General features: G+C 40.2%; 1 protein-coding gene and 1 long non-coding RNA gene across 2 annotated transcripts; one reads left to right on the forward strand and one right to left on the reverse strand.

Annotated features, from left to right (window-relative positions):
• The first annotated feature begins 2,029 nt into the window (after positions 1-2,029).
• Positions 2,030-79,201, forward strand: SEC16B (SEC16 homolog B, endoplasmic reticulum export factor). The gene is given in 30 exon segments (XM_072648558.1): positions 2,030-2,132; positions 10,258-10,379; positions 12,493-12,661; positions 18,790-18,956; positions 18,959-19,070; positions 19,073-19,139; positions 21,682-21,791; positions 22,675-22,795; positions 24,824-24,944; positions 27,498-27,645; positions 28,726-28,874; positions 30,876-30,937; positions 31,911-32,046; positions 32,921-33,151; positions 39,183-39,280; positions 41,247-41,328; positions 48,109-48,226; positions 48,928-49,039; positions 51,472-51,577; positions 56,375-56,515; positions 57,593-57,706; positions 63,195-63,276; positions 66,453-66,761; positions 67,613-67,668; positions 68,365-68,511; positions 69,651-69,743; positions 73,887-73,992; positions 74,884-74,936; positions 76,004-76,102; positions 76,870-79,201. Coding segments are annotated over 27 exon segments (3,144 nt in total). The 5' UTR covers positions 2,030-2,132; positions 10,258-10,379; positions 12,493-12,661; positions 18,790-18,854; the 3' UTR covers positions 76,939-79,201.
• On the reverse strand, positions 66,408-69,834 carry LOC140529705 (uncharacterized). The gene is made up of 4 exons (XR_011975652.1): positions 69,691-69,834; positions 69,078-69,189; positions 67,120-67,223; positions 66,408-67,041 (listed from the first exon to the last, which is right to left on the reverse strand). It is a non-coding gene; the product is annotated as an uncharacterized lncRNA (long non-coding RNA).
• Positions 79,202-144,179: the final 64,978 nt, after the last annotated feature.

Raw genomic sequence — 144,179 nt, forward strand, 5'->3', positions numbered from 1 at the left:
AAAAACATGGAAAGACATACATGAACTGATGCAGAGTGGAATGAGCAGAATCAGGAAAACATTGTGCATGGAAACAACCATATTATATGATGACCTGCTATGAATAACTTGGCTATTCTCAGCAATACAACGGTCCAAGACATTTCTGTAGGACTTATGATGAAAGGTTCATCTCCAGAGAAAGAACTGGTAGAGTCTGAATACATATTAAAGATACTTTTTCCTTACTTTCTTTATTTTTCTTGGTTGTTTTTGGCCTGTGTTTGCTTTCACAGAATGACTTACCTGAAAATATATTTTGCATGTGTACGCATGTATAACCTATGTCAAATTGTATGCCTTCTTAATGGCAGTGGGGTGGGGAGGGAGGCAGGAAACTTGGAACTCAAAATGTGGAAAAAAGAATGTTAAAATTGTTTTTACACTAATTGGGAAAAAATAAAATCTTAAATAAATTAAAAGAAAACAAACAAAAAGAAAGGTCTGGGTTTGAATTCTGCTTCTGACATTGACTAGCTATATGACCTCTGGGAAGTCACTTAAGTTTCCTAAAGTAAGGGTGAATGTTTCTTCAATCAATCAATCATATAAACATTTATTAAGATGCCATTATATGCTATTATGTGCCAGACACAGCGCTAAGAAATGGTGAAACCAAGAAAGGCAAATGACAGTCACTCCTATAAAGGTGCTCACAGTCTAATGTGGGAGTCAACCAGCAAGCAATTTTATACAGATAAGATATATACATGATAAATTGGAGACAGTCAACAGAGGGAAGGCCTAAAATTAAGGGAGATCAAGAAAGGTTTCTGTGGAAGGTGGGATTTTAGCTAGGATTAGAAGGAAGTCAAGGGAGCCAGGAGCCAATGATGAAGAGGGAGACAGTTCCAGAAATGGAGGATAGATGGGCAATGATAATACCTGGAGTCTGGAGATGGAATGTATTGATTAAGGAACAACAAGGTGGTCAATGACACTGGATCAAAGAGTAAGTGGGGAGGTATAAGGTGTAAGAAAATTGGAAAATGTTTTCTGTTTCTAAAAGTTATTTAACTTTGGCTTGTCTAAGCGATATAAACTGATAATTAATATTTTTGAGAGGCATATCAGTTGGAGATTAGATGACCCCATCAAGAGAGAAGTAGTAGCCAGTCTAGGGACCTGTCTTTCTTGTGTGTGTGTATGTGAATCCAGAGTCTATGTGCTACAACATCCTGTAAAATAGGGATAATAATACCTGATATAATGATAAAGTAAGATAATAGTTATAATGTGCTTTGCAAACCTAAAAGTGCTATATGAATACTGGTTGTCATCATTATTGTCTTTCAGGGTGTTTGTGAGGCTCATATGAGATAATATATTATAAAATGACTCAAAACCTTTAAATCGCTGTATATATGCTATTTATTATTAAGAGAAGGCTTGGGGAAACATTCACGTTTAGCTTGTTATATCAGTTAAGCTCAGCAATTTTTTGGAATTCCATATCCGGAAATTTTGGCATTGGAAGAAAGCTAGGACAATAGGCATTTTCTCTGTTTTAAACAAAAAGATACATACAATTAAAGAAAAAAAACTCCAGATAAAATACAAGAATCCATCTCAGAAGACAAATAGTTGAGACATATCTCACAGAATCGCAGAATTTATCATGTTTTAATCTAGGTAATACTACCCACAGAGGGCAGAAATAACCCCTAATGTCTCCTTGTTAATTAAATATATCCACAGGTTGAAATGTACAATAGAATTTGGTCCCTGGTCAGGTTTTAGTCAGTTACTTTCTTTTGGCTAGAAGTCCATGATAAGGGGGAGCCTGAATTTTCAGAGTCTCTGCAGAAAAAATAGAGCCTGTGACCTTCTTTGCTTGGACCTTCTCAACATGGTGAAGGGAATTATACTTCCAGGCTTTAGTTCTACATGCTAAATGGTCCCATCAGGAAATGGCAGCTGCAGCACAAAGGTTCCTGCCAGCTGACGTGGCAGCTGACCGTCCCTGCCAGCTGTGAATCACCACACCAGCCAAGGCTATGAGCATGGGGTGTAGCAGCTGCAGAAACAGCAGTCATGGCAGCAGCAGCAGCAGCAGCAGCAGCAGCTGCATCTTCTCCTTAGATGCAGAAGAGGTAAATATCTTTTTTTCACCATTAACTAAGAAAGTAAATTACAGGGAGCAAAAGCTAGGAGGTGGGGAGGCTGGAAGACCTTTCTAGCACATATATTGGAAAGGCTTAACTTGCTCTGAACCACAACACCAGAGAGAAGGATGAAGGAAAGAGACTTTGTAAGGAAGCTGAAATGCACATATGAGTTTGTTCCAAAAACTAGTTGGAAGGGTCGTTAATGCCAGATGTCAAATGCTGCTGCCACATGGAAGAGCTCATGCTGGCCAGGAGGACCTTTCCACAGTGGGGGTTAAACATATTTCTAGCCCATCTGTGTGTGGGATTGATGGTTTCATCCTTCTATTCACCATTTCTAGCAGGCAGGATCACAGAAAGTTGAGGGGATATTGAGAAAAGTTGCACTGTATAGGAGAGAACCCTTTAAATATTTCAAGAAGGATTCGAGTTAGTTAAGAGACAGTTTAGAGGCTGGTGGGTGGAAACTTGGAGCCTTAACCAATATGTCTGGTAACCCGCAAAATGCTATCAACAAGTGACAGATTAGGCTTTGGAAACTCTTATCTTACCCTTATTCTAACCCCAACCCCTACTCCCTGGGTGTATATGATGTGTATGATGGCCATTTTCCACCGGCCACTGTTGTTCTGGAGACCCTCAGATAAGAAATCCCAAATGTCCCCCTTTTTCAAAGTAGTAGGGGGACAGCAGCCACTGCCCCTGAAATATGTACCATCTGAGTTTTAGGGTTCATTTTGAGAGGTCATGGAGTAATAATTTGTCATATTTCTATAGCCCTTTAAGGTTAACAGAACCTTTTTCTTACAACAACCCTGGGAGGGAAGGAGTTGAAGCCTGATTATCCCATTTCACAGATCACAAAATATTAGCACTGCAAAGGCCCTTAGAAGACAGCCTTAGGGTTCTGGGAAATACATTGAGTCTGGTGCCAGAGGAGGTAGTTTGGAATCCTGTTCCATCACTTCTAAGCTGTGACCTTGGGTTATTTCCCTTCTCTGGTCTTGGTGTTCACATCTCTAAAGTGAGGCAATTGAGCTAAATGTTCTTTTTAGGTCTAAACCCTGGTAGAAGCAGTGATACAATGAAATGAGCCCTAGACTTGTAGTCAAAAGACTTGGATTGAAGTCCTATTTCTGTCCCTGATAACTGCTGTGGTCATGGTTGAGGAACTTCCCATTTCTGGGCCTCAGTTTCCTTATCTGTAAAAAGAGGGGGGGTTGACTAGAGGGCCTTCACAGCCCCTTCTAATTCTGAATCTATAAGCCTATATGAAATGTCATCTAGTTGCAGAATCTCAGAGTTGGAAGGGACCTCAGAGGCCACCTAGTCTAATTCTTGTTGGATCCTTTTGGCACCATCTCTGACATGTGGGCAAGATTGAAATGACCTCCTTCAAGAAGGAAGCTTAAGAGGTAAAGTGATGACCTAGGTTTAGACTTTACCTTATATGCTTGGGAACTATGTACCTGTAGTCAAGTCTTCTTTATGTCTCAGAGTCTCAGTTTTCTCATCTGTAAACAGATGAATAATAACATAGCATCTAGATCACAAAGCTTTGGTGAGACTCAGATGACAGAGTGGATGGAAAGCTCTTAGTACAGTGTCTGGCACATAGTAGGTACTTAATACATGTTTATTGGCTGACTCACTAAAGCAATTTGCAAGCCTTAAAATGCTTTGTGTGTGAGCTGCTGATAGAATTGCATTCTTGGTGGGGAAATTGAGAACCAAGAGAGCTGACTTGCCCAAGGAAAGCGAAAGATTCAAACCCAGGACTCTAGACGCAGTCCAGTGCTTGTCCCATCACTCTATACTGTCTCCCTGAGACGTTGATTTTATTCCTTTAAGCTGATTTTCTCTGATGGTTTAGTCCACAGAAGAACCCTATAAGTGAATAATAGTTGTCTGACCGGAGACATATTGGATTTCCCACAGCCTAAACTTTTCATTGTAGATTTGCCCTTTTGCCTTCTAGTCCAGCTTCTTGCCAGGCATCCAAATGGTTTGGATTTCTCTTTGGGTAAGAGTACCTTCTTCATGATAAGCCTGCTATGCGTCTGCAGGACCTAATATGAAAATAAAAATGCTTCCCATTAGTGTTTTTTGCAGTGGAAGTGGCAGTGGGGGTGGGGTAGGACAGAGCTAGTGGGTTGCAGAGAGAACAGGAAGCAATCTGGGTTGGGAAGGAGATTGCCTAATCCAACTTCATCATTTTACAGGAGAGTAAACTGAGACCCAGATCTTAAGTAACTTGCTCAGTTCTATAGAGTTCTAGAACTGGGATTGGAGTCCACATCCTCTAAATCCAAAGACAGGACTTTTTCTGTTATATCACAGGAGATGTATTACTGATAGTGATTAATACTGGATGGAGTCATTTGAATAACCTTGATATCAATTTTCAATTAGTTATCGATTAAAGTAAGTGAATCTGTCTAGCTGCCTAGGGTACAAAGACATGAAGTGCTGAAGGAAAGGAAGATGGAATTGCTTAAAACAGAGATGGCTGGCAGAATCTGTGGAAGGAATTAGGGACAAAATCGGGTTGTGATTCTAATGAAAACTACAGATGCCAATGCCCATATTGGCATTGTGTGCCCTTTGGTGCTCATTGTCATCAGGGGCATCCTTGCCTTCAAATTGACAGGGGGGATGACCAATAAACTAGAAATGAAAAAAAAGTGCTTGCTATTCTGGCACACAGCTGGCTTAGAACAAAGCAGAGCCAATTTCTTGAACATAAATGTGTACTTTCTTCTTTCAAATTCAATGAGACATGTTGGATGCTGTGATTCAATTGCCACAGCCGGACTCTGGGCTTCTGTACATTAATTTGAATCCAAAGAGCAATTGGGGAGTTAGAGTTGTTCTGATGCATCCTTGTGAAATACCTGTCTGCTTCAGATCTCCAAGTGCTTTCTAACTAGTAATCTTAAAAATAACCTGGTGAAGGGGACAACTGGTGGGTTGACAAGTTCCTTTCTTTTGAAGTTGGGGAGAATGAAGTGCAAAGATAATTGGCTTATAAATTTAGACCTGGAATGGAGCTCAGAGGTCATCCAAGTCCACCTTCCCCATCCCTAAATTTTACAGAGGAGGAGCCTGGGACCCCAAGAAATTCCTAAGATTTTAAAAGCAGCAATTAGTGGAGCCAGGATTCAGTTTTTCCACTCTGTTCACACTCACTCCTCATTCTCACTGGTATCTAGTTACCTCACTGTTCAATCTCTTTGAAGATTTATGTCAGACTTTAGGAGTCAAAGGCAGAGGTGAATATCTGAATCGACAAAATGATCATTTGGAGATACACATAACTAATCCAGTGTTTCCTGCACTTAGGTGAGGAAGAGAACTGCTCCCCCTCTCCCAACAATTTATCAAGTGCTAAGTGCTGGGTATTAGAAAGATATTCCTTGCCTTCAAGGAACTTACATCCTAGTGGGGGAAGACCTTACCTGAAAGGAAACTGAAAAGGAGAGGGGGGAGCAGGATAATTTGAAGTACAGGATGTCCAGAGGGCAGTCTGGAGAGGAAGGCTGCTAGGATAAAGAAAGTATATTGCATTTTCTTTCTTCGAGGCAATCAAGGTTAAGTGACTTGCCCAGGGTCACATAGCTAGTAAGTGTCAAGTGTCTGAGGTCGGATTTGAACTCAGATCCTCTGGCTCTAGGACCGGTGTTCTATCCACTGTGCCCCCTATATTGCCTTTTAAAAGGCCACCCATTTGAGTCTGATCCTTTAACCAGCCCCTAGCTAGTACTAATTTTAATTTAAATCTGATTTACTCACAAGTTAAGACATCACACATGGGAGAGAGGGGAGGGGAAGGGAATAGATCGCAGCCATGTGGATTAGTCAATCAACTATAATTTGTTAAGTGCCCACTAAGCCTGAGGCACTGGGGATACAAAGAAAGGCAAAAACAGTCCTTGCTCTCAAGGGGCTCATCGTCCAATGGGGGAGAAAACATACAAAAAATGCTGCGTACCAGTAAGATACATCCAGTTAAAGTGGGGATAGTCTTAGAGGAAGACACTAAAATTAAGGAGGACTGAGAAAGACTTCTTTCAGCAGATAGGATTTTAGTTGTGACTTGAAGTCATCTAGAGAAGCCACAAAGCCAGGATGACAAAGGAGAATATTCCAAGCATGGCAGACGCCAATGAAAATGCTCAGTCAGGAGACAGAATGGCATGTGCCAGGCATAACAAAAAGGTCAGTGTCACTGGATTGCGGAGTATGAGGTGGGGAGGAAGGTGTAAGAAGTCTGAAAAGGTAGGAAGGGGCCAGATTATGAAGGATTTTTATATTCAGTCCTGGAGGTGATAGGGAGCCACTGGAGTTTGTTAAATGGGAATGGGGGCAGTGATATGAACAGATCTGCACGTTAGGAAGATCATTTGATGTCTGAGTAGAGGATGGGTGGAGTGGGAAGAGAATTGAGGTAAAGACTGATAAGAATGCAAGACTATTGCAATAGTCCAGACAAATTGAAGGCCTATACTTGAGTAGTGGCAGTATCAGAGGAGAGAAGGGAGTGTATGGGAGAGATATTGCAAAGGTAGAATTGATAGATCTTAGCAACAGATTGGATATTAGAATGAGGGGTTGAAGTTGGTACCTAATTTTTGAGCCTGGTTGAATGGGAAGATGGTGGTACTCTCAACAATGATAAACAAGTTATAAAAGGAAGGGAGGAAAGATGATCAATACAGTTTGAGGTAGGTTGAGTTTAAGATGTCTACCATATGTCCTCTTTGAGATGTCAATAAGAGGAGTGGAGATGGGGAGGAACTGAGGTTGACATCTGCTTTTTGAGTCTGGGTAAAAGATGGAATGGTAAGTAACAAGCAAATTAGGAAGAGGGATGGGGGGTGGCAGTGGGGTTGGGAGATAATTCAGTTTGGTCATGTTGACTTTGTGATATTCACAGGACATTCAGTTTGAGATGTCAAATAATAATAGGTGACTGGAGATCCAGGACTAGAGGTCAAGAGAGGTTAGGACTGGATAAATAGATCTGAGACACTTTTGCATAGAAATGATAACAGAATTCATAGAAGATGAGCAATCACTGAATGATAATGTAGAGGGAGAAGAGCTGAGTATCCTGACAGAGCCTCGAAGAACTCCCATGCTTAGTGGGCATGATGTCGGTGACAATCTAGGGAAGGGAAGGAAGTGATCAGACAGGTAGGAGGGGAATCAGGAGGAAGCGGAAATCCAAGAGGCATGAGTATCAAGGAAAGAATGATAGTGTCAGAGGTTTCAGAGAGGTCAAGATGGATGACAATTGAGAAAAGGCCATTAAATTTGGCAGCTGAAAGAGCAACCTTTTGGGAGAACATTTTTGACTGAATGCTGAGGAAGCCAGAATGCAAAGAGAGTGAGAGCAAAAGAAATGGAGTCACTCATTGTATCATCAGAGTTTAGCCGTCAACGGGAAGAGAGATATAGGATGATAGTTTGCAAGGGTGAACACATCAAGGGATGGTTTTTTGAGAATAAAAGAGACATGACAATGTTTGTGGGTGGCACGGAAGCAGCCTGAAAGACAGGAAGTTATCGAAGATCAGTAAAAATAGGGTTGACAGTTGGGGCAACCTGCTAGAGAACATGGGATCATTTGTGCATGTAGAACGGCTTGCCTTGGTAAGAAAAGGGTTACTTCTTCATACAAAATGAGTGAGTGAGGGGATAGTGGCAGAAAGCACCTGAGTGAAGTGAGATGAGAACATGATTTCATTTTTTTTTTCAAAGAAATGAGAGTCGGGGTGAGGGAATTGTGGAAGGCATAAGAAGGGATAAAATGGTTTGGAAAAGACGTGTGGTGAGTGAGATAGCTTGTTAATCACTGAGGAATGAGTTCACATAGGTTAACATTGTCCAGAGAAGTTCAGCCTGGGAATGGAGTTGTTTCAGGGTGTCAGGGGGTGACTGAAAGGGAGGTGGTGGTTATGGATGGTTTCTGGCCAGGGGCAAGGCAAGTTCTCTGAAGTTGCAGATGGTCAGAGAGGGTGTTTGGAGCAGGATGGAAGATCATGGACAAGATAGTCCTCGTGGAAATGTAGTGACCAGAGAGGGTACCTACCTGGAGTGAGATGGAATCACAAAGTACAGATAAGCCCAATGGAGCAGTTGATGGACCCAGAGAATGTCTGAAGCTTCCTGCTGTCTTACCCTAGTAGTACATATCTTAGTAAAATAAAAAGGAGATGGTGAGAGCAGAGAGCTATAGTGAGCATCTTTCATTATAGGATAGAGGGAGGATGTGAGAGATGGTGAAAAACAGAGATATTGTATATACAGAGGATGCTTCATTTTTTTCAGATAGTGATGATCTACTTTTCCTGCTCTTAGGACCACAGATAGAAGAGACCTTTGAGGTAGTCTAGATCAACCCCTGCATTTTACAGATGAAGAATTGAGCCCCAGAGAACTTTAAGTGACTTGTGTAAAGGAACACAAGTAGTAATTGGCAGACCCATGATTTGAACTCAGGTCACCTATTTCCAAATCAAATACCCTTTATATGTTGCCACATTGTCCCTCTTGGTAACAGGGATATAGTTAGAAGGTAGTAGTTGGTCTGTGTACCTGGTCTGTGTATGCCTTAGTAGATGGCTCTTTGGCCTTGTGTCATATACCACTGGTGCGTGACCCTAAGCAGGTCGAACACAGGTTTCTAACTTTTTCTTGTATGTCCTGGATCTCTTTGTCAGGCTGGGAAGGTCTATGAGACACCTCAGTATCTTTTAAATGCATAAAATATACCAGGACTATAGAGGAAATGAATCATATTGAAATACAGATATCAACATATTTTTTGCAATGCAAATTCTCTGACCCCAGGTTAAGAATCTCTGTTTTAGAAAAACAGCTAGAGCTGAAGCCAAACCTTCACCTCTGTGAGACTGTGGATTGGGAAAGAAAGCCTTTGATAGATTTGAACAACCTAGGGTGTGCATGCTGAATATGGAACATGGGCCAGTTTTCTTTGGCACCCAGACTGGCAACTAGCTGTGGCAATAGCTCCCATCTCTGCTGCTTTCCAACTGGCTCATCTGCACCATCACCCTACTTCTATCTTGTGAGAAGGAAAAGTGAAAGCATTTCAGCACGACATTTTTCAAAAGTTGTCAGCTGGATTAGGACATAGATAGCAAGGCCTGTTACCATGTGGTGACTTTGGTTCCTTGAGTCTATCAGTAGCTTCCCAGCTAACCTTTGACAGTTGCCAGGAAGTTGGATGTACCAGAAGTCATTGAGAACACAGTTGTTATCATCATCATAAAGTCTTGGAATTATCCAGTTAGATCTACTGGCCCTGGAGCCATTTGAAGTGTAAGTATTCAGTTAGGCAGTCTTTATACATAGTTTTGTGGCTCTTGGTGAAGATACCTATAGATCTATATCTATGTCTATGTCTATATCTATATACACATGTAACATAGGTATATATTATATGTAACACACCACATATATGTCTATGGACACATATATGTATGCTTATGTGTCAGATATATGTAGATATAAGTATATATGTCCATACACACATACGTATATATGTGTGTATATACACACATATACCTATACACATACATACATAAACACACATTTTCTCTGTAAATGTCTTATCCCATTGCTAGCCTATGGGCTCCAGTAGAGCAGGCTTTTTAACTTTGTCTCTCATAGAATCTCAGAATTAGAAGAGATCTTGTCTCACACATCATTTAGCAGCCAGGGGTGAGAAACATTCAGTCTTGAGGCCATATATAGCCCTCTAGATCCTCAAGGGCAGCTTTTTAACTACATCTAAACTTCACAGAACAAATACCCTTAATCAAAGAATTTGTTCTGTAAAACTTGAGTTCAGTCAAAAGACTGCACCCAAGGACCTAGGGGGCCACATGTGGCCTTGAGGCCTCAGGTTCCCCTTCACTGACAGCATAACTCCTACCTGGAAGAATCTCTTCTAGAACAGATTTGACAAATGGGCATCCAGCATTTACTTGAAAGACTTGGGATGAGGGGGAAGCTACTACCTCCTTGAGGTGGCCCATTCAGCTTTTGAATGGTTCTAATTCTTAGTATGTTTTCCTTACAGCAAGACTAAATTTGACTTTTTTGGGGAATAAATCCCACTCATTTCCTCCGGAGACGAGTAGACAAGACTATTCCTTCTTCCATATGACAGCCCCTGGTCCCCAGCACAGCGCTCTGCTCACGGTAAGTGCCTGATAAATGTATATTGTTGGAATTCCTTCTCTTTTGCTCTCTTGTGAGAATGAGTTTTTTATATAGTTGGTGGCTTTAGTTCAACCTGTGAATTCCAGGTCATGTAGGTGTTTCTAGCTACATTAAGAAGGGCAGACAAAGGACATTTGAATGGTGGGAGAACAAGACAGGCTGCACCCTCTTTTAGTTCCTTATTAATTCAGCCTTTTATTGGTATGAACAAAAACACGTTGCGACTGTTCAATTGTTCTGAACCCAGTTGACATTGTGCCATGCTGTTTTTGTTTATGCGATTTCCTCAGTAAAGTTGATTATTTAAACAATACAACAATGCCACAAAGATGCCCACCTCTGGGCAATCTTTTTCCTAGGGATGGAAGATGAAGTTGTGGAAGATCAGAGATGTGGCTTTGAGGCCGAAGCTCACAGGACACATCATCAGCATCTGTCTAGATGTCTTCTTGTCCAGGCTTCAGAGCAGGACATGGCCCAGATGTGACTGATAGGGGACATTCAGGAATATACAGACCTAGACCATGCTGCCCTGGCTGCCTCCCCTGGAGTTGCATTTGCTAAAGCCACCCACAACACTGAAGGAGAAAAGAGAGGAAACCCAGGCTGTTAACATGGAACTGTTCAAGCTTCTGCAGAGTCTTATTTGGCTTTTCACTGCCCTACCTTGTATATCCTGCACCGTGAACCTTGTCAGGCAGTACAAGGCTGGCTTACATTTTAGCTCCTTTTCCGAAATGGGTTATTAATGGAGCCCCTAAATTTCATTTCCAGTACATTGCTATGGTTGTGTTCCCAGTCCTTCATTTGCTGACAAATTAAAATAAATTACAATGCCTGGCTGTAAGATGATATATGAGTTATATTTTAACATATATATGACTTATATTTTAACAAATTTACCAGAACTTATAAATTCAAAAAAGCTTTCAAGTAGCCATCATGGGAGTCACACTTATTTGCGGCTGTTGCTTATAAATATTTTTAAAACTCTTCCTTTGAGATATGTCCTTGGAAGCTATCAACAAGCTACACGATAATAGCCTATAATTTTATATATATATATGTATATATATATATATATATATACACACACACAACATACATACACACATGTATATACATATATACATTTCAAATTGCAAAGGACTTTGCACCTGTGTTCTCATTTGATATTCACAACAGCACTTTGAGATTGGTCAGAGGAATCTCCGTTTTACAAATGAGGAAACTGAGGCTCAGAAAAGTTATTTCCCCTGTCTAAAGTTACACAATAAAGACACGACATGAAGCCTACACTTCACTGCCACATAAGAAAATATCTCATTATTTAAAGGTTGTAGTTTTTTTGAAACCCGAAGAAAACTTTCCTACTTTGAGTTCTTATCTTATTCATTGGATGTGGCTAAAAATGACTTGGTTCCATAAATCAAGTAGATGCTTAAAGGGTAAAGCTATGCCACAGGTAGGGATGTTGAAAAAGAATTTGCTCCACAGGCTCTGAAGGTAGTTTTAGTTGCCAAAGAGGTCCTCCAAAGGGTTTTGTTTTAAGCAGTGTAGAGCTAAATGCTTCGCCATCCAAGTCCCAGGTTAGTTGGGGCTGCTGCTGAAGAGTACAGGGGAGGCATTAATCATTGTTACTGGTGGCCATACCCTCTTAACGCCTCTGCTTTCAAGTCACTCTCCCTCCTTTCTCAAGGAGTTCAGTATTTGGTTTGCAGTCTTCCACTCCTCCCCAGTGCCTGCCCTCATACTTGGATAGTTAGCTACTATTTTTATCGATATCCCTCCGAACACCCTAGCCTCCTAATTTTTTAACCTTGATTACCAGGGCCTGCATCTTGACTCTTTATCAGCCACCTGCAGGGGGAGCCACACCTTACGTTATAGGATCACAGAATTTGAGAATCAGAAAATCCAGGGGTTCCCAAACTTGGGTACATGTACCCCCAGGGAGAGGGCAGTTAGATGGTGCAAGGGATAAAGCAGTGAACCTGGAGTCAGGAGGACCTGAGTTCAAATCCCACTTCAAACACTTAGTAGTTGTGTGACCCTGGGCAAGTCACTTAACCCTGGTTTTTTTTTCTTCCAGTTTTTTCATCTGTCCAATGAGCTGGAGAAGGAAATAGTGAATCACTTCAATATCTTTGCTAAGAAAACCCAAATAGGGTCATGAAGAGTTGGACAGGACTTAACTGACTCAACAACACCCCCAGGGAGAATGAAGATCTTGTCAAAGGGATACAGGCCATGGCATGCTGGTAAATGTTTAACAATCAGTTATCCGAAAAGATGTACGTAGAATAGACTTTCAAGTTTAATATGCATTATTACCATTTCCTCCATGACTCTTAAATCTAGACAAAAAAAAACGTCAAGCATTGTTTTGCAGCATTTTCCCATTTCAGAGGGGTAAATGCTTATACTGAAAATGTAATAATCTTCTCTCAAGAGCTTGTACAAGTCAATTCCAGTGCAATCCTGAGTACGGGGAATATTTGGAAAATAATTATATTATCCTATTGTAGTTAATCTATTTTATTTTAAAATTGCATATACATAGTAAGCTCTAGAATTTGTTTCATTTCATATTGAATAAGAGTTATGAGAAGGTTTGGTAAAAGTCAGAGAGTATCAAGATTGTTAAAGGTCGGGAACCTTTACAGTCCAAGTCATATACAATATATATATATATACATATATATATTCCTTTTATGTACACATATATGTGTATATATATTTTGTGTATATATGTATATATATTCCTTTTGTATACACACACAAATAGAAATACAAAAGGATAGAGTGCTGGATTTGGAGTCATGAAGACTTGAGTTCAAATCTGGCCTTAGGCAAGTACTAGCTGTGTGACCCTGGGCAAGTCATTTTACCTCTATTTTAATCTACTGGAGAAGAAAATGCCAAACTGCTCCAGCATCTCTGCTGAGGAAATCTCAAAGACAAAACAGACATGCTGTAGTCCATGGTGTTACAAAGAGGAGGTCATAACTGAACAAAAACAACAGCATTTATATAGCTCTTTAAGGTTGGCAAAATGCTTTCCATGTTATTTCATGTGATCTTCACAACAACCCTATGAAGAGGGAAAACTGAGGCTAAGAGATTAAGCAACTTGTTGGGGTTACTTAGTGTCTGCAGTAGGGATTTGAACACAGGTCTTTCTGCCTCAGATCCAGCACTCTATCTACTACATCATCAATGACGATCCCAAACTATCCCATTTCCATGGTCTTTCCTTGAAATTCCACTCCTAGCCTTCAGCTCTCTTCTCTTCCTCTTTCATCTTAAACTTCCTTTGTACTCACCACTCCCTGCAGTCCTTTCTATCCCTCCTAGATCTCCCAGTCAATCACCCTGCTCTGGCCTCACTTTTCTTCCTTCAGAGTCTGTTCTTTGATTATTCTGGTGCTGTTGAGTTATTTCAGTCATGGCGGACTCTCCATGACTCTATTGGGGGTTTTCTTGGCAGAGATACTGGAGTGGTTTGCCATTTCTTTCTCCAGTTCATTCTATAGATGAGAAACTGAGGTCAACAGGGTCATACTTGCCCAGGGTCACACAGCTAGTGTCTCAAGTCAAATTTGAACTCAGGTCCTCCTGACTCCAACCCTGGCACTCTATCCACTGTGGCACCTAGCTGCCTCAAGAATTTATAATTCTGGTGTCCTGCTAATCCTCAATACTGGGCCACCTCAATCATCTGCCTTCTTTAATTCTACTCCAAGGTTGCTGAGAATGTGGCTGGCTGGTGGTAGTTGTCTAATGGTTTGATTCAATCTATCTAACTGCAATCTACCCTCATGTTTGCCTGTCAATCACTTTACCCTTTTCTGATTGGCTCTTTAGCATATTCCCCACAGCATCAGCTGTTTCCAGTCTTCTTTCTTTCTCTCTCTTTCTCTCTCTCTCTCCATCTCTCCATCTCTCTGTGTATGTCTTCCTCCCTCCTGTCACTCTCTCCCTCCTCCCCCAGTCTCTCTGTCTCTCTGTCTCCATATGTTTCTCTTTCCCCAACTCTCCTGCTCTATTGAGAATATTGAGCTTGTCTGTCATAAACTCTCTAGTCTCTCCTCACTCTATATCTCAAAACCTTCTTCTAGCCTTTCCTTTGTTCTTGGCTCAGAGGATAACTTGATGAGTTTACAAGGTTATAATCTTTGTTTGAAATCCTTGCTCATCCACACCTCTTCCTAATGGGTATGGACATGCCTCCTGGCTCCTTGTTAGGAGGACAAAAAGACAACTCTGGTTTGTCTTAATGACAGGGTCTTTTAGGTGAATGGGCTGGTCCAGGGCTGCCCCTGGGTACGTCCCAGGGGATGGGTCTCAGTAACTGGAACCTCAAGATGATTTCACTGGTTTGGACTCCTGCAGGAGGAGCTGCCACTTTGTGTGGATCTATAGAAGTGAACCATGAGACCTCCTCAGCCCTTTTGGCTTCTTTCCTTGTTTCCCCTTTCTTCTGCAGAGATTCTGAAAGGGAGCTAAGAGAGAAGTGAGGTCCTTGGAGGAGGGGTGTATGTCTGCCCTTTCCCCCCAAGAGCCCTCCTTGTGCTTAGAGTGGTCATGTCATAGCATGAGACAATAGAAGTAGAAGTGACAGAATCAGTCCCTCCTTGGAATATGAGATTTCATTTCGTGTTTGCATTTTCTTCGAACAGTCTAGGCATTTGAAAACATAGACTGAAAAGTACAACTTATGTCTCCTAGTTATGTCAACTTAGGGGAGTTCTATGGGAGAGGATTTGTAATAGTTTTAATAAAAGATATTTCAAGTGCTTTTGCACTTGCGATGGACATTTTCATCAGCATCTCTGAAGAAAACAGATTAAATGATACACTAGAACCCAGCGAAAGGAAAAGCAGAAGGAAAAAGACAGCAACAAACACTTTCTTTCAACCCTGATGACAGTCCTCCCAGTGGGATCAGTCTGTTCAGATGAAAGGAAAGAAAGCGTGGTAGGGGGCAGTGGGATTAGCTTTGGAGGCTGCTCTTTCACTTACTCTTTACATGAACCTGAACAGCTCAGGCCCAGAGCAGGGAAGCTGACAGGGTTCTGAGTAAACAGTCATAGACAAGTTGTCCCAGAGGCAGCTAGCCAGGCTGGACTTTGCCCTGATTAATCAGTTCAGGAAAGGCCGGGCCGTTGTAAAGGTAACTTGGACACTCTGTGAGAGTCAGGGGACGGGTAGCTATCAGTGTATGTGGCAGCTGGACTTTGACAGTTTCTTCCAGCAAAGGAGAAACAGACCCATTCCAAGGAGATTTTTTTTAAAGCTACTGAAGTTGGAAGGTGGGGACCTGATCTGAGCTGGTGTATGCACGGTATGTTATGCACATATTGGGCCCCTTGTCCTGGCTTTGTCTAGGGACCTCCTCTAGCAGTCAGCTCCGAAATGATAATTCTAGACCTGTCATTTATTTTGGTGTGTAGGTAGTGACTAGGTCAATATCACTCCTCCGTTGAATGGCTGGTGAATGTTCTTTAATTCTTCTACTTGAATGTGGTGCTTTATTCATCAGAATCATTAAGTATCTAATTCAATGAGCATTGATTAATCACTTATTCTGGGCTAGGAACCATCTTAGGTATTGGGGATACAGAGTCAAAGATGAAAAAAGTCCCTGCCCATAAGAAGCTCACATTCTATTGAGAGAAGAACATGTACATAAGAACATTAATCTTTATAAGATAATCTCTGGGGGGATGGCACAGATCTATTATTAACAGTTTATTAGCAATACCGGGGGATAATGGAAGGTACAATGGGACAGGGAAGGGGACTGATATGAAGGATTATGAGCAAGTGAGAAATGGTGACCAGTGAAGGGGGCTTTGGACTTGGCAACCTACAGTCTCCAATCACAGGGATTCCAAGTGGAGTCAAAGGGCAGTGGATTGTCACGCCCTCCTCAGAAACAGTGGTCATGTCGATTTGATTATCAGTTCCTGATCAATAGGTGGGGGGGGGCGGGGTGTTCTTTTGGCTAAGGATGACACATGTTTTGATTTCTGCAGTATGACTGAGCGTGTCTTGACTGTGATGGGTCTGTCCAGTAGAAATTTTAGAGAGATTATAGGATCATTGGGATCCTACTATGTTCCAATGGCATAAAGCCCAGCAGGATCTCTGGAGGTCCCCAAAGCCCTTTCCTTGTATTCAGAGTCCTTGTGTCTGCTTTCAGGTTTGACACAAAGGACTTTCACTGCACCTTGTTTGACAATGGAGAGAGGGTGGTTCTGATTAGACAATGCCTCAGATTGTGAATGTAACTGAAGAAGGGGTCTGCATTTAGACAGACCTAAGAGTTCCCATACTGGTCCTTTGTTGAAATTCCAGGAGTGCATTTCCACTGCTCCCTGATAAGTTTTGAATTTCTGGTTCTCATACATGAATGGAGATGCCTACTTTGTTCAAATGCATTCTTTTGACTTTTAGCTCAGGTGGGAATCTTGATCCTATTTTTGGAGTTTTAAAGGTAGATTAAATTGGACTAGACTGATCAGGATTTTGCAATCCTGAAATGCTTCCTGAGGTAGAAGAGGGGATCAGGGCTGAGATGGCACTGGCATCCAGAAAGCAGACTCTCTAGGTAAGGATGGGATCTGCTCCCAGATTTTGCATGGCAGGCAGTCCGTCATAAAGTATTTATTAAGCACTTATTATGTGCCAAGCACTGTGCTAAATGCTCAGGATGCAAAGAAAGGCAAAAGATAGTATCTGGCCTGCCCGCAAGGAGCTCACAATCTAGTGGAAGAAGCAAAAGCAAACAGATATATACAAACCATATACAGAATAAATATGAAGTTATCAACAGAGGGAAGGCACTAGAATTAAGAGGTACTGGGAAAGGTTTCCCGTAGGAGGGGGGATTTTAGTTGGCATTTGAAGGAAGCTGGAGAAACTAGGAAGTGGAGGTGAAGGGAGAGAGCATTCTGGGCATGAGAGATAGCCTGAGAAAATATTTGGAGCCAAGAGATGGAGTATCTTGTTTGTGGGACAGCAAAGGGGACAGGGTAACTGGATTGAAGGTGGTGTAAGGTGTAAGAAGATTGGAAATGTGGAGGGAATTTAGGTTATGAAAGGCTTTTAATGCAAAACAGAAGATTTTATATTTGATTCTGGAGGTGATAGGGAAACATTGGAGTTTATCCAATACAGAGGTAACATGATCAGACCTACTCTTTGGGAAAATTACTTTAGCAAATGAATGGAGGATGGATTGTAGTGGGGAGAGACATGGCAGGCAGATCCATCAGGAGGCTATTGCAATAGCCCAGTAGTGAGGTGATAAGGGTCTGAACCAAAATAGTGGCAAGGTCATAGGAGACAACAGGACATATTCAAGAGATGTTGTAAAGAGGATTTGCCAAGCCTTGGTAGCAGATTGTATCTGGGGGTGTGGGAATGAGAGATAGGAAAAAGATACCAATGATGTAAACCTTAGGGACTGAGAGGATGGTGTTGCCCTTGACAGTAATAGAGAAGTTTGGAAGATGGAGGGTTGGAGTTAGCTATGGGTGTTATACTTGAGTCCCCAAAATGGAACTTGAGTAATGGACTATGAAGGATGATCAGTCGTTCTGGAGAGAATTTGTTTCTCACTTTCCCAGGTAGCACAGTGGATAGAGCACTGGATCTGGAGTTAGGACGACTTGAGTTTAGATCCTTTCTATTAGCTGTGTGATCCTGGGCAAGAGTCACTTAACCTCTATTGACCTCAGTTTTCTCATCAGAAAATGGGGGCTAGTAATAGCACCTACGTCTGAAGGTTGTTACAAAGCTTTATACATGCTAGCTATTCTTAGAATGAACATGCCTTTCAGCTTTTCCCTTTGCTGGAAGTAGGAGGATCTGTGCAGAGAGAGTTACTTAGGATATAAGAAAGATATCTTTTGGGGAAGAAGCTTCACTTTCTTTCTACTTAAAGAATAGCCTTGCTCATATTGAAATAAAAATATTTTTTGTATCTCACACAGGATCTTTCATATGTGTTGAATGAATTGAATGAATGTGTGAGCAATTGAATGGATGAATTAATGAGCAAATGTATGGTATAATGCAGCACCAATCAACTTTGTTTAAATAGTCAGCTCCCATGATTCCCTCACCATTAACTGGTTTAGGTAAGTTTTCTCCTCAAGTAACTTAATTCACATGCTTGTTCCACACTTTTCAGGCACCTGCATGTCCTTTACATCTTTCTGAAAGAGTGTCATGGAAGCAGATTGAGATGGTTAATTTTTTTGTTTAGCCTTGCAGTGGAAAATGCATAGATATGTTCTTAATTTTTGATGATGATAAGTAAGAGGATGAAGATGATGATGATGTTGATGGCAACTATTGTTCTCCCTTTTGCTCACAGGAAAATAAAGCAGCTGCCACACTGATTCAATCACAACTCAAGAGACACTCTGAGGACAGCCAGGGATGGAGCCCTGGGTTCCCATTTCACAGCCTCAGCCCCAAGAGAGGCCTGCAACGCAGCCTAGGGGGCACCAGAGGGGTGGCTTTCACAAACCCATGATCCCTCATTCTCAGCAAGTGGTGAGAAGTTCTACCAGTGGTCAGACCTTCGAGGGGGCCCTCCACCATGGCCAAATCAATGGGCAGACTGCCAGTGGACAGACCATCCATATAGACCAGGGATCAGAGTAGGCCTCATTCTGGGACTGAGTATTATGAAGGTAGTTATTCCAGTCAACTATATCTCAGGTAAGTCTGGACTTGGGTAGAACCAGCATTAACATCTTCTAAAAAGGAGAAAACTTTATTTAAATCATAGAATTTTGATAGCTAGGGTTTCTTGAACAGGCTAGGCTGAGAGACTTCCTTTCTTCATTTACTTTTCACTTTTTGTCCTCCTCCGTACTGTGTTTCCTTAGCAACCCTACCCCCCCCCCCCCCCCCCCCCCCCCCCCCCCCCCCCCGCCTTTGTCTGTGCAAAACTCTTTGCTCCCAAATTGGTTACAGTGACTGAAGATAAATGGCTGTGAACTCAACCCATTCCTTTGTCTTAATTCTTTCCCTGCAGCTCCTTTGTGAGTCTACAGCCATGTGGCCAATAATACAGGCTTAACTAGGAATTAGACAACATTGGGGCAGTCAGATAGGAAGACAGACCCCTGCTGTCTGGGAATCCCAATGACAAAATCTCTGTTCTCCTGAAAGGTCTTTATTTTATGCAGAGCCTTAGCAGTATTTGTACCCAGGGTAAGCAGCAAGGGACACTCCCAGGCATGCAATTTATTCTCACCCCCCCAGGCCCCAAATTTCAAGATTAATTTCAGTTGAGCTAAAGTGAGAAGGGGAGACCTTTGAATGCCAATATTTGGTGTGGAGACAAGCTCTCTAGATTCTAAGAGGCTGCTACTAAGTGTGACCAGAGCAGTTTGGTCTCTACTGGAATCTGACTACCCTGGGTCAGCAAGCAGGGAGGAAGCCTGTCTTTTGGTAAGATTCCTCTTTAAACTAGTTAATCTTGTTAATGGAGAGAGGCAGAAGAGTGTAATAGATAAAGAGCCAGCCTTGGAAGTCTGGCAGACCTGATTCAAGTACCACCTCTGATCCATCCTTTGGTGTGTGACCCTAGACTTTTCCCTGGATCAATACAAAATCACAAGTCTAGACCACAGGGGGAAAAGTTCTTGCTACCCAGGTGCTAAGGTCAGTTGTTTCTAGGTTGCTGAGTGCAATGAGTGCCCTCCAAATTCTGGTACCCTGGGACAAAGCCTTGATTGTTACAGTTCTACTTCCTGGCATTCCAGGAAATAAAAAAGGACCTCTCCCACGGTGGGTTGGTCTAACCTGAGGGGTGACCTCATTAATTTCTTGCTGTTTTGACTATTTCAGCAGCTTCAGAAAATATCAGAGATAAATGACAGCTGCTACAAAGGATTTGAGTAAGCTGGTTTCAGGTTGGAGGTTCCTGGACTTGAATCCTGGTCAAGTCCTGCCTATGACTCATTGTAGGCTGCGGCCTACACCCAAATTGCCGTTCTTGATTTTTCCATATGAGAAAGACGTAGAAGAAGATGCTAGTTACAGGCAAAACTAGTTGAGATTGTGTCAAAGCACTTATGGCAGATTTGAAAGTAGTATTTAGACTGGAGATGCGTAAGAATAGTGGCTGAACTTCCTTATCTCATTCTCTCTTGGTCAGTTAGTTTTCAAAGGATGATAAATTAAGGACTGAGGAGGGGAAAATAAACACATTTAAAATAGCCTGACCTGAATCCTTATTTATTTCAGTTAGTCATTTTTTATATGCCCATCAATGGAATCCTCATACATTATTGTACCCAGTGCCACATGCTTATTGAATCAAACTGAATTGTCTTAGAGTTTATACAGGATAAGGCAGGGGTGGGAAATCTACAGCCTTGCGGCCACATGTGGCCCTCACGGTCCTCAAGTGTGGCTCTTTGATGGAATAAGCCACACCTGAGGACCTAGAGGGCCACATGTGGCCCTCATCCTTTTGTGATGTCAATGGAGGAAAAGAATGGAATGGAGATTGAGTGGAAAAGCATTTATTAAATGCATATTATGTGGCAAACACTCAGCTAAGTGCTAGGAATCCAAATAACAAAGTGAAGGGGTCCCCACTTTCAAAGGTCTCACCTTCTAATGGGAGGAGACAATGCCTGTACCTTAGCTTCCAGGTGGATGGAAAGGCTCAAGGCCCTTAGGGTCCTTCAGTAGGGTAGGTGGAAAGGCCTAGGAGTTTCTAGGGTTCAGCAGCAATATATAGGGCAAGACCCAGGGACCCAACTTGTCTGGTGGATTCCACCTTCTGGTACCCTATGGTGGTCTCTAGGCTTTACAAAGAAGCTTTATAAAACACCCTTGACTTGCATGGAAGTAGGAGTAAGCAAAATTGTGTTTTCTCTTGTAGTTTTAATACTGGAAAGGTCACTTCAGTTCCTTGGATTTTATTTTCCTCATGAGAGGGATTGTCCTGAGGATCTCTAAGGTCCCTTGAAACTTTAAATTCTCCCGGACTCTGACTTTGGGTCTTGCTCTGACCTTGATCTTGAACTTTGTTCAGGCCATGATCCCTACCTCTGAGTCACAGACCTGCTTTGAAGCCAAATTCTTCCTGTGCTGGATTATCATCTCTTCTCTTCGTCTTGACTTGTGTCTTCTTTCAGTGTTTTGTTTTGTTATTTACGAGTGTGTGTGTGTGTGTGTGTGTGTGTGTATGTGTGTGTGTGTGTATGTGTGTGTGTGTGTGTGTGTGTGTGTGTGATTTCAGGTCAGGACATGAGAATCCATATCAGAAACACCCTCCTACAAGCACAAGGGAAGAATATGCCTATGGAAATCATTATCATGGACACTCACAACTGCTGAAAGAAGAGCGAGGTATGGACAGGATAGATCTTTGGGACTTAGTGTTGGCCCAGACAGGCGGATGGGCTTAGAACTCATCAATAGACCTATGCATGGAAATTTTATGCCATGGTAGCCTGCCCAAGAGAGGGAAGCTAGATATCTGCATTTCTTGATCTTGAGGGATGGAGCCAAGGAGGGAGTTGCTGTCCTTTGTCTACTAAGGGAATGCTATTGATCCAGCATCATTAAGGTATCTCCCTTAATTTATTTTTATAATAGTGGAGATGAGTTGTACTGATACATCTCCCTAGTAGCTTTTGTAACCAAGGCCAAAATCTGAGAGGGCAGCCAAACTACATGGGAACCAAGTGTTTGACTTTAGTCTCATTAGTACACAGTGGTCTCATTAAATTGGTGGTCCTCACTATAATTTGCTTCAGAAGACTAGAGCTCATTCCATATCCCATAAATACAGAGATCCTGCTTTATGGTGAGACATTCCTAACCATTGTTCACATGTGGAAAATTTTCAGTTCTCCAATTACAAATAGGTGAGTAGCACATTCAGTTGTGGGTGGGTGGGTGTTATAGGCAGCTTGTGACAGAGTTGGAGAGGAGAAGGAGTCTGTTTTGGTGCAGCCTGCACACACATAGACACACATACATCCCACCTCCATCTCCCCACCATTGTATAATTCTGTGCTCTTAATAGTCTGTGGGGGATAAGGAATTGTGTGTCAGAAGCTGGCACCTCCAACCTTCTCCTCATTCAAGCAACTCTGCCTCATCCCTCTCAAGTACATTTTTGGGTGCATCGTTTAGGTATCCTGCTTCTTGAGAAAGCAAACATATGAGCTCTAATGTCTCAGAAAACAGAACTTTCTTCATGTTCTTTCTTTTTTTCTGGCTGTAGTTCCAAGGCAGGGGAGTCCCTACACTAGGCATGGAGATTATAGGGATCAAAACCCTTATAATGACTATCATGAGGAGAGACAGAGCAGCCCATTTGGAGCAAATGGTGAAATCCAGTTTCGGTAAGTATGTCAACAAAGGAAGATCTCACCCTGGTCTAGTCACAGTCACAGTGCTGAAGCAAACTGAGACATTAGGGTGCTTTCTTCCCTCAACCTTAAGGTCAGTCTTGTGCTGGACTGGTTTGTAAATCAACTAGCATTTTTAAATGTCTATTACGTGCTAGGCACTGTGCTAAACTCAGGAGATAGAAAGAAAGACAAAAACCAGTTCCTTCTCCCTAGAAACTCATAGTCTAGTGGGAGAGACAAGGAGATATATACAGGATAAATTGGGTACAATCTCAGAGGGAAGATGCTATGATTAAAGAGGTCTGTTGAATGTTCTGGGTAGAAGGTGGGATTATAGCTGAGGCTTGAAGGAAGCCAGGGAAGCCAGGAAGTAGAGATGAAAAGGGAACATTTTCCAGGCATAAAGACAGACATTGAAAATGTTCAGAGAATGTTGTGTTTGAGGGATGGTTAGGGAACTAGTGTCACTAAATCATAGAGCATATTGGGGAGGAGTGTAAGATGTAAGAAAACTAGAAAGGTAGGAGGGGGCCAGGTGATGAAAGGCTTTAAAAACCAAAAAGAGGATTTTATATTTGATCTTGGAGGCAGCAGGTAACCACTGGAGTTTATAGAATAGGGGAACAATATGATCAGACTGGAATTTTAGGAAGATCAGTTTGACAGCTGAGTGGAGGACTGATTGTAAGGCTGTACAACAAGCTATTGCAATAGTCCAGGTGTAAGATAATTAGAACTTGCATCATAGTGGTGGTAGTGTCAGGTACATGGATAAAGACCAGGTTGAACCTTGAGAATCTATTTAGGTTTAGAATGCCCCAGGAGACCTCATCTAGCCTTTCATGATGGACTCTTGGGAGAAGAGACTAAGGATTTAGTTCACTCTGGGTCATCGTCCCGTGCTGGAAGGTCTCCTGGAAGAGAACACAATTTAGTGTTATCAGTCTGAGAGAGGCAGCTTGGCATATGTCTCAAGAGAGCTAGCCTTAGATTTAGGAAGGTCTGGGTTCAAGTCTTGCCTGATATGTGACTGCTTGGTCATGGACAAATCATTTAACCTCTGAGTGCTCTAGGACAGTGGAGTCAAACTCAAGCACAACTGGATCCTGGTCAGCCTCATATTGACTTAGAAAACCACACATTAACATTATCTATGTTGTGTTGTATTTTTATTTAGTTTGTTAAACATTTCCCAATTACATCTTATTCTGGTTCTGTCAGCACTACAGCAAGGAGCTGTGTTTGACACCTCTGCTCTAGGTAATTCTATAAGATTATAAATGGCAGAAAAGTCTTGATCTACACTGATGGAGGGAGTTTCCTCACTGGAATTTCTTCACACTAATAGAAGGACAGGTGGTCCTTAATTGTTATTTTCTGCATTGACTTGGCCTTTATAATGTTCTTATGGTTAGGCATGATCTGGGCCTAGGATGCTCATCTTGTTCTGGACCAATAGTATCAAAGATGGGTTACCATCAAACTGGCCTCTGGGATGAAGAATAGAGACCATGGAGGAAGAGAGAAAGAAAAGAAGGCAGAAATCCATCTGTGCTGGTGTCTTTACTCAGCTGAGTCCCTCTAAATCTAAGTACTTTTGTTTAAATTGAAGACAACTTAGACCAAGAGAGAAGACTTGGACTTACTCCGGGCACCAAGCAGATTATAGATTTTTTCTTATTTGTTGAATTACTATGTTATGAAGGTCAATGAGGGGGAATGTCTTCATTAGAGACACAGTGGTATAATACAAAGAATTATATTCTGGAATTGTGAATGTAGATTCGAATCTCAACCTCTGAAGTTTATTGAATTTTATGACTTTTAGGCAGGGTACCAGATCTCCCTGGGCCTCGGTTTTCTCATCTGTTAAATAACAGGGTCATGTTAGATGGGCTGTGAGATCCTTCTTGCTCTAGAGCTCGTGTCCTTTGCTTCTCTTGGTACTCAGCAAAATACCACCTTATTTGTGTTTGCTTAGTGCTGGTTCCTCACCAGTCTTTGTCCCCCTTACTGCAGGTCTAAAAGTTATGATATGTACAAAGAAAGTCCAGTTTCTGATTCTGCCAGGCAAGAAAAGCCAGGGGAAGGGGAACTGCAGCAGAGCACCATGGAAGGCATCAACACGCGGCTCAGTGAGGTAGCTAACCTGCTGGGACATGGAAGTTCTTGACCTGAAGTGTCATGATTATAAAGCTACTACCTTCATTCTCAGTATGCAGTGTCTTCTTGACTCTCTCCAGCAACTGACACTCTGTAGAGTCCTGGCCACATTCAGCTTGATCAGGGTTCTCTACTTCTAAATTCCACATGTAAAGTCTAATCCAGGGCAGCCAGGTGGCACAGAGGATAGAGTGCCAGTCCTGGGGTCAGGAAGACTCATCTTCCTGAGTTCAAAGCTGGCCTCAGAGACTCACTAGCTGTGTGACTCTGGGCAAGTCATTTAACCTTCTTTGCCTCAGTTTCCTCATCTGTAAAATGAGCTGGAGAAGGAAATGACAAACAACTTTAGTATCTTTACAAAAAAAAACAAACCCAAATGGGGTTATGAAGAGTTGGGCACAAATGAAAAATGACTGCAACAAATCTTCCTCTTTCCCTTGAGATTCAGTTTCTTTCTATGTTTAGGTTCTCATTAGATTATGAGCTCTTTGAGGACAGGGACTGTCTTTTGCCTTTCTTTGTATTCTTAGAGCTTAGTATGGTTTCTGTCATATAGTGTTGTTGAGTCATTTCAGTTGTATTTGACTCTTCATGATCCCATTTGGGTTTTTGTTTTTGTTTTTGGCAGAGATACTGGAGGGGTTTGTCATTTCCTTGTACAGCTCATTTTACAGATGAGGAAATTGAGACAAATAGGGTTAAGTGACTTGCCCAGGGTAACACAGCTAGGAAATGTCTGAAGCCAGATTTGAACTTAGGAAGATGAGTCTTTCTGACTTCAGGCCTAGCACTCTCTCCACTGTGTTGCCTAGCCAGTATGAGGTATTCAAGAGGACCAGTACCTCTGATGTGAGGCCTTGCTGAACCCTTTTCAGGGCTGCTTTTTGGCTTTTGATGCCCACCTGATTCACCCAATTCTCTCACATGTGACTCCAAGAAATTGTAGCATGTATAGTGACAAATTGTCTCAACAAACAGGCTAAAGTAGTTGAGGGTAGTTGATAGACCTCAAATCTTTCAGTGAGTTAGGGAGATGTCTACCCCAACCATGTGAAAACTTTCCCTGGCAGAATGGGCAGATGAGAACAATTTGTTTCAATAATCACGAAGGTAGCTGAAGCAGGCACTGTGGAGTGGTTAGAGCTGGGTCAGGCATAGAAGATGCCAGGGTCATCCATTGCATTCTGGGCCATTTCCAGTCATCTTGACTTTTGTCCTGCCACTGGACTTTGATGACTCAGGAAGGGAGAGTGAGGCTGATGACTCTGCAATTCTGCCTCACTTAAATCCAATTCATTGATCCTCTTAGAAACCAAAAGATAAACAGCAACAACAAACTCTTAAAAAATGTTTACTAACTGTGTATAAGCTCTTTTCCTCCAGTAGGATGTAAGACAGGGACTATTTTCTTTTTCATTTTGTATTTCTAGGGCCTAACTAGCACAGGGCCTGGCCCATAGTTGACCAGGGGCTCTCAAACTTATTTTTTGACTCACAGAACAGTTCTTTTCTCTGTGTGATGAAAGAGAACACTGGAGAGAATTGGGAGACACAGACACATGCTCTTGCCTGGATATGTTCCATACAATCTGCGATATGCCTAATAAGAACCCAGAGAACTGGCAATATGGTGGCAGTGTTCCGGGCAACTCTTTGAGAACTACTCTAGTACGGCATGTCATAAATGTTTGTGGAGTTAATTAAATTGGCCTCTTGCCCTTGAACTCACGTAGATCAGCAGTTTGTTCCTCTCAGGGATCTGTGAACCATTAGAATATTTCAATTTAGATAGGAAGACAGAGTCACACATTCTATCTACCCCGGCTAGTGTGCACCTCTCCCCAGAATACCTATGATTCTTACAATAAGTTCCAAACAATTTAGTGATCTTTTCCTATTCTGTATTATGTGGTTTCATGTGTGTTGGTCTTACTTTCTTATTTAAGCTGTAAATTTCCCAAAGTCAAGGGCTATTCCTTATGATTCTGTATCCTTTACAAATGGCCCACTCATGAGTGTGGCTAGAACCTGATGAAAATGCTTAACAAATATAAATTTAATATTTAAACTATTTAACAAAATAATTTAATATTATTTGACAAAATAAATTAAGAACTATTTAAGAAAACAAATGAAAACACAATAAATCATAAATGACATCATATTTTAAAACTAAATCAATCAGTAGCCCATAGGGATTCTTATATATGGATTAGTGACCCAATTTTCTATTCTGGCTTAACACAGCCGCTTAACAGTGTCTCGCTCAGTAAATACTTGGTGGATTGAACTCCTTTCTTGACAATGAATCCTTCACAGTATTTACTAGGGAATTGGAATTTTGATTCTCTAAAAAAAGCCATCGGGAGGGAGAGGACTCTGCAAAGATCTACTCAGCTGATGCAGTCCTATCTTCTCAGTGTATTTCCATTGTCCAGTGCTTAGCATAGTATCTGGCACATAGTAGGTGCTTAATCAATGTTTACTGATTGATTGATTGTTAACTTTTTTTTTTTTTTTAAATTTCCAGGTTTCATTGGTTGGTGAGTCCAGTTTGCTTCAGCAGTATAAGGAGTCAGGTCTTAGCTCCAGCAGCTATGAGCTCAGCCAGTACATGTTGGATTCTTCTGATCAGTTTGATACCACCCCTTTAAAGACCTGGAGTCCTGTTCAGACAGGTAGCAGCAACATGGGTCTGCTAATTCTCTAGTAAAATATAAGCTCCTTGAGGGCAGGGATTGTTATTTTTTATTTTGCCTTTGTCCGGGGTGCCTACCATAGAATGAGCATAAAGTAAATGCTTAATAAATCTTCCTAATGGGCTGATCTCATTGGCTTCCGCAGTATGGATTTTAATTATGATGTTAATCTGAGGCTCCTATCTCTTGTCTAGTTACCACATAATAAAGACCGTTATTATTAATGCTTAGAGGGTGGTACTACTTCCAGCCATCTTGTGTTTGGCATTTGAATGGAGGTCCACTTGGGAGATGAGATAGTAAAAGATATTTCTTTACCTAGATAGGAAAATCTATCTAAAAGGAGACTCCCAGAAAGGAGGGATCTGAAAGTGGTGGAGCGAGTGAAGGTCACCTCCAAAGCAAAATGACTTTTCTGGGATGATGACTTCTCAGAGCAATGGAATCTCAAGAACCAGGGATTTTGCATGTTTTGTAGCAAGCGTCTTTCTTCCTCATTTGAAGAAAGAATTTGTTGGGTATCATTTAGGACTGATAACTAAACCTTGTAACATGTTTGGAATAGGTCTGGTCTATCGAGGTACTAGAGCAGGGGTTCTAAACCTGGAGTTTATGAACAAACATTTATTAAGTACCTACTATGTGCCAGGTATTGTGCTAAGCCCTGGGAATGCAAATAAGAGTAAAAAGGGTCCGTGAACTCAAGGACATACAGTCTCATATAAATATCAAAAATTTTCATAACCACATTTCAACATAATTGATTTCTTTTGTAATGCTATGTACTCTGTTTTATGCATTTAAAAGCACTTTTTTTTTCCTCTGAGAAAGCATTTGTAGATGTCCTCAGACTGCAAAAGTGGTCAATGGTACAAAAACATTTTTAAAAAACCCTGTTCTGGAACCTAGCCCCAATTAGCTCTCATTTCTTTTATTTAAGGCTGTGTCAATTTTTCTTGCCCATTCAGAATCTTCCCCCAGCTGTCATTGCCATAGCAATGTCTTGCAACTCAAGGCAACAGCGTCTAACCATGATTATCCTTGTGTATCTCTGGTTAGAAGATGCATCCGTTGGTCCTGTGGATCCCATGAAATTCTTCATCGCCCACATGCCTGTGTGCTTTGGGCCAGGAGGTCAGCTGGTACTGGTGCGCCCCAGCCATCCAGCTGATGGGCAGACAGCGCTTGTGGAAATGCACAGTTTGGAGGTAAAATTGTTAGTACCTTTCTCCCCGCTATCACACGTACATTCTGGGTACATTCCTGCTCTTAATTTCTTCTTATACCCTTCGGAGTCTCAATTGCTGACCACACATAGAGATGTTGATCTACTTTCATGGGAAACAGGGACAAAGCAGTTTTTAGCTTATCAAATGAGGTATTTGCAAAATGCTTTGTCCGGTGCCCGGTACATTTGTTGTTCAGTTGTGTCTGACTCTTTCTGACCCTATTTGAGATTTTCTTGGCAAAGGTACTGGTCATTTTCTTCTCCAGTTCATTTTACAAATAAGAAAACTGAGACAGAGTTAAGTGATTTGCCCAGGGTCACACAACCAGTAAATGTCTAAGGCTAGAGTTGAACTCACAAAGATGAGATTTCCTGACAGTAGGCCTGTGTTCTATCCACTGAGCCACCATCATTTTACAGTTTCATAAATTAAGATACTGAAAACTTTAGTGACTTGCCCATCACTCTATAACTAGAAAGCCTCAGAGATAGAATCGGAATCCAGATCTCCCTAACTCCAAATTAGCATTCTATCGACTACCCCACACTAGCCTAGGTTCAGTTTTCCCTTGATATGCTACCAGCATACTACTTCACACCGAAATGTACCTCATTCTTCAACTGGATAGAGAGGCCATGTTACGACTTAGTGGTGATCTGAATCACAAGGAACTGGATTGTGTAGAGTTCCATTTTTGGGCAAGCATTACAGCTTAGTTGAGTGCCCTGGAATTTGAATTTCTTTCCCAGATCTTTATCATAAGAAACTGTGATTACAGTAAAGCTTGGGAAGAGGAAGCAGGATCCTTCATTTCAAACATGGTACAGCAGGAAATATTCTGAATTTTGAGTTGGAGGACCTGTGTCCAACTCTTGGCTTTTCCACTTGCGAGCTACGTGTTTCTCATCTGTAAAATGAAGGGACTGTACTAGATGTGAGGTCCCCTTCAGTTTGGAATCTAAGGTCTTATTTTTTAAGCTACCTAATATGAACCATTTTATTTTATTTTTAAAATTTAATATTTTATTTTTCCTCAGTTACATGTAAAAATAAATTTTTAACATTTGTTGAAAAATTCTTTTGAGTTCCAAATTCTCTCCCACCCTCTCTCCCCTCCCATCACTGAGAAGACATTGATATAGGTAATACATATGTAGTCATGCAAAACATATTTCTATGTTAGTCGTATTGTGAAAGAAAACACAGTTTAAAAACCACAAGAAGAATAAAGAACAAGTATGCATTGATCTGCATTCAAGACTTCATCGGTTCTTTCTCTGGAGACGGATAGCATCTTTTTCATTATGAGTCCTTCAGAATTGTCCAGGATTGTTGTATGGCTGAGAATAGCTAAGCCACTCACACACACTTGATCATTGTACAATCGTGTGATTACTGGATACAGCTGTTCTGCTCATTTCACTTTATATCAGTTCATGTAAGTCTCTGAGGTCTTGTGACCTGAAGTTGGAGGTTCTTAGCTTTAACTGCCTGTTCTGCCTGTTACATTTGAGGTAATAAGAACAGCTCACTTGCCAAAGTTCGTTGAAAATTACAAATCTCAACCTATAAAAATTCTTTGGGGTGAGTTGTGCAAGTGTTAGTAGCTCCATTTTACAGATGAGGAAACTGAGGTGCCAGTAGAGAAAGTAGCTTGTCCATTGACTCATCTGTCTATAACAGCTATAAATCCATAATCCTATCAACCAGCTAGTAAGTTAAGTGGCAGAACCAGGATTTCCAGATTCTCGAATCCTGCCTTCTACAATGCGGCATCTCCATTTATTAAAAAAGCTAGTTGCTTCTATTAGCATTTTGTTTCAAGTTGGGACGATCTTGCCTAATTAGCTGAAATGTTCCAGAATGATGTTTTTTCAATCATTCTCTCTGGCTAAGGGAGACTGGCCAAAACCTTGGCACCCACCGGCCAGGTGGAGCAGGGCATTAGATGGGCAGAGGGAATCTGCTTTTGTTTTCCAGATTTTCCTTAATGACACCGAGGAACAGGAAGAGCTGAGAGCTTTCTCAGGACCTCTGATCAGGTAAAATTCCTGCAAGACTTTCTGAGTCAGGCTTCTTTGTTAGCCAGAGGTCTGTCCCTTTTGTTCATGGCTCATGTGTTTGATTCTTGGTTGTTCCTGTTTGTCTCCAGCTTGACTTTCCTTGAAGAAAAGGTTCAGTAATGGATAATGAAGCAAACCCTTTTGTATTACAGCACAGAGCCAAATGTGTCATTGTCTGTATTGATTTCATCATTTGTAGCTAAAGAGAACAAGAAAACATAAGTCTAAAAGGAAGAGACCACCTACGGAAAAAAAATCAATTAAAATTTGCAAAGATCCCTCAAGGAAATTCTAGGGCTCGAAATGAGTGACAGCAGATGGATATTAGAATAGCACACCACTGTCAGAGGGGATTCTGGGAAATTGCCAACAAGTGAATTAATGTTTAAAAAAAAATAGCCTGGCTCCCACTAGGGAGAAGATGCATGATGGAACTGAGCAGTCGGACTAATCAGCTCAATGTGCATTCCAAGAGGAGAAAAAAAGCCAGTGTATTTCTATGGCCTTGGGGTGTTCTCCTTTAGTTCTAAGTGATTAAAGGCCTTGTTTTTTATGGCATATGGCTATGGGAGAATAGTGGAAAGATCATTGAATTCTGAACCAGGAAATCTAGATTCAGGTCTCATCTCTGTCACTAGGTAAGTTTAGGCAAGTCCCTTAGCCTCTCTGGGCCTCAGTTTACTCATCTGGAAAATAGGGGTTAGATCCTATGATTCGTATTGGCTTGAACATCCTCTTTCCTTGGGGTGTCAGTTTCCTTGTAGGCAGACTCCTCCTCCCTGGATTTATGTGGCCAGGCTTTTGGAGAAATCCTCACTCATCTAGTTAACTTCATAGACAGGACCTAATCTTCTTCCCTGAGGCATCTTTCAGCAGCTTAAGTACACTTGCCTTGAATCTTCTAGGAGTTGACTCCCAGGGGCTAACTCTACTTCTTGGGTTACTCCCACAGGGATGATGTGCACAAGGTGGACGTGATGTTGTTTTGCCAGCAGAAGGCAGCTTTGAGTTCCAAGGCTCAGACACCAAGGGGTAGGGACCTGGCCCTGCTCTGGAAGTTGCTGGTCCTCCTTTGTCGGCAGAATGGAGTACGTAGAAAAGCAGCCCTACTTAGAGCAGATGGCAATGGAAAGGCTGGGTTTTGAGTCATTTGGTTTGGATAAAGCTCAGTTAATTTCATGGACATTCATGACAAAATGTCAGAAGCAAAGAATTGCTCTAGGACAAAAAATGCTTATAAATTATTGTTATTTTTGGTCTAGATCTGTGAATTCATCAGGATAGGAAACTCCTAGTGTGGGGACTCCCTCTACTGACAGAGGCTGGTAACAGCTAGTATGTGGAGTCTTAGAGGGCTGATTGGGTCACTGGGAAGTTGTGACATTCCCTTGTTTCATAGTTAGAAAATATCAGAAACAAGACTTGAACCCAGGTCTTCTGACCCTCAAGGATGACCCTGTATCCTCTGCACTGCACACATACCAATTTAAAATGTGAACCCTTCCATTTACATCCCAAGACTGTGGATGATGGTTCAGCCTGGTAATAACCCCACAAAAGTTATTTTTTCTTTAACTTGCTCCTGATGGCCTTCCAGAGAAGTCATGGCTGTTGGCATCAGTGTTAGTGCGGGATGAATGTTGAAGAATGGTTAGCCAAGTGATTTATGAGAAACATTACTCCTGTGCAAGTGTGTGTGTGAGTGTGTGTGTGTGTGTATGTGTGTGTATGTGCATGTGTGTATGTGTGTGTGTGTGTGCGTGTACACACGGATGGTGGTGTGGAGTGGGGTGGAGTAGAGGAAGGTAGAGTAAATAACTTTTCTCTTATTATATAACTCTTTTAGAAAGGGCAAGGCCCAGATGTCATTGTTTTCTTAGCCTGACCCATAGATTAGGATCACCCTAGACTGTTACTGGACTCTTGTAATAGGCCTCATGATTTATTCTCTTTGCTCTGAAGTCAATGGTGGGGTCAGATGTAGCTGAACTGTTGATGCAAGACTGCAAGAAGTTGGAGAAATATAAAAGACAAGCCCCTGTAGCTAACCTGATCAACTTGACCGATGAAGATTGGCCAGTACCAAGCTCTGGGATACCTAACCTGATCACTGGTGAGATTCCACCCAGCATACAGACATCAGCACAGATTATTGAGAAATTCACTAAACTTCTCTTCTATGGAAGAAAGAAGGCAAGTAATCTCTAATTTTAAGCTTAAATTCCACAAGGAGTTTTATTTTTAAAGCAGTCTAGACAGGTGTGGGTTGCTAGATGACTTCTGGGTAGTGTAGTGGATAGAGCACCAGGTCTGGAATCAGGAAGATTCATCTTTCTGAGCTCAAATATGGCCTTAGGTGCCTACTAGATGTGTGCCCCTGGGTAAGTCACTTAACCCTACTGACCTCAGTTTCCTCATCTGTAAAATGACAAAGGACTACAATATCTCTGCCAAAAAACCCCCAAATAGGGTCACGAGGAGTCAGACATGACTGAAATAACTGAACAACAATAGGGTGATTTAGTAAAATTTTTAAAAAAATGTTGAGGGGACATTATAGGGATTCCTTGAGCAGTGATATATGTTGGAGTCTCATGATTGAAACAGTCCAGTCATATAAGAGGGTGACAGGTTTTGACTAGCACAAAGTATTGGGCAGCTAGGTGCTGCAGTGGATAGAGCACCAGTGGGAGAGTCAGGAGGACCTGAGTTTAAATCTCACCTCAGACACTTGACACTCACTAGCTGTGTGACCTTGGGCAAGTCACTTAACCCCAACTGCCTCATCTTGGATCATCTTCAGTCATTCTGATGAATATCTGGTCACTGGATTCAGATGGCTCTGGAAGAGAAGTGAGGCTGGTGACCTGCCTGTGCAGGTCCCTCCCTTACTCAAAACAGTCAAGTGCAAGTCATGTCATTATTTCTCTGAGGGAATGGTCTTCTTTGGCAACGAAGGACAAACACACACAGCACAAAGAAGATTTGGTAACCTAAGGGGCCAAACATCAGTTTCTTTACATGGTAGTTCCTTCCTTCCTTCCTTCCTCCCTCCCTCCCTCCCTGACTTCCTTCCTTTTCCCCCCACAGCTTCTTAGAGTGCCTATGACACTGTGTGAGGTTAACTTTTGAGGTGCTAAGTGACTTGCCTAGGGAAACACAGACAGTATGTGTCAGAAGCTGGACTTAAGCCTGGATCTTCCTGACTCTGAGGCTGAGGCCTGCTCTCTAGCCATAATCTCTCTCTCTCCCTCTCTCTCTGAAAGGACTAAATGGAGAGTTGTTTAGGATGATCAATTTCTTTACACCTGGAGGTAAAATTAGCTCATTAGCTCATTAGTGTCCTCAAATGACAAATTTCCTGGCATTGAGGAAATAATGGGTAAAACTAGCACAGCTCTTTACACACATCCACCGTTTAATAAATATTTGTTGAATGAATCTACACTTTAAGGAAAAGTTAGATCCATTTCCTCTCTCATGGAGTCATTGACATGATAGATTCAGCCTTAGAGAGGTGTGAATATTGTCCCTGACAGTAGCTGTTAGAGCATGTAACCTTTACTCGTTATTAATTTAACATCAACACTGTGCCTGTGGGCCCAGGCCCATGGATCCTGCTTTTAGTTTGCTTCTTTGAAGAGCTGGTTAAGTCCAGTATTGGGATTAAAGTTATAGCACTGGTATTTCCTCTGCTGCTTCTCGTGTATTAGACAGAGATTTTTTGACCTTTGCTAAGGTCAAGGGTATTTGACTTGGCTAAATCTGAAGAATGGTTACCATCTGCTAGCCAGAGGTTCTTGGGAAGTGGAGGAAGGGGAGGAGGAAGCTAGTAGAAGAAATAATCAGTTGGGTGGTACAGTGGATAGAGTACTGGGCCTGAAGTTAGGAAGACCTGAGTTCAAATCCAGCCTCAAACACTAGCTGTATGACCCTGAGCAAGTCTCTGAACCTCTGCTTGCCTCAGTTTCCTCATATGCAAAAAGGGAATAATACATATTGCCTGCCTTCTCAGTGGGTGTGGGAGGAAGCAAAAGGGAGGGAGAGAATTTGGAATTCAAAATTTAAAAAGAAGAGAGTGTTAAAATAAATAATACCTTGAAAATATCATAAACAGTGAAAAAAAGTGGTACTCAAAGCACCCATCTCCCAGGGTTGTTATGAAGATCAAATGTGATAACATTTATAAGTGCTATATGTATAAATGCTTTTACTTATGTGGGGAGGGGCAGAGGGAGGAGTAGGAAAAAGTATTATTAAGTATATCCTATGTATCAGGCAGTGTCTCTTTAATGTTACTATGTGAGCTTTTTTTTCATTCAATTACAAAACATTTATCAAATGTGTACTATGCACTAGACTCTGCACACACACACACACAAGAAAAGCAATTTTTATACTTAATACCTTATACTTAATTAAATGGTTTTTATTTTTTCCAATTTTTAAACATTTTAATTTAAAGTTTTGAGTTCCAAATTCTATTTCTCTTTCCCTCCCCTCTCCCCTAACCTGAGATGGAAAACAATCAGATATAGTTATATATGTACAATTGTATAAAACATTTCCTTATTAGTCATTTTGTATAAGAATGAAAAAAAGAAAGTGAAAAATAGCATGCTTCAATCTATATTCAATTATTATCAATTCTTTCTCTGGAGGCAGATAGTTAGCCTCATCATTGGTCCTTTGGGATTGTCTCAGATCATTGTATTGCTGAGAATAGCTAAGTCGTTCACAGTTCTTCATCGTACAGTGTTGCTGTTACTGTGTGCAATACTCCTGGTTCTGCTCACTTCACTTTGCATCAATTTATGTAAGTCTTTCCAGGTTTTTCTGAAATCATCCTGCTTGCCATTTCTTACGGCACAATAATATTCCATTATAATCCTATACCACAGCTTATTTGACCATTCACCAGTTGATGGGCATCCATTTCATTTTCTAATTCTTAACCACCACATAAAGAGCTACTATAAATATTTTTGTACAAATGAGTCCTTTTCCAATTTTTTGGATGGTTTTGGGATATAGAACTAGCAGTAATATTGCTGGATCATAGAATATGTGCAGTATACCTTTTGGGCACAGTTACCAATTACTCTCCAGAATGGTTGGATCAGTTCACAACCCCACCAACATTGCATTAGTGTCCTAGTTTTTCCATATTCCTTCCAACATCCAACATTTTCCTTTTTTTTTTATCATATTAGCAAAACTGAGAGATGTGAGGTGGTATCTCAGAGTTGTTTTAATTTACATTTCTTTGATCAATTGTTTCTATGATCTGTGCTTTGAACCACTTGTTTCTAGCATTAGATTATTTAATTTTTAATGTCTCTTTTCATTGTCCATTATTGAATGTAATCTTTATTGCATTGTGATCTGAAAAGAATGTGTTTATTATTTCTGCTTTTTTGCATTTGGTTGTGAGGTTTTTATGTCCTCACATATGGTCAATTTTTGTGTAGGTGCCGTGTACTGCTGAGAAAAAGGTATAATCCTATCTGTTCCCATTAAATTTTTTCCAGAGAGCTATCGTATCTAACTTTTCCAGAATTTTATTCACCTCCTTAACTTCTCTCTTGTTTATTTTTTGTTAGATTTATCTAGTTCCAGAAGGGGAAAGTTGAGGTCCCCCACTAGTATAGTTTTATTATCAATTTCCTCCTATAACTCATTTGCCTTCTCCTTCAAAAATTTAGATGCTATACCATTTGGTGCATATATGTTTAATATTGATATGACTTTGTTGTCTTTGGTAACTTTCAGCAAGATATAGCTTCCTTCTTTATCTCTTTTAATTAGATCTATTTTTGCTTCTGTTTTGCCTGAGATCATGATTGCCACCCCTACTTGCTTTGTCCATCACTCCCAACCCCCATCTTCCCTTCCATTATAATAACTCTTTCGTACCTCTTTTTTTTAATTTACCCCATTCAATCTCCACCTTCCTTCCTCTTGCAATACAATTTTCTTTCTCATCCTTTTATTTTGCTTTTTGTTTTTTTTTGGTAACATCCTATCAAAGTCACCTTATATCCACACCCTACATCTACATATACTTCTCCTAATTGCTCTTATAGTAATAAAGCTGTTAAGAGTTATAAATATTATCTTGCCATATGGAAATATAAATAGTTTAACTTTATTGAATTTATTATGTTTTCTCTTTTTTGTTTTATCTTTTTATGTTTCCCTTGTGTCTTGTATTTGGAGGTCAAATTTTTTATTCAGCTCTGGTCTTTTAATTAGAAATGCTTGTAAGTCCCCTATTACATTAAATGTCAAATACCTCCCCTCCCCTCCCCCAAGATTATATTCAGTTTTTCTGGATAGGTGATTCTTGGTTGTAATCCTAACTCCTTTGTCTTCTGGTATATCATATTCCAAGTCCGCTGGTTCTTTAAAGTGAAAGCTCCCAAATCCTGTGTAATCCTGACTGTACCTTTATGCTATTTAACTTGTTTCTTTTTGGCTGTTTGCAATACTTTCCCTTTGATCTGTGAGCTCTGGAATTTGGATATGATGTTTCTTTGAGTTTCCATTTTGGGATTTCTTCCAGGCAGTGCTCAGTGGATTCTTTCAATTTTGCTTTTGCCCTCTGGTTCTACAATATCAGTGCAGTTTTCTTTGATTATTTCTTGAAAGATGTTGTCCAGGCTTAAGTTTTTTTTGGGTCATGACTTTTAGGTAGTTCAATAATTCTTATGTTATCTCTCCTGGATCTACTTTCTAGGTCAGTTTTTTTTTTTCCAATGAGAAATATCACATTTTCTTCTATTTAAATTTTTTTTTGATTTTTGCATTATCATATCTTAATGTCTCATAGAGTCATTAGTTTCCATTTGTTCAATTCTATTTTTAAGTAATTATTTTCTTCAGTGACCTTTTTAAATTCCTTTTCTATTTGTCCAATTCTATTTTTTAGGCATTTATTTTCCTCTGTAAATTTTTGTATATCTTTTCCAATATTTTTTTTTCATAATCTCTTGCATTATTCTTTTTTCTTTTCCCAATTTTTCTTCTACTTCTCTAATTTGCTTTTAATAATCTTTTTAAAGCTCTTTCAGGAATTTTGTTTAGATCTGAGACCAAATTATATTTTTTCTTTGAGGTTTCACCTGTAGGCATTTTGACACTATTGTTTTCTTCTAAGTTTATGCCTTGATACTCACTGTCACCATAATAACTTTCTATAGTCAAGTTTTTATTTTGCCTCATTTTTCTGCCTTTTTTTGGGAGGTGTTCTGATGTTTTTATTGGAGAGTTGGGTTCTGGTCCTGCACACTCTCAAGTTTTTTGTGCTGGGGCTGGTGCTGGTTTTCACTGGGCTTCGGAGCTTAGCTGTGTGCTATTTGCTTTCCCTGGAGGGTAGGTTTCCATTCTGGTTTGTATGGGAATGGGGCCTGACTGTTGGCTTCCCTAGGTTGTATGGTTTAGCTGCTGACCTGCTGCACAGATGGAGCCTTGCTGCTAGGTTGCTATGGTAACAGAGTCCTTCTGATGGCTGGCCCTGGAGGAGATATCTTATTGCTGGTCTGCCCGAGGCGTGGGTCCCTGCTGCTGGGTTGTTCCCCTTCTACTCCAGTGAGACAGACCTTTCCTGCTAGGATGGTGACCTGCTTCCATGATCCTGGATCAATTCTGAGGCAGTTTTCTAGTTGTTTGGAGGGGATCTGAGAGGGCTTCAAAGGGTTCCTTCCTCACTCTGCCACCTTGGCACCATATGTGAGTTTCTAAAAGAGCTTGTGACTTGTCCTAGTACTCCTAGTAGCTAGCACTTATATAATGCTTTAAGCTTTACAATGCTCTTTACACTTATTAACTCATTTGAACCTCCCTCCATCCTTGTAAGATAGATGCTATTGCTATTCCCATTTTACAGAAGAGGAAATTGAGGCATAGAGAAATTAAATTGCCTACTCAGGATCATACAGCTAGGGAGTATCCGAAGCAGAGTTCAAATCAGGTCTTCTGGATTCCAAGTCTTATAACTCTGCCTCACTTAAATTGAATTCACACACAACACCCCATGTTGTCACTGCTCCTCTTCCAAAATGAAGGATGAACAATGAATGTGTGAACTGCCTGTCACTTGCCACTATGCCATATAAGTGCCTCAACCTAAGTCTGATGAATAAACTCCAAGTAAAGTAATACCAGTTTCAGTAGTGGTGCGTCCAGAAGGTTGATACTGACTTAGATGCATTCTTGATTTTAGGAAGCCCTGGAATGGGCCATGAGGAACCATTTGTGGGGCCATGCACTCTTCTTGTCCAGCAAGATGGACCTGAGGACCTATAGCTGGGTCATGAATGGGTAGGTAGGAACCTGTGTTTGCTTATGGTGCCTTCTCTACTTTTAGTGGATTGTGGGGGTGTGGTATGGGAGAGAATATAGGATTCCAAGAAATAATGATGTGCACATTTCATATTCTCCTTTTTTATTGTGAACCAGGCACAGATTCATCTTTTACAGATTTTTCAAAGCAAACACAACAAGCTTATTTACAGAGAACCTTACTTAGATATTCTTGACCCTTTCTTCCTGCCAAAAAACAGCAAAACATCTTAGAAATATTTTTATAGGGGATATGGTCTACAAAAAATTAAGTGGTTTGGAAGATTATGCTTTAGTATTTATCTTTCATTGGTTATATCTATGAAGCCAATTCAGTATTTATTTGAATTGTAAGAGGAAGGTTGAATAGAAAGGGAATATTTGTAGTATTTCTTTAAGATCGAGTGATTGTCATGCTAGCAGGGGAAGCTGTTCTACATAGTGATTAGTCAAATCATTTTATTGCCCTAGACCTGCTGGCATATGAAACCAAGAATAACTTTGTCTTATGGCAAGGACATTTTGGTGACAGTGGATACAGTTCCAGCCTGAAGACAGGAAAAGTCATCATTCTTAATACAACTATGACCTCAGACACTTACTAGCTGTGTGACCCTGGGAAAGTCACTTAACCCTGTTTGCCTCAACTTCTTCCCCTATAAAATAGACTGGAGAAAGAAATGGCAGACCACTCCAGGGTCTTTGCCAGAACACCCTAAATGGAGTCACAAAGAAGCAGATATGACTGAAAATGACTGAATAGCAACAGTGATGTCAAGAAAATTTAAAGTGGGAAGAGTTCCAAAATCATATCATTAAAAGCATTTCAAATTCCCAACATCAGGGTGATATTACAAAAGAGATGCTGTTCTGAGACATAATCCCTTTTGGGCTGATAGCAGTGAGCATCCCACCACTCCCACCTCTGCAGGACTTGTCGTTGTTTTAGCCCTTTGTTCTGGCCTGTTGTTCTTTGATGGGAGCCGGTGGGTTGTAAAAAATATCTCCCACAGAATATCCTTAAATCTCACATCAGCTGTAGACCTTATTATATCCTTGTTAAGTATATTCTGCAGTTGGTCATCAGTAGGATAATTTCTGGTCCCTGTTCCACACCTCTTTGGTTATTGATAATGGCCATTAAGTGCTTATGAGCACAGAATTATAAGCCTGGGCAGCTTTATGCTTGTGATGAGATAAGAAAAAATCCCCACTTACATCCAGGCCTATGAATTTGGCCCAGAAAGCTGATATGCAATTAGGAGCTGATGGGTGGCTGAGTAGGTGGAGAAGGAGGAGTAGGAGAAGGTGGAGGAAGAGGACAAGGAGGATGAGGATGAGAATGGATGCCTTGCAGAGGAGCCCCAAAGTGGGAGTTGATCTCTGTGTTATGGAGCCTGCCTCTTGGAGGATGATGACTTCTTCCTTACATGAAATATGATGGTTCAAAAATTGTAAGGTTCAAGTCTCAATGCCAAAGAGGAGTACTTCCCCTCAGGCTTGAACCCTAGGCAGATAATTCTCTTATAAGAGTGTATGGTACAATGAGTAATTGGGATCAGTTTCCTCATCTATAAAAAGGAGATAATTATAGCACTGACTTCATGGGAGTGTTGTGAGAATCATATGAAATAACCTATATAAAGTGCTTTGTTAACCTTATTATTATTAACCTTAAAGTGATATGCAAGTGTTAGTTATTGTCGTTATTAATTACTAATGAATAAATTGTTCATATTATCATTATTATCCTTATTAATGTTATTATGATTGTTGTGACCCATGATTTTTTGTAGAAAGAAGCTCCTGTTTTCATAAATGCAGCATCTTAAAAAGCTGAAAAAGCTTTTTTCCATGTCTGAGGTGAACAGACACCATTGTTTTCTCAGTTTGGTCCGTGATCCCAAATGATAAATTGATTATAGTCTTTTTCATTTGTTCTCAGCTTCATTAGCTCTCTGGCTGTCAATGATCCCCTGCAGACTGTCTTCCAGCTCATGTCAGGAAGGATTCCTCAGGCAGCCATGGTACTGTATACCTGACCACAGACCCCCACTCCGGGGACCTTTGTGTTGTGGGATAGGCCCATTTGGAAATTCAATGTTGGCTTATTTTACAGTGAGGGGCAGAAGAATCCATCACTCTTCCCTGGGTTTCTCCTTCTCTTCCTCCATGGGTAGCTACTTGCCAACAAGAGTTGGTCCTGCAGTCAGTCACATTAGCTCCTGTGAAGTGATTCTCATGATACCTCAGGTTGGCTGCTGTGGAAACTGAGAAGAAGTTCTTGATCATGCCAGGTTATTCATTATCATTATGATTACTTGTATTTTCCAATGGCCCTATCAGGGAGAATTAATATCTTGCAGATGAGGAAACTGAGTCACTATGAGCTAATGTTTGAGCTAAGATATGGTAGATACAATATTGGAATTCACAGTCCCGGAGTATTCTGATAATCATTTAGTCTTGAGGTATCATGTTATTCCCTGTGGTACAGTGAGGAAACCATAGTCTGGACTTGCTTTACAAAGTCATGGAGTCTCAGAGGTAGAGCTAGAGAGGTTCAGAAATTCAGAGAACCTCTAGTCCAGGGGTGGGGAACCTGTGGTTTCAAGGTCACACATGTCCTTCTAGGTCCTTGGGTGTGGCCTTTTGACTGGGTTCAAGTTTTACAGAACAAATCTTTTTTTTAAAGGGATTTCTTCTATGAAATTTGGATTCAGTCAAAAGGCCGCACTTGAGGACCTAGAGGGCCATATGTGGCTCCAAGACCACAGGTTTCCTACTCTTGAGCTAGTCCAATAGGAAATTCCCTAAAACTATCCCTAGGATATGGGACTCTGCCCCTCACTATCTTCAAAATGACATTTTGTTGTTATTGTCCAGTTGTTTTAGTGGTGTCCAATTCATTGTGACCCAATTTGAGGTTTTCTTGGAAAAAATACTGGAATAGTTTGCCATTTCCTTTCTTGCTCATTTTATAGACAAGGAAACTGAGGCAAACAGGGGTAAGTGACTTGTCCAGGGTCACACAGCTGGTAAATGTCTGAGATCAGACTTGAACTCAGGAAGATGAGCTCAGGCTTGGCACTCTGTTCACTGAGACACCTAGCTGCCCAAATGACCTTTGTTGTTAGTATTCGCCCTTAATTCTTAAAGAAGACGAATGACATCATGAGGGTGATGCATTGACTTGTATGTAAATTAGATTTAAGTGAGGCAGAACTATGCAGAGTCATCTGCCTCACTCTGCTCCAGAGTCATCAAACTCCAGTGGCAGAACAAAAATCAAGATGACTGGCAATGGCCCAGGGTGCAACGGATGTCCTTGGTGTTTCTAAATTAAGGTCTTTCCCAGGCCTCAGTTTATCTGAGGCAAATGAGATTTAGTGAGGGGCAAACTGCTGTATCCCGAAGCAGCCCATTTCCCTTTGGGATAACTCTAATTATTAGGATGTATTGTATTTCTTTACATCCCTTTTTGCAAATCCTACCCACTGGTCCAAATTCTATGTTCTGGGACCAACAGAACAAGTCTCTAATTCAAGAGGAGGATCTTCAAGGCTGACATGCTGCTTCATCTAAGCTCAATAAACTGGACCTGTTAACAAAACCTTTGAAAGAACCCGGAATGATTAACTCTTATTATGAATCCCTCTATATAGCACATTGACAAAATGAAAACTCTAAGTAGCATAATAGCAAAAGAGAAATTTTCCTCCATCATAACCAACTTCATGAATTTTCTTGATGAAATGGGTCACTTAAACAATATTCCAGGAGTCATTTTGGCATTTTCTATCATAATGAATATGCATTGTAGAAAGTACAATGTTCAGTTATTACTGCATCTACCTTAGAGGAGACAACTCTTTCAGAATGAAAAATAGTCCTGAACTGCTTCCTAAGTAAAGTTCACATCCTGAAAATGGAGGTTAAGATTGATCCTTCAGTCATGAGAGGAGTGATTCTTCTTATAGGAGGGCAATATATTGATATGTCTGCAAGAACCAAAATCTGGAAGCTCAGCAGCATTATGAAGGAAACTATTTGAAAGTAATATTTTTTCCACAGTTCATCAATGAAACATCTAAAATTTATGGAAACAATAAAGTCCTTGAAAACAAAACAAAAAACCAAGATCCAATAGCTAAGTAGGAAACTTTGAAAGGAATATTTTTCCATAGTTCATCAGTGAAACTTCTAAAATTTGTGGCAACAATAAAGTAGTTGAAATAAAGAAAGATGAAAACCCCAAGTGATATCCAAGCAGAAGAGAAGTTTTCCCTCATTACAACCATCTTCATGAATTTGCTTGATGAAAATGGTGACTTAAACCAATGGAAACACTGAAATATGAAAAACAAACAGGTATATGAAGTCATGGGGTCCAGGAAGAAAAAGATTTTTGTAGGTCAGAGAAGGGACAGATGTTTTCCAGCCCTCATATTCGGCTGGGGGCCTGGGGTCCGAGGCTGACCCAGTAAGTTCACAGTGACACAGCTCCTTGTAGATTTGCTGACAAAATGTGGGCATGTTCTACTGTATGAATCTGAAGGACTGAGACAGGCCCACATACTTGCAGTACTGCATTATAAAGGTACCATATTTACTGTCATTATTTTATCTGACCACGTTCATCCTGAAGTAACCCTTCCATCTCTGGTGGAAATCTAGCTGATCCTTCCTCGCTGCCTTAGCCTATAGATACTTAGCAAAGGCTTGGGACATCTGTTTTTGAGAATACATTGTGAATCACTGTAGTACGTATGGTTTTTCTGTGTGTTATCCCTTTAAATGGATTACAGTTATCATGGCCTTAAGTTCTCTAGGATAAATATTTCCAGTTGTTTCAACCACTCCTTCCAAGACATGATCTCAAGGTCACTATCCTGGTAACCTCCTCAGGACAGTCCCAAACTTATCAGCATCCTTCCTTACTGATGATCTTCCTGAAAGGTAGTGCTTAGAACCAAAGCTAATACAGTACTGGTCTGACTTGGTCAGAGTGCAATGAGACCATAACACTTGTATTACCTTAAGTAAGTCACATAAGCGCATCGGGCTTCTGCTTTCTCATCTATTAAATGACAGCATTGGACTGGATGGTCCATGGATGGCCTTTCAAGTTCAGGATTTTTTTTGACTTTTTAAAAGGATATCATTTATTTCTTGTGTTTTTTGACTTATTTTTTATACTTTTCTTTTTTGAAGTTTTATTTTTAATTTATGGAAGAAAACAAGCATTTCTCTAACATAATACAATAAAAAGATGATTAGGCATGAAACTGTAAATCTACTATGCAGAAGTTGTTATTCCTTTTAAATATACAACAAATTATCATACAAATTTCTTTTTGTCCCTCCCCCAATTCCCACCCTAGAGATATCTGCCACTAGATACAATATTCTGTACATACTTCTACTTATCAGTTCTTTCTCTGGATGCAAATGGCATCTTTCTTCATATGTCCTTTATAGTGAATTTGGTTATTTGTAATAATCAAAATAACTTATTTGCTAAAAAAATTTATTTCTTAATGTGGCCCCCGATGGCATTACCTTTTCTTGTCTTCCATATTGCAGTACTAACTCACATTAATCCTAGAGTCCGCTAAAATTCCTGGATTCATTTCATAAGAACTGATGTATAGCTTTCCTGTCTTGTTCTTGTGAAGTTTATTTCTTTAGACCCAGGGGTACTTTTTTCCCCCTTATTAAATTTTGTCTTACTAGATTAAACCCAGTTGGTCCAAGCCTTCTTGGATCCTGTCATCTAACGTAGGAACTATTCTTATTTGCTTGATACCATTTTCAAATCTGATTAGTTTTCCATCTCTGGCTTTATCAAATTTGTTGATAAAAACATCCATTTGCACGGGTCTAAACATAGATTTCCAAGACACTCCATTAGCAACTTCCATTTAAGCTGGCATTGAATGACTAACTCTTTGGCTTCCCTTCTCCAAGTCACCAATCAACTCTCCTATCCCATTGGTCACATCTCCCCATTTTGTCCATGAGACCAGCAAGAGAGACTGTCAAATGCTTACCTGAAATCGAGGTCAACTCTATCTGTTGCATTCTCCTGAACTGCCAGTCTAAATTTTTTGAGTTGTGGTTTTGTTTTGGACCTCCTTGTGAGGAGGTTATCCACTTTGAATGTAGATTAGCTACTATCTGTAATTTATAGTCTTAGAGATTTTCCTGGCAGTGAAAAGAGAAGGGACTTGCCCATTGTCATATAACACACGTCAGAGGGAGAACCTGAACCCAGGCCTTCTTGACTTCCCAGCTTCTGTCCTTGATGCTATGCTTACCACCAGTTTGGTTAGGGTTCGTCCTTTGTTCTCAAGGACTACTAATGACATCATGAGGGTGGTGACTTGAATTGGATTTAAGTGAGGCAGAAATTGCACAGAGCCGTCAGCCTCACTCTTTCTTCCAGAGTCATTGAAGTTCAGGGGCAAGACAAAAGTCAGGACAGTTGGCCATGGCCTGAGATACAAGGGATGAGCTTGGCCTAATTGTGTATTTTTAAAAATATTTTATTTTCTATCCATGAAACAAAACAAACATTTCCACAACACAGTACAATAAAAAAGTTGATTGCTCATGAAACTGCCAATCTACCATGTACGATTTGCTATTGCCTTCACATACACGAGGAAATGCAGACAGGTTGGCAGGGCCCGTTCTTGATGAAACTACACTAGTTCTTTGGGATCACGGCTTGCCTTTCTAGATATTTACCAACCTTCACTTTGATAATACTTGCAATCATTTCCCCCCAGGAATCAAAAGTCTAACTCACTGGCCTCAGTTTACAGCCTTCATTGTCTTTCCTTTTCCTTGAGCCCTGTGGCCCATCTCACATTCTCCATGCTGTTTTGATGAGAGTTTCACACTCATCTCTGCCATTTCTTCCAGTTACTTCATCTAGGCCTAGTAGCCTGAACTTATTCTTTAAGGATGGATCGCTCCTGGCTGGTTCTCTCCATACTTCTCTTTTTCCTGTCTGCATTTATCCATCTCACTCTCCCAAAGGATGTTTTCAAGTCCCAGACTGGACAGGGCATTTGGGGAGAAAGGGAGTGTTATTGCTAAGGCCTTTAGTGTATATACTTAGTATGTGCCAGGCACTATGCTAGGTGCTGAGGATACAAAACAAGACAAAACAAAGCAGAAAAACAAGACCGGCTCTCAGAGAACTTACATTCTATTTTAACTACACTGTCTCTCAGAAGAACTTCAATAGTCAGAGCGGGGTTTGAACACAGGTCCTCTGACCTGGTCAGAGCCAGAGAGCTGGCTTCTGGAGCCAGACCTCCCAAGAGGTACTTGCATTTTTAAGGTGCACTTTTATTAAGCTCCCTAAGATGAATCTCTCATAGTTGAATTTGAGACTTTTGGGAGGAGATGGTCTTCCACTATAGGAATCATCTTCCTCCTCTTCCTCCTCTTATCAATAATGATAATAATAATGGCTGACATTTATATAGTGCTCTTAAGGTTTACGAAGCACTTCAAATGCATTGTTTATTCCAGTGCCCTTTCAGTCATCCTGTATGAACAGAAGACTTAGAGGAACATGGTGGCTGTGGTCAGGTATTAGAAAGGCTGTCATGTAAAAGGGGGACTGAATGTGTTCTTTGTAGCTACTAAGGGCAGAAAGAGGGATGGCAGGTGGATCAGGGGTGACAGAGAGGCAGATTATTGCACCATGTGATCAAGAATTGCCAAACAAAACTGTCCAAAATGGAGCTTAACGACTTCTTGAGGTAGAGCATTTCTATCGCTGGAGATGTTTAAATAGAAACAAAAGAAACTTTGTAAAGAGCTAAGTGGACAGAGTGCTGGGCCTGGAGTTAGGAAGACTCGTCTTCAGTCTTCCTGAGTTCAAATCTGGTCTCAGATATTTACTAGCTGTGTGACCCTGGGTAAGTTTGCCTCAGTTTTCTCATCTGTAAAATGAACTGGAGAAGGAAATGGCAAACTACTCCAGTATCTTTGCCAAGAAAACCCCAGATGGGGTTATGAAGACTCAGACAAAACTGAACAAGAAAAAAGAGACCTTGTTCCAAATATTGTAGAACAGGGGTTCTTAACTTGGGATCTATGGACGTGTTTCAAGGGGTTTATGAAATTTGATGCAAATAAATTACATCCTTATATAATTGCTTTCCCTTTGCAAATCCTGTATATTGTATTTTATGCATTTAAAAACCTTATTTTGAGAAGGGGTCCTTAGGTTTCACCAGCTTGCCAAAGGGGTCTAAGATACAAAAAAGTCAGAGAACCCCAGATGTAAAGGAATTGCAAGATTGGAAAGGGGTTGGGCTAGATGCTTTTCTTAGATTTTTCTCCTCTAACCCATGTCTTTGGATTCTAGCACTCAGCTCTTGGCTCACCTCATAACTGATTTTCTCAATATACTGAATTTCCCTGCTTGTTTATTTTCCCTGAGTTCTTGGGTCACTGGGTGACAGTAATGCTATTGAGAAAAGATAGGAGATCAGGAGAGGCTGCTGGAATACAGACAACTTGAAGGAAAGTGCTGAAGCAGCAGAGATACTGATTCTCCAATCCAAGGACATGTTGGCTGATCCTGAAAGGCTAGCAGAAGCCATCGGGGATGTTGGAGAGGGTCTCCTGCATTAGTTGGGAATGAATGAATGAATGACCTCCTCATTTCTGAGATTCTATAATCCTGTGATTCTCAGTAAACATCCCCCTTCTCTATTTGCTTGTAAGGTCAGCTTGGGGAAATTCCACTAACCTGTCTTCTTTCTCATTCTGTTTTTCAGTGCTGTGGGGACAAGCACTGGGGAGACTGGAGGCCACACCTGGCAGTAATGCTTTCCAATCAGGTTGGAGATCCTGAATTGCATCAGCAAGCCATTGTTACTATGGGTGATACCCTGGGTAAGGCAAAGGATGCAGAGATTTTTTTTCCCCCTCAAACCCACTCAGAGAAGTCTCAACATAGACTATGCCCATAAAACCTGAGCTGTGAGGTCCATTCCCCAGATACTCCTGTCTCTTTGGAAGGAAGGTCAATGAATCAACCCAATTTTATTAAGTTCTAGGCACTGTACTAAGTGTAGGAGATACAAAGACAAAAATATATCATTTCTTGTCCTGAAGAAACTTACATTTTACTGGAGAGAGAGAAGTTCTCAGATAGAAACCCTGGGGAAAGGAACAAAGATCTGCCCTTGATTCTGTGTGTCTCCTCTGATCTTCGTGAGAAGTTTTAGATATTAGTTGGATTCTGTGGAGGCACAGGCAGGCAGCACAGTCTCACTTCCCACTCTTGGGAATTTCAGCAGTAATTAAAAACACCAATGAATTTCTAATCAGAAGTCACTTTACCCTGACTAAATACCTTTCCATCCTGCCTCCGTCACAGCACACCTGCTTCTTATTTTTTTCCCCTAATTATCAAGGCCCCCAAATCCCAGACTGAGAATGTGGGGTGGGGACATGAATTTCTTGATTTGCCCACTAGAGGGCATCCATGCGTGGGCCTTCAAATACCATCAGATTCACTGATCTCTGCATGGATACTTCCTCTGGTGGCTGGCTCAACCCTGATGTATTTTTCTTTCGCTTTCCTCATCCAGCTGGGAAAGGACTATTGGAGGCAGCTCACTTCTGCTACCTGATGGCCCATGTGCCTTTTGGTCACTACACTGTGAAGACAGACCACCTGGTTTTGCTGGGCAGTAGCCACAGGTACATGGATATGTTAGCAGAGGGGAAGTAGATGGAACATGTGTGAAGGGAGGGCCTTTTTTTTAAAAGCACATTTTGAATTTTATAATCTCCTCTTTCACATTTGATTTCTCCTCTCTTTCATGAGAACCCCAGTATTGTTTCCATGGGCAATATCCCTGGGCAGCATTTTTGGATGTAGAGAAATGGTGCATGAACCATAATGGACCACCAGGGGTCTGCAGATGCCACTTGAATTGAAAAAAATACTTTAGTGTTTGCATAAAATATATTTGGCCACCAGGTGGTGCTCCGGTCCCACAAACTGAAAGCAACAAACTTGGATAACATTTTAGAGCTCTCTGGGAATTTCTGGGTGCCTGTGACAGCCAAGGCTGGCCTGAGTCTTTTTTTCAGAGACTGGGTTTCTTTCTTCCCTTGCCATCTTCTCTCTCCATCCTCTTGAGGCTTAGTATCCTCAGCTCCTGGCTGCCCAAACCCGACCACCCACCCACCCTCTGCCTCAACACTCTGTTCTGACCAGCTCTCCCTAGGAATACTCTATGTTCTGGACTCACCTCCCCTTAGCAAAGTTTACCAGTCTCACTCTGACAAGCCCTTGTTACTTGCCAAGGGATTGCTAGCTCATCATAGAAATTCTTCTGTTCTAATGACATAATAATAAGTGTGTGTTTTCAGTAACATGTTAGCCTTCTTGGGAACCATGTTTGCATTTTAAGAGGGAGTTTCTGGAGACAGAGTCTCGATGTAGAGTTAAGTCAACAAGCATTTATTAAGTGTGCCAGGCACAGTGCTAAGCACTAGGGATTCAAAGAAAGGCAAAAATAGTCCCTCTTCTCAAAGAGCTCACAGCCTAATGGCGGTGACTCCGTGCAAACCTTCAAGATATATACAGGATAAATTGAAGGTAAGGTCAAAGAGAAGGCAACAGCCCCTACCCTCAGTGAGTTCACCATCTAATGAAGGAAGCTACATCCAAATGTTGAACAAGCAACATCTATATATTTATCTATGTGTATATATGTGTATACATGTATATACGTGTATATGTGTATATATACATGTATATATGCATGTATATGTGTATTTATGTTACATACACACATATACACACTAAATTGGAGGTATGTAATGTCAGAGGGAAGGCATCAGCTTTATAGGGGACTGGGAAAGGCTTCTTGCAGAAAGTGGGATTTGAATTGAGACATGAAGGAAACTAGAGAAATTAGGGGGTAGAGATGAGGAGAGAGAGAATTCCAGGCATGGGGAACAACTAGTGAAAATGTATAGATTCAAGAAATGGAACATCACGTGAGAGAAACAGCCAGGAGGCCAGTGTTGCTGAATCTTAGAGTATCTGAAGAAGAGTAAGGTATAAGAAGACTGGAAAGGTAAGGAGTCAGGTAGAGAGTGACTCTAAAGCTGAGGAGGCCATAGGATATAGTGAAAAGAGAGCGAGATCTAGATTAGTCAGAGGACCTGCGTTCAAATCTCATTTGGTCCTTGTGACTTTGGGCAAGTTTAATTTACTTCCCTGGGCCTCAGTTTCCTCATTTGTACAATTTGAATTTTCAACTGCAAGGTCTCTGAGGTCCCTTCCAGATTTAAATCTATGACCATTCTATTCTCTGCTCAGTTTTAGGCACCAGAGAAAGCTGGTGGGGAGGTAGGAGCAGACAGAATCTTTTGATTTCTCTTCTGATCAATGAATATAGTAGGAGCTTATTCTGCTTCTTTCCACTGTTTTCTTTTGTGCCATCCACTCTCATCTTCCTCTCTGTGAACCTCTGATAGTCGCTTCCTTGATGTCATTCTTTTCCAAATATTGTTTCACTGAAAGAATCCATCACCTAGTTGCCATCTTGCATGGGTGTTGAACTTCTCTGGATTTAGCTATGCAGGTCTTAGGACAGTAGGATCACTCTATCTCCAGGACTAAGGATGATTCTTCTCAGAGAAATGACTTTTTTTCTGGGGTGTTAGGGTTTATTTTTGGGGACACTCTGGAAAACACACCTATCCATGTTCCCAGTAGAGAGAATTTACAAGTCATTCACAATGTGAGTTAATAACTCTGATGAAATGTTCCCCTATACTGCAAAGAGAAGGATGTAGGAAAGTCTGTATTCTGGATTCAGCTTGCTCTGCTTGTCTCTCTAGTAAGAAATTCCAGGGTTATATTTCACAGCTACTCAGTGGCAGCATTCTCATGCATTTTTCTCCCAATTCTAGACGGTAGTATTGATGGGGGAGATCAGAACATTTATGCCAGGTTCCCAACCTCTTATGAATAATTTTCATTCTAAAGCAATTTACCCAGAGATCAAAACCCCACCATAGGCAGGTGGTGGTACATTTGTGTGCCTACAAGGAATCCCCATTTCTTCCCTATACCTCACCTTCTTTTATTTACCATTATTCCCTGGTTTTAGTCAGGAGTTTTTGAAATTTGCAACCACTGAGGCCATCCAAAGGACGGAAATCTTCGAGTACTGTCAGATGTTGGGACGGCCCAAATTCTTCATCCCTTCTTTCCAGGTAACTACATTCCTTGGCACCACCACATATCAGATGCAGCATATCCATGATCAGCTAGTCCCACTGATGTCCTCACCTTTGATGACCCTGGCTATCAGGTACATGTGATAAATTACTTATTCCAGGTTCCCAGTCATCTTTATGTCCTGGGAAAATTGATCATTTTTTCTCAAAAAGCTCAGTGTTCTGTCCAATCCCCTTCTCTCACCAAAAGATAATCTTTAGAGTAAAGGATCTGTAGCCCTGGCAAGGTCACTGGTTGCAAAGACTTTTGCAAACCCCTTTATTAAGATAATCAATCAACTAATCAATCCACAAGCATTTTCAATAGGAGAGCCTATTCTGTATGAGCACCCTTGGAATGTGTGGGATGGCTAATCCTTACGAGTATGCAAAGAATGTTTGGCAGATGTGATTCCTATATAGACTTTGAAGGGGGTGCAGGCATTCTGAACATGCTCATATGGTCTAGGCTTACTGGGTCCTCTATTACATACCTATTAATACCTACTATGTATCACTCATTGTGCTAGTAATAGGGCTACAAAGACAAAAATGAAATACTTCCTACCCTCAAAGAGTATACATTTATCAGGGTATATAACATGTAAATACACCCATACCCCTTCTTCTAACTCTTTATGACCCTATTTGGGTTGGGTTTTTTTTTTTTTTGGTAAAGCTACTAAAGTGGTTTGCCATTTCCTTCTTCAGTTCCTTTTACAGATGAGGAAACTGAGGCAAAAAGGGTTAAGTGAATTATCTGGCATCACATAGTTAATAAGTATCTGAGACAGATTTGAACTCAGGGAGATGAATCTTCCTGACTCCAGTCCTTGGGACTCTATTCAATATACCACCTAACTGCCTATATCTATCTATCTATCTATCTATCTGTCTATCTATCTATCTATCTATCTATCTATCTATCTATCTATCTATCTAAACTCATATATATATATACATATATATATACATATGTGTGAGTTAAATGCAAAATAATTTTTATGGGGTAGGAGGGAATGTGGAAGGTGGTGCTTGAGCTGAACTTTGAAGGAAACTAGGATTTCCAAGAGATAGAGGTGAAAAAGGAGGCCATGGGGGTCAGCCAGAACAATGGCATAGGGATTGTGTCATATATGAGGAACAATAAGCAGAGCCCCTTGGCTGGAGCATAGTGTGAGAAGGGGGAAATGTGTCATAAGGCTGGAAAGGCCCAGTGGGGCAAGGCTGTGAAGATTTTTAAATGACCCACAAAGAAACTGATATTTGATCCTAGAGATAAGAAGGAGCCACTGGAGTTTAGTAAGTAGGAGACCGACATATTAGAAAAATAATTTTGGCAGCTGTATGGAAGATGGATTGAAGTTGAGAGGATTTGAGCCAGGGAGAACAATGAGGAGGCTATTACAATATTCCAGGGAAAGGGTGATAAATTAAGGTGGTATCTGTGTGAAGAGAGAGAAGGGAACACATAGAAAAGATGTGGAGGAGGGTAGAAACAATAAGATCTGGAAACTGATTGGCTCTGTGGGAGCAAGGAAAGTGAGGCATTGGGGATGACACTGAGGTTGGAAATCCGGGGAACTAGAAGGATGGTGATGTTCTCAACAGGGAATAGGGAAATTTGGAAGAGGGGTAGGTTTTAGGGGGAAAGATGATGAGTTCTGTCCTGGACTTGTTGAGTTTGCTATGCTTATGACACACCCTGTTTGAATTATCCAGTAGACAGCTTATGACTGGCACTCAGAACAGGGACTAGGGTTCGGTCTATGGACCTCAAAATCATCTTCATTTTTGTGTTTGTTTTCATCATGTCTAACTCTTTGTGATCCCATTTGGGGTTTTCTTAGCAAAGATACTAGAGTGGTTTGCCATTTCCTTCTCCAGATCACTTTCCAGATGAGGAAACTGAGGAAAACAAGGTTAAATGATTTGCCCAGGGTCACACAGCTAGTAAGTGTCTGAGGCCAGTTTTGAACTCAGGAAGATGAATCTTCCTGACTTAGGCCCAGCGCTCTGTCTACTACATTTAGATGCCTACTCATCTTCATAGAGATGGTAATTAAAGCTATGGGAAATGATGAGGTCACCAGGTGAAAGAGTGTAGAGAGAAAATAGGAGATGGCCTAGGACAAAGCTTTGGGGTATACCAATAATTGTGAGCAAGGGCATGATATGAACGATGTTCCAGAAAGAGTTGTTGCTGTTTTTCCTTCATTCTTGAAGAGGACCATGATGACATCAGGAAAGTGACGCCATCACTTGTAAGTGAATTGGATTTCAGGAAGGCAGGATTTAAGGAAGTCTCACTTTCTCCTCCTGAGCCATCTGTGTCCAGTGGCAAGATATAGATCAGGATGACTGGAGATGGCCCAGGATGGTCTTTCCCAAGTCTCAGTTTGACTGAGGCAACTCCCATTCGGTGATTAAGGCTAGATAAGAAATGAGGCAGAGAATGACCTCTTTTACCTAGTTAAAAAAATAAATCTGAGAGGGGAAGACACTCAGGGTTTCTGGACAAAACAGAAACAAGGACTTGGGAAAGGAATGATCATAAAAGTATTGGCAGAATCGAGACAGAGCACTGTCCTGAAAACCCAGAGAGAAGAGAAAATTTAGGTTGCAGGAGGGCAGTTGATAGCAACAAATGCTGCAGGAGGGTAAACGAGGTTGGAAATTGAGAAAACAATCATATTTGTTCATTAAAAAGTCATAAATCGTATATTATATGGTACTTTAAAGTTTTCCAAGCACTTTACACTTGAACCACAATAAATCTGTGAGGTAGTTGCCATCAGCATTATTATCTCCATTTTCAGATGAAAAACAGGTTCAGAGAGTTTGTATATAGCTCATGGTCATACAGCTAGTAGGTATAAGAAGTTATTCTAATTATAATAATCTAGCAACATAATTCATCAATCAACCAATATGCTCTTATGAACTACTCATTGTGTTCTAGGCAATGCATTAGGTACTGAATATAATAAGACAAAAAAGAAATACTTCTTGCTCTCAATATTAATATTTATGTAACACTTTACAAATATTATCTAAATTTATCCTCACAATAGTTGTGAGATGAGGAAATTGAGGCAGATGAGCATAAGTTACTTGTCCAAAGTCACACAGTAAGTGACTAGGTGGGATTTGAACTTGGGTCTTCCTAATTCCACATCCAGTGGTCCATCTACTGTACCACCTAGCTACCTCTTCAGGAGTTTATATTCAACAGGAATTTTACTTGAACCAAGCCACCTTTCAGAAGTACTTCAGTTTTATTTCTGTCTCATAACATTTGTTCTTATGGGCCAGACTCATCTCTTTATCCTCTTCAGTATTTGCTGATTTAGAATCTCTCCAAAATTGAAGTGCTAGTTTTGCTCATCTTTCCCAACTTACTTTGCCCTTTGTGAATCCCAAGTCCTTATCTACTTAATATTAGAATATATCAGCTATCCAGAAATATGGGGCTTGCTACCATTGGCTATTCACTTCTTGGTGGTTTCTGCTTCTTGACTTCTGTGACACTAGAAGACTAGGCCCTGATTTTCCTACTACCTCTGTTCATCTTGTCTTTTATTATCCTCTTGCTTATCTTTTTCTTCCTTCTTCCTGCCTATGAAGATTCCCAAGTTCTCAAGGTCTGGTTCTCAACCCATTGCTCTTCAACATATTAATAACTCTCTTCTGTTTGGATTGTTGTTGTTTATCCTTCATTCTCAAAGAAGGACCATGATATCAGCAAGGTGATGTCATGATTTGTAAATAAATTGAATTTAAGTGAGGGAGGGCTGAGCAAAGTCACCAGCCTCACTCACTCCTCCTGAGCCATCTGGGTCCAGTGGCCAGATATAAATTAGGATGACTGGAGATGGTCCTGGATACAGTGAGAGACATTGACCATTTTAAGTTAAGGTCTTTCCCAGGTCTTAGTTTGTTTGAGGCAACACCCATTCAGTGATTAAAACTAGGTAAGAAATGAGACAAAAAATGGACAAAACAGAAACAACTGCTATTTACACTCACTGTGAACCATCAGAGCCCAAGCAATGACCAAATGAGACTTGGGCTGAGACCTATTGTTGGTCAATCAGTGAGAAATCAGAGTGATTTGGGTTTAAGGCATGGTCCTTAACAAAAGAAGTCTAGCCTATAAAGCCCAAGATACCTCGTGAGGTTTCAGTGATCAAAATTTATGTTCCTTTGTATTTGACAATAGATACAGTATATCACTGGATCTTTACCTGAAACTATTCCAGGTTGATCAGATCTGCCAGAACACCTGTTCCAAAGGCATAATCTTTGGCAGATCACCCGCACACCACGATGAAGCATAGGAATAAAACTTCAGTGGAGAAATATAATACATGAGAAGTATATTAGAGAGATAGATATGACACTGGCCCTGTCTTCATGGAGCTTGTAGCCTGTTGGAAGATATGGCATGTACAGTGAGCTACAGAGTACATTAAAAGTTTACTAGAAAGATATGAGAGTTGTATTACCTGAATGACAAGCATGTGATATCTCAATTCATTTCACGGTCCAGAACCATGGAAAAATTGAGTTCGTTTGATTCCCATGGCTTTCTGCATTTCCTGATAACTCATACTAGATTTGGAATTGGACTTTTTTTGGAATTAATAGTATGCAGCTTTCCATCCTTCAGTAGGAAAGCCATTTGGAACTGGGTGGTCAGTCATCTGACTTTCAAGAAGTCTTCTTCACAGTTCTTTCTTTTGTTATTCCCTCCTGGACTAACTCACCATTTGTCCTCTTTTTCCTTCACAGGTATACAAACTGCTTTATGCTTCCCGTCTGGCAGATTATGGTCTCACATCCCAGGCTTTGCATTACTGCGAGGGTATCAGCTCAATCCTCCTGAGTCAGACAGACAGCAGCCACCCTGTGCTACTAGCAGAACTCATCAAGGTGAGCATCTCCAAGGCTTCCTGGAACGCATTTTATCTGAGTCACTTAATGAAAGGCATTGTAAAGCTGCTTAGGCACCCCCATTCCATCTCCTTTGAAGATGCTGTAAAAGTGGAGCCAACAGAAGCCTTTGACCACATATGCATGTCCAGATATGATAAGCAGAAAGAAGTCTGAAACTGAGAACAAAAAAAGGCTGTTGTGCACCCCTGAGGGTAGGCATGGGATGTGTAAGAAATCCACCTTCTCATTTGTTTTCTGAATACTGTAGAACCACACAATTCAAAGAATGCTCTCCTAATTATAAACATTGGGGCTTAAAGAACATATTTAAGGGATTAAAACAGGGAGAAAAGGCTTATTAAAATACTTTTAAACGCATAGAATATTTTATCACATACAGGATACATTAAAAAGAAAACACAAACAAATCAACCCACAGCTTTGAAAAAAATACAAAACAACAAGTAGAAATCCAGGGAAACAGCTGAAACTTTTTTTTTTAAAATATCAGCTTCACTAGGCATGGAATAAAAAGTTATCCTCTCTTAAAACTAAAGTTTATTTTAGAGGAGGCCCCGTGTTAGAAGGCTTCGGTTCCATAATCAATGAAAACATTGGTTGGAGCTTCATATATATGGTAATATATGCTAATGGGTTCTGGTGGCCAGGACCCAACCCCATCTTGGTAGGGAAGGTTTAGTTCTCAGTGATGGTGGAATTCACATAACTTTGACGATAGCTACCTTCTAAGGGCCAGTAATGATTTATGCCGGATATTGCTCTGTGTTATTTATGGCTGGCCAAATGAGGTAATGCATGTAAATTGCTTATGAACTTCAAAGCACTACAATGTATACAAGAGAGCTGTTATGTTTTTTATTCCCTAATGGATATGGGAATGGAAGCTGCTGAAGTGGTCTATTTATTTCTTTAAAGATTGCTGTTCGATGTGATTTTGATTTGCCAGTACTTTAAGGGTTTCTTTTCCTTTTCTCTCTTGTTTCCCTTCCCCCACTTCCCCTGTATTTCTCCCTCGCTCCCCACCTTTTCATTCTCCTTTCCAATTTTACATAGTTATCAGAAAAGCTGAAGCTGTCAGACCCTCTTTTCTTGGAAAGACGTCATCGAGGGAAAGAGCAAGAGCCTGAGTGGTTGGTAAAGCTTCGAGAACTGCAAAGGGAACTCAAGGTAAGTGAGGGTGAGGTGGAAGAGTCAAACGGAAGAGCTTGGTTGGAGATATTCATTTTCCTGTTGTGCTGGGGACAAAAGGTTGATATTAGTAAAGGTCCAGGGCACTGTGTGCATCTGTGTGGGTGAAGGTGAGGGCATAGGACTAAGGTACCTTGAGGGTGAGGCAAGGAAGCTTTGCCCACCTCTTCCATCAAGCTCTCTGGAATTCTTCCTCTGCTAAAGACATTCTCCCCTTCATCTTTGAGCTTCCCTTCTTACACTCCTTCCATCTCCTGGAAGTAACAAGAAGCAGATTTTCTTCAAAAGGTTCCACATATTTTTTCTCATGCTCCCTTACTCATAGAACCAGGGTGATGGATGGGCATATTTCTTGCTCACTGCTGCCAACCCTGCTCTGTCACCTTCAGATATCACCTGATACTAGATACTTTCATCCACTGATCCTGACCACCCTCCCCTACTTTCCATGATTTTAGCACCTTACCTACAGGTGTTCCTCACCACCCTAACCACTGTCATCCTCCTTAGGGATTTCAATAATCACCTTGATTGCCGTTCTTATAACCACTTGGTCTCTTAGTTCATCACTGCCCTTAGGAAAGGCTATGACAACCTTAAATAATCATAGTAGTTAACATTTTTGGTGTAGTGAATTGAGTGCCAGACCTGGAGTCAGGAAATCTCATTTTCCTGAGTTCAAATCTGGCCTTAGATACTTACTGACTGTGTGACCCTGGGTGAGTCACTTAATACCCTGTTTGCCTTAGTTCTTTCTCTGTAAAATGAACTGGAGAAGGAAATAGCAAACCACTCCAGTATCTTTGCCAATAAAAACCCAAATGGGATCACAAAGAGTTGGACATGACTAAAAAAAAAACTGAACAACAAAGTCAACAATTTTATATAGCCTTTTAAGGTCTGTAATACACTTTACATATGTTATCTTATCTTATCCTTAGAATAACCCTGGCAAATATTTGAGGTAGGATTCCAATTCAGGTATTCCTGAAAGTCAACAGCTTTGTTCACCTAGCTGACTGAAGTGATTTGCCCAAGGTCGCAAGAATAGTGTTTGATACAAGACTCAAACTCAAGTTTTCCTCACTCCGTGTCCAGGGCTCTATCCATTATGCTACCTAGTCTCTTCAGTTAAATGAAACTACTCTCCACAGTTACCAATGATCTCAATCTTTTCTCAATTTCCATCTTTCTTGGCTTTTGCATCCTTTGACACTATCAATCGTTCTCTTCTTGATACTCTCTCCTCTCTAGGTTTTTGAGACATTATTCTCTCATCTCTTCTCTTAACTATCTGACTACTCCTAGTTTCCTGTGCTGGATCTTTATCCAAATGAGCTTTGCCAAGAGGGCTTTATCCTGAGTCCTCTTCTGTTTTTTCTCTATACTCTTTTGTTTGGTGACCTCATCAGCTCCCATAGATTCAATGGTCATCTCTGTAGTGATGCTTCTCAGACCAATTTATCCAGCCTTAACCTTTCTCCTGACTTCCAGTCTTGCATTTCCAATTGCCTATTGGCCATCTCAAACTGGATGTCCCATAGAAACTGCAAACTCAACAAGTTCAGGACTGAACTCATTATCTTTCCCTCCAAGCTTCCCTGTTAGTGAGGGCAATACCATTCTCCAGGTAACCCAGGTTCACAACCTAGTGTCGTCCTCAACTTCTCACTCTGTCTCTCACCCTCCACATCCAATCTCTTACTAAGTATTGATTCTACCTTTGCTATGCCTCTTGTATGTGCCCCCTTCTGACCTAACCCTGACACCACCCTGGTACAGGCCCTCATCCCTTTACACCTGGACTATTGCAATAGCTTGCTAGTGAGTCTACCTACCTCAAGTTTCTCCCCACTCCAATCTATCGTTCATTCAGCTATTAAATCAATCTTCCTCAGATTCCTAAAATTCAGATCTGACCATATCGCTCCCCTTTCTCTCTTCCCTTCCCCACTCCAAGCAGTGAGCTCCAGGATGAAAGATTAAGATCCTCTTTTTATGTCCTTATAACTTGATCTCTTCTTACTTTTCCAGTCTTACACTTTCCTCCCCTCAATATACTTTAGGATCTAGTGATACTGGATTCCATGCACAGACTCTTCATCTCCTAACTCTGCATTTTCACAGGCTGTTCTCTATGTCTGTAATACTCTTAGCCTTCTGGTATCCTGGGTTTCCTTAGCTAAAATCCCATCTTCTTCAGCAAACTTTTCCTGATCCCCTACTAATGCTGGTACATTCTCTCTTAGATTATTTTCTATTGATCCTCTCCATATCGTGTTTGTACATAGTTATTAGCATATCATCTCTGCCATTAGACTTATTATCCTTGAGAACGAAGACTGTCTTTGGCCTTTCTTTTTTTGTGTTCTCAGCACTTGGCAGTGTGGCTGGCACACAGATGATGCTTAATAAATGCTTGTTGACTTGACAATCTGCGTTTAAAAGTCAGGGGAAGTTAATGTATTGCCTTTCTCAGAGCCTTATTTCTAATTAAGGTAACGAAAGACAATATCCACAGTTAAAAGAATTTCAGGGCATCACTAATGAGGTGGGGGAAGGCCTTTTTATGGTCTCACCCTGGTTTATCATACCATGCAGATGGCCTATGATGCCTACACTTGAGGGGATGTCTAATGTCCTTGAAAGCTGGCACAATTTCCAGAAGGTCCTCTTGCTCTCACTCCTGAGGTGCTCTTTTTCCTTATTCTTGGTAACTGTTAGTGTCTCCTATGTAGTCATTGCTGGGGATGCCACCACTTAATGTCACGGGCACACGATAGACTAGGAAAGGCCTCACAAGGTATGAAAGATAACAGTTATCCCTGACTTTGTAAGTCAGTCATCACTATGCAGCCAGTTGGTAGATACTGTGTCTGAAGACTTTAGGCCACTTACATACAGTACATGGTCTTTTGGAGGATACACATGCAATACAGGGAGAGGGAAAGGGAATAAGCATTTATATGATACCTTCTATATACAGGGACTGTATTAAGTGCTTTTTTACAAAGTTTATCTCATTTGATCTTTACAACAACCCTTTAAGATAGGTGCTATTGTGTTCACCATTTTACAGTTGAAGAAAGTGAGGCAAACAGAGGTTAAGTGACTTGCCCAGGTTCATAGAGCAAGTAAAGGTCTGAAGCTGTATTTGAGCTCAGGCCTTCCTGACCATAGTACCAGTGCTGTCTCCACTGTGCCATCCTCTGCTTCAGGGAAGCACAAACGGAGAGACACAGGCAAAGCCACAAGGTAACTCGTGTCCTCAGAGATGGACTGATCCACCCCAATAAGGCGCTGTCTCACTCTCTTCTTCTCTCTTGTGTTGATCCAATTAATTCTGTCATTATAGTATAACAATATTAGTGATGATAGCTTTTATGTAGCCCTTTAAGGTTTGCAAAGCACTTTACAAACGTTATCTCATTTGATATGGGCCTGTTTAAGATGTAACAGCCCCAAAGCCTGGCTTCTTCTTAAGTGGGTTATGTCCCTGGTAAGGTTATGGCGATAAGCAATAGCTGCTTCGTTCTCACCCATTCAGCTCAACTGTCCTTCCTCTGTCACCATGGTAATGGTGATTAACTCTTACCTATGGCTCCAACAAGCTAGTCTAGCATGTGCAGTCATCACGCCTTGGTAAACCATCTTGGCAGATGGGCTAAACCAGATTAAAGTTAACTGACAGGCCTCGCACAAACCCATTAGTGAGCTTGAGGATGTCTACCCCATGCACGTGAAGATTTCTCCCAGGGGAAACGAATGGAGGAGAACAATTTGTTCCAAAGGCCATGAAAGCGTCTGAAGCAGGTACTGGGGAGTGCTTGGAGCTTGGTCAAACACTGAAGATACCGAGGTCATCCACTACACCCTGATCATTCATCTTGACTTTTGTCTTGCTATTGGACTTGGATGACTCTGGAAGAAAGAGTGAGGTCGATGACTTTGTGACTCACTTAAATCCAATTCACATTCAAGTCAAGACATCTTGACTTGACTCCTTTGAAAACAAAGGATGGACAATGACCATGGTGACTAATGTCCAAGTGGAAAGCTCCTTCAAGCTATGGATCTTTGATTCTCCATTTTGAACCTTCTAAAGCAGCAGGTCATGGCCACCCAAGCTCTTCTAATATTTTAGAGTTGATGGAAGAAGTTGTCACATGGAAGTTGTCTTAGAATAAGTGCAAGCAAAAAACTTGAAGAGGGCACTTAAGATTTTAAAAAAAATAGTACTCAGGGGACCCTCCTCTTTTAGAAATGTCACTTCTGAGTAATGTGGGGATAATTCCTTAGACATTTTCCCTTCCTTTCTTGTTCTTAAAATTGTACAAGTCAGTCATAACAGCTAAAACAGATCTAGACCTTAAGAGAAATTCACCCAATTTTCACTCGGCAGAGAGGATAAAAAAGGAACTTTCTACAAAAAGGAGGTACCATTCCTTAATTTCTCCAACTTCCTGAATATTCTTTAGATCCACACTTATCATTCTGACATGTGAAGATAATTCCCTTTGCCTCTTCCCAAAGTGTGGAGTAGCATTGGGAACTTATGTTCTCAAGGCAGTATGTTCTAGAGTACAGTAGAGAGCACATTGAATTTGGAGCCAGAGCAGAGGTGTGCTAGAGCTAGCTTGAATCTGCTCATGAAAGCTGATTATTAAATTTCCATTTAAGTATTTACCCCTCAGAAATCAGCAAACCACAAATCAGGGCTTGGTTCATTGTTTTGTTGATTGTCTAGACTTAAAGTGATGGTGAAAATGTTAATAATGCAGATGAAATGTATGTTTTTAGATACATGCATATCTGTAGATATAGTTAAATATTAGCAATACATATTGAACTTGTGATACACGTACATAAATGTATAATATGTATTGTATATGTGTATATGCATATGTGTGTATACATACACATACATATAAACACATATATGTGTGTCTGTATATGTATATATGCTGTTGTTAAACATTTACCAACATGCCTGTGAGCCAAAGGACTTGAATTTGAATCCTGGCTCGGTCACATGGGTGACTTTCTATGGTCACCTTGGGGCAAGTCATTTAATCTCTCTGGGCCTCAGTTTCCTCATCAGTAAGATGAAGGGGGTTTGAACTAGTTGGCTTCTAACATGATTCCAGCACCAGATTTGTGCTGCTTTGATCTCAGGTTCACTTTTCAGTGAATAATACATGGGAGGGTGGCAGCTGTTGTCTCCAACCACTTCCTGGAAAGTGAATCAGCATGACTCTTCAGGGGAACTGAAGGATAATGATATGGGGTCATGGGTCAATACCCAGAGGCCACTGTGACTTGTTAGTGACCCATTTAGTGTCTATCTCATTGTCAATTTACCTTGGAATTCCCATCACTATAATGAGTTTCCTCTTGGCTTCAGATTTGTAAACTGCCTAATTCTCTCCCTTTTATCCTCATTTTTGTTTGTTTGTTGTTTTTAAAGTTTGCCAAAAAGACAGAAGACGACCTTGGTGATCCTGATTTCATTTACACAGATATTTTAAAAGCCAGACAGTCAACAGCAGGTATCTATACCAAAAGTTACATGTGTTTAATTAACTAAAGGGGCTGATTAAGCTAATCTGATCTAACTTAATATAATAACATGATATAATAATATATGATATTTATTATTGATATGACATATTACTTATATGTATCATAATTATATATTGTACTTACATATCGTATATGATATGATACATTACTTATTATTAAATGAGAGGCAGTGTGGTATGGGGATAGAATGTATCATTTTATAGTAAGGAAAACCTGGTATCAGATCCCACCTTGGAAATGTACTAGTTGTGTGACGTTAGACAAGTCTGTACCCCTAGTTCCTGACACTTAGGAGATGTGTCATAAATTTTTATTGATTGGTCATTTGGACTAACCTTTCAGTGCCTTCTCAGACTGTAAGTTGTAGAATCAGTGATCTGTATTGGTAAGAATTTCCTCCCTGTGAGTTCCTTATACAAATGAAATCAAAGGTTATCCCCTCCCCCAAAAGGCATCATGGCATGGTGAATGGAGTGTTGGACTTGGCATCAGGAAGGGCTGAGTTCAAATCCCATCATAGATATCAGCTGTGTTACTTCAATAAGTCACTTAACCTTTGTGTACCCCCAAGAGACTTATCAGGACTTTTTTTTATTAGGTCATAGACATGTAGTGTGAAAGGAATTCCTATACCAAAAAGAGAGTAGATCTTTTTCTTATTCTTGTGTATAATATTAATGGTGATGGTGATATTTTTCTGTCTGATGGGAATGAAGTTTTTACCTACTCAATTCCTACCTATCTTCAAGGCCTTATTCAACTTCTGCCTCTTCCAGGACACTTTTTTTCTGAGTAATATGGTCCATTTATGAATTAGGACATTAGTAGTCAATATTATACTGAATTACTTAATTGTAGATGGCTTCTATTGTTCTCTAATGTTTTAACTATTTTTTTAAGGTCTTTGCAGTTTAATAAGTAGTTTCTTGAGGGCGGGAAGCAGAGACTTTGTCATATCTTTTCTATCAGTTCAGGACACATAGTAGGCATGCAATAAATACTTGTTAGTTGAGTGATTTTTAAGTTGACTTTTGTCTCCATGAAATCCTATTTTAATACAGGGAGTCTTGAATATCTTTAGGTCACTTATAAGTTTTAGAAGTGCACCAAAAACACACCTTATATTTCTCCTAAAAAACCAATAAAACAACCCAGCATATATAGAAGCACAAGTACCTGGAGTTTATGTTGCTTGAGCAACTCAGTCCCTTTCTTCTTCCTTCTTGCCCTTCCGTTTTCCAGACCCAGATCATTATGCCCTGTCCTTTTAAATGAACAACATGCCCCCTGAAGCTGTAGTCTGTTTTATTTGGGGCAATTCCATCCCTTACCCCCATTTTTATGTTCAAATACCTCTACCAACTTTGCCCATTCCAGCCCTGTCCTTTGCTTACTTTTTTTTGTATTTCTACCACTGTAATTGTTTTTCAAAGCTTCCTTTGCTTGGCTTAGGTAAGAGAGGTTCACAAGATTCTCCACGTTTCCTTACCTCTTATCTCTATATTTGAATGACCTTCACATGTAGGTTATTCACATATAGGTGAATATAGGTACCTTGATTCCAAGACATCTTGTTACTTCCTCTTCCTCCCTTTTCTTCTAGGGTATTTCATTTTTGTTTGTTTCTTTTCTCATTAATCAGGCTCAGAACTTGTCTCTTTTTGTTCTCACCTTAACTGAAGCATCCTATCTCCTCCCCTGCCATTCTCCTTCCCTCCTCACTCCCTAAGTAAACACTAGACCGTCCCTTCTCTCTTTTGGACACTTCAGTTCCTTTACTTTTCTTAAGTTTCTTTTGTTCTCTGCACTTGCATTTGGAAGATTTTGTTAATTTTAGTTTTTTTAGAGGGTGCTTGGAAGCCATCAGTTCTAATAGTTTTTCCCCTTTCCCTTCCTCATTGCTAGAATAGTCCTGTGTCATTATTCTGACTGGAATAGTTTTCTAATATGTTAATTTTGAAAGTTAAAATTACTTTTGAATGCAAGCCATTTTCCTTTGTTTTTCAATCTATCATATTGCAACCTCCCCTTTCCCTTCCTTTCCCTTTCCCTTTCCTTGCCTGCAGTCTCTCTGTTCCCTATCACTTAGAATATTTTTCTTTTTCATCCGTGAGCTATGGAGCTTGGAAATCATATTTTTATTGATTGATTAAATATCATATTCATAAAATGAATAAATGTTTGTATAGCATGGTTATTTTCAAAGTGCTTTTACAAACACCTTCATTAGGGTTTAAAATATCATTGAGAAGCAGGTAGTCATTGGTATCCCTAGAGAAACATAGCTCCTTTTCCAAGATCACACACAAAGAGAGGGGTTAGCCCATGCTCTTTCCAGGGGGCAACATTTGATCATTCAGATTCTCTTTTACTCTCTTTTTTACCTGCCTTTTGGTCATTATCCTGTTGCTTAGCCCCTTCATCAGAAGGTGAGCTAGGGAAATCAAAAGGATGGAAACTTCTTGCATTTTGTCAGTCCTGCTTATTAGCAGGATTAGTAAGAATTTACAGTAGCGAGGTTGGGTTATCTTTGGATTTCAGATTTCTTTGTGAATTCATATCCTTGGGTGACACTTAAAGGAGAGTTGGCTTTATTCTATTCAGGAAAAAAGGAAAGTCATCTATGAATTTCTGATGTTGGACTTGAGATTTTCATTGGATGCTTTTCCAAGGCTTAAGTAAATGAGCCCCTAAGGTTGGTCTTAAATGCACCCAGTAGAGCTTTAGTTCCCATTCATCATCAAATGAGAAAATATACCTGAAAGCAAATTGGCAACTTTAAATAAATAGTGCTATGAGGAAGGAGCAGTGGACGTGGGGTCAGAGGACTTGGATTTGAATTTTGTCTCTGCTATTAGTTATTTGTGTGACCTTGAGCAAGTCATTTAGTCTCTATGGGCCTCAATTTCCTCATCAGTAAAATGGGAGAGGGTTGGATTAGATAACTTAAAAGGTCCCTTCTTGTTTTAAATCCTTTTATCTTAATTGTAGGATATTAATAAGAATATTTTTATCAGCATTATCATTGTACTATCCTTATCATTACTTCCTAATAAAGACATTAGAATGAATAATTTTAGACTGGCTTCATCAAAACTGACTTCTGAGCAGGTCATTCTTCTTTTGTCCCTTTTGTTCTCAGAAAACACCCTCTACCAAGATCCCAGTCAGGGTCAAGGCTACCCAGAACCCCTCCAGTACCCCTCATCCATGCAGCTTCCGCCTGAGGGACCAGGTCTGAGCCAGCCTGATCTGCAGCGGCACCCTCCCTTCCAGCTAGGCCTAAGTCCTGCTGGGGAAGGACCAGGGCATCCAGGTGTACCAGGACATCTGGGCACCCCAATGCCTCTGAGCACCCCAGTGCATCTTTATACAAGACCAGAGATGACAATGTCAGTATCCTCTGCAATGACACAGGCAGAGGAAGATCAGCAGGCACACCTACCCCATGGTAAGTGCCTGGTACTTGTGCTTGAGCTTTTGATGCCAAAAGATTTTAGGGAACCTAGATATAGATAAGGGGGCAAATGAAAACAAAGAGGGTAATGAGTACAGATGGTAGCCAGAACTGATAAAGATGCTGACTTCAGAACAACTTCTCCTTAGGTATCAAGCCCATTAGGGATGAAATAAGTCTTCTAGGTTCTATAACTCCCAGCTGGAATGGGGAGAATTGGTGTGGAGAAGGCAAACTTCTTGAATTACAAGGTTCTTGGAGTGATGTTCTCAGCCTGTGGAGAAAAAAAGCCATTTTTTAAAACTTCACTCTCATGTAAGGCAGGACCTCTTACAGAAGGTCATCTACTTACACACAGGGATAAAAGAAAGAATATCCAGAAAACTTTTCCTATTCTAAATTCCTTCGTATGCAGTCTGATGCCTTGATAAGGTTGCTGACTGTGCCAGAAAAGAGCTGTAAATGGAAGAGAATAGATAGACAAAAATTAGCATCTCTAACTTTATTTTGTTATCCAAAATGGTGGCAGGGGTCAAGTTAGAGAGAATGGGATGAGCAACCATTTTTATTAGATACAGAAGTCTGGGTCAAGCTCCCACTGAGTTTGAAGGTACAGACATGACCTTGGGTCCAGTGTGCAGGGAGGGTCTGGGCTAAAGCCTTCTCCTGGCATGGTTGCATTTGAGTAGGACAACTGTAGTTCTAATAGTAGGAGTTCCCTGAAATGACCTTTGGGTTGAATAAATCTATTGAGCCTGCTCTTGAGTGCCAGTAGCTTTGTGGACAATTTTAGGAAATAATAAAGGCAAACATCTAAACTATGCTATTTTGTTTTTATATCACAGAAAATATCCCAGAATCTCAAGAATCATACCAGTATCAGTACCCTGAGATTCAAAAGGTAATTTCCAAACTCTAAGTGAGAAGAGACCTAAGATGCTTAAATCAGGTTATACTGTTTATCTAATGGAATTTTTGGGTTATGATCTGCCTGTTTGACCAGATGTGCTTACTGTGAAAAAGTCTGCTTCCAAGAAGGTCCTTTGTCTTTTATTGCTTCCTATATCCACAGTTACTAATTCTTTAGGTTATGGAGGCCAGGAAAAAATGGTCTGTGATTACTGTTTATTTCTAACCTTGCCAATCTCTATGAAGGCATTGTATTGAAAAAGAAAGCTAGATCAGCCAATCCAAGTCAGTTTTGCTTGGACTTGGCATCACATCATAGCATTTGCTGTGGTTTTCAGTTTGCTAGGGAGAAAAATGGAAGAGCATGCTTTTCTGAGTGTCTCTAAGCAAAGGATTTAACCCTATTATTTCAGTAGGGCCTAGGACCATTTTCTACTCTACTCTAGGCAGGCATTCTCAGATTTATTCTCTGCAAAGTTTTACACAATTGATCTTAGCCCTTATATTTGTGATAATTCTGTACCACGAGCTGAGATGACTTCCTAAACTTTCCTGCATCTTGACTCCTGTGAACTGGGTGGGGGATGTCTTGGACTTTCCCTTTCTGCCCCTTTGCATTAGTAACCCTTTGCTTCCATTCCTTAGCACCAGCCCACTAAGTGACCTGATGTTAACTTTCTCATTTCAGGACGTAGTGGCTCCTAGAGTACGGGGCTTTTCTGAGAGTTCTACCATTTCTTTAGAAGAGGAAAAAGAAGACTCATCAGATGATGCTGAACAGAAAGCTGTCCAAGATAATGTAAAGAGCAAGAAGGAACCAGAAAAGAGTGCAAAGGTGGGAGGGGGATGACCTGTTATATCTTCTCCGTATCTACTCTGTACTTTGGGGATTTTAATTTATTTCTGAGCCTCAGTAATAATAATTCACATTTATAAAGTATGTTTTGATCCAAGATTCTGGATTTGGAGTTGGGAAAACCTGAATTCAGATCCTGCCTCAGATATACTAACTGCCTGACTTTAGGCAAGTCACTTAACCTCTTTCTGCTTCATTTTCCTCATCTGTAAAAAAATAATAATATATCCTATCACACAGAGTTGTTATGAGGTTCAAATGAGATAATATATGTAAAGTGCTTTGCAAACCTTAAAGCATTAGATGTTAGCTATTATTATTGATAATAATGATAAAGCTTTACCTTCATGACCACCCTGTGAGGTCATATTATTATCCCCATTTTAGAGAAGAAGAAACAGACTCAGCGAGATTAAGTGACTTGCCCAAAATCACATCGCTAGTAAGTGGTACAGCTATTGGCTCCTGACTCTCAGTCCAGCACTCTTTCCACTAGGCCTGCTGATAGATTTGAGGTCTACAACCCTCCTGTTTGCTGGGCTTACCTCCGTCCCACTTGCTTTGACATCACTATCGTTCTCCACTGAGATAAAAGGGGAAGTGAGAATATTGGCTTGAGGAAGAGCTACGATTTCTTTCTCCCATTGTTCACTTTATCTGGCAGAGGACACGAATGTTCACAGAAGAACCTGTTCCTTTTCCCCCGGTCCCACAGCTCTGTGAGGTGTCTTTCTTTTTGCTTCAGGGCACTATGAAGAAATCTAAATCTCCTTCACATACCACTCTCCTGTTCCTTGGCTCACCAGGAATGGGTGTAAGAACTTACTCAAAGCTGTCTATTCTTCTTTGTCCCTGTCCGTAGGTGAGGTCAGGGCTCTGTTTTCCCTCCCCTCCTCTCTTCCCTTCCCCTCCTCTGCTCTCCCCTTCCCTTCCCTCCTCTCCTGCCCTCTCCTCCTCTCCTCTCCTTCCTCTCCTCTCCTCTCACAATATGGACGGAGGAATCACTAGCGCGCACGGTATTTCTTGTCTTATTGCTCTAAGATCGTTATCACGATGTATTGGATTGGTGGAGAGAAACAACTTGCTGGATATCATGGTTCCCCTTCCTCTTTCCTCAGGGTTCTGGTTTTGGATGGTTTGGTTGGTTTCGATCCAAACCTGCTAAGACGCCTTCTGCAGAAGAGGACTCCTCCGACAATTCTGACTCCGAGGTATTCACTGAGTGGATGCGCAAGGTTTTCATTTCAACATTTCACCCACTCAGAGAACTTCCTTGGAACCTCAGGGGTATCAACTGGTATCTTGTCTCTTCCCAGTCTGACAGGAGTGGGGAATAGTAGGAAATAAGTAGGATTGGTAATAATTATGCTTTATGACATCAGTTAATCTCATTTATATAGGACTTCAAGGATTGCAAAATATTACCCCCATAATTCTTTAAGGTGGATAGTGCAAATCCTATAATCCCCATTATAAAAGCAAAGGAATGGTCATACAGCTCATAGATATTGGAACTGGAATCTGAAGTCAAGTTTCACGAAGGGTGAAGGGAATGAGCATTTATTAAATGCCTACTATGTGTCAAGCACTTTACCAATATTATTTCCATTTGATCTTCACAAGAACACTGTATCGTGGGTGCTATTATTCTGCCCATTTTACTATTGAGGAAACTGAGGCAGAATGAAGTTAAGTGATTTGCCTAGGGTGACTTAGCTAATAAGTGTCTGAGACTGGATTTGAACTAATGTCTCCTTGACTCCAGGATCAGTGCTGTAGCCACTGTGCCATCAGGATGCCTCATGATTCTGAATTAAGTGATTTTTGCATTACACCATCCTGGTGTTATGAAGACCTTTCCAATCCTGACAAAGGAATGTTGACGTTGTAGACAGTAGGTACTTATTTTAAGTATAAGAAAGGGAGTGAAATGAAAGTAGTATGTTTAGAAGATGAATCTGGTGGCAGAACAGAGGATGGATTTGAAGGGCAAGAAGCTAAACTAACCTGGATGGTTTCAAAGGTTTTATGGTATTCTCAGTGTTATATTTTATTATGGAATTAACATGACTTTTTTTTCTTGAAGTGCCTTTTGCCCATTTTATTTGTTTTTAAAAATTTTTTTTCAAACATAAATACACAATAAGAAAATAAAAAGAAACATAAACTTAAATATGAAAGAAAAAAAGAGTTGCCATGTATAGAGCAGAATGTAAGAGAGGAGTCAAAATATAAGGCAGTAAAATTTCCATTTCAAGAAAACCTGTGTGATAAATACCTCACATTGTGTTGAGAGCTGTCCATCTTTCCTTTGCTTCTTTGTAAGTTTCCTTTTGTTCTCTGTTGTGTACTTTTTGCTGTGTTCTTTTTTCACCACTTCCTCCCCCTTCTCAACTGAAGGCTACAGCTAGGTGTGGAGATATATATATATATGTATATATACACACACATACATACACATAAATATCTATAATCATACACATATGTATACATGTACATTCAAATGCATCTATGTAAAACCATACTATATTTGTCTGTCCTCTATTTCTTTTTTAAAAATTTATTTGTTTTAGTTTTCAACATTTGTTTGCACAAGATTTTGAGTTTCACATTTTCTCCCCATCTCTCCCCTCCTTCCGTGTCTTCTATGAAGCTAGATAACCTCTTCTTTCAAAAGTCCAAGTCTTTTCATGTTTTTTCTCAGTCCATCAACTCATCTTTTCCTATACCACAGTAATATTCCAACCGGTGCCATCTAGTTTAAGTAGTCTAAAATGATATTGATTAATATGACTGACAGAGTATAGTTTCTCTATTTTTTGTTTTGATTAAATCTATTTTAGCTTTAACTTTGTCTGAGATTGATTACTACCCCTGCTTTCTTTTCCCTAATAAATTCTATTCCTGATCTTTATTTGGTCTGTGTGTATCTCTTATTTCCTGTCCCTCCTGATTGCTCTGCTTTACTTCTACCCATTACCTTGCTCCCCTATTACTTAACCCTTCTCCAAAGATCCCTCCTTTATCCTCTTCCCCCACCCTTTCCCCTTATAGTCTTGTTTCTATCTGTATTTAAAAAACTTTTATAGCCTTTTAAATATATATGTTATTTGCCTCTTTATTCCATTCCCATTAATCTAGACATCTTTCTATACCATCCCCATCTTATTCCCTCACCCTCTTTTTTCTTTATAAATTTAGAAGACTTTTATTCCCTTCTAAATGTATATATACTTCTCCTTTTAACCAGCTCTAATCTGAGTAGGGTTCCTTCTAAAAATGACTCACTTATCCTCTCCTCCTCCCTAGCCTTTAATCTCTTTCTGAATTTAGTATGTATACTTTTCTAGGTATATATGTATGTATGTATATTTCCCTCTTTAACCCATTCCTCATGAAAGTAGATTATCAGAACTACCAGCCCTCCTCCCCCATCTAATTCCTCTGATAATTGGTTTTTTTAGCTGTTCCTAAATGGTTTTACTTTTAAAATTCATATCCTACTCAGCTTTTTCCTAATTTCACTTATGAGCTACCCAATTATTAATAAGAATTTTAGACATACATTATATGTATATATGAAAAGTAAAAAGTAAACAGTGTTCTTATGAATCCCCTATAATCAGTCTTTGGTATGTACTTTATATTTCTCTTGGTTCTTGTATGTGAAATTTTCTATTAAGTTCAGGATTTTTTTAACAAGGTTTGAAAGTGTGAGAGTTTCTCAAATGTCCATTTTTTTCATTCAGGATAATATTTAATCTTGCAGGGTATGATATTTTTGGCTGGAGCTCCAGTTCCTTTCTGATATATTATGTTCCAAGACCTGTGGTCCTTTAATGTCTCTGCTGCCAGGTCTTGTGTGAGTCTAATTGTGGCACCACCATATTTAAGTTGTTTTAATCTTGATGCTTTTAATATTTTATCCTTGAACTGGGGGTTTTGGAATTTGACTACGATATTCCTATGTGTTTTCCTCGTAGTATCTCTTTTAAGTGGTGATCGATGAAATTTTTCTATTTTTATTTTCCTTCCCTTGTTCCGGTGCTTCTTTAATTATTTTTTGTATTATTGTATCAAGATTCTTTTTTTATTATAACTTTTAGTTCGCCTGATTATTTTTATTCTTTCTCTTCTTGATCTATTCTCCATTTCTGTTGCTTTTTCTTATAAGATGTTTCACTTTCTCTTCTATTTTTCATTATTCATATTTTGGTTAATTATTTCTTGATCTCTTAAAATTTCACTGACTTCACTTTGCCCAATTCTAATTTTCAAGGTGTCATTTTCTTCCTTAAGATTCTGGATTTCCTTTTCTAATTGGTTGACTTTCCTTTCATGATTTTGTTTTTCTTGGATTATTCTTATTTTTTTCTTTAGTTTTCCTCCATCTCTGTCATTTGGTTTTTAAACTCCTTTTTAAGATCTTCTAAGAAATTGTTTTTGAGCAGGTGACCATTTGACATTACTCTTTGGGGGTTTCTTTACTTCAGCATCCTCCTCTGAAGATGAACCCTGGTCATTTCTGTTCCCATCATACCTTTCTATGGTTGGATTCTTTCTCCTTTGCCTGTGAATTTATTTTTTGTCGTAATAGCTTAATTTTTGTCATCACCTCTAGCCCTGGGATGTGGGGAATAGTGCCTTTAGCCCCAAATCTCAGTTCTCCCCTCCTGCCTGGAATCAAAGCCAAATCTCCAGCCTCCTGTTAGTGTCCACAGCCAGGGGCTTTCTGCCCCACTGCTTCTGCATTCACCAGCCGTGCTGGTTCCTTCTCACCCCGATGCTCTTCACCGCACAGCTGAGTCTGGTGTTCCTTATCAGCAAAGGTTCTCTCAATCTTCCTGGGTTCAAAAGCCTAACTCCCCTCACTACCCTGGGGGTGAAAGTTCCTGTGGCTGAGGCCAAAGCAGCCTTTCAAACCACCTAACCCAAGGCTTGCCACTTGTTAAAAACAGACCCTAGCCTGGAAGTGTTTACTCTTGCAAAGATCAAACCTGGTCCTGGGATTTTTCTTCTCAAATTGTCCGAGGTAGACCCTATTCTTCTTTGTCTCCATCCACACTTTGTTCACCCCAAAATGTTATTTCAACTCTTGTGGGGGGAAATCTTGAGAGATTGGAATTTTCTGACCTACTCTGCCATCTTCCCAGAATCCTCTCTCCACTCAATTCCAACTTTCAAAGAATCATTTTTTCCCTTAATATTCTGGTTCTCCTTTTCCAATTGGTTGACTTTCTTTTCATAATCTCTTTGTTTTTCTTGATTGTTCTTTTTAAAAAAATTTTCCTCAATCTCTCATTTGTCTTTTTTTTCTTATGCAGCATTTTTAATCAACATTTTCCCATTTATAGGAGACACCCGAGGAAGCTCAGCCTCCATTGGCTGACACAACCCCCTCCATGTCATCTCCCTTTTTTCTGCCTCATCCAGGTGCCAACAGTGTTTCCAGAAGTCCAGGTAAATCTGATTTTATGGTGGTATTTAAGACCACCATTGTGCTACCTTTTTAATGAAGGCTTTCCTGCTCCTGGTTGCTGGTCTACCCCCTTCCTCTCCAAACATTTATCCATTCATTTTATATATATGCTTTTACATACCTATGTTGTCCCCTCGATTAGAATGTAAGTTCCCTGAGGACAGGGATTGTTTCGCTTATTCTTGAATCCCCAGCACAGTGTCTGGCACAAAAGAAGCATTTAATGAATGCTTATTGATTGATTGATCGCCACATTCCAGGAATCAAGGGAGTTGTGCTGTAAGCGTGTGTGCCCTTTCGAGGCAGCAGCTGCTGTCAATAACCTTTTAATGAGGGTACCAGTTTCTTTCCCATGATGGAGATAACAATAGACAATAAATAAAAGTTGTGATAGCTCAGGTTTAAGAGCTGCTGTTCCTAAGCCTGCCATTATACTGTGACTGCAGAGCTGTTTGTGTTGGAAGGAGGAAGAGCAAGGGAGGCAGTTGGTAGCTCTTTATGGCACAGCATTAAAGCTCTGTGGACTCTGATGACCTGGTCAGCTTTCCTTGTGTATTTTTATTTGTGTTTCCTTGTATCATGTTTGTCCCTGGGACAAGTCTCGTACGTTATCACAATGACTCTGCTGTAAGCTGAAGTCAAGCACAGAAAACACCAAGAAAAGCCTATGCAATGATGTCCACTATCACAAAGTCAGTGACAATTGTGTCCTTTACAAAGAGACCTTCCTCTTCCTGTGGGATGTGGCTGTGTCTGAGGTCACTGTGATTCTAAGTATGTTGGCACAACTCTCCCACTTGGGGCATTTCTAGGAATCTGGAGTCCCTGAGCCTGGGCCAGGTGTGAATTTTCATGGATTTACTGCTTTCTAGGTGAGGGTGAAAGAAGAGGATCCATGATTAATAAAAATCTGCCTACAACAGAGGTAAGTGATTAAGGGGAAGTTAACCCAGGCAGTGCCCTGAAGCATGCCTTGACTGTGAGATCTATTTAGTTTTGGTGGTGGTGGTGGGGCTCTGCCTTCAAGGATTCTACCTCTTCCTGGAAATGATTAACTCAGGGAACACTGGGAAAGATCCTCCAGGCAAAGTACATAAGTGCCAAGGAACCTTTCTTGGGGAGATGAAAACTTTCCCTTCCCATCTGTAGACTCTAATATACATGATGGTCATACCTTAATTCAGTAATGGCCAACTTTACCAAGGTTAGGAGCCAGAATTGTTTCCTTGACAAAGGGCCTCCCTGAAGTATTGGCACTCTGATTATATGAAAACTTTTTTTTCTATTACAGTTTGGTTAGGGCTTTCTTATTTGTCTCTCTATTGTTACGTTTTAGGATAGTTCTTTCAAAGGATAATATTAGTTTTATATAGATATAGCCAGTTTTGTGAACCTCTAACTAGATGTAACTAGCTTTGTGAACCTCTAAAGAAATATAGTTGGTTTTGTGACCCTTTAAAGAGATGTAACTAGTTTTGTGACTCTAAGTGACTTTGGATAAGTCACTTAGCCTTTCTCAGCCTCAGTTTCCTTATTTGAAAACTGGGGATAATAACATTCCACAGGATTGTTATGAGGATAAAATGAGGAACATGTATAAAGTGCTTCCAAATCTTAAAGTGCTATATAAATGTTAGCTATTATTATTATTTATATGAATGTAATGTTATTAATGCATTATATTATAATACATAGCAATTAATACAGTAATATAATGATAGATTGCATCGTAGTAATATAATCTATAATGGCAGTTATACTTTTCTTTATATTTGATTCAAAGGTCACACATGGATTTTTAATAGCCACACAAAGTCCTCATTTCAGAGGTTGGCCAATTCTGCTTTAGCTCTTTCTGTTAGGTTGGGATTCCTTGGTTTCTATATAAAGCCCTTGCTGTGAACTCCATTAACTAGGTCTGACATAGAAGAGACTCTTTCTTTGGTCTGGAGAAAACTAGGGATCCATTTTTGTTTTCCTCTTTTGTCCCAGGGTACCTCCCATGAACTTCATTTCAATCCCAGCAGCCTACCTCCTCCTCCCAACTTTGGAAATGCTGTCCCTCTCTACAACCCATCCCAGGTGCCTCAGGTAAGAATGCTTCCACTTGGCATTGTAGTCATAAAGAGAGCAAGGAGAGACCTCACCATTGCTGCCAACAATGTGGGGATATTCCCAGGGTTATGGTGTCATTGAGTGTCTGGGTGGAGATTAAGATTTCAGTTTTTCCATCTGATTCAACTGCATTCAACAAATGGGTTCTTTAGGGAGTAGAGACTATGTTTTTCACCTTTCTTCATATCCCAAGCTCATAGCAAAGTACCTGGCACTTAGTATTGTTTCATGACTAATTGATTGGCAGTCATATTAAGTGCCTACTATGTGCAAGCACCTAGAAATAGAAAAAAATGAAACAGTTCCTTCTCTCGAGTCTTATATTCTACTTGGGGGGCAGCTACAAGGAAAAGGACGTTTCAGAAAAGAAGAGGATTATCACTGAAGACACGTAAAAAAGGTGGCCATTGAACTAGGATGTTGCCTCTTGTTGCAGGAAATGTCTTGTGCCACTTCTGGGATATATGGGCATTGGAGAAGATGAACCTTTTCATGACTCCATTCCTCTCTTTGTGATAACTCAATTTCTTCCCCCAACTTAAACAGCAAAGTGTGCATAGAATGCCAAACAAGAGGCTCAGAGGGAGGTGGGGAAGGACAGATGTAGCTTGCAGGACTCTCTGGGAGAGACGTTCTCTGCTTGCCTGGACCAATCAGTCAATCAATCAGTCAATCAGTCAGCCCTACAATATCATTCTTGGTTCAGCGGTAATCTCATCTACCATCTGTTCTTTCCCTTCTAGCTCACTATGACTACGGGTGTGAATCGGCCAAACCGCCTTGCTCAACGGCGCTATCCAACCCAGTCATGACAAGAATAACTTAGAACATCCTTCCTGGACTCCAGGTTTTTCTCCCCCATAGCTAGGACACAGGACAATGTCTCTGCCTTTATATCTGGCTTATTTTCTTAACTGCCTAATGCCTTGCTCTATCCTCTTGGGAAGCAAAGGGGGTCCTTATTACTGGATCATTATCTCCACAAAAGACACTGGAAAGCTAAGAGAATGGCCTGGTTCATTATTTGTTGAACTTTTTCAGACAAATAGGAGGGTATTGCTTCAAAGGGTGTATGTGAGGGAAACCCTTAGTGTAAAAGCAGACTGTTATTGTACTGAGAGCTCTCTGTGACAGTGATGACTTTCTCAGGAAAACAAGGATACACACAACCCTTTTCTAGAATCATTTATAACACCACTTGGCACAGTTAGAAAATTAACTTTGGGGAGAAAGATGGGAATATTATCGAATAATTTTTTCCTAAACTTAAGTCGCCAGGACTAAGTTCTTAAGCTGTCATGTAATAGAGGCAGCTAGGTGGTGCAGTGGATATAGCATTGGCCCTGGAGTCAGGAGGACTTGAGTTCAAATTTGACCTCTAACACTTACTAGCTGTGTCATACTGGGCAAGTCACTTAACCTCAATTGCCCCTCCCCCCCAAAAGAGACGCCATATGGGATAGTGGATAGAGAGTCAGTTCTGGAGTCAGGTAGCCATGGGTTCAAGTTCTGTCTCTGATACTTATTATCTGGGTGATCTTTGGCAAGTCACCTAATCTCTCAGTGCTCCAATCAACAGTCAAAGACAATAAGTAATAGATGAAATGCTTATCTACATTGGTGGATGGGATTTTCATACATGGAGTTCTTCACTACAAGTCTAGGACCTCCCTCCTCCCCACCTCCTCAAACCCTGATTTTGGCTTAGACCAGGTATATGCACAATAATGCAAGATAAAGGCTTTATGTAGAAGCCTGCCTTCATAGTATTTCATTTCCTGTTTCCCCAACCAGCACTGCTTGGGGAATTTTCTTTTGGCCCCAGTTTCTTATGCCATTTCTCCAAGGTTGATATTAATTTCTTATTTTTGAAATTATATTTCGTCCTTTCAGTATGTACATGAGGCAGTGGAATTATTGACCTATGGGGAAATGAAACAAATAGCTGTTTTTTTCTATTATGAAGCTTTGGAAAGTTTTCCAGTGATTATTTAATTTGCTTAGCTAATTTAATGAGACTGGGACCACCTTTTTTTTTCTTCAGTTGCTAATGACTGCCTCCTCTTCAAATTACACTGTATTATCTGGATTTGTATTCATAGGAAGAGATTCAGGATCATAGAATCATAGATCAACAGCTAGAAGGGACCTCAGGGATCATTTCGTCTGAGCCCTTAGTTTACAGGTGAGGAAAGCGAATCCTGGAGAGATAAAATGGTGTGCCCAAATTCACACAGATAGTAAATGGCAGAATCTAGATTTGAACTCAGATCATCCTGTTTCTAAATCCATAAATCTTTTTTTAATCCCTGGTATAGAGTGTAAGCCCTTTGAAGACAGGAATTACCTTTTCAGAAGGGTTTTCTTATCAATCAATCATTAAACATTTATTAAGTGTCTATTATGTTCCAGGCACTGTGCTAAGTAAGGCTTTCTATCCCTCATGCCTATCACAGAAGCAGCACTTCATAAATTCTCATTGAATTGAACTGTTATGAAAACAGGGTACGTACTCTTAATATGTTTCCATTTTCCTCTACTGGGCCCATTTTTTCATAATCTAGTCCTTAGGTTATTATAGGCCCAGTGTGTCACAGTGACTAGTTGCCAAGTGACACTGCTGGATAGAAAATCAGTACTGGTGGATGGTGGGAAATTTTTCTAAATCCATTTTCTCCTGAAGAGAGGAAGTACTCACACCTGCTCTCTTCCCTTTGAGGCCTCCATTCCTCTCTCCATCCTTTCTTAGAAAATTTTGAATCTGGAGAGCTATTGGGAGAAGATAGGAATATCTGAGAGACCCTCCATTCCCACTCACAATCAAAAGTATTGTGACTCTCATGGAGAACCACTTAGCAGTGACTTAGTGCCTTTTACCTCCTCACTCTCTGCATTTGCTTATGATGGTACCTTACCAAAAAGATGTTTGTGTATCTAGATATAGCCTTATAGAAGCAGGCTGGGGTATAAATCACAAATAAATAAGTGCTAAATATGATGTACAAGCTTTTTGTGTGTTTTGATGTACTATTGATACTGATGAAAGAGATTAAATTCACATAATTTTATAGTAAATGCTTGTGTCTGTTTGATCTTTACAAAGGAAAAAGTGTACATAAGTAGTCTCATCCCTAGAGGGCTGGTCCCTCTGTTGTTCAATGACCTTATCCAGGAGATGGAAGTGATTTTAATGGGCCCTGCTAAGTGACCTCAAGAACCATTGCCACAAAACTGCCACTTTCAGATCTTAATTTTGTAGACTCAATTCTAGAGGAGAGGAGTTTAATCACTCTTTAAAAACAAAACATAATAAAAATATAAAACAAAAAACTGCTCTTGCAATTCAGGTCCACTGCTGCCCATGGATGCTGCTGTGCCAGGGGTCCTAAGGGCTGAGAAAAACAAGATGGAAGATAGTAGAATTAGAAAGATGTATAGGACCTTAGAGATGGTTTCATCCAAGACTTTCATTTTATAGATGAGGAAGGTGCTGATTTTTCCTGGTCTTTTATCGTATGATGGATTTTTGATTTGTTGTGTTCAAAAATAAATATTCATTTAAAAGACATATGTGAATAGCATTAAAGTACCAGAAACACATATCACCATTCTGATGCACTTTGAAAACAACAGCAGAAATTTTTATCTAAGAAACAGTTGGGTGTCTTTATTTTTTAAGCATTGCTTCTTGAAATCTGGTTTCTCATTGTACATTGCCCAGTAATAGTCTCTCCAAATCCACCAATGATCTCTTAACTGCCATCCACTTTGACTTTTTTTTGTAGCTTTTGTTACTATTGGCTTCTCTCTTTTCTCCTGGGCATTCTTTCCTTAACTTCTTTGATGTTGCTTTCTCCTGGGTTTCGTTCTTCCTGTTTGACTAGTTTCTCAGTCGCCTTTGTTAGATCATTGTCTATTTCTTCTCTCCTAACCACAAGTCTCTCCTGGGACTCTGTCTTGGAACCTCTCTTCTTTTTCTCTATCTTCCCTTCTTTGATTATCTCATCTCCTCTCATGAAGAATTAATCACCTTTACGCAACTGACTGCCAGATACCCGTGGCAGCCTCTGTCCCCAAACCTAATGTTTCTCAGGAACTCTCGTTCTGTGTCTCTGTCTGTTGGACACCCCAACCCAGATGTTCTTTCAAAATCTCAAATTCAATAACGTGTCCAAAATAGAATCTGTTTTCTTTCTTGCTGAAACATGCCCCTTTGCTAAAATTCTCTGTTTCTGCTGAGGGTATCACTATCCTGCCAGAGTTTTATAGCCTCAGAACGTCCCTAGACGTTTTTCTCCTTGTACATATTTAATCAGTGTCTAAGTGTGGTTGATTCGACCTCCACAACCTCTGTCCAGCATCCCCCCAAGTCTCTACTCACACTACCTCCACTCTAGGTCAACCTCTTATCATTTTTTGCTTAGACTATTGTCATAGCCTCTTAACTGGTTTCTCTGCTTCTGGTGTCTGTCCTTACTAATCCTTTATTTTAATACTTAAATGGTTCTCAACAATGTGACTACTACCTCCAAATGGTACAGGGCATAACTCATCAATGCTATCTTGCCCTGACCATCTTGGTGACTCTTTTCCATATCTTTCCATAAATTCTTAGCCCCTAGAGACTAAGATTCTTTAAGCAAAAAGTGGGATTGTTGCATATCCAACATGTTAGGGACCTTCTTCTGTGTAGCACATAGACTGTTCCCCCTTCCCTCTCACTACATGATTGACGCACTATTTTCCCTCCATCACTTGTCTTCCATGTTCAAGGTAGCTCAATGATTGGGAGACTTCTTTCTGGTTACATACATAATAAAGGCAGGAATCTGGGCTAGGAGGATGGAAGAAAATGACTGACTTCTTGGCTTAGCTTCAATGTTTGCTTAGCTTTGTTTGCATGGCAATAATCAGGGGATTTAGATTTGAATTTTATAAAAGCAATTCCTCAAGCCCAGACAACCCTTTGGAATTGTTGGAATTCACCTTCCCTTCTAAATGATTTGAGTTAGGAATTCAATTTGGCAATCAGAAATTAACTGAGTTACAGGGTATGTTCTAACCTTAAGTTAGAATGCTATAGAGATATTGATCCTGCTATCAGCAGGAAATAAGTTCAATAGACAGACTTAAATTCACATAGGCTCAATTTATCTGGCTGACTGTTTGGAATTCCAAAGTTCTTCGTCTCCTAGAGGCTAGGACTCTGAGCTGGTGTGTATGCCTTTTCTTATGGATTAAAGATCCTTTTCCTGGTCTAGGGACTGGGTTTATTAAGGTCTCCTTTTCTAAAACAGCTGAAGCTTAGTCTCTGGACTTTTAGCTTAAAGAGATATGGTAGAACCCACTTCTCTGAGGGTTCTTAGAGGAAGAGCTAGCCCTTCAGTTGAAATTTCAGCTGAAATCTAGTAAATAGTGGCAGAAAAACGCATGGAGTAGCAGAGATTTCGCATTCAGGAGGGAACGGTCCAAAACAGCAAAATGATGGCATTCTCTCTAAATACTGATGGTTTTGCAGCATCAGAAATGTGAGTTATTCCTCTACAGTATACCCAGACCATGCCATCTCTACAGGTGTGCCCTGATGATATGTTCATCATGTGTATATCTCTCAAGCATCATTCTTATCCATGCTCTTCCTCCTTTCTGATGGTTTGTGGGAGAGTGTGCCTTACGTTTGTGGAGGGCAATGTTTTAGTACTATTTTTTCTTTACTAGGTTATTTCATTAAATGTTTCATTGTGTTCTTTGATTGACTAATAAAAGCAAACAAATCAGTGGCATCTGTGAACTATGATTATGAGTGGAACCAGACCCTGTCCCTGGGGCAGTTTTTTTGGTGGCCTCGCATGTGAGAGAGGGGGGCCCTCAGGTGTGACACATTATAACTTTTATGCCACTTTTGGAGTGTGAGTCATTGTTAGAAATATGCCCCAGCTTATTTACACCCACTGTAAATCTCTCCATTGCCCTTTGGGTAACCCACAATTTAGATTTCTTTTGAAGTTTGTGTTGTTCCATGATTCATAGCAATATAGCTTCAACAGAATAACATCGGTGTCAAAAGATAAGCTTTTGTTTTAAGAATCTTAGAGTCTTCAAACGTGCTGAATAATTTCCTTCCCAACACAGCTGCCAACATAATCTTCCCAAGGTACCCATCTGACTATGTCAATTTCCTATCCCTTTTCAAATCTAGGAGAAAATGAAAGCATTTTACCCTGGCACAATCTGGCTCTAGTCTACCTTTCCATCTTCGTTCCTCTTGATACATTCTATCTTCCAAAGAAAATGGCATACTAGCCATCTCTCAGACTTGACATTGTGTCTCCTCCTTTTATGCATTCATACAATCTGACCCTTGTGACCGGAATGTATTTCTTTCTCAGAACTGCCTTACAGAATTTTTCCTTCAATGCTCAGTTCTTGTACCACTCCCACTGGGAAACTTCCTTTGATCGCCCCTTAGTGTTCCCTTGTCTCTCTCTGTCTCTGTCTCACTTTCCTAGTTTCTCTGCAAATTCCCTTGTATTTGTATTTACTTGATGGATGCCATGACTTGGGTAAGCTCCTTGAGAGCAGGGGCTATTTGGTTTTGTCTTTGTGTACTTACATCTTGCCCCATAGTAGGCACCTAAGAAGTATTTGTTGGAATGAAATGAAATTGTTCTCTCCGTGTGGCACTCAACAGAGTACCTTGGGTCCTTTCATTTGCAGCTTAACTTTGTATCAAAGGCCCCATCTGGCAAATTTATTCTCAACTCTAGCTTAAAGGCTTGTTTAACATCAAAGCTCACTGGCTTGTTTCTTCCTCAAAAGATTCTTCTTCCCTAGCCTTTATCTCAGCTAGCTTGAAGAAGAAATATTTAAGGCCAAGGGGAAGAAACAGTATCTAGTCCTACACTGGAATCTTTTCTTCCTTTTATCACCCTATGAGAAATGACGTAAGATGTCTGGATCATTGGCACTGACAAGCCCGATATGACTAGGTTCCCTCCCATCACAAAAGGTTATTCTTTCTCATTGATTTTTTTCTTAAAGACAGTGGGAAAATAATTTTTTCTTTTTTTTGACTTCTTTAGGGAAAAAAGCTGTTCCTCATTTAGGAAAGAATAAAAATAATTGTATTTTAAAACTCTAACTGGATTCTATTAATTAATAATTAAATTAACTACCTTTATTTAATTGAATTTTATTTATATCTTATTTTCCCTCCCATTTCCTCCCATGCTGCACTAGAGGGAAGAAAACCCTTGTAACAAATAAGCATAATCAAGTAAAACAAATTCCCATTTTGGTCAGGTCCAACAATGTGTGTCTCATTCTTCATATGAATCTGTCACCTCCCTGTCAGGAGGTAGAGAGAATACTTCCTCATACTTGAGAATTGTAATTGATCATTGTGTTGAGGATTCTTAAGTTTTTCAGATTCTTTGATTTTTACATTGTTGATGTTATGGTATAAATTGTTCTCCTGGTTCTTTTTGTTTTACTCTGCATCAGTCCAGATTTCTTTGAAAGCGCTCACCCTGCCTTTGTAATTTCTTTTTTAGTTAATATTTTATTTATTCTCAATGTCATGCAAAAACAAATTTTTAATAATCATTTAAAAATTTGAGTTTCAAATTTTCTCCCTCTCTTATCTCACTCCCTGAGATGGCAAGCAATTTGATATAGGTGATACATGTGCAATCATGCAAAATATTGTACTGTATTAGTCATGTTGTGAAAGAAGACATAGATCCAAAGGGAAAAAGTGAGAAAATGAAGAAAGTGAAAAATAGTATGCTTCTGTCTGCACTCATACTCCATCAGTTCTTTATGTAGTTGTGGATACCATTTTTCTTTTTTTTTCAATTCAAAAACATTTATTAGGTACCTACTATTTATATAATTCTGTGTTAGTCACTGGGATATAACAATAAAGAGACATAGTTATTACAGTGTAGTAGAAAAAGTGTTTGATTTTGGAGTCAGAAGACTTGAATTCAAACCCAAACTTTCTTTGTTTCTTTGTTTCTTTCTTGATTTCAACATTCATTTCCACAAAATTTTGAGTTCCAATTTTTCTCCCCATCTCTCCCCTCTCCCCATCCCATAATACCTTAAATTCTGATTGCCCTTTCCCTTAATGTATCCTCATTTCTATCACACCCCACGCTTCCCTTATCCCCATATTCTCTCTTTTCTTATAGGGCAGGATAAATTTCTATACTCCATTACCTGTATTTCTTATTTCCCAGTTATATGCAATAATAATTCTCAACATTCATTTCTAAAACTTTGAATTCCAACTTCTCTCCCTCCCCATCCCCACTGAAAAGGCAAGCAATTCAGTACAAGCTATATATGTGTCATTTTGCAAAAGACTTCCATGATAGTCATGTTGTGTAAGACTAACTATATTGCCCTCCATCCTACCCTGTCCCCCTCTTTTTTTTTTAATATTCTCTCATTTGACCTTGTCCCTTCCCAAGAGTGTTTACTTCTAGTTACTCCTGTCTCCCATTTGCCCTCCCTTCTATCATCCCCCTCACCCCACTTGTCCCCTTCTCCCCTACTTTCCTGTAGTGTAAGATAAATTTTCATACCAAATTTAGTGAGCATGTTATTCCCTCCTTAAGCCATATGTGAAGAGAGTAAGCTTCACTTTTCCCCTCTCATCTCTTCCCTTTTTTCCTCCATTGAACAAGATTTTTCTTATCTTTTTTATGAATGATAGCTTGCCCCATTCCATTTCTCCCTTTCTCCTCCCAGTATTTTCCTCTTGCACCTCTTAATTTAGTGGATTTTTTAATTTAATGGATTTTTTTAATGGATATCATCTCTTCTGATTCAACTCAACCTTTACTCTTTGACTGTGTGTGTGTGTGTGTGTGTGTGTGTGTGTGTGTGTGTAATCCCTCCAACTACCCCAATACTGAGAAAAGTCTCAAGAGTTACAAATATCTTTCCTTGTAGGAAGGTAAACAGTTCAGCTTTAGAAAGTCCTTTATGATTTTTCTTTTCTGTTTACCTTTTCATGCTTCTCTTGATTCTTATGTTTGAAAGTCAAATTTTCTGTCCAGTTCTGGTCTTTTCATCATGAATGCTTGAAAATGCTCTATATCATTGAACGATCATTTATTCTCTTTTAGTATTATACTCAGTTTTGCTGATTCTTGGTTTTTAATCCCAGTTCCTTTGACTTCTGGAACATCCTATTCCAAGCCCTTCAATCCTTTAATGTACAAGCTGCCAGATCCTGTGTTATCTTCATTGTATTTCCACAATACTCTTTCTAACTGTTTGCAATATTTTCTCCTTGACCTGGGAACTCTGAAATGTGGCCACAGTGTTCCTAGGAGTTTCTCTTTTTGGGTCTCTTTCAGGAAGTGATCAGTGGATTCTTTCAATATTTATTTTGCCCTCTGGTTCTAGAATGTCAGGGCAGTTTCCCTTGATAATTTCATGAAAGATAATGTCTAGGCTCTTTTTTTGATCATGACTTTCAGGTAGTCCCAAAATTTTTAAACTGTCTCTCCTTGATCTATTTTCCAGGTCAGTTGTTTTTCCAATGAGAAATTTCACTTTATCTTCTATTTTTTCAATCTTTTGGTTTTGTTTTCTAACTTCTTGGTTTATCTCATAGTCATTAGCTTCCCTGAACTCCACTCTCTTTTAAAAAACTATTTTTTTCAGAGGGCTTTTGAACCTTCTTTTCCATTTGGTTAATTCTGCTTTTTAAAGCCTCCTTCTCCTCATTGGCTTTTTGGACCTCTTTTTCCAGTTGAGTTAGCCTATTTTTAAAGGTGTTATTTTCCTCAGAATTTTTTTGGTTCTCCTTTATCAAGTTACTGACTCACTTTTCAAGCTCTCCTATGGCTTGAACTCATTTTGTATTCATTTTGGAGGTACTGCAGTCAGCAGCCTTGACTTCCTCTGAGAGTATGCCTTGTTCTTCCTCATCCAAAAGGATGGAAGGAGACATCTGTTCACCAAGAAAGTAACCTTCTATGGTCTTATTTTTTTTTCCAATTTTTTTGGCATTTTCCCAGTCAGTTACTTGACTTCTGAATCCTTTGTCAAGAGGAGGTTCCTAGTGCTCCTCCTCCCCCCTAGTACTGTGCTCAAAGCTGAGATTCAGATCAGCTGCTCAATTCCCCCAGAGGCTTTAAGCCGAGCTGCCTGGACAGTGGACCCAGGCTGCTTCCACGGCCACCATAGTCTCCTGCCACCCATTGCTGTTGCTGCTGCTGCCGCCTCTGCTGGAGGGACACCACTCCCCTCTCACCCAGCTGGAAAAGCCCTCCCACACTGACCTTTGGAACTTTCTTTGTCAGTTGTGGGTTGAGGGATCTGGGACCCTTCCTGCTGGGAATTCTGCCCTGTAAGTCTGTTCAGATCCTGTTCTTCCCAGTGCCATGTGGCCAGGGCTGGACTTCACTCCTATCAGTATCCCATGAGATAGACCTTTCTTATCAACCTTCCAGGTTACCTTTGTCTGGAAACCTCTTTCACTCTGTTGTTCTATGGCTTCTGCTGCTCTAGAATTTGAGTTATTTCTTACAGGTGTTTGGTGGGCTGTGGGGGAAGTGCTAAAGTATATGTGTCCTTCTACTCTGCCACCTTGGCTCTGCCTGCCATGGATACCATTTTTCATCATGAGTCCTTTAGAATTATCTTGGATCATCTTATTGCTGAGAAGAATTAAGTCATTCACAGGTGATCATCATCCAATATTGCTATTACCTGCCTCCAATTCCTCCATTTCTAAGTCTTTGCCTAGGCTATCATCACTGATTGATGACACTTTCCTTGACCCCTTAGTGAATCAAATCAACTCTACACTATCTTCTACTTTTGAATCCTTTGTTTCTTTGTCCTATCACTGATCATGCTTTGCCAGGTCCCAACTCTGAATTACTCCAACTATCTATTCACTTGTTTCTTATTCATGTGACTTCTCCAGAGAACTGGAGGAAATCATGAAACAGTGTTAACAAAAGGCACTACAAATTTATTCCAGCTAATCTGACCAGGGCCCTTCTACACTAAGACTATTCTTTTCCTTTTTAACAGATTCCTTATCCCACTATCACAGAAGTTTTCCCAAGCCTTCTCTCTTTTCCTGAAGCTTCCTATGCCATTCTCTCTGCCCACTCTTTCTACTGAGGATATTTCCTCATTCTTCAAAACAGTGCCTCAGCTCTTGTCTGTAACGCCAATCATGGCAGCACACCTGAGGACTGCTGCTGTGAATAATTTCAAGGGGTTAATCATATGGTATAATGAATCCATAACATTCATAGCAACATCCTTAATCAATACTAAGTGTCCAAGTAAAGTCCTCTTTCATCTTAATTCGAGGTTAACTTTCAAGTTCCATGGCTCTTCCTCTGTGAGTTGACCACTCCTGACTCTCATTGCGACTCATCCGTAGGCAGCTCTTGGCTCGTGCTCTGTGTCTCAGCTATGAGGGACTGCTCCACTCCACAGCCTCTGCCTCTGGCAAAACAAACTCAGCATTTCTAAAACAGAATTCATTATATTTTCTTCCACTCCTCCCTCACACTCTTAAGAACTTAACTATTACTTTTGATATCATTTTGCTTCCAGACACATAGGTTCTCAGAACTTCTGTGTAATTCTTGATTCCTCACTCTCATTTACTTCACATACATAATCAGTTGCCAAATCTTACGTTTTATTTCTTTTTATGATTCATATGATTTTTTCTTTTAAAAATTTTGTTTGTTTTTTAAGGTTAGCATTTCCAAATTATACCCATTTTGTGAAAGTTCTCTTGTAACAAAGTAAAACAATTAAGCAAAATGAAATACAGTGATCTTATTTGAAAGTGGGGAGCACGGGAAGAGGAACAAATATAGATTAAGGGCCTACTATGTGCCCTTAATAATACTACCACGTGTGGATGAGAACAATTTGTTTTCCTGGCCACGAAGGTGGCCAAAGCAGGCACTGTGGAGCTCTTAGAGCTTGATCAGGCATGGAAGATACCAACACCATCCACTCCATCCCAGGCTATCATCAGTCTTCTTGACTTTTGTCTTACCACTGAACTTCAGTAACTCTGGAAGAGAGAATGAAGCTGATGACTTTGTGCAACTCCGCCTCACTTATGTCCAATTCATATGTGTCAAGACATCACTTAGTGATGTCACTGGTCCTCTTTGAAAATGAAGGACAAACGACAGCCACACTTATGTGTCCTGTACTGTGCTAAATGCTTTTACAAATATTATCTCTTGATCCCTCCCCAATCTTGTGAAGTAGGTGCTATTATTATCCTCATTTTACAGTTGAGAAACAGATGTTAAGGGACTTGTCCAGGGTCTGGTAACCACAGCTAGTAAACATTAGATACCACATTTGAACTCAAGTTTTCCCGACTCCAGGCCCATTAGTCTATCTACTGTGCTACCTGGCTATCTGCAAAATTCCACTTCTATAGCTACCTCTTTTTTCCATTTTTAAAGTGTTTGTTTAATTAACAGAAATCTACTTTTCTCCCTTTCACTCTCTTTCCTCTCATTGGGAAAAAAATATGCTCCAGATAATTCAATTACTAACAATTTGGAGTATTTTTTTTTCATATGGCTACAGATAACCTGGATTGTACCCTTGAAAACTGTCTGTACATATACTTATTGGGGAATTGCTCTTATTCTCATAAATTATAAACATTATACTGTAATTCTTATAAAGAACTGGGAAAAATTTTTGCAACAAAGTTCTTTGATAAAGTTCCTTATGTAACTAGGAATGAGATCTTTTCTAGAAAAAAAACTTGCTGCAAACATTTTTTTCTAGTTAATTATTTCCCTGCTAATCTTAGCTTTATTGGATTAATTTGTGCAAAATTTTTAAATTATCTGTAATAAAAACCATCGATTTCATCTTCTGTGATTTCTATCCTTTATTTGGTCACGAACTTTTCTTCTATCTGTAGATTTAATAAGTATTTTTTTCCATGTTTCTCTAATTTGTTTATGATGTGACCATTTAGATCTAGGTCACATTCATTTGCATTTTATCTTGGTATAAGATGTGAGGTGTTGTCTAAATATAATTTATTTCTTTGAGACTGTAAAAGTACATTTTGTCGTGGCAGCTGGTTGATATAATGGATAGAATATTGGACCTGGAGTCAAGAAGATTCAATTTTAGACACTTACTGACTGTATGACCCTGGGCAAGTCACTTCACCTCTATGTTGCTTCAATTTCCTAATCTATAAAATGATATAATATCTACCTCCATGAACTGAGGTGAGGATAAAATGAGATAAAATTTATTGAGTACTTTCCAAACCTTAAAAAAAAGCACTATCCAAATGTTAGCTATCATTATTATCATCTCAACCACTTAGCCTTGATTTATTTATCAGAGGAGAAAGTCTTAATCAATAAAGCAAAGACTTTCAACTAAGTGCAAAATGTCCTTTAAAGCCACTGGATGCAGTGATGTTGCATCACTAGGAAGTAATTTCTGATTGGGTGAGGGACTTGCTAACACCCTTTGGATCTTATATAAAACCACTGAGCTCATCTATAATGTAAGAGATTAGAGCATGAAGAGAGGGGAGAGTATTCCATCTAAAAGTCTGTGAAAGAAATGATTAGTGAGAATTAAGCCTCAATATAGGTCTCCTTCCCTTCCTTCCCCTTGTGCTTAGTAAGAGAGGACCCTTTGAGCTTTGAAAGGTCCAAAGTATTTTAGGCTTTTTATTTTTCTCAATAGCATCCTTGTAGCATCCCAGGAATGGCTAACAGCAGTGACTACATTATGGATCTGAAGACACACTGGGCAAAGATTCAGTGCTCTATGCACAGCTTAGCAGAAAAGCTGTACCAAATCTAAGGGAAATGTTTTGAGGACCCCAGAAAAAAGACTTCCAGTAACTGAGTTATCCCTTTGTCACATGTGCTTCCTAAACTTGAGCCCACTTTCTCCTGGACTCCTTATTTACTGGGTAAACAGTAGGTTGCAATCTTTTTTTTGAGAAGGGGAGATAAAAATTAATATGCTCCCTAAAAAACTTAATGTCTGGTTAAGTGATATTGGTGATAATCACTGGAGAGGTGCATGCCAGTGGGGGTTCCTAAGGGCTTGGAGAGTGTCTTTCTCCTGCCATAGCTCATGAGGAAACCCAGATTCATCAGTATGAACATTAAGATAGTTACCCTATAGCATATGCTACACCAGGGATAGCAAACATACATGCCCACGATATTCCCAAGTGTGGCCTGAACCAGATAAGATGTAGTTCCTATCTGATTTTAATGTGTCAAAGCAATAATAAAAAAGAAAAATACACAAACATGTGATTTTCTAAGTCAATATCCCTGCAGGAAGACATTAATGGCCCTAGACATTTTGTCTTTTTGGACCACCCTCTAAAACACATCTTGAAAATATCCCCTTTTCTTCACACATATATGTACTGTCCTACTCCATTTCCCCCTCTTGCTTGGACTATTATAATAACCTCCTAGTTGGTCTTCCTGCCTCAATTCTTTCTCTGTCCCAATCCACCCTTTACTTGGATGCCAAAGTCATTTTCCCAAAATATATATCTGACTGTGTCATCTCCTTCCTCAATAGATTATAGTGTATCTCTATCAAATATAAGGGCCTTTGTTTAACACCTCAAACTCTTCACAAACTGAGGACCCCACCTTTCCAATCTTCTGGCATTCTTTTCTCCTCTGTGACCTCTGCCATCTAGTGATGCTGGCTCATTTGCTGCTCCTCTTTCACTACACTCTATCTTACCCTCCGCGAAGTCTTTTCAGGCTCCTTTAGCTGCTGATGACATCACCTCTAAGACTGACTTCCATCTACTACTCTGTCTTTGTTTTGATTTCTATATGGTCTCTATCATTGGAATGGAAGCTCCTTGAAGGCAGGGACTTCTTTTTAATGTTGCCTCTCTTTGTATCCCTAGTGCTTAGCACAGCGTACCTGGCACACATTCAGTTGTTGTTTAGTTGTGTCAGGCTCTTTGTGGCCCTAGTGCTTAGCACAGCGTACCTGGCACACATTCAGTTGTTGTTCAGTTGTGTCAGGCTCTTTGTGGCCCCATTTGGAATTCTCTTGGTAAAGGTATTGCAGTGGTATGACATTTTCTTCTCTAGCTCACTTTACAGATGAGGAAACTGAGGCAAACAGGGTTAAGTGACTTGCCCAGGGTCACACAGCCAGTAAATGTCTGAAGTTGAATTTGAACTCAGGCAGTTAAGTCTTCTTGACTCCAGGCCTGGCACTCTATCCATTGTGCCAACTAGCTGCCCACTTAGTACACAGCAAGCAATTAATAAATGCTTGTTGATTTATTGATTTTCTGAACCTCAGTTTTCTCATGGTGCAAAATAAGGAGGTTGGACCAGATGATGTCTGAGTTCTGTTCTAAGCTAAAATCTGGTAACCGATGAGCAATGCTTTCTGTATTATAGGTATTTAATGTATTTTGAATAGAATTGCTAAAGGTCACCGTGTCCTTGATTTTGGGCAAGACCTTAAGTTTCCTTCAATTGCTTGCCATAGATCTGTTATCCACACATTTTTTAAAGTCTTTTTCTGGTGGTGGGGGTAGGGTGAGAAACAATTTCTATGTTTATCCTCCACTGTCTCTTAGGGGTTTGAATTTCCTAAGCTTAGTACCCACTGTGTAAAGTAATATATCTGTGTGCTGCATTTTAAAGTAAAATATAAAAATGGCAAGTGTCCACAAAGTGTAAAGGAGCTGAGGTGATGCAGAACACTGTGAGCCCAGGTTGCCTTCAAAGTATGATCCATATGGAGGCCAATCTGTTTTTCATCTACTCAGTGTGCCAATGGATCTGAACAGCTTATTACTTTGCTACCTCCTACAGTCTTTGAAATTCTGATACTGAGATAGGTTGCTGCTGTTGTTACAGAGGGTTTGTGGAAATACCCCCACAGGGAAAGACCTAACACAACTACCAAAGATTCTGGAGGCCAGCCTTCCTGTGGATGTGAGGGAGAATGAAAGGGAGGAGAAGAAGGGAGGGGGAGAGGAAGAGGCAAGGGGGAAAGAGAGAGGATAGGAAGGGACAGAAAGATGGACAAACACATATAGATACAGAAAGAGGCAGAGACAGGGAGACAGAGCTATAAAGATAGATATGGGGTTGGAGAAGAGAGAGGAAAGATTGGAGAGAAAGGGGAGAAGGGAAGGAAAGGTGAAGGTGGAAGAGAAGGATGAGAAAGAGGAGAGGGTTGGATAGGAAGAGAGGAAGAAGGAGAGGAAAAGAGAGAGAGAGGGAGAGGGAGAGAGGGAGAGAGAGAGAGAGAGGGAGAGAGAGAGAGAGGGAGAGAGAGAGATAGAGAGAGAGAGAGAGAGAGAGAGAGAGAGAGAGAGAGAGAGAGAGAGAGAGAGAGAGAGAGAGAGGAGAGAGTATTGTCTCCATGATGTTATTTAAAATTCTTCTCTTGGGAATAGTTCTCATGATCCCCAAGGCTTTCTTCTCCCAAGCTCTTTGTATTTTTTCTTTCCTTTTGTAATTTATATTTTATTTCTGAAATTACTATTCATCCCCATGGAAGGATTAGGCAAAGGACAGGCTCTCCTTGAGGGTGTCTTCTAATTGAATAGGAAGAAAACCTACAAGCAAATCACAGAAGCTCAGATTTGGAAGAGAAGAGCCTAAATCTTATTAGCTGCAAGAATCTTTCCTGTGGTACCTCTGACAAAGGATCGACTGGTCTGTCAGAATGCTCAATGATGGGGATTTTAGCATCCCAGAAGCATTCTATTCTATTTTTGAATACTTCTAATTATTGAGAAAATTTTCCTTCCAGTTAACTGAACTCATCACTTCCACCCCTTTAGTTTTAACTTTGCCTCTGGGCTCAGCAGACTAAATCTAATTCCCCTTCTGTAGGTCGACCCTTTAAATATTTGATGACAATGATCATGTCCCTTCTGAAGTCTTTTTGAAATATTCTCATTCCTCTTCTTAATCCTTATTTGGCATTGTTTCTAGTTCCCTTTGTGTTCTGGTCACTTTTCCTAGCTTGCCAATATCCCTTCTACAATGTGGCATCCAGAAAGGGACTCCATATTTCAGATGTGATTTGACCATGACAGTATAGGATGTATACGTCATGTCTCTTTTTCTAGATAAAGTAATTCTCCCTCTGTAGTGAGAGACTACTGCACTGGGAATCAGGAGACCTGCACTAATTGTATTTGTAGCTCGCCATGGGACCTTGGGAAGGTCTCTTTCCTATCTGAGTCTTCCTTATTTTTCTCATTTGTAAAAATTAGAGAGATTGAATTAGATGATTTCTAAGATCTCATTCCAGTTTTTGTTTTATTTTTTAAAAACTTACCCATTATGTCCCTTAAAGATGTGTCCTTTGGATGCCATTTGCAAAGATTGGGGGTACTGGCTTGATAGACTGGTCTACTTATTGATCGCTGAAGGTAGTAAAAGTAATATTAGAGAGAAAAACCCAACAAAATGTAAAGGATCTTGGAAATTAGAGGGCAACATGGTCTAGTGCTTAGATTATATACAACAGAAACATTCTTAGAGATTCCACATATATTTAGGTAAAAGAAACCACTTTAAAATGCACGAGTTGTTTTCTTTTTAAAGAAATCCAGTGCTTAGTCCTCTCAACTTCATTCATTGATTTGTTCATTCATTCATTCATTCATTCATTCATTCATTCATTCATTCATTCATTCATTCATTCATTGTAAGTCAGTTCTCAAAACTACAAGGAATCAGGACCTTCCTCCATTTATCCTAACCTAATGGGGGTACCAGAGGAACATTCTGGCTGTCCGTCTGTTGCCCCTCACTCTCACCATTGGTCCAGCCCATCTCTCTGTTATACAATGTTTTGATTACATTTTGTACTTCTGGTTGTCTTCAGAGTCCTTTTTTTGGTCATATGTTGCAGCTTGCTCACCATGGCATTCTCATATTGTGAGGATAAAACATAATCAGAGCTAAAGAATCTTAGAATTTTGCATTATGAAAGACAGAGAACTTTGAGTTCCAACATTCCTTTTGCTGGAGCTATGAAATTGAGATGCATCCAGATTCAATGAACTGTTCTCTCTGTTCTGCTCCTACCTGTTGACCACTTCTTTTTAGTCTGATTTGCTAGATTACGTAACATCCACCAATTGTGATGCCCTTTTCCTTTTTTCCCAACAGTGCCTGGCACATAGTAAGCGCTTAATATACATTTGTTGATTGACTCTCACTTGGTGACTTCATCAACTTCCAGGGGTTCAATCATCATCTTCATGCAGAGCACTCAATGAACTATATATCCAGTCCTTGACTTTCTTCTGAGTCTCAGTCCTGCATCAAAAAATGCTTATGAAATATTTTCACTTGATACCCCACAGACATCTTAAACTCAACATGTTCAAAAGAAATCATTTATCTTTCTTGCCAAATCTACCCCTTTTCTACACTACTTGGTACACAGTAGGAGCTTAATAAATGTTTGTTGATTGATTTATTGATCGTTTGACTTGCTAAAAGGACACTCAGCTTATCACTTAATGTATGTTCCTCCTTTGTTGCCAAAGAAGACTATGCCATCAGAGAAATAATGACATGACTTGCACTTGACTTTGTTTTGAGTGAGGGAGGGCTGTGCAGGTCACCAGCCTCACTTCTCCTCCAGAGCCATCTGAGTCCAGTGACCAGATATCCATCAGGATGACTGGAGATGACCCAGGATGAGGCAATTGGGGTTAAGTGACTTGCCCAAAGTCACACAGCTAGTGAGTGTCAAGTGTCTGAGGTGAGATTTGAACTCAGGTTCTCCTGACTCTTGCACTGGTGCTCTATTCACTGAACCACCTAGCTGCCCTCATAAGCACTTAATAAATGCTTGTTGACTGAATTTCATTTTGCTTAAAGTTGATGTACGCTTAATGAAAGTGGAGGTGGGCAGGAGAGATGATGCATGCCTGTAATCCCTGCTGGAGAGGTTGAGGTTACTAGATTTCTTGAGCTCTGGATTACTAAGCTGCAGTGAATTAAGCCTATAGGGTCTTCACAAGCAGGTTTGGCATGACTAGAGTGAGTCCCCTGGAGCAGGTTGACTAAGGAAGGGTGAACCATTCCAGGTCAGAAATGAAGCAGGCCAAGGCTCCCATGCTGATGGGAGTGGAATGGAGCCCTTGAGTAGCTCTTGTACATCTAACCTTTGTGAAATAGGGAGTTTTTGTCTTAGAAAAAACAAAACAAAACAAAACTTAAAAATGAATGAATGAGTGAAAGTAGAGACAATACACTGGGTTCGGTGCCTAAACATTGCCTGCTAATTGACTTACCATTTGATGTTGGGTGAGTCACAACCCCCTGTGCCTCCATTTCCCTGCTACAAATTGGAGATACTATTTTTCATTGCCTAGATACGCAAATACCATCAGAACCTAGGAGAGAATGCCCATAAAGTACTCTGGGCTTATCAGAGGGAATACAGTCTGTCCCTTTGAGTGGTTCAGGTTGGAAGCCACGGTTGTTCTTCAGTCATTTTTCAGTTACGTTTGACTCTCTGTGACCCCATTTGGGTTTTTTTCTTTTTGGCAAGGATACTGGAGTGGTTTGACGTTTCCGTCTCTAGTTCATTTTACAAATGGGGAAACTGAGGCAAACAGGGTTAAACGACTTTTCCAACAAGTCACACAGCTGGTAAATGTTTGAGTCCAGATTTGAATTCAGGTCCTCCTGACCCCAGGCCTTCTGACTCCAGGCACTCCATCCATTGTGCCACCTAGTTGCCCTGAAAATCACAATTAGGAGGCCTAGAATTCAGACTAGAGGAAAAGAAAGGTTTTTATGATTCTGAATATTCTGTTGGATCTGATCCCCTCCCCTTCTACCTCCATCTTCTCCCTTTCACCCCCAGGAACAATAGTCCCAGAGAAGATGTTTCAGCTGACAGGTTGCAGCTCTTCTAAGAGAGACCTCTCCCTGGCAGCTGAAGGAAGGAAGATGTCCTAGGTGAGGTCAAGAAAAGTGATGTCCTGCATTTCCAACTCCTCATTTGACCCTGGGGCCACTTCTTTCTGGAAGAAACATTTCCTGGCTTTAAAAGTCACTTTACTCCTTTACAACCTATATAATTGCTATTGGAATGCCATGCCCTGGCAGTGCCTTAATTGGGTCAGATTTTATGCCAAGGGCTTTAACTTAATGCTACATTTGCAATTCTAAGGCTCCCTTCTTGCTCTCCCTCCTGGGGGAAAGATCCACATCTTCTGGGGAGGGGGCTTACCACTGACCCTGAGTTTGTTTAGGCTACTGACTGAGGTTCTTTCCTTGGGAGGCAGGAATTGCACATCAAAGAAGAATGCTTCTAGAAAGAAAATCAAGTCTTAGTTTCCCCACCATAAGCATCCCTTGGATAATTTAAATATCTAATTTAAATTATATAGTTTTGTTCTCTGTGGGGTTTTTAAAAAAATCCTTTTTTATTATCTGCCTTTTATCAATGCAACACATGATACCAAGGACACACCCTTCCTCCATCAACCCACCACACTGATAATGAGAAAGTCAGCCATCTGCCAAGAAAATAAACGTGATATAAAAATTGCAGCAATACATAATCTCCAAACCAGAAGGAAGGACCAACTGCCACCTGGTACCAAACAGAAAACAACATAATATTTACCCAGCATTCTAGGTGCCTCAACAGGGAAGAGGAAGAGGTCACTTACAAGAATCAACTCAATAGGCCCTGTCAAAATAGGACATTGTAAAAATCAATTCTGGTCAGCTCAAGAGTTGCAATCCCCTGATACAAATACAATTCAGGAGACACCTGAGAAACTAAGACCATCAATCTGTCATGTTAAAGAGGAGGGGTAGGGGGGAAGATGAGTCATTGGAATTGAACTTTATGGAGGGCTTTCTGGCAGGAGGCTGTGATGAGAGCAGCCCAGCCAGGGTTCTCTATATGGTGAATTGGCGAAACTGCCCAATGCCCCTGAATTGTGGGGGGGGGGCTGGGGTAGGGAGAGGAGAAGGGAAAAGAAGAGGGAGAGGGCTGGGCAGCGGCTCAGGGAGCTAGTGGGAGAGGGTCCTTACAGCAAGTGCTAAAAAAAAATCAATGAGGTTCACATGCATATAAACAAGTAGTAAACCACTTCCAATCAATACCAAGGTAGATTTGGGAAGGTGCTCCTTTCTCTTTTCCATTCCCTAGCTCCAAACTGCCTGTGTCAGCTTTTTGTGACAGCGTTTCCTCTTTGATGTGGGTTCTTGAAGTTCATTTCAATCAAGTTTCACCCGTATCAAAGTGTTGAGGGAAGAGGGGAGGGACACTTTTTTGTGGGTGTGATGGAGTGACCCAGACCCCTTGTTTTGTTAGGAATGGCTTTGACACTAGTTACCATCAGGTGAAGGGACAGACAGTTCAAGAGAAGAGACCCACGTGTGTTGTGCAGAACATTTTCAGATTTTCAAGTGTTTTGTTACATAAGATTTGACCCAGTGCTCTTTCTGATTTTGCTTCAATTTAGTTCCATTATTTTTTCTGGTAATGGCATGTCAGAAAAGGGACAAGATATCCTACCTTATGAAAATGGCCTCGGTTTCCTCATTGCAACAGTAACAGGTTGAACAAGATGATCTCAAAGGTCCTTCCTAGGTCTGATATTCTATAATCCCATGGTTCTAAAATGATGAATTTGGTTAATTAATGAAAAGGCGTAATTGCCCAGGGAAAGAAAGAACTGCAAACAGGGTCGGGGAGGATGTCTTTGAATTTAGGAGCAGTGTCTACAAGATCTGAAAACTCATCCTACAAAAAATGACCTTGTAGCTGTGCTGGGTAACATAATTTACTTAATCAGTCTGATTCTGGTAGAATTTAAGGTGTTTTTATAAATGGTAAATCAAGATGACTTTTTTTCTCCTGGTGTTGTAATGTGGCAGAGGACACAATGAGAATCAACTAATCAATATAGATTTATTAAGTGCCTACTATGTGTCTGATACTGTGGTAGTTACTGAGGCTACAAAGGGTAGCCTTTGGGTATCACAGTGGATGAGCACTGGACCTGGCTTCAGGAAGTCCTGAGTTCAAATCCTGCCTCATATACAAGTCACTGTGCCTGGTGTTTACTCATCTATAAAATGTAGAAAGTACTAGCTCCTATCTCAGGGTTGGTGTGAAGATCATCCAAAATAATAAAATTTGTAAAGTGGTTTGCAGACCATAAAGTACTATAAAAATGGATGCGAACTTCTCTCTCTCTTTCTCTTTCATAATATACTATTATTAGGGTTAGCTTGGTGGCACGATAGTGCACAGAACACAAGGCTTGGAATTGGGAAGACTGATCTTCCTGAGTTCAAATCTGGCCTCAGACACTTTACTAGCTGTATAACTCTGGACAAGTCACTTCACCTTATTGCCTCAGTTTCCTCATCTGTAAAATGAGGTGAAGAAGGAAATGGCAAACCACTCCGGTATCTTTGCCAAGAAAATCTCAAATGGGGACAGAAAGAGTCGGACATCACTGAGCAACAGTAACAAACTATTATTATATGTAGAAAAAATGAAATATTCCCTATTCTTAACTTACATTTTAATGGAGACAAGTCTTCTAAAGAGTCTCCTAAGTCTAAAAATGTATACAGCATAGATATAAAGTGAACACATACGAAGTAGTTAAATATATGAAGTAGTTTGAGAGAGAAGGCACTAGTATTTGAGAGGACCAGGAAAAGTTTTATGCAGAAGATGGTACTTGAGCTGAGGCTTGAAGAGGGAATCTATAAGGTGGAAATGAAGGAACATTTTACAGCCTTGGAGGATGGCCAGAGACGGGAGATGGGGGAGCAGAGATGTCAGTTTGAGTGGATCTCTGAACGAAAGGAAGAGTGGATTAATGCCAGGTTGTGTAGGGCTTTAAAAGATAAACTGAGGAATTGAAGGCAATAAGAAGCCACTGGAATTGATTGAATGGGGAGTCACATGGTCCGATCTACATTTAAGGAGACACGTTAGAAATGAATGAATGATTGAATGAAAAGCCTTTGTTGAGTGTACTATATGCCAGGAATTGTACTAAATGCTAGGGATACAAATACAAAAGAGATAGACCTTGCCCTCAAGGGGTTACATTCTAATAGAGGAACACAACACATATAAGAGAGTGATGATTAGGGAAGGGATTTGTGTTGTAGGGAGTCAGAGGGAAGGTGAATTAACAAATATGGCAGCTGAGCTATAGGACCTCAACAGAAACATGTAGGCTTTTAGTTTAGGTAGGAAGAAGTAGAGCAGGGGTGGCAAGAAGATGGCAGGATGTCCTGAGTTGAGAGTATAAGAATTAGGAAGCTTGTTCTGAGACTATAGTTCATCAAAGCTGAGAAATGCCAGAAGTTTTCTTGGTTATCTTGCAACTGATAGCTAAAGGCCCAAAGAAACCCTGCAGAGAGAGGTCTTCACTCTCTGGGAAACACACAGACAGAGTAAACCTTTCTGGGTCCTTTTCTAATGGAGAGGAAATTAGGAAAGGCCCATATTCATTCAGAGGGAAATGTGGAATGCAAAGCCTCAAATTTTGGGAGGGGATCTCCTAGAATCTATAGTCTCCCTCAAGTTTCTTTGCCCAATACTTTCTTCCTTGGGCTCATAATACATAGTTTTTGTCTTTCTGAATGAGTTTTATTCTCTTTTATATGGTAGTATGCAGTGATCTCCCAAATGGGGTCTGTGGCCTTGCCTAAGGGGATGCGGTTGAGACAGGTTGCATTGTACCCTCCCATAACAGCACATTCCCCAAGACTTTCCTATTCCATCCCTTCCCTCTGCTGTGTAAGTTCTTCCAACACATTTACCCTTATTGCCCAGTACTTTCTTACTCCACTCCTTTCCTCTGATGTCTAAGTGTCTCTCCCAAGTGTCTCTCCCTTCCCCTTGCTCTTGATTTTGAACTTGATGTCATCCTCTTGGGAAAATTATAACCTAAATTAACTGCTGCCCATACCAATTATGCAGGAGATATTGGGAAAATTCTGTTGCCACTCTGCTTCCTGATTACCTGGATCACTAAGAAGTAAGCCTTTGTGCTTGGGGGAAGTGACTAGAAAGTAAGAGCTTCACCTCCCCTCCTTTCATTTTGAATGGGACAGAATAAGTCAACCAGGATGAGTGAGGATGGATGGACAATGATAGTTGTACAATATTGTACAGTATTGTGGATATACAGTATTGCAGACTTCATTACATTATCTTTCTCCCAAAACTAGCCCTCTGTTAAACTTCCTTATTACTACTGAGTGCAGCTAGGTAGTACAGTGCCAGACCTGGAGTCAGGAAGATTCATCTTCCTGAGTTAAAATTTGACTTCAGACACTAGCTGTATGACTCTGGGCAAGTCACTGAACCTTGTTTGCCTCAGTTCCCCCATCTGCAAAATGAGCTGGAGAAGGAAATTGCAAACCACTCCAGTGTCTCTGCCAAGGAAACCCCAAATGGGGTCATGAAGAGTCAGGCATATCTGAGATGACTAAACAAGAAAGATACAATTGAGGGCATCACCATCTTTTTAGTCACCTATGTTCTTATAACATATCATCCTTGACTCTTAATTTTCCCTCACCCCACATCCACATATCCAGTTGGGGTTCCCAAATAATCTTGGTTTTGCCTCCAGATTGCTTGCTTCTGAAATCTTTTCTAAACCCTAATTCAGCCACCACCTAGATCAGGCCCCCATTACTTTTTACATGGGCTTTACCAGTAGGGATATATGGGAGGTTCAAGGAGGACTAGCACCTCTGGTGTGAGGACTTACTTGCAGAGCTCTTTTCAGGGCTGCCCATCCACTTTTGGGTTCTACCTGCCACTCAACTTTCACTTGTAGCTACAAGAAGTTGCAGCATGAGTAGTGGCCATAGCCTGGTAAAACCTTCTTGGAAGAAGGGCTAAACCAGGTTGAGGGTAACACATAGGCTTCAAACCCATTTGCGAGTTGGGGGTCTCTAACCCAAACATGTGAAGACTTCCCCTGGTGGAATGGGTGGATGGGAACAATTTGTTCCAGTGGCATGAAGATGTTTGGAGCAGGCTCTGTGGGGGCAATTAGGGGTTTGTCAGAAGACACCAAGGTCATCTATTGCATGCCAGGCTGTCACCAGTGGTCCTGACTTTTGTTTGGCCACTGGACTTTGATGACTTTTGAAGAGAGTGAGGTTGATAACTTTGTGCAACTCTGTGTCATTTAAATCCAATTCACGTGCACGTCAAGACATCACTTTATGATGCCATTGATACTTTTTGAATGAAGAACAAAAAACAACCAAAAAAACCCTGAAATAGCCTATAGCCTTATAATCGGTCCCTTTGCCTCCCACTTCTCTCTATTCCAGTCCATTCTCCTCTTAACTGCCAAAATGATATTTCTGAAACATGGCTCTGACCTCTACTGGTGTCTGTCTTCTGTTCAAAAAGCTACAGTATTTCCCTGTTGACTTTAAAGTCAAATATTATTTCATTTTTATTTCATCCTACTTGAATGGCTGTTTTTGTGTTATATAATACATGTAATCATCAATATGGTAAAACATGTATATAATTCATGAAGAAGTAAATATACAAATTGGAGGCATGTCATCAATAATGTTTTACTGATAGAGGTACATTATCAATAAAGTTTGGACACAGCTAGCCTAGTGAATAGGATTATGATCTGTTTCTTGCTTACAGAGGAAAAAAAAGAGGGATTTATATGTATTCCTCCTTTGTACAGTTTGTGCTGAGAAAGGGTTAATGTCTTCCATTCCTTAAAAAGGTCAAAATCCTTTGCTGAATCCCTATCTTAACATTAGCAACACAAATAAGGATTTGGCTCCAAAAGAGGGGAAGTGATCGTGGGATTGGACCTGGAAGATGGCGTTTTCTGACACAGTGGCAATGTTCAAACTTTCTGGATCAGGATGTAGGAGAAGAGAGTTGGAAAAAGTATTGGATGGTGCAAGGAACATTAGCTGTGTTTTCTAGATCGATTCCAGGACATGTAGAGTTTGAAGGCTTTTTATTTCCCTGGCTCACAGCTTGAGAGAAAACAGCAGAAAGTAACTGAATTTTAGAAAATCAGAGAAAAGTTGGTAACCATAAAGAATCTACTTCACACTTTTCCCCTGTTTTTTTGTTACATGCAGTGGCATGGTTCATTACTAAGTATTTCTTTGCTATTTTAAATTTTGCTTACTTGTTGTTTGTTCTTTTAAACAATGGTTTCCCAGATAAAGATAGTTTTAATTGCACCCCCAGCTTGTGTTTTGATAGGAAAGAGTGATAAAGGAGAGAATCCTCTTGATGATTGATTGCCCCAAATTCCATTGTCTAGGAGACCACTTTCCCAGCTTGGCAATAGACAGATTACCTTGGGCCTTGGAGCACTTTATAAATTTTATGCAATCTATGTTTTAGAGATTTTTCGCTTTGTCACATGAAACTTTGTCCTATGCTAACTCTCACAGGAGATAATTTCATTATCTCTGAACAGATATGGCACTTTTCACCAGGGAATTTGGTGAATTTCCTGAGGCAAAAGATGAGGAAGGGGAGAAGAGACCTCAACAAAAGATCGTACTGACCCTAGTAAGCTGAGACAGGCATTGTCAAGTCAATCTATTTACTAAAGGAATGCATATGAAAAGTGCCTCTTATCCAAACTCTCCCCTATAGTGACCCCTGCTGGGCACCACCTTCCACAGTAGCCTTCTAGAGTTCTGGTGCTTAGGCATGCCTAAGCTAGAGTATATATCTATTACATCCCAACCCAACCCTGGCCTTTTGTGTAATACTCAAGAAGTATTTCCTCCCAGATTTTCCTCCCTAGAAGTCTCAATGCAAGTTCAAAGAAAGTTACTTTCTGGAGTCTGATGTCTCCATGGCAATGACCACTGGGCAGTAGCTTGGGAGCTGAAGGGTTGTACTTGCCAACCACTCCTTACTTGATTTGGCATCCATTACACATTTGTTTGTTCATGTGTGAAGATGAATATTTCCTCCTTTCTCATTATATCCCTGGTACATGATGTGGCTGACAGTACTGTCAGCTAAGTCAAATCAGGCTTATATTGATTTTGCCTAACATTAATCAAATGCTCTTTTGGTGGGAAGATATCAAGGCATGTATGATGGGATGTTCAGGGAAGACTAGCGTCTCTGGAGTGAAGGCTGTCAAGCTCACCCACCTTTGGTGTCTACCTGGCACTCAACTCTCATCTGTGGCTCCAAGAATCTGTAGCATGTGCAGTGATCACTCCCTGGTAAACTGTCTCAGCAGACAGGCTAAACCAGGTCAAGGGTAACCAGGAGACCTCAAAACTGTCATTAGGGGGATGTCTACCCCAAGCATGGGAAGACTTTTCCTGGCAGAGTGGGCAGATGAGAACAATTTCTTGTTTTTGTAAATAGTCTTTTATTTGTTCCAATTACATGGAAAGATAGTTTTCAACATTAATTTTTATGAGATTTTGAGTTCTGGATTTTTCTCCTGTCCCTCTCCCCAAGACAGCAAGCCATCTGATATAGGTTATACATGTACAATCATGGAAACATATTTCCACATTAGTCATGCTGTGAAAGAAGAAACAGAAGACAAAGGAAAAGCCAGAAAAAAACAAAAAAGTGAAAATAATATGCTTCGATCTGCATTCAGACTCCGTTGTTCTTTCTCTGAATGTGGAGAGCATTTCAGAATGAGAACAGTTTTTTCAAGACCACAAAGCCAGTATCAAAAACGCCAAGGTCACCTACTGCATCCTGGGGCATCACCAGTCATCCTGACTTCTGTCTTGTCGTTGGACTCTGATGACTCAGGAAGAGACAGTGAAACTGACAACTAGGCAGCTCTGCCTCACTTACATCCAATTCACACGTAAGTCAAGACATCACCCCATGATGTCACTGGTCCTCTTCAGAAATGAGGGATGTACAACAAAACTGCTGAAGCAATGACTCTGTCCGTGTGTGTGTATGTGTGTGTATGCATATGTGTGTGTATGTGAGTATGTGTATGTGCGTATGTATGTATGTATCTGTGTGTATGTATGTGTGTGTATGTATATATGTGTGTGTATGTGTGTATGTGTGAGTGTGATCTGTTAATTTTACTGAGGAATTGGAGTGTCCAAACTAACTTCACTGCTTGTCTACAGACATTTTCCTGCTGAAGAAATGAGGGCCATGAACATAAGAAGCTTCTTTGAGCTGTGGTTTGGGAAGCATTAAAGGCTCAACTGTTAACCCCCCCCCCCCCCCACACAAAAAAAAGGAGCCTGGTAGCAAGTTACTGAGGTACAGGATGTACTGATACATAATGTTGTTTGGATCAACAGCTGCGTGGTGGACAGGAGAAGTATGGGATGTCTTGAAAGTCTTAGTGCAGTTTTGAGCTGTAGTGTATGGGACACCCAAAACATACACACATATGGAGGTAAATTCAATGTATGTATGTGTACTATGTATATATGTACACACATATAAGGTAAGGAGGTAAATTCTGCACATACACACACACAGTAAGGCTTCCTAATAGGGCAAGAAAAATACTGTGTCCCAAAGTCTTGGTGCAGTTCTGAGCTACAGTTTGTGAGATACCATACATATGTGTGTATACATACATATATACATACATATATACACATATATACATATGGAGGTAAATTCAGTACATATATGTATACACATGTATAAGATAAGGAGGCAAATTATATATACGTACATACATACATATAAAGTAAGGTACCAAATTCAATATGTAAATGTGCATACACACATATAATTAAGGAGGCAAATTAGAGAATTTGCCTCCTTATATACGTATGTGTGTATAAATACATATATAATTATATATACACATACATATACATAATTTGCTTCCTTAACTTATATTATGCACATACACATAGAGGAGACAAATTTAGCAATATATACATACTGAATTTGTATATCTATATTTATATAGATATATAGATAGATATTTTGTGAGTTAAGGAGACAAATTCAGTTTCCTTACCTCACAAGCTGGTTGTCAAGTTGGCACAAATACCAGGGCAATCTTCTTGCTATTGTGACATTAGCAGTCTTGTTTGGGGACAACAAAGAGATTGTATTATTTGTGTACTGAGTGATGTCACACTCAATCCACCTGCCAAGAGGTTTTTATCAAATTATATCAAAGTTGTCTGAATAGGCTTCCTCGAAGCCTAGGGTAGCCTGCGATGTCCCCACTGCCTAAACTCAGGCTATATATCTACATATTCTTAATCTATTTCCCTCTTATAACACCCTGACCTTGCATAGCTCCTCATGGCAAGGTCATCACTGGTCCTAGATCTGAGTGATCTAGAGGTATGGAAATAAAATATGGCAGATGGACACATATATTTGTTGCCATTCAGGTATTTCTCAGTTGTGTCTGATTCTTTGATGCACCTGTTTGGGGTTTTCTTGGCAAAGATACTGGAGTAGTTTACAATTTCCTTCTGTAGTTCATTTTATAGATGAGGAAACTGAAGCAAACAGGGTTAATTGACTTGCGCAGTCACACAGCTAGTGTCTGCAGCTAGTTTTGAACTCAGGAAGATGAGTCCTCCTGACTTCAGGCCTGGAACTCTATCCACTGCAATATATGGGTGTATGAATGTATATGTGTATGCATATATCTATATGCATACATAAATATATAGGAATATATATTCCCATTTCTAATTTATACACACACACACATATATGGTAAGAAGGTAACACATACACACACACACACACACACTCAAAGACATAGAGACACAGAGACATTACATCCAGCTCTAGAGTCCCTATGCCTGACAAATATCAACTGAATGCTCTGCCATAAGATTCAAATGACTGACTTCAATATTCATGTGGTTTATCAAAATGCAATAAAGGAGAATTGGAAGGAGACTAGTAAGTGCTCTTCTCTTTTCAATATTTCACCTCATTGTTTTCCCAAATCTCCTCCTTCATTTGCGGGTCACAGGTGGGATAAATGGAAGGAGATTTTGGGTTTGAAATCTGTGGGAGGAATTCTGCAAACCACTATGCAATGGGTGGGACTGGCCATTAACCCAACCCCAACAGGTGGCAGGCTGGTTCTGCTCAGCCCCTGCCTCTGCTCATTGGTCTACCCCTTACCCCCAACATCTGTCTTATCTCTGCCCCAGTGACTCCCTCTTTGCAGTGTAGGTCTCCACAATGTGTGCGTCCTAGCAGGCAGAAGCTAGGACAGCCTCTTTACCCCTCAGCTGACCCCAGGAAGCAGCCGGGGGCAATCACCTGTTTTCTCCAGCACTTTACCTGTTTTTCTCTAATCTCATGGAATCGAATGGAATTATGGGTACCCTATCACTCTCACTAGAAACTGGAGGGGAGGAGGGGAAACAAAAAAAGAAGGAAAGTCTAATTGTTTTCCTGTGGCCAAAATCTCACCTTATCCCATGACCTCTCACCCAACATCATCCTTATCCTTAGTGCATCTGTGGACAATCTGGTTTTCAGTGTTTCCTGACTCAGTTTTTGCTGTGATGGTTCTCTGAGTCCCTCCAGCTCTCATGTAGCTGAGATGCATTGAAGAAGTCACTGTATACAAATTATCATACAAAATGGAACGAGATAAGTTCATAAAAAGCTTATAGGCAAAATACAATGTTAGTTCAGAAAGCCTGAGAGGTAACTTCTAGCTCAGTACGGGAGGGAGAGAGGGCAGGAGGAAGTACCAGTGACGGCTTCATGGTATTGGCAGCCTTTGACTTGGGCTAAATGATAAAGATTAAAAACACTGGCAACAATAGAATTTATTGGGTTCAAGTTTGCAAAGACTTGACATAATTACTTTGTACTTTGCATTTGTAAGGCTAGAGGTTTTATTTTAATATTTCCACACTAATATATTTGTATGTATATATGCACACATACATATTTAGCATTTACTTGTCTGTGTATACATATTGTTTCACTCCATAGAATAAGCTCACCTCAAGGGCAGAGGTTGTTTCTTCTGTTTTTGTATCCCCCAAACCTTACAAATATTATATGCCTGATCAATGACTGTTGAGTTGAATTCAATTGAATTTTTTCATTTGATTCTAACAACAAACCTCTAAGTATTACTACTGTCATCTTACATCTGAAGATACAGTGACCTAGAGAGTTTTAGTGACTTGTAGGTATATGAATTCAGTTTTTCTTAGCTCTCAGCATTCTTGAGGAAAGGCCATTTCAGGTATAGGCAATGAGTCAAAGCTCAAGTGAGCAAAGATATGGAATCAGGAACTCCTGATGTTCACAGATATTTTCTCCTCAACAAAGTTGTAACTCTTTCATGTTAGGGAGAGAGTCTTGTATTTCTTTTCTACCCCATAAGATAAGACTATGAGTGAAAAAAGAAAACTTGGCCAGTGCTCAATAATATTTGTTGACTGATCAATATTCCTTATTAATTAAAATTTTCATCATGCTCAGAGGAAAATGGACTTCAGTGGTTTATTCATGGTATCTTTAATAGCTGGGACTCAGGAGACATGGTTTCCAGACTTGACTGATTACAAGACTGAGGGCTGAGCCTGAATCTCTCCTCACTGCTATTTTCCCATCACTAAGATGGAATAATGATACTGACCTACCTTACAGAGGTGCCATTGCATTAACTGCCTAACGATTTTAATGCACTTTGAGAATATAAATGCAAAACATTATCATTATGGTTAATACAATTCTTAGATTTTCTTGGCATAGAGGAGAGGCTGGAAGATGATTTAAGGAAATAGTGAATGGTGGACTCTGGTTTGTTCTTAATTCACTATTCTGACTTTGATCTAAATAACACAAGAATTAGGGATGTAGTCTCACAGTCTTGTACTCCATTATTTCTACTATAGGGCAATTAGGTCTCCCCAGCCTTCTCTTCACAAAGGATAAAAAAAGGAAAAAAAATCAAGAAATGCTTTTAAAAGTAAGATTATTTTTGTGGGCTGTAACCAGTGTCAGAACCCTTAAGAAGACTCTACAATTGCTTGTTAAAGATACAAAGATGAGTTGAGATGGTCTTGTCCTCAGTTGAGATGGTTCTCATCCTCAGTTGACAATTGCTATTGGACAGACAGAAAGAAAACACATGAGAGTTCTCAAACTTTCCTCTGAGGAATTGTTTGTCTACAAAATTTTAAATAGGAGTTCAGTGAGATGTACAAGGTGACAAAATGTGGAGTCTCAAAGATGTAGGTTCAAGTCCTCCTGCATCTGAGACATCCTGGATATGGGATGATAGGAAAATCTGTTGGAGTTGCCCATTCTTTCTAGCAGGAAGATTTGAAGTTCCTGAATAGTCTATGGCTTCACCTTGTTTCATCAGATACCTCACTCAAGTCTTTCCATCTCTCTCCTAGCTCTAGTAAATAACCTTCCAATCTCAGGGGAAAAGGCAGGCTTTGGGGCAGGTATTTAGGCAGGTGCTTTCCAAAGTGATCACAAATGAAATGTTTGGGTTGGCTCTTCCTAGTGATATACTGGGAAGGCATGAATGGAAACACCTGGATGATAGGAATTTCAATTCATGTTAGGAACTCATGTCTTGATTTTGTCAGCCTGTTCCCCTCAAAACAGGAGGTGTAGCACTTAGGGAGACAAGTGAAGGCAATCTGTGGTCAAAAAGTTTGTAAAATATCCAGCGATCACTGTTTCAGTTTTATATTTCTTCCCCTCCCTCTGCCCCGAAGTCTGATTTACTATATGAGCCAAGGAAATAAATGAATTAATCCTTTTTTCCTTTGGATCTTAATTTATTTAAATCAGAGAAAACCTCTTTCAAAATTTCCAGCTGTAGACTTTATATGTTTAGAAATCCTTCTTTCCCATATATATATCCTAATTCTGGGCACTGTGGGAAATATGGAACATGCTACTCATCCATCCCATATATCTTGCCACCAATTGCATAGCCATCCCCCTTGCTCTCCCTCTGTCCTAACTTTGACCCATACTTTCCATTTTTTGCTTTAGGAATAGTCAAATCAATGCTAAAGGACATGGAGATCAACTGCCCTATGGCTCCACTCACCATTTCTGTGACTCCTGGGATGAAAATTCCTTTCATTGGTCACCACTCTCTTACAAATTTTGTCTCCTATTAGAATGTTAGCTCCTTGAGGTGAGGGGTTGTCTCATTTTTGCTGTGTCTCCAGAATCTAGCACAGTGTCTGGTCCAGAATAGGGACTTAATAAATGTTTTTTCATTAATTGTTATGGAATTAAGACACTTCACCAACTTAGTTAACTCCCATTAACTATAGATACTTTCCAGTTGATTAATGCTCTTCCTAAACTATGGCACCCAGAAATGAATATAATACTCTAGATGTCATTTGGCAAGGACAAAAGACAAGGATTATCACCTCCTTGTTCTTGGAATCTGTGCCTCTCAAAGTCAGTCTAAGATCATATTAGATTTTTGGTTATCCCATCATGCTGCTGACTCCTGTTGAATTTGAAGTACACTAACCCCCCCCCGCCTACATATTTTCCCAAAGATGTGCCTTTTCCATAATGTACTTGAAAGGTTGAATGTCTGAACTTAAGCTCTCATGAGTTTCAAATATCATCCTTCCATGTAGTAACGTAAGCAGTTCAACTTTAATAAGTCCCTTATGGGTTCTATTTCTTGTTTCTTTTCATGCTTCTCTTGATTCTTGTATTTGAAAGTCAAATTTTCTACTCAGCTCTAGTGTTTTTTTTTTTTTATTTTTTTTTATTTTGTAATGTTTAACAGTCACTGCCATACAATTGTGATTTTATCCCTCCCCACCTACTCCCCACTACCCCCCTCCCTCCCCACGACTGCATACAATTCTGTATAGATTCTACATATACTTTCCTATTGAGTATATTTTCACTATAGTCATGCTATGTAGTCAGACTAAGATAAATGAAAGAAATCGTATAACAAATCAGAACATGATACACAAACACATACACATACACAAACATGATCTGCTACAATATGTGAGTGACTTCCATATTTCTCTCTCTGAGTGTGGCAGGCATTTTGCCTTGAGATCCTCCATTGGGATTTTTTTTTTTTTTTGGTAAGAAGTTCTTGTGTTATTACAAAAATCTAAGTCTACCAGAAAAAACTCTCACACACTGTGGTTGTTGCTGTGCATAAAGTTCTCCTGGTTCTGCTCCTTTCACTCAGCATCAGGTCATATAAGTCCTTCCAGGCCTCTCTGAAGTCTTCTTGTTCATCATTTCTTATGGCACAATAGTACTCCATTACATTCATATACCATAATTTATTCAGCCATTCCCCAATTGATGGACATCCCCTTGACTTCCAGTTTTTGGCAACTACATAGAGTGCTGCTATAAATATTTTTGTACATGTGGGACTCTTTCCCATTTTTATGATCTCTTGGGGATATAGTCCTAGTAGCGATATTGCTGGGTCAAAGGGTATGCACATTTTTGTAGCCCTTTGGGCATAGTTCCAAATTGCTCTCCAGAATGGTTGGATGCGCTCGCAGCTCCACCAACAATGAATTAGTGTTCCAACTTTCCCACATCCTCTCCAGCATTTATCATTTTCTTGTTCTGTCATGTTTGCCAATCTTATAGGTGTGATGTGGTACCTCAGAGTTGTTTTGATTTGCATCTCTCTAACCAATAGTGATTTAGAGCATTTTTTCATATGATTATAGATAGCTTTAATTTCTTCCTCTGAAAATTGCCTGTTCATATCCTTTGACCATTTATCAATTGGGGAATGACTTGTATGATTATACATATGGGTCAGTTCTCTATATATTCTAGAAATGAGGCCTTTATCCCCGAGCTTAGCTGTAAAAATTCTTTCCCAATTTACTACATCCCTCCGGATTTTGGTTGCATTGGGTTTGGTTGTGCAAAAACTTCTCAGTTTAATGTAATCAAAGTTATCCATTTTGCATTTCATAATGCATTCTATCTCTCCTTTAGTAAAGAATTCTTCCCTTCTCCATAGATCTGATAAATACACTATTCCTTGCTTCTCCAGTTTATTCATGGTATGTTGTCTCACTATTGTCATTCTCTTGAACAAAATTGTTGATTGTTTCTATGATTTCTTCTTTAACCCAACCCTTCTTTAGAATTAGATTATTTAGTTTCCAATTGATTTTTGGTTTCTCTTTCCATGGCCTTTTATTACATGTAATTTTTAATGCATTATGATCTGAAAAGGATGCATTGATTATCTCTACCTTTCTGCACTGGATTGTGAGATTTTTATGTCCTAGTACATGGTCAATTTTTGTAAATGTTCCATGTACTGCTGAGAAAAAGGTATATTCCTTTCTATTCCCATTTAATTTTCTCCAAAGATCTATCATATCTACCTTATCCAGAGTTTTATTTACCTCCTTAACCTCTTTCTTGTTTATTTTGAGGTTGGATTTATCGAGTTCAGAGAGGGGGAGGTTGAGGTCCCCCACTAGTATAGTTTTGCTATCAATTTCTTCCTTCAACTCCCCCAACCTCTCCTCTAAGAATCTGGATGCTATACCACTTGGAGCATACATGTTTAGTAATGATATTGCTTCATTGTCTATGGTGCCTTTTAGCAGGATATAGTTTCCATCTTTATCCCTTTTGATTAGATCTATTTCTGCTTTTGCTTTGTCTGAGATTAGGATTGCTACTCCTGCCTTTCTTACATGAGCTGAAGCACAATATATTCTGCTCCATCCTTTGACCTTTATCCTATGTGTATCCCCCCGTTTCAAATGTGTTTCTTGTAAGCAGCATATTGTTGGATTATGGCTTTTAATCCATTCTGCTATCCGTCTCTGTTTTATGGGAGAGTTCATTCCATTCACATTCACAGTTATGATTACAATCTGTGTATTTCCCTCCAACCTCTTTCCCATCATTTGTGCTTTTAGCTCTCCCGTCTCCCTTCCCCTCCTCAATAGTATTCACTTTTCTCCCCCTCCTCCTGCAGCCTTCCCCTCCTTCTTTTGACCCCCCTCCCTTTTAGTCCCCTTTACTCTTATTGCTTCTTTCCTCCCTTTTAGCCACCCTCCCCTTTCTTCCCCCTTCCCCTCCTACTGCCTATAGAGCTAGTTAGGATTATCTACTTAAGATTATTGTTCCCTCCTTTGAACAAATCAGATGAGAGTACCTCTCAAACAATGCTCATCTCCCTCCCCTCTTTCCCTCTACTATAGTTTTGTACTTCTTCCTGTGATATAATTTGCCATTTTCTGCTTCCCCCTTTCCACACCTCCTATTACATTCCCTTCTCATACTTAAATCATATTTTTGACATGACATCATTTACTTTATGCCCGTTCCCTCTACATATATCTCTTTTATCATAATAGCTGCACAGTTCTCAAGATTAACAGGTATCATCTTCCCTTATAGGGAGGTAAACAGTTTGCCCTAATTGAGTAGCAAGTTTTTGTTTTTGATTTTTCCCCTCTGTTTACCTTTTTATGATTCTCTGGAGACCTGCATTTGAAGATCAAATTGTCTATTGAGTTCTGGTGTTTTGGTCAGGAAGCTCTGGAAATCCCTTATTTCGTTGAATGACTTTCTCCTTGGCTGAAATGTTATGCTGAACTTTGCTGGGTAGTTGATCCTTGGTTGAAGTCCCAGCTCCTTTGCCTTACGGAATATTGGGTTCCAATTCTTTCGATCTTTTAATGTAGAAGCTGCAAGGTCCTGTGTGATCCTGACTGTGTGTCCTTGATATTTGAATTGTTTCTTTCTGGCTGCTTGTAGTATTTTCTCCTTCACTTGATAGCTCTGGAATTTGGCAACTATATTTCTTGGGGTTTTGAGTTTGGGATCCCTTTCGGGAGGGGAACGGTGATTCTTTCGATGACTATTTTGCCCTCTGAGTCTAGTACTTCTGGACAGTTTTCCTTGATGATTTCCTGGAAGATGTTGTCCAGACTCTTTTCTTCATCATGGGTTCCTGGCAGGCCAATAATTCTTAGATTTTCTCTCCTGGATCTATTTTCCAGGTCAGTTGTTTTTCCAATTAAATATTTTACATTTTCTTCTATCTTTTCATTCTTTAGATTTTGTTTGACTGATTCTTGTTGCCTCATTGAGTCAATAGTTTCTACTTGCCCAATTATAATCTTCATCGTAGTGTTTTCTTCAGTTAGCTTTTCCATCTCCTTTTCCATCTGACCAATTTTTCTCTTTAAGGAGCTATTTTCTCCATTTAATTTTTGTACTTCTTTTTCCATTCGACCAATTTTCCCAGTTAGGTTTTGGGTTTCCTTTTCCATCTGATCAATTTTCCCAGTTAGGTTTTGGGTTTCCTTTTCCATTTGATTAGCTCTTCCTTTTAGGGAATTATTCTCTCCAGTTAATTTTTGAACTTCCTTTTCCATTTCTTCAATTTTCTTTTTCAGAGTGATGTTCTCATCAGTGAATTCTTTTTTTATAGTTTTAAAATCATTGGCCAGTTTTTCTTTTATATCCTTCTTCAGACGTTCCAGATAATCTAGTTGTGCTTGCGAGAAATTCATAGTCCCATCTGAGGTTTCAGATGGAAGTACAGTCTGAGCTCTAACCTCTTTGGTGTTTGTGTTTTGGTCCTTATCCCCATAGAAAGATTCTATGGTTTTTTCACTTTTCGTCTGCTTTTTCCGATTCATGATGTTGGCTGAGTGTTGTAGCTTTTGGTTCTTTCAGTCAGAAGGTACAGATCTTTAAGTTGAGCTGATGTGTGTCTAGGCTAAAAGCAGGCTTTTGTTTTTTGTTTCCCCGATCAACCCTGGGGTTAGCTTGTTAGGTGTGTGGGAGGGGTGGTCTGGTCTCAGGAGATCTCCCCAGCTGACTTGAGGCAAAGGCAAGGTCAGGGGATGGTGATCCCAGCTTCCCTATTGTCTTCCCTTTTCCCCTGGAGGGCTAGGGCACACCTAGAAGCTAACGCGTGTTCCCGCCCCTCCTGCGGCTCGTCTCCCGGCTCTGAGGCTTGCCTGGGTCTCAGTGCGAGTTTTCTCTGCCCTGGGTCATCCCTCCAGCCGTCTCTGCCACCGTAGGAAGAATCCCCCTTTGCCACTTTTCCAGCCTCTGGTGTTATGAGACCACCCGCCCCCTTCTGCTGTTCCCGCTGATCCAAGATTAATCTGGGGAAGAATTTTATGGTTCCCTCACAGTCATCAGGGGGGAGGAGAGAGCACTTACTGATCACTCTGCCATCCCAGTTCCTGGAAGTTCAAGTAGTGACCCACCGAAGTCCGTCTTCAGGCTGAAGATTTCAAGGGCTGCTGCGCTGATGTCTGGCGCTCAGCGGCTCTCATCGGCTCGGCCTGGCTTATCTCCTGCTCTGCTGGTTTTGCCCGCCACTCTCAGGCTCCTCTGGTCCCCTCCGCCCTGCTGCGCTGACCGCGCTGCGCTGAGCGCCGTGCGCCGGGGTCTTACCCCCGCAGAACAGATCCCTCCCGTGGACCCTCTGGTCCGGCCTGGGCTCCGAATCCGTCAAAGTCTGTCACCCACTGGATTCTACACCTCCAAAGTCTGGTCAGACTCTCCCCCCAGAGATATCCAGAGGAGTTTTTCCAGGAGCTTAGGTGAGTCGTTGCTTTCACTCCGCCATCTTGGCTCCGCCCCCCAGCTCTGGTGTTTCAAAAAGAATACTTGGAAGTCCTCTATTTCATTGAAATTCCATTTCCCCCCCTGAAGTATTATACTTAGTTTTGCTGGGTAGATGATTCTTGGTTTTAATTCCATCTCCTTCTGTCTCTGGAATATCATAGTCCAAACCCTTTGATCCCTTAGTGTAGAAGCTGCTAAATCCTGTGCTATCCTGATTGTTTCCACAATACTTGAATTTTTTTTTCTTTCTGGCTGCTTGTAATATTTTCTCCTTGACCTGGGAACTCTGAAAGTTCACTACAATATTCCTAAAGTTTCCCTTTTGGGACTCTTTCAGGAGGTAATCAGTGGATTATTTCCTGCCAAGCCTAGAGGCCTGTATTGGGCTACCCGAGTCTTTCTTACCTGTCCCAGGTCTTCGGTTGGCCAAACCGGATAAACGTATGAGAGAAAGGTCGTTCCAGAGTCAAACAGGGGTTGAGCTTTATTTCAGGGTCCTAGTTACAAATGCAGGGGGGTCTTCCTTAGGAGGAAGAGGGGGAGATTTCCTAAGGAGGCTAAGCTTAAGGGATTGGAAGTAGAAGTACAAGCGGGGAGAGAGGGGGAGGGGAGAGAGGAAAGAAGACGAGCGGAGCCTACTGTCCTCTTGGCTCCACACGTGCTAAGAGAGAGCTTTCTGGCTTCCTCAATCCTACTTAATCTTCAGCCACACAGTTTGCATCTCAATACCGTGCTGTTAGGTAACTAGGTGTGCTCCAATCCGGGATGACCTCGAGGGCAGGGAGACTCCACCCATCAGGTATCTCCGGGGGAGAGGCGGAAATACCCGAGCTAGCCGAGCTAGCTCAGTCTGACCTTCTCGAACCCCCGCTGTTCATGGAGGGCCTCGTAAGACTCTAAGATTTAGAAGTCCCACTTTTACCTGCCCGAGACTGTCCACACGGAATTGAGCTTCCAGTCCCAACATATCCCCTTCTTTGTTATGCGCGGAGCGCACCTGGCTCTAGAGCAAACAGTGGCTGGAGGCTGAGTGGATTAGGAAGGCCTTTAGCATATGAGTACCTTACAACAAGACTTCATTCACACAGAAATCTGCAGCTAGCACAACTGACAAAGGGAGGCATCAAATAAAACAAAGATGAAACTAAATGGCTGAGTTACAACAGGGGAAGTGCAATCAACTAATCCCAAAGCATATTTTAAGAGGAGCAGCTGGTGTAGGCGCCTTACACGTCACCACTCCCTTAATCTTGCAAATGGATCTATACAGGTGGAAAATTGGTCACCTCCTCCCCACCCAAGTGTCCTGGGTTTGTGATATCAAAGTCCTCATTCAGCTGGCGAAAAAAGGATGCCTAGATTGAAGCTGTCAGCAGCAGTGTCTGCGGTTGTGATGAGGGCTGCTTCCTCTCTGGGCAGCAAGGTTAAAGCTGTCAGCAGCAGGCTCAGGTGGTGTATGATCCTTCTCCGGGGTCTCTGGGCTCTCCGGGGTCTCCGCCTCCTGCGTCTCCGTCGTCTCCGACCTCGGTTCCCACCTACGGATCCTTCTAATGGGAATCCACGCATCACCTTTTCCTGTGGAGACACAAACATACCCTGGACCCCATATTAGTATCTTATACGGACCTTTCCATTTCCCTGAGGCCATATCCTTTACCATGGCCCATGTGTCTTTATATCCAGCCTGGGTATTACTTTCCTTGCGGGGTTGTCTTGGAAAAGTCACAAAATGTCTCATAGCTGGAGTAGTATGTGAGTTTCTTGAGATATGCAAAAAATTGTGTGTATACACAGTTGTATCAAGCTCTGATTGTGTTAGGCGACCTTTTCCCCTTCTTTGTTTAGCGAGGATTGCCTTCAAGGTGAGATTGGCCCTTTCCACTATGGCCTGGCCTTGTGGATTGTAGGGGATTCCTGTAACATGTCGAATCCCTAGATCGTGGAGGAAGTGTGTAAGGGTTTGAGAAGTATAGGCAGGGCCGTTATCTGTCTTTATTTCTAAGGGTAAGCCTGAAACAGAAAAACAGTGCCAAAGATGTTGAATTACTTTAGCACTTGATTCACCTGGCTGTAAAGTCACCATAAGGAATCCGGACCATGTGTCAACTGTCACATGTATGCACTGGCCCTTAAGATGGGTGACATCCATTTGCCAAATTTCATTGGGTGCCAAGCCACGAGGATTGACAACCTGGTCTAGAGATGGGTGGAATGGGATACATTGGAGACAGCTCTTAACAATTTTTCTGGCCTGTTCCTGAGTTATCCCATATAATTTGCAGAGGGCTTCTGTGGCTAGGTGGAACCTATCATGAGCCTTTTGGGCCCTTTCTTGTGGTTCCACAGTGTGCCCTACCAGGTATAGTGAATTGTCTGCTATTTGATTTCCTTCAAAAATTGGTCCTGTGCCATTTGTATGTGAGCGCACATGTAAAACATAAAAAGGGTGTGTTCTGTTATTAATGGTGGTCAATAGCCGCTCACACTGTGAAAAAATATTGGACCGATAATCTACAATAGAGTCCTCAATCCGTGAAATTAATAAAGATGCATACTGACTATCAGTGATAATATTAATAGGTATGTCACTATATATTTGGAGAGCTTGGATTATAGCTTCCAATTCATTCTGTTGAGTAGAGGTGTAGGGTGTGTTAACTATATATATCTCTTGGGAGGCCGAATTATAAATAGATGCCTTGTGATGTTTCGTGGCATCTGTAAAAATGTTAGGCCCTTCTACTGGGTTTGGTGAGTACCTTTTCACTGGTGCTGGGGCCCACTGTAATAATTCTTTGAATAGGAAAGTCGAATTTGGTTTCATCTGGGCCCAGTGGAGTATAGTGGCCCAAGAAACATGATTCTGAGCTAACTCTTCTACATCCTTAGTGGTGAGTGTAGCATAAAGAATTGGCTGTTTTTGGTATATGTGGGTGGCTCTTCTTACTGCCTCTAGTGCTAACCGTCCTAGAAATTCCCACTTGTTTAGTAAACTGCTTCCTGTTTTACTTAAATATACCCACTCTAGGGGCTTCTCTTTTTGGTGTATGACAGCATAGGGAGGTGTGGTGGAGATAATAGATACCTCCAGATCTCCTCCTGGATCCCACCGAAATGTGGTGGACTCTAAAAATTGTTTTTTTATTGCCTCTATGGCCTTGGCTGCTTCAGGAGTCAATGTTCGTGGGGAATTTAAAGCAGAGTCTCCTGTCAATAGTGAATATAAAGGTTGCATGAGAGGTAAAGGTATAGGCACCTTTGATCTTATCCATTGGATAGCTCCTACTAGTTTCTGAGCATCATTGAGTGTTTGGATCTTTATATCCCATTTTGGGGGTTCCGGCCGAATGATGGTGCTCTGTATCTGATATCCCAAATATTTGTAATTGGGTCCTCTCTGTATCTTTTCAGGAGCAATAACTAATCCTAGTCCTAAAAGGTTCCTTTCTACTGCTTGGAAACACTTCTCCAGTTCCTTGAGCTGAGGTGCAGCTATAAGGATGTCATCCATATAATGGATGATTTTGCATTGGTATTGCTGTCTGGGGCTTTCTAAGGCTTGATTAACATACCACTGGCAGATGGTGGGGCTGCAACTCATACCTTGGGGCAATATCTTCCACTGATACCTCTTTGCAGGTCCTTCGTTATTGGGGTGAGGTATTGTAAAAGCAAACCGAGGACAATCTACTTTGTTTAAAGGAATGGAAAAAAAGCAATCCTGAATATCAATGATTATAAGTGACCAACCCTCCGGGATGGCATTAGGAGAAGGGAGACCTGGTTGCAGGGCTCCCATAGGCATGAGAGACTGATTTACCTTCCTTAGATCTGTAAGGAACCTGAATTTCCCGGATTTTTTCTTTATAACAAACACAGGAGCATTCCAGGGTGACTTTGATGGTTCTATATTTCCTTTTTCTAATTGCTCCTTAACCAATAGTTGTAGTGCCTGGAGTTTTTCTGGAGTCAGGGGCCATTGCTCCACCCAAATCAGGGTGTCTGACTTCCAATTCAAGGGTGGGGACTCCAGTGCAACTGCAAAGGCCCTTACTAAAAATTTGATAACCTCATCCCGAGGCGGCTCATAATGTCCCTGCCCCAGATGTTAAAACTAAGTCCTGGAATCACCAACGGCCATACGGTCCCTTGGCGATCCTCTGCCTCCCACTTTACTGGGTGCATTGTCTCTAAGGTATTTTGGCACCCTCCTATTCCCCACACTGGTCTCTGGCTTTCTTTAAGCTTCCAGTGCCGGGGTACTGAGCGACCGCTAAGGCAGGTCCTATCCGCTCCAGTATCAAGGAGGCCAGTCATGGGAATTCCATTAAGCCAGATTGTACACTCAGGTCTATTCTGTCCTATTTCCTTTAGTAACTGGATTTGAACTGAGTGCTTTAAAGGAAGGGCAATAGCTATGGGAAGCTGATCCTGGCCCCTCCCTGTACTTATCTCTTTCTGCCCAGGGGTAAGGCAGGCTCTAGCTAAGCTCTTCCAGTCATTAGGAGTCAGAACGAACTGACCACTGAGAGTTTCAAGCATGGCTATGACAAAGGGTGAATTAGGGCCGTGCTTGGTACAAGCCTCTTTAAGAGTCGCCACTCTCTTCCACTCTATAGGTATGTGGCTCCTCCGAACCCCACCGGGGACACTGGGGTCCGCTATTTCTAACACAGGAAATGTCCCTACATCTTCTCCATTCTCTATAGCCTTTCTTATTCCTTTTTCCAAACTGGACTGTGGCCCTGAACTGTCTGACCAATGGAGCAGGTTATAAGGAGGCGTGGAGGGAAGGCACGGCGTATTCTCCCCTGCCTCGCCTTTTCCATCCGCTAGATGGAGCTCCGAGTCTATTTTTTCTTTACGCTCCTTAACTTTCCGCTTAACTTTCTGCTTGCCTGGACTCTCCGTCCCTCCCGTGTTCTCCCCTCCCCTCTCTCCGCTTCCACTCTCATTCCAATCCCGCCCTGGCCTCTCCGGCCCTTCCAGCAGGCTTTTAATTACACCGAATATCAGGAAATCTAAATCCTCCAGCTCCCCAGGGTATTGTTGCTCGTAAGCAGTCATTTGCTCTCCGACCGCTCCCCATTTTTCTCTTGATATTCCTGCCTGCTTGAGCCAAGGAGAAACTTTCCAAATCCTTTCACAAAATTCTCGGAGGTCATCTAACTCTATTGTGACCCCCGCCTTCCTGCATTCCCTGTGAAGTTTCTCAGCCCAGACCTCCTGTTCCTCTGGCTTTATTACTGGCAATAGATTCCCCATCTCCGCCCTTTTCCCAGGGGTTTGGGAAGCTTCTCTCCCCTTTCTCTCCTTCCGAATCTAGGATTCGGGACTCGCTTCTTTCACAGCCCCTTCCGGGTGTACCCCAAAAGCACCCAGGATTATCTACGCTCCCAATCCCTGTTGGGGCGCCAACTGCCAAGCCTAGAGGCCTGTATTGGGCTACCCGAGTCTTTCTTACCTGTCCCAGGTCTTCGGTTGGCCAAACCGGATAAACGTATGAGAGAAAGGTCGTTCCAGAGTCAAACAGGGGTTGAGCTTTATTTCAGGGTCCTAGTTACAAATGCAGGGGGGTCTTCCTTAGGAGGAAGAGGGGGAGATTTCCTAAGGAGGCTAAGCTTAAGGGATTGGAAGTAGAAGTACAAGCGGGGAGAGAGGGGGAGAGGAGAGAGGAAAGAAGACGAGCGGAGCCTACTGTCCTCTTGGCTCCACACGTGCTAAGAGAGAGCTTTCTGGCTTCCTCAATCCTACTTAATCTTCAGCCACACAGTTTGCATCTCAATACCGTGCTGTTAGGTAACTAGGTGTGCTCCAATCCGGGATGACCTCGAGGGCAGGGAGACTCCACCCATCAGGTATCTCCGGGGGAGAGGCGGAAATACCCGAGCTAGCCGAGCTAGCTCAGTCTGACCTTCTCGAACCCCTGCTGTTCATGGAGGGCCTCGTAAGACTCTAAGATTTAGAAGTCCCACTTTTACCTGCCCGAGACTGTCCACACGGAATTGAGCTTCCAGTCCCAACAATTTCCATTTCTATTTTACCCTCTAGTTCTAGAATATCAGGGTCATTTTTTAAAATAATTCCTTGAAAGATGATGTCTAGGTTCTTTTTTGTTCATGGCTTTCAGTAGTCCAATAATTTTAAAATTATCTCTCCCAGATCTATTTTCCAGACCAACTTCTATTTTTTTATTCTTTTGGTTTTGTTTTATAATTTATTTATTTTTCATAAAGTCATTAGTTTCCATTTCCTCTATTCTAATTTTGAAGGAATTATTTTCTTCAGTGAACTTTTGGACCTCTTTTTCCATTTGGTCCATTCTGTTTTTTAAGATATTCTTCTCCTTATTGGCTTTTTGGACCTCTTTTGCCAGTTAGGCAAAACAGCCATTTTAAGCTGTTATTTTCTTCAATATTTTTTTTGGGTCTCCTTTAGCAAGTTGTTGACTTGCTTTTCATGATTTTCTTGCATCTCTCTCATTTCTCTTTCCAGTTTTTCTTCTACCTCTCTTACTTGATTTTCAAAATCCTTTTTGAGCTCTTCCATGGCCTGAGACCATTGAATATTTATTTTGAATGTTTGGGATACAGAAACCTTGACTTTTTTTGTCTTTCCCTGATGGTAAGCATTGTTCTTTCTCATCTGAAAGGATGGGAGAAGATATCTGTTCACCAAGAAAGTAACCTTCTATAGTCTTATTTTTTTCCCCCTTTTTGGCCATTTTCCCAAGCAGTTACTTGACTTTGGGTCCTTTGTCAAGAGTAGGGTATACTCTGGGGATCTGTAAGATCTCAGTTCCTCCAAGGTGGTGCAACTAAGCATGTACACTGGTCTGGGAGCAACCAGAAACTTTTGTGCCCCGAATCTGTGAGTAGTAGATTCCTTTCCACAACCACCTGGTCTCCAGTTCCACCAAGCCAGCACTGGGTGCTGAGATTCAGATAAGCTGTTCAATTCCTCCAGGAACATTAGGTGGGGCCAGGGCCCCCACACAAGGCTGAGGTAAGGATCAGCTGCTCAGTCACCCCAGGGCTTTACAATCCAACAACGGATGCAGGCTGCTATTGGAGCTGCTGCCTCCGGATGCGCTGCTTGAGATCAGAGCTATAGGAAGACCCTGCTCCCTTCTTGTCCAGCTGAAAAAACCCTCTCACTGACCTTTGGTGCCTGCTGGTTGAGGAATCTGCAAACCATGGCTATTGCCCACTGAGGTTTCTGCCCCGGAGGCCTGCTTGGGTCCTCTACCTTTTGGGCTGGGCTCTGCTCAGCTTCCAGTGTGACAGACCTTTCCCATTGGCCTTTCAGGTGACCTTAGGCTGGAAATCTCCTCCACTCTGTTGTTCTGTGGCTTCTGCTGCTTTAGAATTTGTTGAGTCCTTCTTTACAGGTATTTTATGGGCTGTGGGGGAAGAGCTAGTGTATGTGCATCTTTCTACTCTGCCTTCTTGGCTCTGCCCCACCCCCTTACTTGATTTTCAAAATTCTTTTTGAGCTCTTCCATAGTCTGAGATCAATTCATATTTTTCTTGGAGGCTTTGGATGGAGGAGCTTTGACTTTATTGTCTTCTTTTAGTTGTATGTTTTGATCTTCCTTGTCACCAATGACATAAGAAAAAACCTCTTCACCAAGAAAGTAAGAAGAATTTATGATCTGTTTCTTTCCCCCCCATTTTCTCATTTTCCCAGCCAATTACTTGACTTTTGAGCTCTTTGTTATATATAGGGCTCCAGAAGCAGCCACTGTTTCAGCAGTGGCTGCTGCCACAGTGGGGCAGAGGATGGGGCTGGGGCCAGACCATGCTCCCCTCTCAGCCAGGTGAGAGACCCTTCCCACTGACCTTTGAAGCTGTCTTTGGCATTTGTGGGTTGAGACATCTGGAAACTACATCTACCACCAGTGATTCAATCCCCTAAGTCCTGCTTCAGCTCTGTCTGTGTGGGCACAGTCCACATGGAACTACACTCTTCTCCCAGCCTGGAACATAGATCCTTCCTGTTGATCTCTCAGATTATCTTGGACTGGAAATTTGATTGTCTGTCCTTTTGTGACTTCTACTGCTCTAGAATTTGTCTAGTGCAATTTTTTTTACAGGTTTTTTTGAGGGGTTTGTGGGGAGAGCTCTAGCAAGTCCCTGCTTCTACACTGCCATCTTGGCTCTGTCCCTCTGAAGTTGAACTTTAGAGACATAAAAAGCAATACTCTTGAATAAAAATTCAAACTATTTATAAGCTGTTCCTTTTATGTTTCATCCTGTTTTTCTGCAAACTGTGAGTTTTGTGGTGCTTCCATCCGCCTCATTGTATGCTTCTCAGACTCTTTTTCTGTGATAATGTCTTCTCTGGTATTCTAGTCCTAAACCCTTCTGTCCATTGTCTCATGTTTGAACCTATACTTTGTCATCCATTTTTCTCCCAACTGATATGCTTGGGTATAATCTTTTGTGTGTTTTCTTGGCCAAGTTGTCAACTTTGTACAATGGCACACAATCTTTGCAGCCAATATGGTCAAATATTCTCATGCATTCTATTGCCCTGCATTCTTGCAATACCCTTTGTCATGATTCTTGATGCTTCAATGTGTTTTGGAGTTCTTTGAGATCAACATCCTTGGTTGATTCTATTCAGTGTGTACTCCTCCTACCACCTCCTTTCTTCTCTTTCAAGTCTTTCTAGTTGCTAGAAATCAGCCCTCAACAGAGCCATAACTAGAAATGTTGGCAATTGCTAGTCCTAAATGAAGCATAAATTTCTTTAAATTAACCTTTAAATTCACAATGTGAAAATATTGTACAGTAATTAATTAATACAAATTCAGTAGGGAGTGGGGCAGAGACCCTGTAGAAACCAAACAACATGGGTCAAGGGTAGAGAGCAGGGTGGGTACTGGTTGAAAAGGAGCTTACCAGGTAGAGAAAGCACACTATCTGTTGGCTTCTTATTTGATATAATTATTCTTGCTAACTGGGTGCTAAACTCTGTTGTCTTTAGCTGCTAAACAAGCACAAGTTCTGTCAGTACACTCTCAATTTTGATCCCTTTGTGACAAAGCCCTGATTGACCTACCCTAGTTATAGATCTGGACTTAATTGAGAAATATTTCTCTAGGAACCCTGATTTCTTAGAATATATTGATATACCTTACATTATTATTGTATTTACAGCTTATAAAGCACTTAAACATATTTAGTAATAGTTTCTTGAAGAAAACATTTTCTGAATTGAAAAAAAAACAAGTTTACTACTTAAATGTATCAATTTTCTTTAAGGAAATTTTATATACGAAGCAGCAGCAATCTTTTTTGTGTTATTCTGTAACATTGCTTAAGTCAATTCAGACTTGATTATTTGTTAACTTGGCCATTATTTCCTTATTTTTGTTTTCTTCCTTGCAATTTATATTCTGAAATTTTAAGTGAAAGGTTTTGTTTTGTAGGCATCACCTCGTTGCCTTGAAGTCTGATGCATCAGCTTCAATATTAATTCTTTATTTATGACATTACATATTCATAGACCTGACAGTGACCTTGAGAGATGAGTCAGTGCTCCTCCCTCTGAGCATCACTGTCCTTAAACTTTCCAACAAACTACTATCGAACCAATTCCCCAGCATACCACTCAGAGGCTGACATGTCCACAAGCCAGCAGGAGCCAGCCCTCTGCTGATTTATGTGTAGGGATGGGAGAATTCTAAAGAGTATTAAAGACAGAAGAGCACAATCTAGTTGAAAATGTTTTGATGGGTTATTGTTCACTTGTTTCAGTTGTGTCTGACTCTTCACGACCCCATTTGAAGTTTTCTTGGCAAAGATACTATAGTGGTTTGCTATTTCCTTCTCCAGCTCATTTTACAGATGAAGAAATTGAGGCAAACAGGGTTAAGTGACTTGCCCAGATGAGTCTTCCTGACGCCAGATCTGGCAGTCTTTAACTGAGCCACTTAGCTGCCCTTGTTTTGATGAGTGCTATGATTTAAATTGGTTTTGCTTTATTATCTTCAGACTTGTTTTATATTTGTTGGCTTAGATGAGCTTTCATTTTCTAAATCCTTGTGCTCTATTGAATTTAGTTAATATGTAGCTCTTTTTCTATTGGCATCTTTCTGTTGGTTTCTTGAAGACAAGGATCATATATTATTCATCTTTGTCTACTCTTTCAATAATGAAAGTCCCTAGCAGTTTGGCTCCACATTTCTGTCTGCTTTTAAAGAGGGGCTCTGAAGGCAATAGCTTATATTAGAAGGGTTCAAGTCAAAGTTACTTTTCTGTTCACTTTTCTCTTAACATTTTCTATGAAGTAGAAAATGAAAAAAAACCTATAAAAAGTCTTGTATATTTTTTCTTTAAGTCTAGCCTAAAGAGTAAGAAGTCTAACTAAATACCTAATAAAAGTAGTGAGTGTAATCATGTCAAGGGTCACACAGGTCTCAAGCGCCCGAGGCAGGAATAGAACAGTAGGTTTTCTACAAGTCCTACACTCTACCCACTGCATCACCTAGATGTCTGTGATGTCCTGTAGCATATCTCAGAACAGTTTAATGTGAGTTTGTACTTAGAACCTCAGCAACAGTAAAGGCCTTAGAGTTGATTTCTCCCAACCCCATGTTTTGGAGATGAAGAAACTGACTTTTTCTATTTTTCTAGGCAGAAACTCTATTTCTGCCTAGAGGAAAGAGAAATGTTTACCAGCAGATTTCTGAAGTGAAGATTGGTTGAGGCATTATTTAATTTAATATTTACTATTACTACATTATTATGGTCATTGTAAAATTGTGTTCCTGATCCTGTTTATCTCTGCATCAGTTCATAGGTCTTCTCACATTTCCCTAAATTCTTTAGTTTTGCCATATTTTTCTCAGGATGCATTAACACTCAAATTTGTCAATATACCACTGTTGCATAGGATAGGTACTCACTTCATTTACATTATTTTGCTCCTACAAAAACTGAGATGATATATAGGGCATATACATATGGGCCCATTCCTACTTTAGTGGAATCCATTGGGTTATATGGCCCCCATTTTTTTAAGAAGGCTTCATTTACTCAACTCTTCTCCTTATTTCTATCTTTTTTTCTGTCTGAATTTTATTCTTGAACCAGTGAATATTATAATTCAGCTGGAATATGTTATCATCGTTAATATTTGAAATATTTTGGAAAACAGAAGAGGTATCAAAAGACTGGAAGTTTTTTTGAAAAAAGGGAAGAGAGCAGATCCTGCAAATTGTAGACTAGGGGGCTTAGCTTTGATAACTAGGAAAATGCCAGAATGCATCATTAAAGAGATAGTGAATAATATCTAGAAAGGAAAGCAATGATTACAAAGAGTGGTTATGGCTTCTTTATGAACTGGTCATTATAGACTAACTTTATTTCCTTTTTTTTTGGAAAGGACTATTAAACTGATAGATCAGGAGGGTGCTTGTCATTTGAGAAAGTATCTCATATTTTTGTATGTGGAGTGGATAGATGTAGATGAGGTGGAAATACAGTTGGAGAGATTTGGAACTGATAGAATGACTGAACACAAAGAATGCCTATTAATGGCTTAATGATAATGAAGCAAGGAGGTCTCCATTAGAATGCCCCAGAGATCTGCTCTTGCTTCTGTACCGGTTCCCATTTGTATTAGTGACTTTAATAAAACCATAGATGGCTTGGGTATTGGACTTGCAGAAGGCATAAAGCAGGGAGGCATAACTACCATGCTGGACAACAGAGTCAGAAGTAACTTAGTGATGATATGCTTGGGGCACATCTGAACCATGGAAGATATTCATTTCTTGAGTACCACAGTTTAAGGATATTAATATATTGGAGAGCAGCCAGAGAAGGCAACTAGGATGTAAAGGATCTTAAGTCCATGTCATATGAAGATTTGCTAAAGAGATTGTGGATGTTTTGACTGAAGAGGAGAGAATTTCCAGGCTATATGAGTTCTGTGTTCATATATTTATTTAAAAGACTGTCCCATAAGAAGATGGCACAACTAGGTGGCACAGTGTATAGAGCACCAGGCCTGGAATCAGGAGATTCTGAGTTCAAAAGTGGACTTAGACACTTATTAGCTGTGTGACCCTGGACAAATCACTTAATCCTGTTTGCTTCAGTTTCTTCATCTGTAAAAAATTAGCTAGCAAAGAAAATGGCAACATACTCCATTTTCTCTACCATGAAAGCCCCAAATGAGGCCATGAAGAGTTGGACAGAACCGAACAATTACACAAAAAACATAGAAGAGGTATTAGGCTTGTTCTGCTTGGCCTCAGAGGGTAGAATCATGAGCAATGAGTGAAAGTTTCAAAGGGCCAAATGTAAATTTGATGTTGGGAAAAACTTCCTGATGATGACAAGGTGTCCAAAGTGCCATGGTTGGCCTTCAGAGGTGATGAGTTCTCCCTCCTCAGGGTTCTTCTTGTATAGGCTAGATGCATACTTATAAGCATGTGAGAGGGCTTCCTTTCTACCAAAAACACCCACTTTGAGATTCTTTATTCTATTTCTATGCCATTATAATGATAGATCTCCTTTAACCTTCATCTCCTTTGAATATCTATAGTTTTCCCCCAATTGTTTATTTTATTTTGCTTTTGGTGGACTCCTTTGCTGCCTTTTCTTTCACATATTTAAATTCAGAGAAGGAGGAAATGTGGTGCGGTGGTTTCTCTGTATTTGGAGTCATGAGGTTTGCTCTTATCCTCTGCCTTTACCATGATCGGTTATTATTTCTAAGGCTAGGTTACTCTATTTCTGATATATGTCTTTCCTTCATCCCTGGGTATTGACCAGGCATCCCTGGCAACCTACGTATCTTTTATTATGTGGCAGCCTGTAGTCATGGGAACCACATCCCTTACTTGGAGATGGTGGTATCCAACAGTGCCCTTTTCTCACAGATAAAGCTCATTGTAACGCCTTATTTCTCAGCAGGCAGCTGATAGATGGACAGTAAGTATTTATTAATCAATTACCATGTGCTAGGTACTGTGCTAAACACTAAGGATGCAAATACAAGCAAGAAGAAAGATCAACCCTGCCCTAAGAAGCTCACTTTCTAAGGAAAGAATGTAATCCATAAAAGGGAGCTGAAAAGTGGTGGTAGGAGGAGGGAGAAGGAACTCCCCTGGGGACTTGGTGGGAGAGTCTGCAGAGTCAGAAGTATGCTAGAGGAACTTACCACTGGGAGAAGGAGGCTGTCATGGCAGAGGGATGTCCCATGGACACAAGGCCTGGGAAGTTCAAGGGTGAAAATACTGAGTATTTTGATGATGTATAAGTACCAAAGTTGAGTCAAGGGGAGAAAATCTGGGATAGTCAGAAGGTAGCTAGGAGAATACTCATCCCCATCCAGGTGGCATTGCTGATGTATCCTATGGGTACCTGTCTTCCCCTTGAATCCCCACCCCCTCATCCTTTTTTAGCTCCACCCCTTAGAATGGAAGCTCATTGAGGGCTTGGATTCTTTGCTTAAATTTGTATAACTTGATTTATCATCCTGACTTGCCTCTAGTAAGTTCTTAATAACATCACTTCATGTGATGCAATAAGTACTTAATAAATGTTTATTCCTAATGCTGCTGCTGATAATGATAGCGGACATTTATACAGCCGCTTAGGGTTTATAAAGAGCATTGTATGTGTGCATGTGTATATATATACACACACACACACACACACATGTGTGCCTATATACGTATATAGGCACATATGTAGACATACATACCTATGGTACATATGCAACTCAAATCCCAAAGCCCATTGATATACCACTGTTATATCAATGTTTTGAGCTCCAAATCCTATCCCTCCTATTTTCTCCCCCCACTCCCTGAGATGGTAAATAATTATGTAAAACATTTCCACATTAATCATTTTGTATAAGAAGATTAGAAAAAAAGAAAGTAAAAAATAGTATGCTTTAGTTTGTATACAGATAATATAAGTTGTTTCTCTGAAGATGTATAGCATGTTTCATCATGAGTCCTTGGGATTGTCTTAGCTCTTTGTATTGTTGAGAATAGCTGTCATTCATAATTCTTCACTGTATAATATTGCTGTTACTATGCACAATGTTCTCTCCTGGTTCTGCTCATTTTACTTTGCATCAATTCATGTAAGTCTTTTAAGGTTTTTCTGAAATCATCCTGCTGGTCATTTCTTATAGCATGATAACATTCCATCACAATAATATTCCCTTCCATGTACCACAACTTTTACAACCATTCCCTAATTGTTAGGCATCACCTTGATTTCCAGTTCTTAGCCACCATAAAAAAAGAGCTGCTATAAATATTTTTGTACAAGTCCTTTTCCTTTTTTTAAAATCTCTTTGAGATACAGACCTAGCAGGAGTATTGCTGGATCAAAGGGTATGCAGACTTGTATAGACCTTTGGGCATAGATCCAAATTGCTCTCCAGATTGTTAGCATTGTCTCCTTATTGATGGAGATCAATGTCCCAGCCCTGTGTGAAGGACTGGACAGTTTTGAGAGTGGGGAAGCAGACAAAGCTGGTCTCTTTATGATCTCTTCAGTTACTTTGGGTGATTCTGGCTTCCAGCTTTGAAAGAGATGGTTGATTCCAACCCCACTTCAGGTTGCTGAAGGAAAAGACTTGGGAAGAAGCTGACGTGAAAGGAACTGGTAGTCTCTATCATGTCCCTATCCCCATATTGTTATACTAGAGACTTTGGGGAATTTCCCCTTGGTTGAAATATAGAACTCAGTCTCTCTCTCTCTCTTTTGCTCCCTCTCTCTCTCCCCCCCCCCTCTCAGTGAGTTGCCTTTCTTCCAATGGGATAGTTCCATATTGTCTAGTATATATTCTTCTATATTTATTTCCTCTGATTTCCATCTTGCTATGGACTTGGATAAATGGATTTCTTTGAAACTTGCTGTATATGTGTGTTTGTGTGTGTGTGTGTGTGTATTTTGTTCATTGTGGAATCCATAATTTGGTGAGAACCAAGCCTTGAATAGAAAACTTGGGGTCATGCTTCCCCCATTAATGAAACAGTCACCAGAAGTTAGATTGAACCAGACAATTATATGTCCTAGACTAATAATATCTAAGAGAGCTGTTAAATATAATTCTAACCTGATAACCCCTCTCTCTGAGGAGAGCATGGTGGCCAAGCAGATGGTCTTAACCTTCTACTTCTCTTCCTGGCAAGAATTAAAGTCTCCCCTGGTGAAAGATGGGAGAAAAAGAGGCTAGAGATGTCTATTCTACCTCCTTTTGAGCCACACAATGATACCCCTCATGCTACATGTCGGGGTCAGCCCCTTTATTAGATATACAGGCATGCTCATGTGTAGGTATGCACAGACTTGTGGGTATAAAATTTGTTCACTCTACATATGAGGAAACTGATGATCAGAGTGGTCAAGTGACTTGTCCAGAGTTATACAGCTTCAAAACATTTGAGATAAAGTTGAACCTAGGACTGCCTGACTTCAATTCCAACATTCTCTCTATTCTGTCATATTGTTAGTTTGACCCTGTAAGGCATATCATTGACCAGTCACACAAGGGGCTTCTGCAGGAGGTGGGAAAATTCATCAGAATGTCCCAGGCCCCAATCTTCATTCTCAAACTCAATCTCAGGAGGCCCACTTTGCATTTTACCGATCTTCCTAAAAGTATAATGATGGTAATGAGTGGGATTGTCTAGGGAGATTAACCAAGATGGTCCATTATGAGATAGCAAGGAGGGAAGACTGATGATCTCTCCCCTCACCCAGTCCTTATGCCCCACACCATCTTCTGTGTCACAGTAGCTTCTCCTCAGATGCCCCAAAGCTCCAGGAGGTCACTTGTTTTCCTCACTTAATGATGTGTTACAGGAAACAAGCTTCTATTACTTGCAAAAGTGTGACTGGAACATGAATATTAATAACTCCCACGGGTTCCCTGTGAACATCCATCACTCGGCTTGGAAAGCTTATTCTGACTTGCCTGGCAAGGGGGTAGTGGTAATAAAACCTTCATGGACTCAGCTCAGGCAGGGTTCTTTCTGGGGCTTTGAACGGGTTCACTCCTGCTGGGGCTGCAGTGGAGAAGAGCACTGACCTCCATCAAGGCCTGAAGATGCTAAACTCTTGGCAGGGACCAAGCAGATGGACAGGAACCCTGAGAGACTCAGAACAGCATTGGCCTCTTTTCACCAAAGGAGATTTCTCCATGACATACCATTAGATCAGAGCAAAGACAAACTTAGCTTGATGCTGAAATCTGGGGCTGGAGGGCTTTTCGTGACTTTTCTTGCTCACTGAGAGGCCATGTGGGATTGTGCATTGAGGGCTGGCCTCAGAACCACAGTAGACCTGGGTTCAAGTTCACCCTTTGCCCTGTTCCGACTTTGTGACCTAGGGTAAGTTATTTAACTTCTCCATGCCCCAGGCAACTCTCAGACTCAGATTTAGAGCTGAAAGGGATCTTAGAAGCTGACCTGGTCTTAAGTCTTCATTTTATTTTATTTTATGTTGTAATCACTTCATTTTTAAATAAAATTTTATTTTTTAATCAGTGAAAATTTACCTTCTCTCCCTAGAACCTCCTTGCATTTTTTCATTACTAAATAAAGTCACCAAAAAACTGGCTACAAATTCCTTCGTTGGCCACATCCAAACACAACATGTCTTAATCTGTACCTCAGATCCTTAGTCTCTTGTCAGAAACCCTGTCATTTTACAGATGAGGAACAAGGTGGACTAGAATCTGAGAAGTGTAGTGACTAACCTAAGCTTCTGAGCTAGGATACAAAGTCAGATGCTTTGAATTCAAATCACTGAGTGTTTGTACTTATGCCATGTTATTGCTTGACTCTTTCAGGCAAGTCATTTGAGAGAATCAGTTTTTGGCAGTTGCCACTGCAGAGATCATCCAGCATCATCTCTCCTTTAGCCACTGTTTCTTTTCTATGATCTCCTTCCATGCAGTTTGGGACCTGTTATTCAAGGGTAGCCAGAAAGGCCTGCTATATTTTTCTTTCTTTCTCTCTTTAAGCCACTCATTTTTGTATCATAAAGAAAAGGAGTGTGCCCCAGAGCAGAGGTGTCAAACACATTGCTAAACCAGATTAAATGTAATTGCAAATATTTTTAAAAATAAATAAAAAATATGATAAAACATAGATACTATAAGCATGTGGTTTTCTAAGTCAGTAGGTACTTGTAGGAATCTTTATTTAAGATATAGTAGCCTCCCTTGTATTTGAGTTTGATAACACTGACCTAGAGTATCTTTTGGATGTCCCAAAGGACAATATTTTCTTGAGGGACTCCATCAAGATTAGGACAGCATCTCTCTGTAATACTCCAGGTTAATTCATTGCCTATGTCAACAGAACTGTGAGTATGCATAATTTTGAGGGTTCCTCACTCAGCAGTGCTCTGGTAAATACTGAAGAGACAGGGGTGTTCTGGAGACAATTTAAATGAGAGAGCAGATTGTTAAATTTTTAGTGTAAGCATTCACCCCTTAGGAATCAAAAAATGTTACCAATCAGGACTGGATTTGTTATTGTGTTAATTATCTAGATTTAAGAAAGTGATGGAAAAAAGGTTAATTATGTAGATTAAACTTATAAATGTGTCATATATACTTTTTTTCTGGAAAGGTGGTTGTTAAACATTTACCTTCACACCTCTGAATCAAAATGAGGTGGATTCTTGTCATTTTCCTGAGTAGTAAGATTTTCTAGTTGATATTCCAAACCACTGTTTCTTAGAAATCTACATGCAGTGGTCGCTTGGTGGTGCATTGGATAGTCAGTCCTGGAGTCAGGAGAACCCAAGTTCAAATCCAGCCCCAGACACTTATTAGTTGTGTGACTCTGGGCAAGTCACTTAATCCTGATTTCCTCAAAAAAAAAAAAAAAAAAAAAAAGAAATAAATCTATGTGGGCAGGCCATTCAAACATGCATGACTTTCTCCCAATGAGGAATTACTGAAGGAAGTAAAATCTCAGATGGCTCTGTAAGAGGTTCACTAGAGTACCTCCTTCTAACAAAGTTCGCTGGATTGTTTAAAGAGAGAAAGAGTTGAATAAACTCTTCTAACACTATCAGAAAAAGGGTCTCACTTGCCAGATCCCGAGATTGAGACAGAATCTGGAGCTGGGACTTGGGATCATTGAGGGAAAAATTATATGTTGCACTACTTCAAGTAGAAAAGCTTTTTTTCCTTGAGGGGTAAAAGGGACACTTGAGAAGTAGTGAGGTAAGGCAGTACAGAGGATGAAACCCAGGGATCATGGACCATGCTAACCATGACAACTTTCTGAGAACTCAGTTCCTCAGAGTTGATTCAGGAGACCTTTGGTCTTGGCCTGGAGGTTCCTCTAGGCAGGAGTAAAGAGTAGAAGAAAAATTGGTTTGTGAGATAGAGGATATGAACACATGCTCAGGGTTGGACAGTTTCTGACTGTCCTGGAATTGTTATCATTAGTATTATTTTAAAGCGATTCAGCACAAAGGACAGGGATATGCTATTAATCATTTCCCTTTTTAGTGGAGTAAAGAGAGATGTTTAATCAACTACTGATAAAGTAGGAATGTGGATAAAGCTCTAGAATCATACTGGCAATTAGGGAGCTTCCTGATTCAGCAAGTTACATGAACTTTAATTTCCTCATCTATAAAATGGGAATAGTAATACTCCGAATGTTTATGCCACAAGCTGATTTTGAGGAAAACAATTTATAAATCTTTTTTAAAAGTTTAAATATTTTATTTTTTTCCAATGACATATAAAACATTTTTAACCTTTATTTTTTTGCAATTTTGAGTACCAAATTCTTTCCCACCTTCTCTCCTCCTCCTTCATTGAGAAAGCAAGCAATTTGATGAAGTTTATACATGTGCAACCATGCAAAACATATTTCCATATTAGTTATGTTGTTAAAGAAAATATAGACAAAAAACTCCAAGAAAAATAAAGAAAGTAAGAAAAAAAAACAACCCAGTATGGTTTGGTCTGCATTCAGACTCCGTTAGTTTTTTCTCTGGAGGTGGATATCATTTTTCATTATAGGTTCTTCAGAATTGTCTTGGATCTTTGCATTGCTTTATAAATCTTAAAACCAAGATATAGATAGGGGTTATTTTAATTCTCTTCTGTTCTTCCTTGATCTCTGCTCCCTGTTATGAGATACCAAGTTCCCCTCACCTTCTTGGTACCTGATTTTATGTCCTCCTTTCCCTTCCTTGTGGCCAAGCAGAGAAGACCCCAAGAGTGTGTGACCTAGTTTTATCATGGGAGAAGAGTCAGATGTATGTAATGGGATACTATTGTGCCATGAGATGTGATGAAAGAGATGGTTTCAGAGAAGCCTGGGAAGATACGTATGAAATGACGCAGAGGGAAGTGAGCAGAACTAGGAGAATAATTTATACTCTAAACAGCAGCATGTAAAGACACCCTTGAGAGAATGAAGAACTCTGCTCATTGTAATATGACTCCAGAAGACTGATGATGAAGCATGCTACCCACCTATTGACAGAGAGGTGACAGACTCAAGATGTAGAATAAGCATCTTATTTTAGACATGTATTTTTTATTATATATATGTATACATACACATATGTACACACATTTTTGGATATGACTGATTCAGGGATTTGTTTTATTTGACTACGTATATTTATTACAATAGTTTTTTCCCAGTGAGGAAGGGGAAGTGAAAAGAGAGAATAAGTGCTTATTAATTGAAAAAATAAAATTAAAAATAATAAAGAAATAGGGTTGAAATGAAAATACTTCTAAAAGAACGCTACCCTACGATGCCTGAATTTGCTAAACTATGTTTTTCACTGAAGCCCCTTGGGCCCAGCTTGGCTGATGGTTAAGTGTCTGGAAAGGCATTTTCTAACCCTCATATCTTGACTATCATGAAACAATTCTTCCACAACCTCACTTGCAGTCCTTCCACTTTTCACATATACAAACTCATAATATTTCTTTTAAACTTTCCTTCTTTGTTCCTGAGCAAGTAGGCCATCCCATAATTTGTTTTAAAGTATTCTATGGATGACTTCTTTTAATATTACAACCATTTACTGATCCCCACCCCAACTTCAGGAAAACCTTCCTAGTAACAAAGAAAATCTATTATATAGCTGTTTGATAAAGTGGCTGCATCTGACAGCATTTGTAACCCCCCAACCCTGTAGTCCCTTACCTCTATCCTGAGAGCTAGAAAGACATTACAGAGGCCCTCTGGGGAGGAAAGAAAGAAGAAAAGATAGGAGGGAGAAGGGAAGGAGGGAAGGGAGGGAGGAAGAAAAAAAGAAAAAAGGGAAAAGGAAGGATGGAAAGAATGAAGAAGGAATGAATGAAGGAGGGAGAGAAGGAAGGAAACAAATATTTATTAAGCATGTGCTATATGTCAGACAATGTGCTAGGCACTTTACAAATATTATCTCAATTGATCCTCACAATACACCTGGCAGGTGCAATTGTTATTCCCATTTTACAGATGATGAAACTGAGGCAGACAGAGATTAAATGACTTGTTCTGAGTCACAAAGCTAAGAGGCTGGACTGAAATCTCTCTAGGCTCAGTGCTCTATCCACGGTGCCATCGATCGGCTTCTGGGAAAATATGTTTCATCATCTGTTTTTTGGCATGAAGATTAGTCTTTTTTTTAAAAAAAGTCTTTTATTCTGAATTTAAAGAACAACAATAAAAAAGAATATTTTTATATATGAAGTAGAAGCAAAAAAGAGATTACATTTGAAAGCAAAACCATAAATCTCTGTAATGTAGAGTTTATTCTTTTTTTAAAGCACATAATAAATTCACCATGTTACTTTCAAAGTTAACCTGCTTGTCTGTGCTTCCTTCTCTTCTGTGCATTAGAAAATGCTTCAATGATCTTTTTATTTATTTTTCTTTTTTTGGCAACACTTATTGATAATTCCTCTCTCTCCAGCAAGTCTTTATCCTCCCCATCCTTTCACCTTCTAATAAAAAAAGACATAGTCCTTACAAAAAAGAAATCTGGTCAAGGAAAATAAATACATATATTTTCCCTGTTCAAAAGGGATTCTGTCATCCCTCTGATGGGAGGTGTGTTGCCTGTTTCATCACTGGTCCTTTGGAGTTGTGATTGGTCATTGAATTGATCAGAATTCTTAAGCAGTTTTTTCTTTATACTATATAAATATTTCTCTTGGTTATGTACACTTTACCCTGCAATAATTCATAGGAGTCTCATTAGTTTTTCTCTGAAACCATCTTTTTTATCATTTCTTGTGATGTAATAATATTCCATTATATTCACATACCCGAATTTGTTCAGATATTTCCTCAATAATGTGTCCCTCTTTTGTTTCCAGATTATCACTATTACAAAGAGAGCTGGGATGAATATTATTGTACATGTGCATCTTTTTCCTTTTTTAAAAAAAAAACCCCAAGCTAGTAGTATTGGATCAAAGGATATGCATAATTTAGTGATTTTGGGGGCGTAGTTCCCAATCATTTTGCAGAATGGAATGCTGGAACAATTCATAATTCTACCAACAATGCACCAACATGCCTCTCCTCCAGCAATTGTCATTTTCCCTTTTACTCATCTTTTCCAATCTGACACATGTGAAATGGAACTTCAGGGCTGATTAATTTAAATTTCCCTAATTATTAATGATTTGGAGTATTTCTTCACATGGACTGTTGATAGCTTGGATTTCTTCCTTTGAAAACTCCTTTTCCCAGAAGTTTTGTTTTGTTGAATGAGTCCTTAACCCTGTAGTGGTATTCTTTGAATTTCTCTAACACTAAATTACTGTATTTGTTTGCTTCCTTAAGTTGAATATCCAAACCATTCCACCAATCAATTTTTCTATTTTTTAAGAGTTTTGTTGATTACTGCTTTGAGATCTGGTGCTTCTAGACTTTCTACCCTCCCACTTTTAAGAAATTATTATTTCTCTTGAGAATCTTGACCTTTTGTTCCTTGAGATGTATTTTGTTATTATCTAGCTCTTTGAAGTAATCCTTTGGTAGTATAATTGCCATGGCACTGAATAAATAAAATTGATTTATATGATTTTAAAAAATTATATCAGAATGCCTCAGCTATAAGCAGTTAATATCTCTTTACTTATTTAGGTCTTTATTTCTCTAAAGATTGTTTTATAGTTTTATGTGTTGGACTCCTAAATATGCTACACATTCTGTAGTTATTTTGAATGAAATTTCTACTTCCTGCTGGGTTTTATTGGCAATATGTAGAAAGTTGATGATTTTTGGAGGTATTTTTATGTCCTGCTACTTTGCTGAATTTATTATTTCAGTTACTTTTTAGGTGACTCTTAGGCTTCTCCATGTAGATTATACAGTTTGCAAAAAGCAATAATATATTTTTCCTCTTTGAATTTGCTCATTCTTTTGTTTTCTTTTTCTTATCTTATCAGTATATCTAGCACTGTGTTAAACAACAGTACAGGTGACAGACATCCTTGTTTTGCCCTCTGATGTTACTGGAAAAGACTTTAGTTCATCTCCATTGCATATAATGCTGACTCTTGATTTAACTAGATAGTACTTACTATATTGAAGAAAAGTTCTTTATTCCTATGATTTCTAGTTTTTTAAAACAGGAAGAAGTGAATATTTTAAAAATATTTTTATGTATCTATTGATATAGTCATGATTTTTGGATTGTTTTTGTTACTAATACAGTCTATTATATCTGTTGTTTTCCTAAATTTGAACCAGTCTTGTATTCTTTATAAAAATTCCACTTGGTTATAATGCATAAATTTTGTGCTGGTTTGTCAAAGTCTGTTTGATAATATTTCATTCAAAAATTTTCATCAGTATTCATTAAGGAAATTGGTCTATAGCTTTCTTTTTCTGATTTATCTCTTTCTGGATAGGTATCATAGAAAAAATTTGGTAGAACTCCTTTTCCTGCTTTTGTAAACAGCTTATGAAATATCAAAATTAATTGCTCCTTTAATATCTGATAGAATGGAATTGTACCAATATTGGTCTTTGCAATTAATCTATTTTCAGCTGCTTTTTAGAACCATTTTTGTTTATATTATTATTGTTTGGCTCTATTACCATTTTTTAATCATTTTATTGCAGTTTCAAACAGATTGTAGATTTAGAGCTGGAAGGAATCCCTTATAAACCCATCTAGTCCCACACTTTGATTTCACAGGTGAGGAAACTGACGGCCTGCCCAAGGACATATAGAGAACAAATGGTGAGCTTGAGATTTGAACCCAAGCACTCTGACTCCCAAGCCAATACTTTCCCCATTATACTATGCTGTAGCTTACATAGTTCTCATTTTCTCTGAATTCTTTGTTTCCTATTTCTTGTACCACAATAACATTGCACTGTTTTCCTATGCTACAATTTGTTAAGCCTTTCCTGAATTAGTGAGTACTCATTTTATTTCAAGTGTTTTGTTACCATAAAAGTGCTACTATAATAAATGGGTGAATTTCTTTAGGAAGAGGTTACCTGGAAGATAAATGGAAGGACAGTGTATACTGTCTTGTTAGCCGAGGCATTTGTCCAGATGGTCAGAGGCTATAGTGCTTGGAACATAGCAAACTCTTGATAAATTCTTTTTCATTCATTTATTCATTCAATTTATTTGAGTTGTGAAATATTATAGATAATCTCTGTAATCAATTTGCTGTGGAGGTTATTTCCGGTTCTCCTGATGGTATCAATATCTTTTACACAAGAGCACAAGTATCCTGATGGTCTAATACTCTACCAGAAATCTTTCCTAATAAACATTTGTATTAGCTTGATCCATATATAATGTAGCCCAGGGTCTAATCTAGTGTGGGAGCAACTAAGGCAGAAGGCACTGTCAGCACTTTTAATCCTTTAGCATGGTAGAAGCAATTGAATTTAGTCCCTAGTTAGTTAGAATAATTAGCAGGGAAGCTCTTCAGCCTACTTTGGCCCCCAACCCCAATGTTCTAGGCCTTCCCTGGCAGCAGTGGGGACCTAATGGTACCACATTCTTTGCCAGGATTTTCTCCCTCTTAGCTAAATTGACAAAACATTTTGTCCTGCTTTTCCTGGGCACAAAAACTTCCATCCATGACAGTGATTCAATGCTCTTAAATGTTCAAGACAGATCAGTCAGTCAATCGGTCAACGAGCATTGAGAGGAGGGAATAAACATTCATATTGTACCTATTAAATGCCGGGCACTCTGAATACCTCATTTGATTTATTAAGCACTTGCTATGTGCTAGGCACCATGCTGTGTGTATAACAAATAGAACTGTTTTCTTTTTGCTGTGAAAATAGACAATTTCCTCCACTTTGCTCCCAAATGGCCCAAACCCCTTTCCGTCCCAGGGCCTTCCCATTTTCCCCTCTCCCCCAGATGCTGTAGGCTAGCTTTTACAAGTATTGATAATAGATTTCTAGCTCCTAAACATTCCATGATCAAATGATTTTGGGAGACACTGCCTTCCTAAACAGCACCAGGAGGGCATTATTTTGTTTCTCTTTTGCTTGAGGCCAGGTCAAGACACCCCCATGGGGATGATTAGGAGAAGGGAGCTAGCTTCAATGTGACTGAGGATTTAGATATTGATTCCAAAGGCTTCCCACACAGTTAGAACAAACAGTACCACACCATCCCTCACTTCGCTCTGACCAGCACTCCACAATTTTTCCCTTTCAGAAACAAGAAAAAAAAAGCTTTCAGGTTAAGGAGGAGACTAGCCCACTCTACTCTGTGTTTTAGAATGATCAGAACTGACCTTGATGTGTGACACCTGGGTCTGTAATCCCCCAAATTGAAGGCCGTGCAGCATCTCATTAGTTTAGAGCCCTGGTTTAGTTAATTCTGTATTGAGTAAGTAATTAAATGTGACATGGAAACAGAGAAAAGGATTAGTGACATACCGAGGAGTCCCTTTGGAGGTGGCCTTCTGTATGCCAGGCTACAGGGGGAAGTGGAGAGAGGCTTAGTGGAGTTCCTGGAAGGGACATACTGGCTCAGAGGCAAGGTGAGACTTCAAGTTCTGCATGGGGGCTTGGGAAGCCTGCCAGAGCATGGAGATGGGGCCAATCCATGAAGATGATGGACTGGGCCCCCCCACAGAAACAGGAACTGGGACTGAATCTTTGAGGCTGAAGTGAGTTGAGGTAGTGTTGGCTGTTTTCGTTCTCATGTTGACAACCCCTCACCGATTTTGTCCTGAGTCCTGTCCCAAAGTAGCACATGAGAATAAACCCAAACTCTGACAGCTTGTGGGAAGCATTATTCTATGGAGTGATTCTATATGTGAGGTGGGAAATGTTATTCTATGTTGAAGGGCAGGAAAAAGAGAAGGTGATGACTTGGAAATTGCACTAGAGTTGTAGGGGAAAGACCTGGGTTCCAGTCTGGATTCTGGGACTTATTTGCCATGAGACCTTCTGTAATCATGAATTAAGGAGATGAGACTGGATGTATCACCGAATCATATGGTCACAACTTTGATGTGAAGGGATCAAGTGTTTCATAAAATCATCATCATCATCATCATCTTCATCTTTGTCGAAGTGGTGACTGTGATTATTAAGCATTAGCAAGTAAATCCATAGAAGGCTAAAAGGAAGCCCTCTCAAATGATTTCTGACTCGGCTTGCTAGATAATTTATGGATGGCCCCTAGGCAGGTTCAAGTTTTCTCAGACTATCCATACATGATCTTCATCCAACTTGGAAGTCAACTCAAGTATCTCATCATAGGAAAGGTCTAGCAAATTAAGAATCTCTACTGTCCAGATTATTACTTACAATCGGATAAACCTTCTTTAGACCTTGTCTGTCAGGATCTTTCTGTCTTTCTTTGTGGACATGGATGGATCTTTCTATATCTATACACAGATGAATATCTGTCTATATTTATATCTGTCCCAGATACATCTGAGAGAGTATGAAAGGAGAAAAGGCCTCTAGCTTATTGGGTAGATGCCTAGTGGCAAAGTCATGGGATAAAATAGGTAAGAGTAACATAGGGTGGGTGGACAAGGATATGATACAATGGGTATCATTGGAGGGAACATCCAGAAAGACGAAGGCACAGATCCATTTTAGATATGTTCAGCTTCCAATGGCACTGCTTTCTCAATATTACTATTCTTATTATTTCCTCCAAATAAACTGTTCTCATTGTGGGTGTGATAATTGCATATTTTCATCTTTTTTTAAGTTTTGTCTTTTTAGCTGTCAACAACACCTATTGCATCTTCTCTTATCCTGTTGACAGAAATTTCTGAGTAATTTTGAGTGTGTGTGTGTGTGTGTGTGTGTGTGTGTGTGTGATGAAATTCACATGAACCAAAAAAAAGGAATAAATAGGACTGGGAATTAGAAGCCATGAGTTATAATTTCCGGATCTGTCACTAACTAGGCACGTAGGGTGAGTCTCTTCATCTCTTTTCAGTTTTCAGAAAGCATTTATTAAACATCTGCTCTAATTCTCTGTATTAAATACTGGAAATATAAATAGAAATAAGCAGTTCCTTTCATTAAGCAACTTAGAGTCTACTGGGGGCTGGAGTGGGTGTGGATAAGGTATGACCAAGAGTCCCAGGTTGGTTCTGTCAATAGGCAGGACCATTGGTCTCCACTTCTCCTGAAACAGGAAGCAGGTAAAAGAGGTATAGATTACAGGGGGAAAGTTCATTACCTGATATTCTCCCAATTACTTCTTGGGCTCTCTGCAGGGATTTTGTCCATCCATCACTCATTGACTTGTGTCACTCCTATCCCAGTGACCGTTCCCTGTCCAGGAGACCCAGTGTACTAGTGCTCACTCAGACCTCAAGGTCCTGGCTAAACAAACAGTTTAATCAGATGAACAAAAGCACGGCAAAATCAGGAAGCATAGCACACATGTAACATAGGCTGCAGCATGCCAGTAACTCCCCAACTCCAATGGTAAAACTACCCCTTTGTTATACTATTTTATTTTTAAAATATTAAATATTTAAATATTACATAATTTGAAATATTAAGATTTTAAAAAGGTTTTATTGATGCCTTTCCTGTTTATATAATAGTTCCTGTGTCCCATTGTCGACTGTGTCTGACAACATATATAGCCTTCCACTTCTATAGTGTCCCTCCTCTCACATCAAAGTTAGGAGGTACATTTCCTCATTTCTCCTATGGGGACATGGCTGGTCATTGTAATTAGAGTGGACAATTTCACTTTATTATTCTTTTTTGTAAAGTCATCCGTTTAGTTTGGAGTCTTTTTTTTCCATCTGCACAATCCGATAACCCTGGGAGATCTGACAAGTAAGTTAAATTTTACACACACATATACACACATGTATGTATGTATACCTGCATATATACATATATGTGTATGTATGCATAAGTATTATGCATGAATACACACATATTGCAGTATCTAATATTTTAATATATGTATATATACATATATGTACATATATAAATGTTGCAAAATTATAAAGAACAAACTTGATCCCAAAGAAAAAATTTGAGAAGATACCTTTCCCTGTTCCTTTACAGAGGCTGAGGTTTATAGGTATGAATTTTTGCCTATTATTCTTTGTACCTTTTCAATGTATCATTTTCTTTCATTAAAAAAAGTCTTTGTTCTACGAATGGCCCTCTGGGAAGAGGGAAAGGAGGGACAAAGGGGGAAGTCTAGACAATGTAAAAGCAAAAATATCAGTAAAATCTATTTTAAAAAAGATTTGCCAGTTTAGAGGTTCCTTCATCCCCCTAGATTTTGGATCCAATGGGTCCGACTCCCCTGAAGGACTTAAGGAATTAGCTGACACGATCTTAGAAATATTAAGGGCTACCTTTGAGGACTTGGGCAGTTACAGAATTCCTAGGCTTTTAGTTAGAAAAGACATTAGAGGCCGTTGAGCTCAACCTCCCATTCAGTGCAGGCAGACCTTGTATAGTACATTAGAACACTTGAAAAAAGCACAGAAATAGTAATTCCCTTCTCTTTTTTGCTTTGCCAGTCTGAAAAACCAGATGCTCAAGAAATAAACATTTGTTGAATTTAGTGTTACACACGTTCACTATGATGTGGTTCCAGGGGAGCTCTTGGTTGAAGGTTTTATAGTCATGCAAGCTAAAACCTGATAAGCCCAGGATATGCTAACTGTAGTAGTTGTACCTTACAAAGTGAAGGTTATATGTGCAGGGGCAAATGGGAACTTTTGTGAATATATATGAAGGGGAAGTACTTCCTAGAAAATCCTAAGAGGGATTTTTATTTGTTGTTCAGTCGTTTTTCAACTGTGTCTGACTCTTTATGACCGTATTTGGGGTTTTCTTGTTAGAGATACTGGAGTGGTTCGGCATTTCTTTTTCTAGCTCATTTTACAGATGAGGAAACTGAGGCAAACAGGTTTAATGACTTGCCTAGGGTCACACGGTAAGTGTGAGAGGCTCGATTTGAACTCAGGTCTTCCTGGCTCCTGGTCCAGTGCTCTATTCACAGCAGATAGTTTTTAAATAGATGGTACCTTCCTACCTTTGCTTATTATTCCGTATGCCCTTGAACCTCTTCCCTATTTCCATATATTACTCCTACCCATCTTTGAAAGTCCAACCTAAATATCATCTTTCCTCGGAAGTCTTTCCTGCTTCTTCTGGTCAGCAGTGATCATTCCTTTCTGTCTTCATGTGTAGACTCCATGAGAGCAGGGACCTTTGTAGATAGTCTCCTGGTAGCTAACAGAGTATTTTGCACACAGTAGGAGATTAACAAATATTTACTGAGTTGAACTGAATTGTGAGCTTTTACAAGGGGAAACGGTGATTGCTGAATGCCTGGATGTATTCAGTTAAGAACATGACATGAATCGTGTGTGACGGCATAAGCCTGTAGTCCTTGCTGCAGGTGGATGACTCGTGGATTGATTGAATTCAGCAGTTCTGAAGTGCAATACAGCTAATACTTGTTGACTGATACACTTGCCGAGGTCACACAGGCTGCCATCAGAAGGTGACCAGGAATAGGAATTACAATTCTTGAATATGTAGGAATGTCCTATTGTCTGTAAAACACTGCTGCCTAACATGGAAATCATTAATTTCTATGTTGAAATAGTAGGAGGTGGGCGCTACAAGTTTGGCCATTTACCTAAGTTGGTTACTTTATCCATCATACTAATCTTCTCAGGACGTTTCTTTTCTTTTCTTTTTCTTCTTTTGAAGGGGGGAGACGAGGCAATTGGGGTTAAGTGACTTGCCCAAGGCCACACAATTAGTACGTGTCAAGTATCTGAGGCTGGACTCAGGGCCTCCTGACTTTGGGGCTGGTGCTCTATTTCGTGTGCCACCTTGCCACCTCTGGACATTTCTTTAAATGTATAAGAAGGTCTTTGTAGTAGGTAGCATCACAGTCCTTCTGTCAGTCACCCA

The sequence above is a fragment of the Notamacropus eugenii genome, chromosome 2 (assembly GCF_028372415.1).
Source record: "Notamacropus eugenii isolate mMacEug1 chromosome 2, mMacEug1.pri_v2, whole genome shotgun sequence".
In the NCBI taxonomy this organism is placed as follows: Eukaryota; Metazoa; Chordata; class Mammalia; order Diprotodontia; family Macropodidae; genus Notamacropus; species Notamacropus eugenii.